The sequence below is a fragment of the Fusarium phalaenopsidis genome (genome assembly GCF_050370095.1).
Source record: "Fusarium phalaenopsidis strain FUZ10S chromosome Unknown contig_32330, whole genome shotgun sequence".
NCBI lineage: Eukaryota > Fungi > Ascomycota > Sordariomycetes > Hypocreales > Nectriaceae > Fusarium > Fusarium phalaenopsidis.
In genome coordinates, this window is record NW_028145392.1 from 171243 (window position 1) to 288142 (window position 116900).

The following is a 116900-nucleotide window of genomic DNA, read 5'->3' on the forward strand; positions in this document are numbered from 1 at the left end:
GAGCTACAGTAGACGAAGGAGGCAACATGGACTGGACGACCCAAGGAAGGTCCTTGAGAAACTGACGTCGCTTGACCGGTTGGACTTGATTTGTCATCCGCATCAACAACTCATTTTAGAGGACTGGGAAAAAACAGTTGTTATCGCTGCGACTATCGTCGACAGTCACGTCGGTGAAGAAGAGATCTCAGCATCGACGTTGAATATCCTACACGGCAAACGACTCTCCTACCAGACGATTGAACGGGATAAGAGAGCAGTTCTACGGCTGATAAAGTTGATGGATGAGTTGTACTCATGCTGGAATAAGAGTAGCTTAGCTTTTGAGATTTTTATTCTTATGGGTAAGTGAGAATTTATGTTCCTTTGCTATTTTATTACTCAGGCCGCTTAGAAACTCCCATCTCGATTCTGCGGCAACAGAGCGACAGCAAGTTCGATAAGTTTAAATCCATTCTTCGAGAACGCCTGCCCGCTGCAGAGATTAAGTCATTTTTTTTATTGTATATCCCTTTCCTAGTCGCCCTCCTACGACCTATATACGAAATTACTCGTGTCTTCGAAGCTTTACAGACGAGTCTTTTCAGCAAGGACGACTACGATACGTGGATAGCATGGAAAAAGATCACGTATACCTATGATCTAGCACGGAATACTTGGGTTGAGAAACGGTTGTTACCTACCGAAAACGCAACGCACGAAAACACCTCTTTGGACTTCGTGGATCTTATTGATTATCGATCCAACTACCCAGCAGAGGTTCGCATCCATATCCCAGGCTTCAAGTCTTTTGATATGTCACAAGACCTACAATTGAAAGCTCAGAAGGCAAACATAGAGCAAAGCGGACGCATCCTCACGCCGGGTTATTCTCTCTTTGCTTACGAGTGGGTTGCTGGTGTTCACGATCCTGTGATGTATCAGGCACTTGAAGATCTTGTGAGTTGAGCGCCATCACGGAGCATGAAGTCTTACTAATCTACAAGGCACGAGATGGAGTTTTGAAACGTGACGAGGTATACGTTGACAAGGTTTCACTCTATCAGAACTCATGCGAAACAATCGTTCCGGCTAAGCGGCTCCAGATTGTGGTACCTACGGCGCCATCAAGCGTGCCTTTGCAAGTCTCTATCAGGGGCCCCAAGGTTAACACAATGGCTGACTGGAACACGCGGACTGGATACCTGCTCGACGAGGGCACCGTACTATCGACAACGCTAGGAATTCAGTATATCTCTATCTTAGTTGCAGTCTAAACCACATGAATTACTTCATCACGACCACCTGGCCTTCTGAACCATTGATAGTGTCAACAGGGACGGGATCCTTGCGGCCGGCTTGCTTTTGTTCTTGCGAGTTGTCTATCAACGAGTCAGGCACAATCTGCAAAGATAGCATGTACTTACCGTTCGGGGTTTGGTCTTTGCCTGAAGAGCTTGGTTCGTCTACGATGCTTCCGCTGGCATCTTGCTGTGGGGGATTGGTGGAATTGTCCTGCATGTCGCTAAGGCGAGAGTGAAGCACGAGATAGTTAACTGAGACTTTATTCATTTTGTTGAGTAGGAACAGCAAAGAGTAGCTGCTTTTTTATACCTCCATTAGCTAGATACGCGGAGTGAGAATCTCCAGCTGGTTCTCTCCGTAGTTTTCTCGCTAGCTGTCCAGCTGTTGGTTCGCTTGGTCTACATAACTGGCCCCGATGAGAGCCACGGGTTCTCAACACCACTGTAGGTAACCCTGCTCTGATTTCGACGCCTTGGATGCGCTGCATGATGGCGTACTGCAGGCCTGGCCTTCTACACACGACCCCGTACTGATAGCGGTTTTGATTCAACACAACCATAGCCACCTGCCGCGATTCTCAAACCTCAACCCCCCCCATAAGATCACCATCTTAGCCGCATCACAAGTTTCTAAGGGGCTTTGAATTACATTCACTGGAGAAATCAACGCGTTAAAGAGTGCTTTTGTTCTCTCTGTTCGCCAGCCTGCCGGTGTTTGGCCTCCCGATAGAAGCCATGGTTGGTTCTCAACACCATCGCAGCTATCCCTGCCATGATTCTCAAGCCTCAGAGTACTTTCCCCTGGGGTTACCGTCGTGGGTTGCATAACCTTAGTATCTTAGATATCCCACCGAACTACTAGAACCAAGTTCCCCAGATGCTCAACCATTACTGGTCGAGGTAAACTTATCCCCAGTCATGCCCTGATGGAGACGGGCAGTCATGCCCTGGTGGAGACGGGCAGTCATGCCCTGGTGGGGACGGGCAGTTAGCCTTGAGGCCTTTTTTTTAACTGGCTAGATCCGTTGGTCCGGATCTCCATTCAAGCTCTTGCCCGGGCACTCATGCCCCGGTGGATATTTTTACCACTTTCCAGACCTTAGACGTTGAACTCAACTTGGAATCTGCACTTGCTATCATGGACTCTTTCCGTGCTATAGACAAGGTGGAAACTCATACCCTAACTTCATCCGACAGGCGCGAAGCGTTGCGGGTCTGCCAAGAATTTATGTTCAAGGCTGAGGTATCGGAAATGTTGACCGACGCTCTTGATGCTCTCCAGCCCAACTTCAAACAATTCGGCTGGGCGCCTATTGACCGGCTTGGAACCCTTCTCAAATTCTTGGATGATTCTAAAAATGGCCATGACAGGCTTGTCGAACTACGCAACTCAGATACTGTGGCTGTTATTGTTTGCGGGCTTTCTCTAGGTATCAAAAAGATCACCAGGATGAAAGCCGAAGCGTGGGACGAGATTCTCCGGCAGGCCGAAATAGCCGCAGGACAACTGCGCCCAATACTCCTACGCAGCAAGCAAGTCGCCGACACTGTTCGGGGAAGCAGACTTGGGCAAAGTGAAGCAACCACCCCCTTGCTCCTTCTTGTTCTTTTTAGCTGACGGCCCCAGGATATGAGCAAATGGTCAAAGACGATGGCGCAGCTTATCCTCAGATGTCTCATATCATGATGCATGGGCGGCCTTTCTACTGCTATAGCATCTCTCATGCGTCGAAATTCCTTGGCCTAATTGACCTTGCACTTGATCGCGTCGTGGCAGCGTACCTGCCTTTGATTCTAGAATCTGATGCTTGCATCAGGCTGACGACCAAGTTTGACCAAACCTTTTCATTAGCACTGACTGGATTTATTCCAGAACTCTACGACTGTGGTACGTTTTACTTTCTTTATTATCGATGGTGTTGATTCATTCCTTATAGGGGGCTATGATATAAGCGTCTTGAAAGATCAGGTGGCGGGGATTCTCGGTGGAGATGTACTACAAGCTATTCAAAACAGCAGAACATGGGCTGAGGATCCCGCGGATGGGACGACGACGAGTTGCATTCAGTGCAAGGTGATTCCTGGGCAAGTTATCATTATGGATGTTTTTGTTGAACTGGGTGAAGGCATTGGGTTTCTAGAAAATGGGTCTTAATTGTTTTGTATGCCTTCTTGAACTGCATGCGTGGGAATGTACTGTACTTGAGGCGATCTAAAAGATGGCTGGAAATGTTCAGCACGTGAGCCCTTGTCACGTCATGAATATAAATCAGTCAACACCCGTCACGATGGGGCTCGAGAAATTCTCCACTAATGCCGATAATTTCCGAGAGCGTTCGATTGGTTGACTATCGGGCCGCGAGACGCTTCCTCGGGCCGCGAGCATCTGACCTCCTTCGCTTTTCAGTGCGAACTTTCTTGAAGGGAAATTTGCATCAACCTTGCACCGAAAACAAAAAAAAAAAAACACCAACAAAATCCTTTTGAGGTCAATATGTTGACGACAAAAGAAGAGTTGGTAAGAGAGCTACGGCATTTTGGTAAGTAATTTACTAAATATGCTATAGGAGCGGAGGTGGCAAGATCAAGCTACCGTAAACTTCACAACAACAGATGAGCGGAAATACCATATGTACAAGGCGGGGACTATCACCAGGTTCGATTGCAGCCAGGAATGTTCATTAGTGTCGTTTATGCAGGGAGACTCTGTCATCTTGACTAAGAAAGGTCCTGGGAGTATGTTGCAGGTACCAGACGATATTGGTATCGTTGCGAGAGATGGCAGCACAAAGGGATCGTAGTTGTTCCCTGCCAAGGGTTATTAGGACTATCGGACCAAAAAGGTAGCATACCAGCCTAGAGCGCAACAACCGAATGTGAAGACATTTGTCTCAAGTTTCGAAGGAACCAATGCCCGTAGGGCGCAAGCAATAGTGCCATATGTTCCAACAATACACGTCGTCACGATCGCCGTCACAGACCAGCTTCCTTCTTATACCGTATAAACATTAATGAGACTCATAAGTAGGACAACGACCGAATTAAGGAGGCTGGGTCTGTTGGATAGGAGCCGTTAGAAGACGAGCTACTTGACTATCTAGTCATACCGACAAGACAATCCGGTCAATAAGCCAGATATAGTTGTGCTTCTGAGACCAACCAACCCGTCCCAAGGAAGCAGCAGAGGCTGCCGACCACGAGGAGTGGCGTGTTCTGGACGGCATGCTGCACCACGCGACCGGCCTAGGAATCGCCCAGTGCAGTAGCTTGGCTTATCGTCGTGAACGTGCCAGGGAAGACGACAAAGCCAGCAAGGAAGAGCCAGTTCGCGACTGCAGCAAGGACGCAGTAAGCGCTGGGAACCTCGTGTGCTTGGACAATCATGGAGTTATACGGGGCCAGTCGCTGGACGTGCTGGGCTCCAGTCCCAGGGCCAAGCGAGCCTATCACGTGAATATTATCCGGGCGGTGCTTATCGTCCATTTTTATTGAGCGTGAGATTCGGCCTTTATGAAGCGCAGAAATCGGCCAATTTAAAAGACGGCCCTTAGATTGAATCGCACTCCCTATCGGGCTCCAGAGTTACAAGCAAGTCGACAGAGAATTTGGCGATGCCGTGTGCGGGAGCTGGCTCCTCAAGTTAAGACGGCTAATTTTCACAGCGGTTCCAATGCCTGGCGACGGGCTCATAACTATAGTGGGTCAGCGCACGCGCTGGACGGAGCGCAAGCACAGTCTTGCACAAAACATCATCTCTCTATGCACACCGGTGAACTTACACCAAATTGGCCGTGGCAGTTGTGGAGTTCATCGGGCAGAGTAGCCTCCTCCTCATCCTTGTTGCCAAGGACAAACACAGGGCACGATAGACTGGAAGGGTTCGAACGGCAAACCTCCCACTATTGCTTAGACAGAGCCGCTAAGCATGGCTACCCACTGCATGGCTACCCGCTGCATGGCACCGGGCCTGCCCGTTGGCCTGCATCGCTTTTCCTTCTGTCAGGCCAAGGCCCCAACCGTCGTCGGAAGCGCCATGGCCACGTTTCCGGGATGGTTGCTGGTGAATCACGTGGCGTCTTTCAACATCTGTGGCTTGTGACTTATGGCTTGCGGTTTGTGGCTAACCTAATTCTTGCCCTCCTCTTATCTATTATCTATATCGATAAGATAATCCGACAGGCATCGGTGCTTTAAATATCCGTGGCTGAAGGGCGCGGTGCTTCATGCCACGATTCTCTTCTGCGATTACACACCCAACCACCGCTCCAAAACGGTGCCAACATGGCTACTACAGACGCTTTCTGCACCGCCTGTAGCTGGTCATCTCAACGTCAGGAGGCGTGCTGTTACCATAGCCACGTAAAGCTTGACTATGCTGTGAGCGATCGTGGTGTGTGGTCAGTTGGATCGAGAATGGTTATTAAAGAGCGATCCACGAAACCGCCTAACTTCGAAGCCGCGGCCCTTGGATTCATCAGGTCCAATACGGCAATTCCTGTTCCTGGAATCATCAAAGACTGGACCGAAGAACCCGACCGCTATTTCCTAGCCATGGATCGTGTCCCCGGCGAGCCTCTGACGAAGATCTGGCCTGGCATGTCGGAACTTGACAGACATCGCATTGCCGAGCAGGCTGCTGGACACCTGGCCGAGCTCCGAAGCCTTCAGTCGCCTCGATTGGAAAGCCTTGGGAACCAGCCATTGTACTCAGCTTTCCTCTTTCGAAATGGCTATGGTCTCCCCCATGGGCCGTTTACCTCGGACGATCAGCTCTGGGAAGAAATGGCGAAGGCATTACCTTGGCTCTCCGAAAAAGCGTCCGGTCGCCTCCGGAAACGCATGCCGCCTGCGGCCCCATATACATTTACACATGGGGACTTGTCCACCGACAACATCATCATACAGGACGGAAACATTTCGGGCATTATTGACTGGGAGGCAAGCGGCTACTTTCCGGCATGGTGGGAGTCAACGGCACTCACGATTGTTCAAAGCGACTACGACCGAGAGTGGAAGCTTTTACTGCGCAAGCACATGGAGGAGCACATAAAGGAGCATCTAGATGCACATAAATTCTGGTCAGATTACTATGCGCTTTCGATGTACCCTTCCCTCAATGAGCGTGGGGAAGGCCTGCTAAGGGAATTGGAAGCTGGAGAAGAGTAGGGTGGTGTGGCAGAGAGCACTGGAATTGTCTGTTTGGGACTGGGATGTGGACCAAACTCGTGACAATAACCATCTACCTGTATGGATTAGTATACTGCTCACTCCTTGTAAGTAAGAAATCGCACCTTTGGCCTGAATCAAATAGTCTTGGGCAGATCCGTGCCGCAATATTCGCATTTATCTCTGCCTGAAACATTGTTCTTCTTGCAAGCTTGGTTTGGGCAAGTCATCTTGTCCTGGTGTTGAGTGGTGTTGGATGGTGTTGAATGGTGTTGAATGGTGTTGAATGATTAATGGTGTTAAGTGGTGTTATCTTAGGTTAACAGAGAAGCCGGCCCAGCTGATTTATACCTGTAGAGGTAACCATTTTCCAGCAATACAGGCAGAAGTGCAACCTCCGAAATCTTGTTCCAGACCCCGCTTCAAACTACCGCAATTGGATGGGTGCAGGATACCGTCGTACATCGCTGAGAAGGTGGGGGTGGACCTTTCAGGCGCATGTAGGAGGGTAGCCCATGGAGGGATCGTGCTGACCGCATGCGTCTTGAGCAGCGAGAAGCCTGGTGGGACGATCCCGGATTGGCGAACGTCACCAAAGTTCAGATGGCCGCACCATTTACGCCGCGGCCAGCTCCGGCACGGACCGGTGCCTTGGGACGATCTTGGAGCCCGGCGGAGAAACACCCGTATCGTGCTTCGCCGGTGCAGGTACAAATATATTCGTCTTGCGCCCATCAGCGGCGGAACTCAGGGCATTCCCCTTCCCCCAAGATGGATGGTCAGAACTTATTTACCCTCGTCACAATCGCCAGCAGATGCCATTCCCAGAACCCCACGAAGGATTGGCAACAGACCTTACGCATGCGACTAAAGTCTTGCTCTTACGAGACCATCTTCTACGAAGCAGTATCTCAACGCCCCCCAGCAGAGTGGGCTCGATGTTGGGATTTACACGAGTTTTACCATGAACCCAACGAGGCAGAAGACGAACCACAACCGTCATTCGAAGATATCAAAACGCGGCTCAATGGTGTAGGGATCGACACGGATTTCCGGACCGATCTACGATATCTGAAGATACTAGCATGCATTGGCGGGGGGATGAACAAGACACTTGTTACGAATCTAGAGGAGATGCAAGAGGGTGAATTGAAACTGGTTCTAGTCCAAACACTCGATCAGCTCGAAGCCCGTAAGGTGCTAGGAGCGCGCAAGACAATGGATGATCCGGCTCCCCTAACTCAGGAAGTGTGGATTGGGTGGGAGAAACGCCATCAATGGGCTTATCTAAGGGGAAAAGACAACGACTTTGACTTGGGGACGGAGATGGAGAGCCTGGTTATTAGACTGAAGGTTGAGTCGGGGCATGGCTCAGATATGTGACAGGAAGCTACTCCAATTGATACAATAAGTTGTCTCCCTGGACCTCAGCTGGGAGGAGAATTGCCGCGACAGGAGAGCAGCAGAAGCAACGAGTTTTCGTGGGGAGACATGCAGTAGGAGCTTGCGCCTAGCCAAGTTAAGGACCCGGCGATCGACTGAAGAGGTGGGGCGGACTGGTCAGCTCAACCCGAGATACACGCCCCCTTCAAGATCACAGTCCATGCACGAGTGGCCCACACCCATGCTATTGAGGCGTTGTTGGTTTATACCACCCTTGCGCATGACACGGCAACAGAAGCGGAAGTGCAGCCCCCTTCATGTTCCAGACTAAGAATGGCATCCATAAGAGCGCTTGACCGCGCTCAGATACCCCAACCCTTGCCTCACCTGCTCTTGCCAATTGTTTAGACACTTTCACGTCCCACTACGAACGGCGGTCCAATGGCGACGTTGTCCCCCATGGAACATTATTACCAGTACTATTGCCCATTTTCGTACTTGGTTCAGACTCACTTCCCAGGTGGTGATGCGCCTTGGCCATCTGGCATTGCCTATGTACATCTCACAGAGCGTGCAGTATTCTGCCTCGAAATTCCGAAGAGGCTAGAGCCCATTTTTTCCTTCCTTCAAACTACCAACTTTTGCGATTTCAACGCGCGTTGTCGTGAAAAACAAACAAAACGAATCATGTTACCAGGAAAACCGCCCTGTACATTGTGAGTTACTCACTATCAGCCGGGCTCCCCTAACCGTTTAGAATCGTTCAGGTATTTTCTCCTATAAAATTTGCCTATGCGACACTGGCTCCGAAATGCGTGCGAATTACGGCTGAGTTTCGAGACACGCCACAAGTAGTCAAAGTATTGAGTGGCACCGACTTCCTGGGATTCGCAATCAACTTCAATGAATCGCACCCGCTACCAGTTTTCTATATTGATCTACCACGCGATCAATTACCAACGGATATTATTCGCTTTGTCGCTTCTTCTGGGGAGTTAGTACTCTGCCGTCAACTCGATATTCTCCAGTTCCGTCCGTCTCCTCAACCCCAAATACTATCGGCCCACATTCCTTCCCAATACACCAAAAATCATGCCTTGTACGTAGCCACAAAGTTCAGGGAACAAGTCTCAGTCGACAGTATAATCAAGGCTATGCCATGTGTTCCCGAACAGGAGATTCATGCGGAGTATTATCACCTTCAGTATGTTCTACAAACTGCTATTTACAAGAGGTACTAATAGTTTGATAGACAGACTCAGCCTCTAAATATTGAAGGATTAATGAGGTTCGCCATTGAATACGTGCCTCGTGCCCGATGGCAAGATATTCGTGAGATGTTTCCTGGTATGGGATTTGATGAATTCGAATGCTATCGCGACCTTGTATGGAAGAAGTACAGCATGATGAAGTGGATTGTAGTTTCTTTCTAGTCTATGTGACATTCTGAACATTTCTATTCATTCCATTGCCGACGTCATCGTCCCTCTCATTAAGCCTGGGTGCAAGGCCGGCACAAGTGAAGGTTGCAGTACTTGCACTCAAAAATCATCCAGTGAGGCCCCGAGCGACAGTGCTGGCAAACCCACTGGATCAAGGTGCTGTAGGACTTGATCATCCGGAACGAGTGAGCACAAGCATTGGCCATCTTCCTTAGATCTAGGTCAGAAGAGGCATTAGTATAACCATAATAAAGAGGAAGTCAATGGGGTCTCACTGCGAGATAGATATAGCGGCGTGTAAATAGGGGAGTGTAGAGGTAGCAAGTAAACCAAGTAAGAGCGAGATTCGGGGAGGAACAGGCCTCAAATACTCTCACTGAGGGATCCAAGCACCAAGCATGTGTCAGCCGTTCCCTTGTCTGCTTCCTTTCTTTCACTTGTCCCCAACTCTCCCCCCGCCTCTTGTTTCCCCTTTGGAGATTCTGGTGCGCCGACCGAGCCACCCACCGTCGGGCCCCTGGTACGGAAGAAGCCCACGTTGTCGGAAGTGATAATTATCACAGAAAGCTTGACCCTGCTTTGCTCGTTACCGGCGGAAGCGGGCGATGAGCCACACGTCTACGTGAGACCGCGGCGTGTTATACTAAGGTGTTAGGGTTGGGTTTGTCTATTAGATATGAGATTGAGTCCCCACTATCGCATGTGTGATCCAGGCCCCACTTTCACATTATGTGATCCGTCTAAACTCATCAGCGATACAGACCCCAGTCCCTATCACATATGTGATCGAGTCCCGCTCTTGACAAACAACCAGATTTCCCTCTTGAACTCTGGTTGGTGTCAATCATAATTCTCATCTTCTTCCCCCCCACTTTCATCATCCTCATCATCATCACCGTTACTATCTTCGCCATCCTCATGATGTTCATGGAGATTAAACTGTCGGCGGATCAGTGCCGTCCCAGTATCAGCGTCGCCTGTCACACTGCCTAATTCCTCTACGAAACCTGCTGGAAGTGAATAAACACCGAGCAGTTCTGGTATAGACGTTTTCCGCAAGTTGTATAGATCACCGTCTGTAGCCATCTGAACCCCAGGCACTCTCAAGTCCCTGGGAAGATCTTGCATACCATCATTACCAGGAGGAAGGTGGTTCAGGATGGGCTGGACGATATGCGTGGATGATGCCTTGCAGATCTCCAAAAGAACTGGAAGCTCGTCTGCAACAGCAAGCGCCATGGCACGGAACTTGTCCTCTTTCTTAATGCCATCGGTCGTACGAATCTTATTATAGCACGTAAAGAGGCTCCTGGAGACAAAGACGTAACTGCCAGCGCCAAAGACGTCTGCCATCACTGTCAGTGGTCGCCAGGCATAGATCTTCTTGGCCAAGGTGCCTTCAGGAAGACCGAGCTTCCTGCTGAGATACTTGGCTATCCTCGTTGAAAGTGCCAACCCCGCGTTGGCATCTATTCCGTTTCTCGTGAGGAAGTCTTCAATATCTCCATTTAACCCTGCTGCGGCCGGGCTCGACCAACGATCCCATTCACGGACGAGCGACACCTTCATGTCGATCAGTCTAATATCATCGATCGTCGACATGTTTGGGCTGTCATGGTGAACGGCCTGGGCCCAACGTCGGGTGAAGCTGGATAGTGTCGCCGGGCCGCCCTTGCGGATCTCGTCCGCCACCCTGCCTGCTTTGCGGTCGAGGTCAGCGAGATGGTGTCGCGGGTGGCGGCCATAAAGGTGCGTCAGTGCATCGGCGAGGCGTTTCTGGCCTCGGCCGCCGAACACTTCATGTAGGACGGCGATGCCTATGACGCAGATCTCCTGCGAGGACAGTCTGCCGTCAAAGTCCCTTTCTTGCAGCCTTCGGGCAACGGCTAGGGTGTCGAAAGCCTTATCTCCCTCCTCGGGATGATGATTCTTGAGTCTGCCACAGCTGAGCTTGGCTCGCAGGGCCTCCACCAGGGTGGCCGGCTTGCCATCCCCGCCGAGTCCCTGCTTTGATGCTCGCGCAACGGCGCCCAGCTGTATCACGACGGGTTCGTCATCGGTCTGAGGGACCTGTGTGAGAATCAGGTTGGCAGGTGGTCGTGAAGGGATGTCGCCGTCTTCGTTATCGTCTCGATTGTTGAGCACATCCGGCAAAACCTGGGTTGATGCCTGGAAGAGTTGGGTGCCTCTCAAGAGCGCACCTGTCAAGGGAGGAAAGAGTGGCCTCGCACGACTCACATGGCTGTCCGTCCCCGGATCGCGTTCTTCGTCACTGACCTGGACACAGGACTTGGCAAGCTCATGGGCCAGATGTTCCGGTATGCCCTTCTTGACGAGGGATGCGTGCCACTGGCCGACAAACTTCTTGAGTTTCCTCTCGTATCTGGAGAGGGTCTCGGGCAGATCAGCGAGATCCTGCTCATCGCCCGGCGCCTCGGGCAACGATAATGTGTGCTGCGTTAACAAGCTGGCAGTGTCTGCACTTGAGACGGCGTGGGAGGTGGAATCCGGAAGGAAGCTAGACGGCAGGCTGCTGTGCGCGTCGGCGCCAGGATTCTGTCCAGAGCTGAGTGTCTTCCGCGAGAGAGACTGACTTGGCCTAGTCCCTGACGCGTCAGGGTCATTAGCAACCAATGAGCCCGCACCCGAGAACCCTCGCGAACCCTTGTCACGTCTGAGAACCGCGGTGGTACCGCTGTCATCCAGAGCGTGGCGTGCGGACGATCCGAGCCTCCCGGGTCGAGGTCTAGACGTGCTGGAAGAGTCGCCGGCATAGTTGGGCAAGCGGATACGCTTAGCGGGCTCTGCTGTGACGGCGGAGGCCGGGACAATTGTCCTTTTTCTGCCTGTTGGTGACATATTGCTGGTCTATCTCTCGATGAGTATGACTTCTTTCCATGGCCTCCTCCTTCTTCCTATTATAGACGAGGAAGGAAAGGGGTTGGTTGATGATACTAATGAAGCGACGAATGTATCCGCAATTTCCCAAGACTGCCGGGGTATATCACGCCATGGTCCATGCTGAGATGATCTAGACTGGTCTTCTTGCGCCGAGCGTCCTGGTCGGGACCAGCATATCAATCCTTTACATGGGACCAGCCCCCTATCACATGTGTGATAGCACGCTAAACTAATAGGCATAAGAGGAAATTATTATTCTATTAACATCTAATTAAATAATAGACTTAGTGCATGTTTAGAGTGTAGCTTGTTGATGCATATATATACAGAAATTTAAGGGGACCTCTAAGACCTTCTGTTACTTAGCAAGTTTATTTCTATTGTTCACTACCCTAGACTTAGCCCGCGGCATTTTTATAATAAGGCCCAGGTAATATATTCAGACTGGATCAATGGCATTATTTCGACGTCAAGCATTTATATCACTATCGTCATTATAGCCCCGGGGCGTCAGAGGGCCAAAATGCGGTCTACGCCCAAGGATCACAGTGGAAGAGGTGTTTCTTCCTCCTCCTTGTCTTTATCTAGCGCCCGTGCCACCAGACCTTAGAACACCATCCTGCGATACTTGCAGTCAAGCTCGCCTTTACCCGCAGTGTCCGAAAGAAGAACGCCGCCAATAGCGGCAAGCTCTGGCACGCTGCGGTTAGACTTCTTTTCTGGCACTAGCAACAGCACGTTTGCCAGCAGATTGGGTAATGGCAGCAGCACAGGCCCCGTCGCAACAGGCACTGCCTTCCCCGAGTCATCATCATCATCATCATCTCTGAGCTCGGATATGTCACCACCGATCGATGACTCCCCAGGGATTGCCAGGGTGCGACGAGCAAGAGATTTGGACGAGCCAGCCTTATCTAGACCTCTGGTTAGACGGCAATATGGCAGAAAAGAATGTATACCAGGTGCGCTCTTCCAGGCGCAGGCCTTAACATAGTACTGACACTTATATGAAATTAATTTGACAGACTCGATGGATGATAACGTAATGGACGCAGCTGTCCCGGGCAGCGATGTGTTGCTGAATGACCACTCGCTAGTATTTAGCCCCGATATGCAGATCGATCCGGCAGAGGAGGACGATAGGTCGTGGCATATACGCTCAACACCTCCTCCGTCTAGTCATAGATCTTACCGAGGTCAAACGCTTAATCTCTACCAAACATACACCTGGCCCGCTAACTATCCGCCCTAGACGGCATAATGGATAGGGAGAATATTGACCCACGCGAAAATATTATTACCCCAAATGAGCATCCCCTAAACGAAGCGCTGCACGACGAAGAACGAGCCGAGCCGATTGCTGCGGAGCTGCCCACACGTCAGGAAGTTTATAATTGGGTTGAAGAGGAAGACTTAGACGAAGGGGATAAACTGGCTCGACGTATCGTCTATATCCTCGCCGCGGGCCTGGTGTCATGCCCGGCGGATCAACACAAGAACCAGGACGCATCACACCTCGCAACTTGCCGCCGCCATCTGCACCTGCGTGAGACGTGGGCTGGGTCCAGCGCAAGAGTCAGCGGGTTATCCTTCGCCGAGCGAGAGGAGCAGTCACGACAATTCGGCCTAGACCGGACCGTCCGACCCCTTGATGCTTTAGTCACAGGTCTCCGTCGCGACCAGCTGCCGCCAGCTAGCCGGCTCGAGGCCCAATTCGCGGGCTGGCACGAGGACAAAGACTGGTCAGATGCCGAGGTCTGCCTCCACCAAGACGACGTGCCGCAGCGGAAGCTGGCGCCCGCCGTTCACGACATCGATAGCTTCCTACATGTCACGAAAGACCCGCATAGCCTGAGAGGGCCGCTGAACATATGTATCACGTCCCAGCCAAACCTCCTCCTCTCCAAGTCCATCCACGTTCGCGTGCCTATACGGGTGGGGGAGAAGATCAAGCAGGTTCCAATCTACCAGATCCCGCACACCGTGCTTGCGCACCAAAGGCCACGGACGGTCTATATGTTCTTCCCGCGGCTCTACGACGAGAAGCGCCGGAAGAAGGGCCCAGTGCCCCTGAGGGAGGAGCAGAACCGGCTGTTCTTTGACGGCTTCATCAGGCCGAGCATCGAGAAGATTGGACAACACTTTGTGCACCACTTGCCTGGAAGCTATGACTCCGTCCGGGCAGCATCGCGCATCGCCAGGGAGTCGTCGGGCTCGGCGGCTGTACGCGGAGCGGCCTTTGAGGTGCCATATAGCGAGGAGAACCTCCCCAGGCTGTGGAGCGTCATGCAGGAAGCACTCGATCGTGCGGAGCGCGACATGGCAACTGACGGGCTCCGGCCCGGCGTCGGCGGGAGCGTGTGGGAGACAGAAGATGCCAGTAGGCTGTGGCAGTTTGGCGATGCCATTTTCCTCTGCAGCTACAAGGACACCAAGCTGTGGCACCAGTCCTCCGGCAGCAGCATCGCGGGGGTGCTGGGAGACTTCCGCGCCCGATGTGGTGTCGTTAGCCTCGAGCAGGAGCGGGCAGCCAGCAGTCGCAGTCGCAGTCGCAGTCGTAGTCGCGGTCGCGGTCGCAACGCTGCCTACGGCGACAATAGGACAGAACCGACGCCGTGGAGGCAAACCCAGCTTGTCGATGTGGCGTCCGAGCTCCTGCCAACGAGAAGTGGGCATACCGTTCTGGCTCGGCGGTGCTGCCAGTACAACACCTTGCGTTTTCTCTACGGGCACTCTGGGGAGGCTCTGCTCGGGAGGGCAGCCCCGCGGGTGGAGGGCGAGGCTGATGGTGACTGGGATGACGAGACTGGTAGTAGCCAGGAAGATGAGGAAGGGGAAGCTGAAGCTGATCATGACGGAGACGACAGGCGAGCTCCACGCGGAAGGGGCGGCGAGGAGGATCAGGCTGCAGGAGAGGGTTGGAAGCCTCCCCGGATTCCGCGCGCCGCCACGACCGAGTACCCGGTACACATGCTGCGAGACTCCATCTCCATCACCTCGGAGCCCAGGAGAACTAGCCCTATATTTAGGCGCGGCGTCTCGTATGTACAATCCTACACCGTAGAGGAGGGGAACTTCAACGTGGCCGCCGTCTGGGCCTTCTCACACCCCAACATCTTCAACCTCGCGCATAGCGATGAGGCCTGGGCGGCAGTGGCCCGAAAGGGTAACATCAAGGCTAGCCGCCAGGACGCGGAACGGGCACTATCACAGTCAATCCAGCGCATGGCCAGCAACCTCGAGGACCCGTCACGGGGGTACGGCTGGCGGGTCGAGCTGCGCATCACGACAACACTCGCGGCTCAGCTGCGGCCGGCGGAGGAGGCTTGGTGGCGACTGATCAAGCGGGCAAACCGACTATCTGACGAGCCAGGCGCCATTGCCGTGACACCGGACCGGGATGCCTTTTACGTGCTCGCGGCTGGGGACTTGAACGCGTTCGTGCGGCAGAACATCGACAAACATCTGCGGCTCATGGACTACATTATGTCGTACTGGGCGCGAGACCCATCTACGCCGCAGTCAGCGGCATCGCTCTATGCCATCGTGGTGCTCGCTCTCCGGCATTTCATCAACCACCAGCCTCACGCGCTGGCCAGGATATTGTCTGCGCCCCTTGCGGCCGCTGCCGGGGGCAAGATCGGTCTCGACATGGCCCGCTCCAGAGAGCAGCGGGGGTTCGCCTTCTTCCCGAGAGACGTGGTGGACTGGCATGAGCTCCGGCTCCACGACTGGGCCACGGACCTGCTGCAGGTGCCACAGCTCGTCATTAAGGCACACTGGCTAGAAGAGGCATCGTTGCGGCAGTCTAGACACCTCATCGACCAGGTGATCAGCCTCGCCATCAGCAAGGATATCCACAGGCGGGAGCAGGCTGAAGACGTGCTCGGAATCCTCTCACAGCTCCTGATTCGCAGCTACAAGGAAGCGGCGTACCTGGCGCTCTTCCCGGCGAAGGGCAGAAGGAAAAGAGTGCCGGACATGGACGTGTTCGAGTTTACCCTGGCTGGTGTGCGTGCTGAGTCGAGAGCCGTGCAGGGCAGAGACTGTAATCCTCCGGGGAACCACCGCTTCTTCATCAAGCACGTTTCGACCTATTTTGCCTGGGCATGGACCCTCGCCGATAGTGACATTAGCCGTGGGCATCTCGAAAGCCAGCATTTCCGCGTGGAGGCTAAGAGGGCCATCAAGGCGTTCGAGCAGCTCAGCCGTAGTCCGTTCATCACGGCACAACGCTTCCTCTGCGTGCTGTACTACCGCTTCTGCCAGCAGGTACTCTGTTTTCCCAACCCCGACAAGATCAACGGTGTCATGTCTGTGACTGCCAAGAACGGCAGCCGCATAGTTCTCTGCACACATATCATCAAGCCATGCTTAAGCATTCCTGACGATGCCAAGCTGACAGACACCGTTGCAGCCATCGTGTTAAACCAGGAAACGAATACCCATCCACAACAGAATATATACCCATCTCATATTATCTATTCTATTAAGCAGATCCGTAGATATCTACATTTACCTCTATCTAGAGATGACCTGTGAGAGCGGTGGGTGTCGGATAGGAACTAGGGTTACCCTATATGAACGTTAAGAAGTAACGGGATGGTAGATGCCGTGTCGCATATCACTATTAGCTTCGTGCGATTGGATATGAAACTCGGGCCGTACATTGGAGTCATGTATCTGGTTTCATATATAGCTTTTCATATTAGTGATTCCACTATTTAGTCAAGTAGGGATGCAGATAACGGAATCGTGAATGCCCTGGTGAAATTTTAGTACTAGCTTAAGACCATAGTCAAAATCCCATAACAAATCCACGAGTGATCAAAGCCAAGTATAAGCTAGATCATATCATAAACCAAGAGTCAATGGAGTTATTTCCATATATTCTAGGCATTTTAGATCCAAGTTGCGCACTTTTCCCCACTTTCTTCCTCTTTCTCTGAAGCTTTCTAGCTTTGGACTCAATTATTGATCGGTACGTACCGCTACAGCCTTATAAGTGACCAACTTTATTAATTATAATTGAATGTATGAAGCGGAAGCTACGGGTATGACGGCAGAAACGGCGGAAGAAGATAGCTCCTCTTCAGGAGTTGTTTAGCTAACTTAACTAGCCGCATGCATATAGTCACCTGCGTTTACAATAATGGTTAGTCGAGCGGGCAATTCGTAGCCTCGTTTTGCGGAAAGTGTAGATGTAAATGGAGACGAAAAGGGAGCTTGAGCTCCGGCGTCACGTGATATACAGCCATAAAATTACCTACAGCAGCCGGAAGCTCTCCGTCTTCTTTCCACGACAAGCAACAGCTATCTCGGGCCTCAACCTGCTACGGTGGAATCCCTCTCTTGATCAAAAGACACAGATGAAACTCAGACATGGCATCGGCACAGCTCTACGCGATCGCACTCGAGCGGTCCACGCAGCCAGATCTGCCCACGGAGCATAACGAGGTTCCGCACGGGATGACACGGCTTTCAGACACAGACCGCGCAGCCTGTGAGGGATGGCTCCAGAAAATGAACTTCCTCCGCCCAGGTGAGGAAGAAGACGAAGAAGTCTGGGGGAAAATCAAGAAGAACTGGATCGGATACCTATCGGCGACGAGTCCCACGCCGGATGCAGCGCTGGCACCGAACCGCAAGGTTGTGCAGTTCAGGAGTGGCGGCGAGGATGCGAGAGAGCAGAGACGCAGATTTGTCCAGGATCGTCAGAGGCGCATGATCATCCAGTCGGCCTTCTGGAACGGGCTGGACGGGATAGAGGCCATGACGGAGCGATGGCCACGGGCGGCGCGGGCCGCATTGAACAGCATGGATGAGAGCGGGGAAGATGAGGATCGAGGTGCGTTTGAGAGCCTCGCGGCCGTCTACGACCTCAGTCGGCGACGACGATACCAGTCCATCTGGACGAGCCTGGTGGGGTTCATCGCTCATTCGCAAGACGAGGGCACGCTCGAGGAGATGGGTATGCGGTTGACGGAGAGCCAGATCGACGACATCCTAGATATCGAGCAAGAGGTCTGGCAGGTAGATCTCAAGGCGATAGCGCGGACGCGAGAGAAGGGAGGGTTCGAGGGCGTCTGGGCACCGATCCAGCTGCTGCTTATGAAGGCGTTGAGGAAGCCTAAGTCGACGCCGCGAAACAACCCACTCGTGTGGTGGATTGCGGTCCTCGCCCGATCGGCGGTTTCGGGGGATAATGGCGATGGAGACTTTATCAGCCGAGGGCGGTTCCACAAGAACCCGATGCCGATGGATGTCGACCTCGGAGAACGGCTGCGAGCGATAGTGCACTACAGCAAGGTCATTGTGCTCGACGACGCCTTCGCGAGCTGGTCGGGAGAGCCAGAGTGGATGATGGAGGTACAGAGCAGGCTGAACATGGTGAGCATCGAATGGATTAACGACGAGGGGGGTTCCAGGCCAGATGGACCACCCGGCGATGGCGGGCCGGTGTATTCGACGGATGCGTGGCGGTCGGTGGTGGCACATATAGCCGAGCAGACGAAGAAATATCTTGGGGGGAAGCCAAAGACGGCGATGGATAGGTTGCGAGCGTTGGCCAGTGCGATGGGGTAGGTATAAGAGGATAATTAGTATGGGATTTATGATTACGGAGCGTAAACTAGCCGTACTCGATGGAGTATAGATAAAATTATGTCCTTCTGGAGACCTTATGCCTTGCCGGTCTTGAAATCCCTTTGAACCTGGGGGGTGAGTATCTGTGCGTGCCTGATTATACTCCTCAAGCCCTTCTTAATGTTATGCCTCTTTCTTTCACCCCTAGGTCTGATTGTCTATATTCCCACCGCATATCCAATCATCGTAGTCAGGTAATTAGTCCGTCTATCTACCCACCCGTCCACAACTCACCACACCTATTATCCTTCCCGTTATAGAGGTATATCTTTGAGAGTAAATAAGGAAGAGCGGGTAGACATGTATTCGGTAATAATTAAAAACAGGTAGCTAAGCTAGAAATTAGAGTGAAGCCATACGTACTATTAATAAGAGCGACAGATAGGTGGAACCATTTTTATGTTGGGCCTGCGAGGCCTGATTAATTGTGACTGATTGGTGACTTAGGCGCTAAGGCAGCCATGCAGCATTATGCAGCGGCTGGAATCTCCCAGAGCCTGATGAAGAGTCTCAATTCTGCATGCTCGACCAGACATCGCATGAAGAGCCAGCTACGCGACCCTTGGCTTGCCCGTGCTGTTAGGCTTCATCCTCATTTGTTTATCACTTAGTCTCTATCCTCGGCTGGCCACCCACCCCACCATCATCATTCCATCTGTGCGCAACCAGAGTCGCGGCATGGAGCTCGCTGCGCATTGTCATCCAGAAGACCGAGAATGGACACAGAATCGAAAGTTCGAGCCCAACTTACGCTACGGAGACAACCTAGACCCGAACTTAATCCAGGTCCCCAGCGATAATGAGGACTGGACCCACGTGGCATGCGAAGACGACCATCCTTGCAGCAACTGCGAGCGGATCGCACCGCATGTCGACAGCATATTCATTGCAGTTGACGGCGCCTGCAGAGGTAACGGTCAGGCAAATGCCAAGGCTGCTGTCGGAGTATTCTTTGGTCAGACGTCCAAATACAACCGAAGTGTCCTATTATCCGATCCACATGTGACAAACCAAATCGCAGAGTTGAGAGCTGGCATTCTTGCTCTCGAACTGGCAAAAGATTTACAACGAATCAAGGCACTGGGAGATGAAAGGCCGCTACATACAGTCGTCATCAAGGCGGACTCGGAATACCTCGTCAAGGGAATGACTGAGTGGGTGTTCAAGTGGGAAACCAATGGGTACAAGTCTGCCAATCGAAAACCAGTCAAAAACTCAAAACTATTCCAAGAGTTGCATGAACTTATCAAGGATTTGAATACGGTCAATGTTGAGGTTCTGTTCTGGTGGGTACCTCGGGAGATGAATAAGGAAGCCGATAGACTAGCTAACGAGGCTTTCTGAGATGGGGGGATGACTTGGATATAAAACCATCATCATTATCATTGAATCAATCCATTGAGTATGATTGAGAAGCGCAAAATACTATTGCGTGTTCATTGCTAGTGATGAAAACCCATGAAATACCATCACGTAGTCCACCTGCTGGCTCCAAACCCTAGCGACGGCGGGGGCTTATTTATGTACGTCATGATATCCAGGGTCAGGTGAGGCATTTCCAGCAGAAACTCCTTAACATAACCCTCATCCAACAACTCCCGGTGCTCATAGAACGTCTCCACGATAGCCTCCCGCATCTTTGAGACCGCAGATGGGGTAGCAGTATATGCTTCCCGTGCCGCATCTAATAGACACCCAGATCCCCACTGGTATCGAGCTACTGCCTTGAACTTCTCCACCGATAGATCTCCAAGGCGAGATATGTCATATGTATGCGCAAGTGTGAATACCTTGGAATGGAGAATGAGATGGGAACCTTCGGGGGTGGCGGTCTCTTCAGGCGGATTATTGGCATATGAGACACCCATTTCGGCACTATCGCTAGACATAGGCGGTGGAATATTGTAGTCCCATAGGTAAAAGAACTGGACCACGCAATCGACGGCCTGGGGGTCTGCGTCCCCAAAATTAAATAAAGCTTTGCCAGTATCGTTACCGGATTCGGCTGTTTTCGCCTCGGCCAGGTGATGTCTCGTAGCATTATATTGGCAAGATCGACGTATCACGGGAGACCAGGAGCACACCACTGTGCGGTGTAGTTCATATAGCTTATGGGTCGACACAAGCTCGATATCAGAATACATGCCGGTATCGAGTAGCCTAATGCAGAATCAGAAGTCAGCTCCCACTAAAGGGGCGTTGTCCGAGTTGACTTGCTTGCGTAGCCACGTCTTTTGTTCCTCCATGATAGAATCGGCTCTATCAGGCACAAAAGATTCAATAACCCTATCCACCCCTTCCTGAACTATCGGCGATGGAAAGAGCTCTGGGAAGGCAGACCGAGCTTCGTATTTTGATTGGAATATGCCCTCTCTGAGCAGGTATTGGAGATTCTGGACGAGCTGGTCTTCGGAGAAGACGGAAACAGTTAGACGGTGTCGCCGAACGACTGCTCTGATCGATTTTTGTTTGCGCAGGGCGGCGTTCTCTGGTTTACAGAATATCTGCCTGCATCGCACAGAGGAGTAGACAATGATGCGCTCGGCCCTAGAGCGTTGCATGTGGTAGAGCTTAGAGCAGGCGGAAGGATGAGCGCGTTATAGAACACTCCGTCTGTCAGTCTACGAAGCAAATTACCTCGATGAGATAATAACCGGTAGGTGCATTATTAGCTTAGAGCAATAAATAAGGCGATGTTGATTGGGTAGACGTGGAATATGCTACATCGGCTTTTAGAGCCTGATTTTAAACTCAGGCATCAAGGCAGCCATGCAGTTATGCAGTATGTGCGACCGCCGAGGGGGGGTGATGTTCCACGACCGGGTCAAGCTTAATCGTTCTCTACTATAGCCTGCCTGCCTGCCTGTCTTCCTTTCTCCTGCCAGCATTTCCACTATGGACTCAGTAGTGATTGCTCAGTTGGACGATCAGGCCATCTATCAAGCGACAAAGGATATATTCGTTGGTCAGAAAGCTAAATTTCGAAAACTTGGGCCTGTACGAAGGTCTATCGAGAGTTATTCGAAGAAGAACATTTTGGTCCGACAATATGTGACCCTATACGGCGCTGAAGCTATACTTCAGACCGTACTAAAGCTTCTCTCCGATGGGGTCTATAAATCAACATTAATCGCCTGTCGTCGTTTCCCGGATCTATTCGAACCATCCGTGGCTCAGACCACAGCGAGGGATATGCTAGAGACAGAAGCTACCAGGAGCGAGGAGGCGGCGCTTGATGATATTATTCAAGCTAAATGGGCTGACGGTCAGGAAGTAGTAGATTGGGGGGAGACTACAGTTGGCTCACATGGTAAGTTCCAACAATGGCTGATGTAAACTACAGCAGTCTAATGATGTGTGATCAGACAGGGAGAATAACGTTACGGACGGCCAGGTCAACAGTTCATCGTTGTTCCCGGTTTATCTACCGTTTCCCAAGGAACATCTGCTCATGGAAAAACTGCAGAAGACTCTGGAACTTACTTGTTACGAGTTTGGGGCTCGAGTTCTGCCAGATATCATGCGAAAGCGTGGCTGGGATTGTCCCGAATCGGTAGAACTCAATAAATGGACGGAACTCTTGAAGCGTGAGGGGTTGGCGGTGGAACGGGACAGCACCCGCAAGCCCCTGAAAGAACCATTGCATTCGATCGCAAACATTAGACACACAGCTGTTCATCGCCTACGTACAAGCTCGATCGGATTGGAACGGTTTCTCGCTGATGCAGAAGAGCTTGCCGGAGCTCTAGGGAATACAGTATATGCGAATGCGATATCTCAGCTACGGTCGAATGCTGAGTCGGCACTCGCGGAGCTTAGGCAGAATAAGCAGTTTTTACAGTTACGGCTAGAAAAGACTCGAGCGGTAATAGCAAAGCAGCGGGCTGAACTGGATCGGAGGGAGCAGGAGGCCATGGATCGCGTGAGAGAGGAGGATGAGAAGTATGGAATGCTAGCGGGAGAAAGATTAGAGAAGGCGCTAGAGCTCATGGGAGATTTTAAAGCAATAACGAAGGGTGAGAATGATGTATTAGATGGCGTTAATGATGACATCGAGGAGATGACGGATGAGGACGACGGTAGTATGGAGGAGTTTGAGGATTGTGAGGAATAATCTTATGACTAGGGGTTAAAACGCAGTAAATCTGATGATCCTTCGTTTGGTCATTTAGATTAACATAAGTGCACTACTAAAAAGGTATCGAAGTTAGTAAGTGGTTAATGGAAAAAGATGGCTGGGGTATATTATTAAGAACCACGATAATGCTAGGATTGCTCTTAGCGTAGGGTAGGTTGTTTGGTGGGCCCGCTGATAATTCAGGGCCGGCAATTTCTCCACTCTCAACGACATCATCAATGAAGAGGGGCTCAAAGATAAGGCAGTAAGAGAGGCAGGGCGACTATAGCGAGCAAACGATACGACGGCGATCAACTACAGCGGTGACAACGATTACGATGCAGACGATAAGCAGGATTTGGGGAGCGATTGGATTAGTGGTGATATAATGACAATGATGATGATGGTGATGGAGGGTGCGTGGTACATCTAAGGAGCTCATTGAGGGTGCTTGCCGGGTTGGTGGTGTGAGAGTCGAGGAGTCGATCTGAGAGGCTTCTCGGCGTCGATACTTCCTTCCGCTGTCCTTTCCGATACGCTGTGCCTGCGTATCTCGTCTCTTTTATGGACCCGTTTCTAGTCGGGCTAGAAGTAGCTATCCGTTGGTAGTGGGGTCCAGGCGAGTTAAGGGATCTACAGTGGACGGTTTCTTAGGTGCAGGGTTGAGGTTGGAATAGTCTGGGGTATCTTGCACTGTTTTTATTTCGTGTTTCTACTCGGGGGTTTGGGATCTTGTCTCGCGTGAGCTGATCAGATCGTATCGACGGTGGAGGCTCTGGAGGCGGCCATCAATGTTGCTTGTAGGGCGAGGGTTGAGGCGTCGTGAAAGTCTTAGTGAAAATTGTTGGGTCGGCTAAGGAGCAGGATTAAAATCCTCGAAAATTCCACCACGACCAATAATCAAGTAAAAATCAGACCAACGGATGAAGAAAAGTGGTGCTAACCGGATTATCAGTAAAAGGATTATAGTCATCTCTATTTGGGCCTTTTTTACTGCTTTTGTTACCGATTTGATCGTCGATTCCAGTTGGAGGCCAAACCCGACCAAATGTTGCTTATGAAATACCGTTACACCCTTGTTGGTGGCTTTCAGCGGCGACCAATGCCATTGTGTTTAAACGCGGACGGTATCCACAAGGAATTTCATCGAGCCAATAGGATTGAGAATAACCGCGGACGGTGACCCCACTCTAGACGACCAACCCTGAAGACGAGACGGGCGCGCTCGTGAAGCCCAGGGCTGGGAGCAAAGTCGCCTCTGAACCATCAGCGTCGGGTACGACACAGCGAACAATGGCTCCTCCGCTTCACCGTTTTCCCAATGAAATAATTGCCCTCATATTCGCAGAGCTTCCACCAGAGAACCTCCTCCCTATTCGACAAACATGCAAGGACTTTCACGCTATAGCGACCCCTCTGTTTACTCAGCGTTATTTCCAGACGCGCCAGGTCATGTTTGAGCGGCGAAGCATAGATACCCTCGTCGACATTTCGATGCATGCCAGTCTCGCTCGACATGTCACGACCCTAGAATTTTGCCCCTATCATCTCTTGCCCCTTGAGGAGCTTGAAGACATAGACCCTCCGTTCAAGCCGTATGATGAAATCATGAAGATGATGGCGTCTGGTACTGAGGATTCAGGTGCCAAATCACCGCAGGATAATCGCCCGAGCCGGTTAGACCTAGACGCATATCTCGCGCTTTGGGAAGACCAGGAGCAAATGATCGAAACTCAGCACGCTTTTCATTGCTTGAGCAAAGCCATGTCGAACTTGACCCACTGCGAAAGGATCACCTTTGACGATAGCAACCGACCCTGGGGATTAGACCGCCTGGAAGAGACCATTGGCATCCTACCACAAAGGACGCTCACATTCTTGTCAACGAAAAGCGTCGAGCTCATTCGCCACGTCATACATGCTGTTCTTTCCGCAGCAGTCATCAGCAAGCTGGAGCTGAAGGATCTCGATATTAATATCGGCAGTCAGATGGAGAATGCCAATCGTATAAGCCCCCATATGCTTCCTATCCTGCCAACCCACATCACCAGCCTCCGCCATTTATACCTCATTCTCGACTCAGATAACCCCATTCCCGACCTAGCTAACCCTGAACCCCCGAGCTTCGACCCACCATCTTGGGAATCCGGCCTCGTTGAATTTATTGAGCTCTTCCCGCAGCTTTCACAATTCATGCTTGAATTCGAGTATCGCGACGATATCAACAGGTTCTCGCGATTTTCTACGCTTCTATATATCCCAAATTTAGAAGTATTATCGCTTGGGTTGATAGACTGCACCGGCGAGGAGTTGGCAGATTTTCTTCTTCGGCATCGAAACTCACTTCGGGAAATCTATTTCGACACGATCAACATCATATCTGGCACTGAATCGTCGTGGCACCTCCTTATCGAAAAAATTTCCGATAATCTGGAAATCGACCATTTCTCCATGGTTGGCTGCATGATTGAAGATACATACGTGCAGGATGAGGGCCCCTTAGAAGCCACTAATACGCAAGGTCTCGTCGATATCATATCTAAACTATCGAGGAGAGAGTGAGATCGAGATGCAAGCGACTGCCACGGCACGCCTTTTTACTATTTTCTATCATTAGCCTTGAAGTAAGATATGCCGAATCCATTGAGGGTTGACATTTGACTCCGGCAGTTGACGTTGTGTTGTCTAGGCAGTTCCCACCCCTGCCACTCTGCGCCTCTTAATTTTAATCACCCATCCCCTTACGGGGAAGATCAATCACTTTGGCTCGGCAGTTATCGTTGTGGCTTTAATAGGGAGCTAGCATTATGGCTTCAACAGGAGGGGGAAAAAAGCAAAAAGAGCAGACAATAAACTCTGCCTCAATTGATGTAAACATACCCATCGAAGACAAACAAGCAGGCAGAGCCGGTCGGTGAACGGGTCTGTAAGCTGTTCATTATAACAAACATTATTCTTTACCGCCCAAATACTATTACTCTACACGCCAAAATGGGTCGTCGTGCGCTCACTTCAGAGGAAAAAGCAGATAAGCTCGAGCGCGAACGGGAGCGGGCGAGACAGCGTCGGCTGGGAGCCCGCCAAAACCAGCAAGCACACCACATCCAACCAAACCTCGACGACTTAAATAATACTCGCCCAGTTACCTACTCGAGCGATCCGCTTCCAGAAACGGTTGCATAAGGCATCATCTTTGCTAGCATGCCTCTTCTTTGTCTCTACTTCCCCTTGGGCTCGCGAGCTAACAGTCGTACTCATCAGCAGATAATGGGGACCAGAGCAACCCTGCTACCCTAGACCTGGTCGACGAACAACCGCCGCCCATTACCCATCGGGGAAGCCGAAGCCTAGGAATCGCTAATCGACCGGCCTCGACGATTCACGAACCGGTAACTGTAGCGAGCGAAACGAATCTGCGACCGGAAGCGTCCGCGGGACCACCCGCACCAACACGGCCGATCAATAAGCAAACATTTCCCAACCCCAACCATGCCGCGGCAGCACATCCTGCAGCCACAAACCAGTCGAGTGCCGCCGGACAAGACGAGGGAGAAGAGATCTCTGCAATCGGAATTCCGAATTCAGATTCGTCCTCATCAAATGATGAGCAACCAGGCCTTAGACCTGGCCGTCCCCGGTTAGACCCCGATATATCACCGCGTGGGCGAACGCGTCTCCGCGTCCAACGACACCGCGACCAGCAGCACCTTGCAAGGGTACAACAGATTGTTCATCAGGCTGCGGTCACCCAGGAGCTGCCACCTACCGTCGAATTCTCCGTCTTGACCTTACGTGATGATTCGACCCCATCATCTCCGCCCGCCCAAATCTCGTCTTGGTCGGGTCCCGAGCTTGGGTTTGAGGAAGTGTCTCTTCCCTTATCGTCGACGGCTTCCCCCGTTTATATTGAGGGTAGCCACGGTGATGACGCTGAGAGCTCCTCGCCCGATGCCAATGCCGTGTTGCTACCGACGGCCTCAGCACCATCATCATCTCCCGGCCTTCCTCGGCAAGATGATGGTCAGTCATCATCTCGGCCGAGAAGTTCTACTTCGTCAATATCAGACTCGCCGGACTGCTTCATCCCATCAGCCTCGCCTTCACTTGGGCCTGAGAATCATCATCATCCAATCCTTGGCGGCTTTCTCCAAGTGATCCACGACCAGGATACTGCCGGCGGCCCCGATTTTCTACGCGCACAGGGCGATTTATATGATCGCGTCCTCCGCACATTCTTTAGCCGCCAATGCGAATGTAAGTCATCATCATATCATCATCACCCGACCCGACCCTCTTGAGTTGCAGAGGTGCTCACATCATATGCTCAAACTAGGCCCGAATTCACGCGAGCTCGCTGAATCCGAACACACCGATACTCTTCAGGAAAGAATTGAACGTCTCGGCCACTCTCTTCCTCCCTTGCCGGCCGTCTTCGCGGAGCGTAACAACGCCTGCGACCCTCGTGCCTCTTTCCCCCATTGGCAAAGCTTTCTCTCTGCCCAACCCCCTGAGCCGCTCTCTTTCCGCAAGACACAGGCCTCCCTCCCACATAATTCGGTGACTATCACGCGCCAGTGGGATGTTGATAGCATCTGGTTTGGGGCCAAGAGTTTATCCGCCATTCGAGCCCCTAACCAGTTTCAACTTTCTTTCTTCCCGCCTCATAAGAATAACATCTCCACCAACCAAGTCATCCAGCCCCACGGCCTTGATCTAGCACATACTCGGCACACTTGTATCGGCACTTTTACCACCGCCGCCGTCCGCTTCTCCGTCTTCCTCTTCTTCCCTCATGGAGCCCGTTCACAGACACGGGCTTCCGCAAATAGTCTCTCTCTCGCACGATTTAGAGACCTATCCTATCCTATCCTACTACTGTACGCAGTCGTGCTGGTAATTCGTTCAATTACATAGAAACTGGTCTGTGCACGTTGCTGGGTCGTCCGTGCACGCGTCGCGTCTTCCTATATTTCGTTTAATTACAACACTGGCAAGTTTGGCGACAGTGGCGCTCGGGCCAGCCGCCACGCTCTGCCGCAGAGCACGTAAGATAAATCACGTGCAACACAGCATTACCCCGCCAACTGCAGGTAAGATAACGAGATTGCGGAAACAAACATTCTCATCCATCGCAGACTGCCAATCGCGCGTTTGGACATGGACATTCATGCCTGGCTAGAGAATATCGCAGTCAGTCGCCATTGCGAAGGTGCAGGTTCTCGGACCGTCAAGCGACGACGCCTCCATCCGCCGACACCCGAACCCTCCATTACATCTGGTAACAAGGCTTCACCAAACATGCCCAACACACGCGAAACGAGCCCAAACAAGCGAAAAGAGCCCACTGGTAGTGATAATTCCCGCTCAAAACGCTCTGGAGGCATTCGCTCCGAGATCGAGCTCGAGCAGCCTTCTGAATTCTCGCTCCCTGGATCCGGACGACTCTCCCCTTCAAAACAATTCCACTTTTGGAGACTCCAACCAGGCGGGATTGACTACGGAGACCTTGCGCACTTTACCGACAAGCCTCGAAGCTTGCGCCGACTACTGAGCAGAATTGACCACGTCATGGAAGGATTTGCGATTGTTTCCACGACACGGCGAGATGAGGTTTTGCAGGCTGGGAACATGTGCGACGATGAGTTTGACTGGGCTCAGGTTGGCTCCCATTACTTCTCTGCTGAGCGTGATGCGCTTGGTGGGACGCCATCAGTTAGCACCGTCCTGGACATACTGGACAAGGCGGCCGAGTGCAATACGCATGGACACCATGAAGATGCTTGGAACAAATCGGTCCATACTCCGGTGCTAGAGCTCGCCTTTCACCAAGACAAGAAACGGATAAAGAATCAGCTTATTACCTCCGCAAGCTGGTCAGTACTGACTACTGAGCAACCCTCTACTAGTAGCCAAGGCTAATTTTCGTTAGTATCCACGCTGCAATTATGCCTGACTACGGAACGCCAGGAACGTCGAAAAAGGTTGACTTTTGCGTGCACATCAACCCGCGGAATGACTCACCGCCGAAAGAACCTTCACGAGTAGCAGATGCAATCGACCGCCTTGTCCATCAACTACCCGGGAAAGTCTTCAACTTCACCGACTTTGAACCTGTTCAGAATCGTCCCATCGCCTTAAGCATCGAGACCAAGAAGCCGACTGAGGGGTTTGACGTGGCCAAGCTGCAGCTCGGCGTTTGGCAGATGGCACACTGGGCGTTTCTGAAGTACTTGATCAAGACTCAGCAGATCAACGAGGAGTCAAGACTGGCGCAGGAGCAGCAAGATGGAGCTGAGGCTGATGTTGTAGGCGATATCCGCATGGCTCAGTCAACCCAATCTTTGCCGCTTCGCCAAGGACAGCCGAGTACTACGCTGTCACGCCGAGATCAGCAGTCAACAAGACAGTTTGAATTGCCTGAGTTTCTACCCGGCATTATCATAAACGGCCACAACTGGTGGTTTACTGTTACGACGTTTAACGGTTCCAGAGTTAGCTTCTGGGAGAAGGCTCCGATCGGTAGCACGGACAATACGAAGGGCATCTACAAACTGATTTGCAATCTTCAGATACTACGGCAATGGGTGGATGAGGTATACTGGCCATGGCTTCGGGAACTGATTTTACATTGCTGAGTGTGACAGCATATTGGGGGTAATAATCAGAATGGTCATGGTAAGAAAGATGACGGATTATCAAGTTTTGTGGAGGCGAAGAATAGTTTGGGCCGACAAGTTGATAAGGAAGGATAGAGAGAACTCATAAATAGTTACTCGCCTCGGAAAGCCCAATTTCGATAATCATTTCTGGAACTAGATATTCTCATCCTACAACTGATTCACATTCACTTCAATTGAATTGTCTTCTCCTTAGCTGCCTCCAGCCAGACGCGCCTTTCCAGCTCGCACGTCGGCGCACGCGTCGACCAGCGCCCATAAGCATCTTTGTACATGACTGGCTGCACATCAACTGTTCGGATTTTGTCCTCCGCTGCAGGATTCGATGCGTTGATCATTTTGAGTAGTCCAGCACGCTCATAATATCCGTCCTTCTCTCGCAAAACAAGAACGACCGAATTCTTTTCTTGTGAACGTATTCCAGTCTCTAGAACCATGGCCGGAAGAGTGAATTCCGTTTTTTCTTCCAATGACTTATCATCGAGATAGAAAAAAGAGTACGTCAGAACATCACTGGTAAACGGAAGAGCAGCCCACATTCCATTCTCAAGACTCAGTATGTCGTGTCCCTCACGATGGAGATCCTCGGCATCTGAAGCCCAGTCAATGGACTCAAATGACACATCCATCATTTTCCCTGTTAATTGAATAACAGGTTCCATGTCCGGTTGCTGAGGCTCGCCGCAAAGCTTGATATACTCATCGACAGATATTAGCTCTCCGGTCTTCGTTCGCAACTGAAGTGTGTAGTCGGGACTGTCGCGGCTAGTTAATTTCAAGCGCCCCTCCCAGCCTGTCCATGACCAGCTTGGAAATTCGGGTCTCCTGGTCGCAGGCTTAGGGTGATACCATGCATTGATCAGGTGCCTCTTCTCTGGATGAATCGGATTCCCTTGAAAGTGGCACCAGGAATGCTTTGTCTTGAAAAAGCTGAGGATCCCCATGAAAGCATTCAGAGAATCTGACTCATGTGAGAGCTGTCTCTTACTGTACTCCATTATATGGCCTCCTATGTCCTGCCTGCGTATGTACAGCGGTTCAATGTCGACAAGTACTGGAAGTCGTCTTGCTTTTGAACCATCAGGCGTATGCAAAGCTTTCATGGGGATACTGAAGGACTCGAGGCAAGTCATGTTGTTGCACTGAAAAATGACTTGTTCATTGGTGAAAAAGATTCTCCTTCGAGATAAAAACCCTTCTTGATATGTCCAGCCTCTTTCAGCCCATTTGGTGGTCCGAATCTTCTCCCTAGGGGGTGTACCAAGGTAGCTGAATTGTGTGCCGTTTATTTGCGCACGTTCTTGTTGCTCGCGAGGTATAGTCACCCCAGCCAAACCATTGCTGGAGTCCTCTCCGGCGGCAGCAATGATGGTGAAATAGGCTTCGGAGTAGATTTTGTCCATTCTTTTGAATACTTCGTTCCTCGATTCGTGATTTTGGTTGATGCACTGCGAACCATTAACAGTTGTTGAACAACTAGCAACTCGATATTAAACGCACATGTCGATCGACCCATAAGTAGGGACAACCTAGACTCCTGGCTACTGTGATGCTGTCCTCGACGACCTTAGAAATTTCGCTGCTGCCGTCGGATTGCGATTTGTCGTTCTTCCCCCAGACGTATGATAACGCGGCATATTTTTGGTCCGTTAATATTGTTTCTTTAGTCAGAGGTTTGCTAGACAAGCAGTCTATGACTTCGAGAGACTGAACACGAGATTTAGCCTCCAACGTGCACTCTCCCAGGTGATGTTCATCACAGTAGCGAATCCAAGACTGAATTTGACTGTAATCGACAGCCAGGGGCTCGAGATGACGAGGCCAAAGAATAGAAGACGATCCGACGGTCGGTTCAATCGCCAGAAGATTGCCCATGAGTTTGCGTTTTTTCATCTCCATTTGTTCTTTCTGCGAACCAATACATAGTAGAATTGTATCCGTAAGATGAAGATTTGAGAGTTGAATGGCTTTCAGTCTCATAAAAAGCCAACTGGCTGACACAGCGTGGAGAAAATTCGGCAGGTCGCCTGAACTTGGGGGCTTGAGTAATGCAAGTAATTGACAGATCCGGCAACGGGATAGTTTCAGCTCTTGCTGAGACTGGCAAATTTCTATAATAGCGTGGTGCCGCTGGTCAACGAGCTGTCGGGTCATAGACGACCTTAGCAAATTACTGCATCGTGAGCAATGATCTGTAGATTCATCGATATCTCGGCTTGAATCAAGCCTCCTCTTTTTACTCGGAAAATCCGACATGGGGGATGGGGGGTGGGAGGGTAGGAATCAGAGTTTGGATTGTAGTGATTAACAGCGAGAAAGATTTTCTTGATACTCTTTAGGAAGTGGTGTTTCTAGGAATGGGTGAAGATGTGTACTTTACTCTTGTCGTCGGGCCAATCGCGCGACCCAGCGGAGCGGAGTGAGCTCTGTCGGAGCTGGCTCCCCCGGCCCACCCTTCAGGTTGAGCCAGGCATCCACGCAGGTCCTGGCCTGAGGCTTAGACGTAATGGCGTTCAAGACTGCACTTAATTGGCTTCTCCGGCCCGCCCCATGCTGATCGCTTAGAGCCTACTGGATGGTCTGCGTTATCTAGTCGCCCTCAAAGCAAAAATCTTGCTGCTACGTTGCAGGTGCTGGTTATAACCGAGCTTCCTGTCCTACCTCAAACGATACGAAGACCTATGAGTTGCTTATCTACCGGCAGCAGCCAAGGCGGATAAAACCGGCAAGATGCGGTGTTTTCCCAGCCAATGTTGCCGGAAATGCCTCAAACCTGCAGCAACACCAAAACAGTCATGCACTTTGCCGTCCGAACTGCACCTGGCCTTGGTCGAACTGAGATGGCTTACTGGGGGGTTGCGGGGGCGCGTGATCAGCTGTGCTACGTTTATGGGGGCCGGAGCGGTGGTCAGACCATTCCGTCGTTATTGCAGCCTGACAGCTCTTGGTGTTGTGAATCAGTATTGTGGATCACTCTCTGTGGTACGGAGTAATGAGGCCAGACGGCAAGTGGGGCTCAGATCACAGCAGCGAGTCCGCGTACACGTTAAATATAACTTAGAAAAAAACAAGAAATGCATCATAGCACTTCTACTTTATAATTGTACCATCGACGTAAAATAGATAGTAATAGTACTGCTCACCTACATAGTATTTACATATAGCTAAAACTTCCTAGCGTAGTCCTCTAAGGGCTCAACAACAGCTGCTAGAACCTCGTGAACAAACTCTGCCTTTCCCAGATCCGGAACGACCGAGAAGCGAATGCCAACGCAACGCAAGATCACGTCCGCTAGCTCTCGATCCAGTGCCAACCGAATGCAATTGTGCGTGAAAATTGGGACAGCAGGATGTTCTAACGAGACGAGTATATCATCTCCGTCCCAACCCTGGGGAAACCAGACCGATGTTCCTAGGCCAAGTATGGTGTATGCCAACTTCACACCTAGGCGAATTCGTTCATCCAGGTAAGGTACTGACTTGTAAAAAGCCTCAAGGTCTTCAGCCCCTCGCTGCTGAGCGCCTGGCTGATCAGCCCGATCAAGGCTTAGAGAAATGATCTTATCGCCATCTTCCAGGTAGCCAGCCCTCCCGGATGGCAGGGGATCGCTCAGAAAGTCACAGGCAATCTTTACCGGTGACGATCCGAGGTTGGGCCTAGCGAGAGCCTGCGTCGTGCGGCTCGGTGTAGGGGCAAATCGCACATGAGAACGAGACAAGCTCACTGCCCCCTGATTTTGCGGCTGACTAGAGGTGGGAAAAGTTGGTGAACATCAAGGGCATCGTATCCCGATCTTGTGGTGAACTGACCTTTGTCCGGATGAAGTGCTCGCAGACGTGTAAGGAGCCGTGTCTGCCCCTCGCGTCCGTTCTCGCTTTAGCGATTTGGCGGGTTTCTTAGGCTGCCAGGAAGTCTCTGCATCTGGTTTGGAATGGAGCAGAGCTGCCTGAGTGGTAGACAAAATAAGTTTGGAAACACTATGCTCCTCGCCTGCCTTGATTCCTGCCTCAAACTCGGTCGCTGATCGAAGTTGTTCCTTGAGCTGGGAGACTTGGTCGACATTGACCCGGTCTTGGCTCTTCTCAGAAGAAGTTGCCCCATCGTCATCAGGATTAGAGAAGTCGACCTTCACTAACTTCGCTCCGTCAAAGGGACCGAAGAGTAACTTCAATGAACCGCGTCGTCGCGATTTAATATAGGTCCAGTGTGTTGCGATTCCACAACGGTGGGAGCTGCTGCATGCACAGGTCCACCTCGAAGGCTGGAATAACCGACATAGTCTAGCAGCCTGAGTCTGAAGTTCTAGAAACGGTGCTGCCCTCGTCACACAGGCTTCCTTGCGTCCTTTCGCCATGATAGCGGGCCCAAGGACGGTGGCTTGCGCAATATGGAGGTCTGTTTCCAGGAATCCGCGAATGCTCGCGTTGATGGCTGCGACTTCGTTCAACAGTTTTCGCTTATTGGTAAAGCTGAAAGCCAGTCTGAGCGTCGTCTCATCGACTGTCCCTGGGGCTGGAAGGCAAGCCTGTGGAATGTGCTCGTTAGACGGTTTCCAGATCAGGGCTCGTTCAACGGCCTTCATTGATGTAAACATCATTCTAACGTACCTTCCCATCACGAATGGGCAAAAGGGAAGACACTTCTTGTACAATTTCATCCAGGCGACGGAATTTGCTGATGAGCCATGCGAATTCGTCATGTCCGATTCGTTCCCTCAGCGTTGCCTGGGTTGTCGTGTCGTACCAAAGGGAGGGTGGGCGATCGTTCAGCAGACTGAATTCCGTCTTGGCACTGAGAGCCAGAGGCCGCAGAAGGAACTTGACATTCTGCCTGTACGCAATCATTTGGTCCTCGATGGACCCTACCATTCCCTCGAATGTTTCGCGGAATTTCCACCACACGGAGCACTTTTCGAGGTGCGATTTGAACAGCTTGGCGCCCCCCATGAGAAGCGGGAGAGCTCCTAAAACGACACCAGCAACTTCGAACCTGGACATTTTGGTCACTGGACCGACGGTAAAGGCTCACGGCAAGAATTCTTGACCGATGTGCATGGAGCTCTGTCCGGCGTGCCTTGCGCTGAGGTTGCTGTAACGCCGTGAGTGAAACCAGGTCGTGACCTCCACAATGGGACGATAACGTGTTCTGAGCGTGGGAGGCGGCGATCTTGTAGCAGGAATTGGAATATTAACGGCTCTTGAGGCGAAATAGACTCCCTTAATACGGCTTTCAAGCCTCGTCCGCAACGGGCATCTTGGCCGAGGGAGAGAAGTTTACCAATATTGACCAGCCCTGCCCAAAGAAGCCTTTAAGGTTAATCTTCGTAGCACTCCTCAGCAGAATACCCCGCACTTCCATCGTCATGACTATTGGTTCGGTTCGCGTGGGGGCGGAAATCAAGGGTCACATGGGGTGCGACTCTCGAATAATCAGACTCTGCTTCAACCAGCAGGGCAGCTCCAGAAGCACCGCTCATTCGAATCGCCAGAGTCAAGTCGAGGTGTTCCGCTGCCTTCAGTCGCGAAGGCGCGTCTGATAATCGATTATTCAGTTTGTCTGCTCCCAATCCCTTCCGCTCACTTCCCAGGTCTCGGTGGCATTAGCTTGCCACTCCCAGACGAGAGCAGACGGAATGGCATCATCATCCATGTCAGCAGAACCAGAGCTCTCCACAGCAGCCAGCTCTGCGGGTGCCGCTAGCCTTAGTCTATCGGCCCTAGCACAAAGATGCAAGGAGGCACTCCAGGACCTGAACGACTTGTCCGAAACCGAGCTCTCTGAGCACGACGAGAAGGCAGCCACGGCGCACAATGTCAAGGGGCGTTTCAACGTTTGGGGAATGAACTTGGGAGCTTTTCGGGATGGCTCATCAAGGTCTTCGCTTGATTGGCGTCTGCGAAAAGCCTCGCTCATGGAAGGCGCTGTCCGCGCGACATTGATGGAAATCAATGATGCCGGAGGTCGAGGTGCGTCAACCAGCTGCAATGGCCTCAGATCCGGTTGAGAAGATTGAGGTATAATAATTGCCGTGATTAGCTCGATCCATTTTGGCCACAGAAATCCCAAATAGAGGAGCGGATGACTTGGCGTCCCTTCTAGAAGGCATAGATCGAAACGACCCGAATAATCACGAACTGATTAAATTCCTCTCCTCTCCCACAACAGAGTTGGACGAACTCTTTTGCAGCATCAAGTCATCGATAGACCGCCTCTTCAACCTAGCCATGTTAATCCGACGCGACGCACGCGACCGGGAACAGAACCAGCTCCCGCTCGCGACTTTCCCTCCGGGGGACAACCCGAGCCTAGACAACCACATCACCCACCTGAAGGACAAGTTTCCGAAGCTAGTACAGCAGCCATGGCTTCAACAGAGGCTTAGCCAAGCATTTCTTCAACGCCGCGAGTTCATCCTCGGTCGACACAGCCGACAGCACCAACTGGAATCAGTGGACCTCGGAGGTGGCGCCGTTTCAGAAAAACAACCTTCTGTCGCTGCAACTACGTACGAAGACATATCGGTGGACTTAGAAAAACAAGAACGCTGGGCTAGATATAGCGTACAGAGCGGAGCGACTTCCTTTGCGACTGCCTTCTCGGAAGGTGATGACGGCGAGCTTGGAGTCCCTGATTTGACCCAGTTCGTGTTTCATGGGGTGCAGTTGAAATATAACGAGGTTTTCGAATGTCCCCTTTGTCGAGATTTCGATTCAGTGGGATCCAAACACGAATGGAAGTAAGTTTGCCCGCATTCACTTAGTGTCCAACCGATTTCTTGACCTTTCTTAATCGCGCAGTCGCTAAACTGGGCCTTGCCAGGAGACACGTCTTCTCCGACCTTCGGCCGTACGTGTGTACTTTTGAGGAATGCTCTTCTCGGTTATTCTCGACTCGACACGAATGGTTTGGCCACGAACTGGAGTTCCACAGAAGGCTGTGGTATTGTAACCGCTGCGATGCCAATTTCCCCTCTGAGGAACCTCTGATGGATCACTTCGTCGAAATGCACCCAGAGATCGCTGATTCTCGTGATTCAAAGATCCCGAAGTCGTGTACACGAGCAATCACCGACTTCCCGGCAGGATCTTGTCCGTTCTGTGACAATTGGAATCCGTCCAACCGTAGTGACGACAATGGCATGGAGTTCTGTGAGCACCTCGGCAGACATTTCCAACAACTAGCGCTAGATGCAATCCCTCTCACTATTGAAGGGCTGGAGATTCTTCCATCTGAAGACGTCAAGCCTGACCCAACTGAGAACGACATCGACAAAGAACCCGAGGAAGACACTCGCCCGCAGCAAGAGGGGGAGGCACCAACCCAAGCATCAAGCTATTGGAGTGTGTCAGAAACTGATGATTTCCCTTACCTCCTCGCGTCGTTCGGGTCGGATTGGGTGGCTATAGCGGGTTACATGGGGTCGAAGACGGCAGTTATGGTAAGTTGGAGATGCTTCTTGCTACGTTCCTAGTGCTGATGGTGTACGATAGGTCAAAAACTACTTTGTCAGGCAGAAAGATCAGGGCAAGACTGAATGGGAGGCGATTGTGCAAGAAGCAGATGGCAAACGTTTTAGAGGTGAACCGCGGCCGGACCCCCCACAACCATCAACAAGCGGCAGAGGGAACGAGCTTGCGCGCTCACCGACTATGCCACACTCGATGCCCAGCCCCACGATGGACAACCCGCATGACTACCTCATCACGAGCCGTCCTCCCTCCCGGCCAGTCGACCCTGACAATCCCGATAGCTGGGTTATGCTTAACCAGAGCGGCTTCGTCAAGCTTGGCAATGAACGCATCTTGATGAAGCTCGACTCGAGGATCTCATGCGACCTGTCTGTGCCCCAGGAGCTGAGATCACGATGCACCTCGTTCCAACGGAAAAGCGATAGGGGCACCCTTTTCCTTACCAACAAGAGAGTGAGTTTGTTCTGCTGTCTTGGCCTTCACATTCTGACCTTGTAGATCGTGTATCTACCATCGAAACCTACCTCAGAACCAAAGTTCGAATCCTTTAGTGCCCCAATCTTAAAATTCCAAGACTCTACGGCCTCTTCCTCGATGTGGTGGGGATGGGTCTGGAAGTCAGACTGCATCCCAGTATCTGGGGGTGGCATTCCCCCAGACATTCCACGAATCGAGGTCAAGTTTACCTTTCCCGACGGCGGCATGACGGACTTCAATGAGACCCACATCCGGTTGAGGGAGCGCCTCTTCCAGTATCAAGAGATGCGCCGCGAGATGGGCCCTGGCGCTGATGTTCCCGATGAACCTCTACCAGCCTACGAGGCCCAATCCAGTCAACCAGCCACAGCCACTTTGGATACGCGGCCAGATCGATCTGATGGTACCGCCAGCCGGAGGGCGCCGGATGAGCCACCGCCAGATTATGACGGGGCCCAAGCGCAGCAGTTGAATATCAGACTGGAGGATCACATTCGAGGCGAGATTGACAGGGGGAGTATACGACCGCGATGATTAACGGCCGCATCCGACCACATTGAGGGCTGTGGTCATGTTACAGATACCAAGATTTGAGCACTGCATTCCATGAACTCATTGAACTGTCTTTTTATACTGTCTCCAGACTTATGTATCGTAGCGACAACTAGGGATGCCTCGAGGTAAATTACCATCGTCAAGGATGACTCCGAGGAGCGAGCCCTTATCATAGTAGGCATAGACTCGCCCACTTTTATCACTATAACTAGCTAATAAGAGCAAGGGATCAATAATAACATTCGGCTATTCTTTCTATATTTAGGTTCCTCTCCTGCTATTTCCCACAGCTAGCCCCAACGGCGCGCCCAGATAGCGCAAGGACTAGCCCATTACACTAGTTTTCTTCTTCTTACTCATGGAGAAATGGGTGTTAGGGATGACGGTGAGTTCCGAAAACAAAATCTTGTCAGAACAGAGAAAATATGATATGAATAATAGAGCAAGAAAAATGCAATCAAATGAGACTAGTCCCATATTTTTCACTATCTTATGGAATAAGTTATCGTGGTTTGGAATATTAAATGGATTGAAGTTTGACAAGTTGGTCGCTGACATAAGAAAGTCTTGGCTCACGTTTAATTCAATTGGGTATAGCGTGAGGCCCACTGAAAAGTCTTGGCTCACGATTAATTCAATTCGGTATAGCGCGGCGGCTTAGCTAAGCAGGTCTCCCCCTTCAGACGGGTCGGAGCCTGAGCCACGGAAATTCAAGAGTGCAGAGTGCCTTTCGGCCGAAAGAGGACGATGTTGCTGCTACCCACGGCGGGCCAAAGGACCATCAAGCTCCAAGTTAAATGACTGAACAATAGACCCATAGGGCTATATTGCGCGGGAAGTGTTTCCATTACACTATGATGAAGCCCTGGTGAAGGCGTTTTCTAATGTGTGGCTGGGTTGATGCTTGGGCGTATCGCAGCACGGGCGACCGTGGATTGCCACGGCGGGTATTATGGATGCTCGGGTGAGCGCAACCTATTGTCAAGACTAGCCTTCCCTTGAAAGCAAACTCGAAGGAGAGAGGAAGGGAACTCTCCATCCAATAACTTTAAATGAGAATACACAAACACCATGCCGAACGCCATTGAAGGCAGGCAACCTGAAAGGAAGCCGTGGTTTTTTGCTTTTTCCTCCAGTTATGTAATCTGCAAGTCTGGCCGGTACGCGTTCCGCGTCTCTTATTACAGGAGAGGCAAACCGGTCGCGGTTTGCGCAAAGGAGCCTTGAGGAACGAAGCTTGATGTTGTAGAATCTGCCTTTTAATCCCGATCGCTAAGGTGCAATGACGCCTTTCCCAGCGGAGAGGGGAGGATCATAGGAGAGGCTAAAATGGCAGTGCACTGGGCTCCCGTTGGTTCAAACCAGGTGGGCAGTCAGATCAAAGGGAGACTCTTTTTCAAAGGGAGAATTTTTATAGGGCCTTAACCACTATAACTGGCCCCCCACAAGAAGACGTGTGCGGTCGCCAAGGACGGGTAAAAGCGGGGATTTAAGGTTAAGAGCGAGTGGGTTGGGCTACGCATTATTATCGACGTAGGCACCAGAGCTTAATTGTACGACTTGAATGTGGAATATACAAAAGGGAGACGATTTCCTACTCATTTGCACTCTTTGTGATGATAATAGATTTCCCAAATAGCCTTTCTATCAAACTTTGGATACTTCTTCTAAATGTTCATTCTTCGGAGGATGGCGGTTCCGGCTCGGACGGTTGGAGGATTCCGACACAGCAGCCGTGATCGTGTCAAGGACGGGTGTAGGTGCAGGTAGATGAGTTGCTGGCATCAGGGACCTCATGAAGGACGCAGTGGGGGTCTGATTCCCGGCACAGCTTGGTTCGGGCTCGTCAACAGTTTCCTGTGAGCTCGAGCTGCCGGCCGAAAGATTTGTTCCCGAGGAAGGGATAGTGATCGGGGACGTCGGCGGCTGGCGCGGTCTCTTTGCCGGCGGTGTGTAATCGACGCGTGAAGCTGGTCGCTTCAGCGTCGGCGAGGTGGAGAGGTAGTGGTACTCTGTAGAAGGTGTTGAGGTGACAGATGACATCGATTCGCCCGGGGTCGAAGCTGGAGTCGGCGTTGAAGCGGGAAGAGGAGTCGGCGGGGCAGCAGGTCTGCGCGCTGTGAATTTGGCCTTGATCTCCTCGAACGGCGTATGGTTAGAAGATGATGAACGGACCGCTGATGTCGCAGCACCCGGCGGCGGCGTTGGTGAGGCAGGCCCGGAAACTCCCTTGTCGAGAAAGGTCCAGGAGTCCGGAACGACGATGAAGACGTAGTCCTGCTCGAGGGTCGGCGGCTGCACCATGAGATGATGGCCAAGCAGGCCGGCCACCTTGCCGGTGCAGGTCAGCAAAACATTGCTCTGGAACTGGGTGTCTCGCCTCTCGGCCATCTTCTTGCAAAGCGAGGCCCACGGATTCGCGCGGATCGGGAAGATGACAAAGACCTGGAAGGGATGGAAGCCTCTGTACGGCGTCTTGTCAGGATTTCCGGGGGCAAGAAATGTGGTCAGCTGGACGAAGCCGCAGCACTTGAGCTGGATATCGTCCAGGGCGGGCACAGATTCCTTGTGCAGGAGGGCGGGGCCTGGGCCTACGACAGGGCCGGTAAAACTGACAATTGGAGATGAAAGAGGAAACTGATCGGTCGCAGATAGACTCCGAGGCAATATCCTAAGGGTAGAGAGGTCAGAGAAAATCGGAAGAACGACCGAAAGCGGACGGGACGAATACAACATACGGCTGATAGCCTTGGTCGCGCACGATAAGAGCCGGGATGGTGTATGCAAGGAGACCGCAATCCACAGACTCCTCCAGACCATCTTGACGCTCGACCTCCCAGGTCAGCGCAAATGGGTGGACACGACCAGCCATGAAAAACCACTGGTCGAACCAGTCTTCAGGAACAATCTGTTGATTGTATATGGACAAGTTGAGGCTGAAGAAGATGGAGGGAGACGGATCGGCAGGATCGGTACGCAAGGGTGAGTAATCAGGAGCCGTAAGCTATGGAGGGGCCGGGAGGATGACCCTCGCGATGGTCTCTGCATTCAGGCCCCTGACGCGATGCTGGTCTGACGAGGCAAATCTCGAAGGACAGCCTGGTTGAACGAAGAACATGATGGACATATCGCCGCCGGCGCTCCTCTTTGCCAGCGGTTTGCGAGCATGCGGCGATCCATCGGCCGAGGTAATAGACGCAGACATTCTCGTAGATACTGGTTGGTTGTTCACGAGTCTACCTTGCCGGGTATCGAGAGATGTGGGTTGGAAGGTCGACAAGTGTAAGGAGAAGAGAGTCGGTGTAGGTCAAAGTTCAGGGGAAAAGAAGACAAGAGACGACAGAGACGACTGACGATGTCGGCACAGCGGGCAGGAGTTGAAGCAAAGGCAAGTTGCGGTCAGTCGTCGAGGAGAAGGGGGAAATGAGGGGGGAAATTCATTAGCAGGAAAGCTAAAGGGAAACCGGAATCTACACGGCGAGGGACAAAAGAAAGCTCACCTGTTACAATTTCTGATGGATCTGGATCATCGGGATAAAAGATCCTGATTTTTCTGTCTAGTGAGTGAAGAATGGTCAGTTTCTTATACACAAGATGAATTGGGCCTCCAGGGTCGTTGTGTTGAAGAACTTGCTTTTTGGGAGACATATATGATACCGACCTCTGACTGGAAGCCCGGACTTCTGGATTGCCGGTCTGAACAGCCTGTCTGAACATCTGGAAGACCTTCCTTCCGGTTTGATCAAATGTATGACCTTTAGTTTGTTGGATATAACATCACCTAGGCGAGCTGTGGCGGTACAAGAGCACGAACGAGGTCGGGTGCGACTTAGGTAAAATGATTGTTTAGAAGGAGAGAAACAGATTCCTAAGGAAACTCTGACTTAAAGCTATTTCCATAAAAACCCATAAAATGACACTATTCATAACGTTGTAAATCACGTAACCATTCCCTCACACGAGCCAGGCAGTGGGCTTTTGTCTCTGATGGATGGCCGCTATTTGGCATGGAACTGCGGCTCGGACGCAGGGTGCAGGCTCGATGGCAGCACAAAATGTCTCAGGAGCTGTCCAGAAAAGCTTGGCGATAGCGAATAGCGGGAGGATTTCACGCATGAACGGTACGGGGTCAAGATTCCAGACTGAGAAGGAACGAGCATGAGGGAGGGAGCGGGGTCCGAAGGATGAACACGTAGGTCTCCATGTAGGGGTGCGACAGAGTCCTGGGACCTGGGTTAGAAATCGAGAGTTGAAGGCCAGCGGAGGAGTTTATAGCAAACTATACATGGCTTTCCCGCAAGACACTGGAACATAAGCAAGGCGTTTTCGAGACCCGGCAATCGTAAAGACATCAGACACTTCCCGAACGCGCCACAAGGAGTGGAATACGAAGAGAAGAGCAAGGGATGATAGAACATAACACGGACACAGGAGGCAGGTCCTTCTCACCTATGTGGACCCACGGATCCGACGTCGACGACTCGACCCACGACGTAGATCAGGAGAATCGCCTTCAACCAAGCGATATAGTTGAGAAGGATGAGAGGCGACGGGGACCTACACATGGGGTCTTGCCTTGGCCTCGCCTGGCCACGGCTTACCAGGCTCCTCCTCATCGACCAGTCCTACCAAGGGAGCCGCAAGGCATAGGCAGCAACGGCGAAGGAGGAATAGCAGGACTGATCAATGACCAAGATGAGTCTTCACGCAGACACACACGGACGGCAATCCCCGGTCTGGTCCGCCGCACCAGGATCAGGCGAGGTCGTTCGGCGGTTATAGCTAACGAAGGGCGCGCTCCGCTGCGGGAGCTCCAGCCGAGGAAGTCTACAGGGTTCCCCGAGACAGGCGAGAAAGCTTACCCAAGCCCGCGACCAACCCAACAAAGACTGGAGAGTGAAGCCTCCTCTGAGACGCGCGAAGTCAGGGAAGAGGAAAAGCACCAGAAGCGGCGCCGTGGGAGGCCAGTCACTCGTACCCAGGCCGCCATCCCCGGTGCCGTCGCCCCGCGGGCCATACGACCTAAGGAGGCAACGCGCGGGCAAGAGCAAGCGTCCGTGGAGCAACCGCTTCGCTCAGGAGCTGGCCGCGAGGACTCCAACCTAGAAAGAGGACATCCGCAGCGCCGAGCGACTGGTGTTCCCCCGGCACCGTTCGGGTCCCGACGAGGCAAACACGTACGACGGCCTGCGCGGACTCGAGAGCCGCAAGAACCGCAGGCACCGAGGCAAATCATCCCGGCTACACAGGAGGCTCCGGTAGTGACAGAGCCAGGCCTAGGACCAGACATATCCTCGACCTTGAGTGCGCCCCGGCGAAAGAGGAACACTAATACAGCCGGCAGAGAGGGGCCGCCAGCAAAACGGGCTCGCTTAGGCGCCCATAAGGAAAGAACAGAGCAAGAGTGGGAAGAGGATGTCGCTAGCGTTTTGCGCTGCCTTGATGAGGAATTCGCCGAGAAAGAGCGGCTGTCCCTGAACAAAGAATGGTGCACGCCCGTCTCGCAAGAGAAGAAGCTATCGACCGTGCGGACATTCTATAATGCTTTCCACGATACCGAAACTTTGCCCATATGGACATGCGCGGTGTGCTACCGGAAGTACGGGAAAGGCGAGCTGGAAGATGTAAGCTGGGACCAGTGGGAGTCTAGTGTTATGGGAAAGCGCGACGGCTCAGCCCTTACCTGCCGCGAGTGCTTTCCCATCGGAGGCCGTATTCTAGCCTACCCAGAATGCGTGAGCTGCCTGATGAGAGATTGTCTGTCGGCTGCTGCCCGGCTGCACGTTGGCCTGGGATGTGAGCACGTGTTCCCGGAGGAACTGAAAGGACTCACCCCGGTTGAAGAGAAGCTCATCAGCCTGAATTCATGCTATGGATTTATCACAAAGTATAGCGTCATGGATGGGCAGCGACAGGGCGTGACGTATCCAAAACATATCAAGAGACACATCACGGTATTCCCTAATAATGTTCAGGAGCTGGTCACTAGGGTCCTTCCTCACCCCCTCATCCAGGTCATGGACGAGATACACGTATCGTGGCACGGTGCGCAGAAACCGGGACCTAGCGATCTATCGAGACTTCTGTCCGTACGGCGTCGTGTCGTCGAGAGGGCTCTGGCCTGGCTGCGGATAAATAACCCTCACTATAGGGACATTGAAATCGACGAGGCCGAGATGGACAGCTGGGGAACTCCGCCTCATGATGTGCCGTCACAGATCCTTGAGCGCATGGAGCGTAACGAACCATCTGCCTGGGAAAAGGTGTGTACAGCCCAGATAGTGCCGCCTGCGGAGCGCGGGATAGATGAGGACGAAGCTGTGGACATCGACGATGTCATGGCCATGCTCAGGCGTGAACAACAAGGAGGGGCTGGCCGCCCCGAAGAAGCGAGCCAAGGCAATGAAGCATTGTTTAGCGACAGAGGCCACAAGGGAGTGGGAGAAGACCGTCCGGGCGCTGGCATCAATAATCCTGAGGCTGTCATCCACGAGGTCAGTTCATCCGGCATGTTTGCACTCGACGCCCAGCCGGATGTTGCGGACGTAGACAGGCTACAGTTCGCCTGAGAAGCCGTGGGCGAACAAGAAGCAGATCGGGCTGCTGGGGAAGGTGGCAGATCAGGAGGATGGACAGGGTCGGCATCTGTGCGGCAAGGGCTCGGCCTAGAGCCATACATTTCAATGTCTCATGGCGATGACTTTGCCGACTCTCATGATCCCTCATTCTTCGCCAAGACGTTTCCAACCCTGTTTCCATTTGGTACCGGCGGCCCTCGGTTAGTGGAAGAGAATATCGTCATCGCTGGCGGCGAGGCAGATGTGGGCATTGACGGAGGCGTAGAGGCGTCGGCGAGGAGCCTCCTGGCGTCGCGGAACATGAGCCTCACGGCATGGGCTGAGGCGGTACTAAGGCGGCACGGCGGGCGCTTCGCGACCCACCATATCTTCCCCTTTCTTGTCTTCAACTTGGGTGTCAGGTCAAGGAACCGCCGAGTGAGCATGTTGAGTGTGTCGAGGAAGGACTTTCCTTCTGTTGAGCGCATCGTGCACTCCTTGAGCAGAGAGAGGCTGGGGCTGGCTCAGCAGGAGCTTGAGATCTCCGACCAGACGGCCGACGAGGGCATCAAGGAGCTTCTCAAAAGCCTTTCTCTGTACGGATTCAGACAACCGATGTCGAGGGAGCATCGTCTGAGCCTGCGACGCAAGATCAAGTCGCTCATCATCCGGTACGGCATCCCCGCCATCTGGTTCACGCTCAACCCGAACGACATCACCAATCCGGTCAAGCTGAGGCTGGCGGCGCACCGCAGCCGCGATCCCGAAGAAGCTGAATCATTCCTGAGGAGTCTGGATATGGCCTACAAGCGTGCGCGACTGGCGATCTCCGATCCGGTAAGCTCGGCCATCTTCTTCCACAGGGAGATCTCACTGTTCTTCGAGCACTATGTCAAGGTGGGTGAGGAGTCCGTCTTTGGACGTATCAGCCAGTATTTTGGGGCCGTCGAGACCAATGAGCGGGGTGCGCTCCATGTTCACGGGCTGTTGTGGCTTCAAGGAAACATGAGACTGAATTCAGTGTTGGCGGATGTATGTGGTGAGGAGGGAGCATCCTATCGCAGCAGCATCATCGAGTACGTCGATAGCGTCTTCTCTGATCCAGTAGCGAACCAGCACTTAGGTTTTCAACACCGCAACCAAGATTCCTTATGTCTTCTAGCTCTTCCCCAAAGTATAGTCACTAAAAATCATGGAAATGTAATTTTTTTTCTGATAAGATCTATATTCCTATTGTAGCTTTTTGTTAAACCTCAAGGGAGGATGCCGTCGTTGCTCGACCGTGACGATTTCCTCTTTTGGATTAGTACAGTTTTGAGAGAGCGTGACGATTCCTTAATTTAGTTAGCGCCGACAAGCTACCCCGCCACTAGGTAGGTTCGTGCGTCTGGAATGAAACGCCGCCATACTTTGGGATCATACATCTAGCTTCGCGTTCGACTTATCGCATTAGGGACTCCGTTTCTAACAACATAAACTTAAACAAATTTGCCCGAACACACGATTACTTCATCTCTTTTGCTCTTTATAGATTCTCATCAATTCACTAGCGTCATCACTGATCCCCGCGGAACCTATTGTTCGATATTAGCCGACAGGAATTACCCTGGTATGCCTCTTTCAATCTATACGAAACGGCATCCATACAAACACAGAAGGAAGAAAGGTGTCCTTAAGTAACCCGCGATTAGCAGGGTCTTCTGTTAGCTATCGAGCTATCACTCTTTTTAAACTCCGCAATGTCAATTACATCGGTAAAAGTCAGAACATGTCACTCACCAGGGAAGCAACAGTACGATTTAAATTTGTTGGTGCGCAAGAAGAAGACCCCGCTGTGCAACGTCGCCGCCGTCTAGATGCGAAACGAGCCCGGGACTACCGGCTCCGTCGAAAAGCAAAACAAAGCATCGATACCACTGACCGTCGGACCGAACCATCATGTCAAGCAGCTGAACCAGGGACAGAGGCCGGGCAGGCGGGACTCAATAGTGCGCTAGTCGATACTGGGGAGTTTGAACAGGAATTTATCCCTGCTGATGATATATCCATTACGTCCAGGCATGGAGGCGAGGGTTCTGATGGGAATAGCATTGAGCAGGATCACTGTGGCGATGAAGAACCCGTCTGCCTTCACTTTCGCTGTGCTAGAGATCTTGAAGCTCGCACGGAGCCCCAAATTCCAGAGTTCTATGCTGAACAAGAAGCAGATCTTCCCGATGGCGATACCTGGTCAGACATAGAACATGCCACCGAGAAGTTTATTCAGCAGTTTCTAGTCGGAATTCATGGTTGTGGCACTGAGAAACATCGACAAGACCTAGCAACGCATATCGAAGCTGAGGGAGCTGATAACCATCATGGGCTGGATCAGCTATTCTCAAGTAATGTGCCTCACACACTTGACAAACCCTACGCGCTATCCTCTCAATCTCATCATGCGACACCGATCATGGGTCCTTCTCAATGGCAAGAACTATTCTCTGGTCATACACCTCGACAGTTCGAAGGCAAGCACAAGCAGGCCTGTCTCCACACCGAACATTCACGACAGACTCCTCCGGTTGTTTCGTTCGACATCGATAGCATCTTGGGTTTCGTGACTTCTCCTGCAACAGCAGTTCATGGGATTCGGTTTTATTCTGCCCCTCAGTATAGTCAGAATATTTCCACAGACGTCCACCTTACCTTGGATCGCGTGGATCCAGATCCGGAGCGGCCCCGGTTGATCCCGTCACGACTGAAAGACGTGCCGCATTTCATCTTCGCAAGGGCCGAAGGCGCTGATTTCATCACATTTCACCTATTCTTTCCACATTTGCCATGCTCCAACAACTTCAGTCGGTTGACTGACGAGCAGTTGTCGCGGTGGTTTGATGATATCTTCTACCCCGCTGTCCGTCAGGTCTACGATGTCGATCAACTCCAGCACTTGCCGGCAAGTTATCGTCACGCATTAGCTACCTGCCGCGCTCCCAAAGTAGAGGATCGTTTGCTGGAGACACCTAGTTATCGGACTCAACTCCGGATGACCTATTTCCTGCCACCACAGGGCTTGCAGCAACTGTGGGATCGTATTCTCGCAGCGGTACGGCAACCTGGATTTCAGGACTTTCGCGATCCTGAGCTTTTCTTCGAGGCAAAGGGCACCAAGCTTCTGTTCAAATACCCGGATGCGCCATCTGATCTGCTTGCGGTCATGGAGAACTTTGACTGTAAGCTACACCATGTTCTAGACTTCTCCCACATATGCAGTGACCGGTTGTACATCGATGTGGGCAAAGAGACCTGCCCACTGCACGACAGCGTTCTATCGCCTGAAGCTCAGACATACCTCTGGCGGCGTTGTTGCATCCGTCATCACCTCAATCGCCTCTATGATGGGAACATTCCCAAGACCGGCCAAAACTTCTACCACGAGTCAATGCTTCGAGATGCTGGCGGCATGACTACACTGACACCTCCGAGCTCTCGACTCCGCCGCGGAGGTATCCTCTATGGTCAGATGTATAGTCTCACCAAGGAGATCATAGACGCCGCTCGCACGTTTCCATTTCAAAATCCAGATCTACGGCACTTGGCATTAGACCCTCAGCTTCGCAATGGTGTGCAAAGCATTTGCGGCAAGCCAGTATCGGGCAAGAGCGTCATAGATCGAGCGTATCTGGCCAGCAAGCGCCGTTGTCACTATGGCCTCACAGATTCTAAACAACGATCCTTCGGTGTCCGCGAGGAATATCGTATTTCGTGGGCCTTGTTTCAAAATGTCCTGACGGTCCTACGCTCTTTAACCCCCGAAACCCGCTCCATCAAGTTACCGGGGCCTCCACCTTATTTATGGGCAGTTCGCAGTTCTGTCTTTGTTGATTTTGTCTGGCATAATATTAACAAGTTTACAACCGGATTTGAGCTGGTTCAAGCCCAGTGCTCCGCGGGTCTGACGACATGGGAGCAAACCAAGATAATGGACATGTTTCTCCGATGTCTCCGAGTTGCAGCCGGAGGACATGATTACTCCCGAGAAGGGGCATTATGGTGGAGTAGACGAGAGCTGCCCCAACCAGTGGGCTTGCCACAAGTGCGTTACGGCCTTGGCTTTAGCCAAACACTAGAGCAGTATGGCTACTGTTGGATTGAGCCTCGCATCAACTGGACTCTATTGAGGTTTCTTTCAGGTATTACTGATTCAGTCTTATTTGGGAATGGCACTCTTCATCAACCATATCTCAAATATGGTGGCCATGTTAGGCATTTCTTTGACCTCAGTCGCCGCGCTGACTCAGGCCTCGAGTGGCTCCGGCGGTATCCCAGGGAAGATGTTATAACCGATCAGATTGTATCATGGCTCTGTCACATTTGTCTGCAGCAAATGAGGGCCGACGTCCTTCATTCCATTCAAGGTGACCTCCGCCCGAAGGTTCGCACTATGATCCTAGACGATCATGTCGACTTTTGCCGCAAAGGTCTTTCCGCTGCCCTGGTCAATGGCATGACGGCAGTATCTGGCAATCATGCGAGTGTCAAGAGCCCTCAGGAAGTTGCCCAAACATTATTCGGTTTTAATGATGGTCGGCTGCGAGGCCATTGGGAAAACAAACCGTTTCGGAAGCTTCATCAATGGATATGTGCTGCATTGCAACATATTCCAACGGACAATAGGCTATCACAAGCATTCGCACGTCGACTTCAATGTTGCCTATTTGCATATCACTGGGTATTGCCATATCCTACGCCGGGAGGACTAGCCCCAAGGACCAAAGATGGCAAGCGCCGGTGGTTTTCGATAGATATCCAGGGTGAAACGGGACTCGCAATAGAGAAAGCTTCTCCAGAAAGCTGGTGTTGGGCGAGAACCCGCTGGCGACCGGGACACCCTGCACCTCTCCCTCAGTACCTCGGTTGGAGCCAGGATCAATGGCAGTCTTGGGTTAATCGACACATCGGCCAAACTTTGTCATACGAAGTATGGGAGCTCGGCTACGATCAGGAGAATCTTACTTTCAACGTATCAGATAAATTAAGCGGTTTGCGGCGGAATCCCCTGCGGGGCACTCGTGACTCTGCTGTTCAAAATTCAGGGAAGAGTCACGATATCAACTCCTCGATCTTAAATTCATCTGATGTTGAGAGCGAGCCGCCCATATTGGCGAGATCACAACCGGTAATCCCAAGCCACCTACAACCCGAACTAGAATTTCAAATGTGCCAACAGGTGGAACGGTATATGACAAATTTCCGAAAGCAGATTGCGTATGGATGTGCGGGAGCTTTTGAGTCACAAAAATTATCCATGCCTCAGTCGATAAGAGAGAATACAATAAGCTGCCACGCACTGCCATCGGCTATACAACCGCGACTTACCCCGAGGCCACTACTACCTAAACCAGTGGCCCCCCTTATTTCGGAATCACAACTCAACCCCTCCAGTCTCCCCCGACCAACTATGCAAGTACATCATATGACCTGCGCCAACCAACAGCCACATCGCGGCACAGAAAATAGACATCGATCAGTTTCTAAACGAGGTCGGCCCGCAAAGTACACAAGTCGAGAAGAGAAGGCGGCGGCTGATTTTGCCCGAAAGCGAGACAAAAGGCGAGCCCAGCGACAAATGGCTCTTGATCGACGTGCCGAGGAATTTCCCCGATTCTACCAAGTCACTTGGGTTGAATGAGGTATAAAGTATAGGAACTCCATAGTTAGCAAATAACCAGTATGTGTTAGAAAGGCAAGGCGGTAGATGAGTATAAGTACTATAATTGATAACTGTCAATTTTACTAGCAAGAGTCAAATTTTCTCACTTCTAATGCCATGCTAGTAGCACAGTGTAATCATGGTAGGCCTCGAAGGTATTCCACATCTGAAGCCAAGGCTGCGGCGGATGTAAAGCGGAGACGGGCGAGACGGCAGAATGCGGCCCCCGTACCACGCGATACGGTACACGCCGACTCTCACAGCCTAGTTTTCCCTCTGCTTCCTCTACCGTCAAGAGGAGGCGCCGGATGGGTGAACGTATTCAGCGACTCCTATAACCCGGCCAATCCCACCGATACACCGGAGCCAGACAAGACGGATATCTCTCGGTTCCTACCCCCAGTTGATCCTCAACCATTACAAGACATAGAAGAGGATGTTATGACCGATGTTGGGACTTTCGCAGAGGCTATAGATGCGGTATCTAGCCCGAGACATGAGAGCCCGGGCGTGGGCCAGGCCGTTACTTTCGATACGACCTCGGAGATCTCGCCACAAATGGAGAACAGCGAGCCAGATCCAGTTGGGCACCTCGCACAAGAGCTGGCAGAACAACTTATGAAATTTCAAGGATGCTGCAACGACTGCCATGGAGCAACACAACGCAACCACATAGAAGATCCCAACGAACAGATCAGCCTCGCCATGTACCTGGAGTTCACACCCGAATTAGGTCCTGACGTCCTTAGCAAGGAGGCTATCGCACACCAGAAAGATGACCTAGCCGGAAAAATGAGCCCTGAATCCAGAAGACAGGCCTTTTGTGGTCTTGACTCTAGAGCCGAGATACCCCACGTTTGCTTAGATGAAGATGAAAGGGTTTCGAACGATGCCGGGGTTACCTTCGATGTGGATAGTGTCGTGGCCTTCCCGAGTAACCTTGCTGTCGCTAAGCGAGGTATTCGCTGGTCTCCTACTCGGATGACCGTATCTGATCTTCAGTCTGATCTTCACCTCCGATCAATCCCAGTCACATATCTCGATACGAATGGAAAGCAACATCAAGTCCACCGGCCCGTGAACCAAATTCCTCACTATACCTTCGGCCGCGTTGTTGGGTTTGAAGACATATCCTTGTATTTTCTGTTCCCCAACCTGTATCGAGAAGAGCAGACGTGTAGTAAGCTCAGGGATGAAGACTTTCGGCTGTGGATGGATGGCATTCTCCTCCCTGCGATATACCAATGCTACAGCACGGCCCACGTCCAGCATTATCCATCGAGCTATGACCACAGTCGTTATAACTCTACCGCTCGTGGAGTAGAGACACACTCTCGGCGTGTGCATGCGGTGGCACGGGAACAGCAATTGGTGTACTATCTACCGCCAGAGGCGCTGGCAGATATTTGGGCCAAGATCCTCGCCACAGTTCAAGAACCGGGGTTCCAGCAGTTCCAGGATATTACCATTCTTCTTCAAGCAAAGAACTTAAAGGTTCTCACAAAGGATGTCACTTGGGAGAAAATGGTATCGCGATTTCAAAAGTATTGGACCAGCGCTGTTGATGAGAGCCACACGACAACGGACGTCTACTTTGATGTTGGGAAAGAAACTTGCCCTCAGCAGGCATCTCAAGTTGTACCTTGGAGCCAACTGGCAGCTGGAGCCATCGAGGATCCAACGGAGAAACGAGCGGAAACGCTGCTATATCGGCGATGTTGCCTGGAATCTTACGGCCTCCAGGTCAGCAGTGGGTCCGCTGGCGACCACGAGACCCAAAAGCAAGTCTTTTATCCGTTCAGTATGCTTCGAGACACTGGAAGCTTAACCATCGAGACCGGGAAGCGTTATCTACGCCGCGCTGCTGGCCTTCTCTACTCTCAATTTTACCCCAGTGTTAAGGAAGTTTTTGCAGCGGGGAATGTGTATCCGTTCACAAATGCAGCCATCGAGACGCTTGCTCTTGATAAGAAGTTAAGGAAGACATGGGAACTCGTTGGAGGTGGTCTCAGCCATCAACCAGAAGCGTTGATCAAGGCATACCTATACACAAAGCTTCGATGCCATTACGCCTTACTGGGATCCATGCAGAAATCCTTTGGCATCAGAGAGGAACATCGTGTTTCTGAGGCGTTATTCTACGCTGTTGATAGCCAGATGAGATCCCGAGAGCTCTATGATAGGCGCCTTGTTATACCTACCGATGATAGCTCCCCTTACTATAGCTTCATAACTGATACCCTACTTCGATGGGTGCGGTGGAACATCAACAAGTTTTGCTTGGGGTTCGAGATGGTATATAGCTTCTAAGATCCCCACTTTGTGACCTGGGAACACACAAGAATTATGCTCATGTTTCTTCGCTATCTCCAGTTTTCGTATATAGGCGGGTTAATATAGAAAGTCGGCGGCTGCTGGCGAGACGTACGACATTAACCTGATGCACGTCAGCTAAACGGACTCCGCCGCTACGAAGGTCTTAGATTCAGGCGCACTATGGAGATGTACGGCTATGCTTGGTTTCTTGACAAGATCGGCTGGAATACGCTCACTTTCCGCTAACCCCATGCTGCCTACATGATGTTCAATAACCCATCCATGCAGACCGTTTACCGCGCTTAGTACCACCAAGTCCGAGATGTACGAATCGACTTTATCCGAGTGGATAAGGCTTACCAATAGATGCTCGAGTTCAGTGCCATTCCCACGTGCCTCGACCTCGTTGAGAGGTACCTTCGAGAACTATGCCTATGTGCCTTTCGAAAGGACGTCTTCTTTCACGCCAAGTCGGCTCTGAAGCCTACCAAGTATCCAAGTCGGGAACGGGTCCCATTCCCGCTTATGCGCCAATCACCTATCCCTAACCATCTATCGCACTGAGCGTGCTAAAAGGATCAAGGGTCAGGTAAACGATAATGGGCAGCAGCAGTGTGTTGATTAATTGTTGTCTGAGGTTGTCTCTTGTGTGGGGTATTCCATCCCACAGAGTTACTTAAAGCATACAGCTAGATTACTAACGCAGTTGTTTCATGAGGCCGTGAAGATCATGCCTACCCTGCGACACTCAGCGCGACGGCTTGCGACGGCGCAATGCTGAGGCATTCTTCCGGTGGATCTTGAAATGGAAGTGTTATCTTCATCATGCAAGCAGTGGCTGCTATCAACACGAAAACTGATAAACTCGCGAAAGGTGAAAAAAGGAATCACAAGCCAACTACGCTTTGGAAATGAAGACGGTATTTCAAATATCAATACTGCAGAGTACTTCAATTGAAGCATAGACGCTAGCAGCGAGGTCCTTGGCCATGCTCTCAAGCATCGCTCGAGCCTGGTCAATCTCAGAAGCTCGGATGCTGAAAGCGTCCTCAAGGACGCTCATCTGATCATTATCGGCAAATTGCTTCATTATCCACCATCACTATATCCAGTTATCATATGCGATCCTAGCCGGCGCTGACAGTAGACTCACTGTTCGGAAGAACATCTTGGCGCGTGCATCATCCCGAGTGATACTATACCACTCAAGGACGATTCTCTGCAGCCTGGCTGCCGTTTCGCCTTGCTCCTGGGGGCTCGTTGGAATGTCGACCATGACCTCCTGCATAGATTGCCTCTGTTCCTCTTGTCCAATTAACTTCAAGCGGGCCAAGGTATCAGCCGGGGGCTGCTGCATCTAGTTTCCGCCTGCTGCAGCCTTGTATGCCATCTGCATCCTCATCGACTGCTCATACTTGGCCCGTTGCTCTGGTATGAGCGCAGCAATTTACTGAGGCGTCTAGTTCGGAACGGACTTGGGTCCCTGCTGCTGCTGCTGCAGCTGCTGCTGTTGTTGATTAGGATGTGATGCAAGTCTCGCAGGTGTCGGCTTCTGGGGTTCGGCCATGTCGTCATTCTCGTCGCGACTAGGGCGCTTCAGGTTCTTCGGTGCCGGTGCTGGCGAAGGGTTGGGAGGCTGAGATCGGTTGTTGGAGAGCTGTTGTCCTCGTGTCTGTTCGGGAGTCGCGCTCGGCTACCTCTGACCGGTTGTCTGAGGAGTAACATTCTGTCCCATCGGGTCTGGCACCTGCATGTTCTGGGGCTGTGGAGTCTGCTTGGGCTGTGGGCTTGGGCTGTGCTTGGGCTGTGGGGGCTGCTGAATTTGCATCTGGGCTTGAGGAATACCCATCTGGTTCTGTGCAGGTTGCTGGCCTTGACCCTGTGCCTGGTTGCGAGCAGCCTGAGCTTGTGCGTGAGCTTGCGCTTGGGCTTGAGCCTAGTTTCGCAACTGCTGCTGCATCCAAGAATGCTTTTTCATCTGAATGACCATAGCACGCAGCTGCTCGTCAGGGATGTTGGCCAGGGTTGGTCTTTGGCTCCGAACCTGAGCAAGGTCCTGGGCAGTGGCCTGAAGCAATTGGGGTGGAACGTTCATGGCCATCTGTTGTCGCATTCCCTGTAGACCATTGGGTCCAACTCCACCAGGATTTTGCATGCCGGGGTTCGCATTGTTAGGCTGGCTAGGCTGCGGTTGCTGCTGTGCCTGCGGCTGGTTCGCTTGTTGCTGCTGCTGTAGCTGCAACTGCTGCTGGGGTTGAGGCTGCTGCTGTTGCGGCTGGGGCTGATGTTGTTGCTGAGGCTGATGCTGAGGCTGTTGCTGCGGTTGCTGTTGTTGCTGCTGGGGCATCATGTTATTACGCCTCTGGAGGATGAGCTGGAACTGCCTCTGTTGCACGGTTGCCAACTAATTGCGAACATTCCGGCCAACATTGTTCTGGCTGAGCCACATCTTGAGTTACCCCCACTTCTTAACCTCAGGAGGAACTTGGTTCAGATGTTGTAGGACCTGAGGCGGCAAATCCATCGTGTCTATCATGGCGATCGCCTGCGGGTTCTGGATATGCATTGGCATCTGTGGTTGGTTGCTGTTCATCGGGCCGCCAGGCTGTTGCATACCGACGGGCATTTGTCCACCCATGTTGGGGTTCATCTGACCCATCTGGCCTGGAGGTCGGTTCTGCATTTGTCCCGGGTTACCCTGGCCGCCGTTCATTGCCATGTTCTCCTGTCGCCGGTTCTGCCATCGTTGCATCGCCTCGTTGAGCTGATCCGGAGCCAAACCGCTGATGGTCGCACGCTGTTCTTGTGGCAGATTGGCGAGCATGTTCTGGAAGGCCTGGTTGTTTGGTCTCTGAGCTCCCTGGTTGAACCGTTGGTCACCAAACTGGACGCCAGCCTGGCCTTGCATCGACTTCATGTGAGCCTGGTTCTGGGACTGAGCGGCCTGGTTCATATTCATCTGCTGGAGATACATATTCTGCTGGGGCTGTTGTTGCTGTTGTTGAGGGGGGCGGACACCTTGGCTTGGACCTTGCTGGTTAGGCATGTTCTGGCCCATGGGCTGCGGTGTGGGATTACGGTTTGGTCCGTTGCTCGCGGGTACAACCATCTGACCAGCTTGCTGTGCCATGAGACCATTCATCTGCTGGTCTTTGATACTCTCCATGTTCGGAGTGAACGACGTAAAGTCGTTTCCGCCTTGCGCGCCATTCACCCCTTGCTGCTGCTGTCCCTGCTGCTGACCCTGTTGCTGACCCTGCTGGGGGAGCTGTTGCTGGGGTTGAGACTGGGGCTGTTGGCCTTGTTGATGAAGGGACTTCTGGCTTGCCTGCTGCTGCATCATAGCCGCCTGGGGATTGTTTGGGTTCTGGCCCATGCCTTGCTGCGGTTGACCTCTCTGCTGTTGTTGCTGCTGCAGTCGACCCTTGTTCTTGAGAATCTGGAAGGCATGATTTTGATAGAACCAAATTAGTGGATCTTTCCCTTGAGCTTGAAACTCAGCAAGTTGCGCTGGAGTAAGTCCTTTTGAGAGTTGCATCCGGGTAGCGTTCTTCTGTTCCTCCGTGGCTTTGCTCATAATCTTTGTCGCGAGCTCGGCAACCTTGGCCTTGTCTTGTGTTGATAATCGCGCCATTTCTTGGGGGAAAAGTTGCGGTCGGTTCTGTCCTCCCGGCATTCCCATCATTTGTTGATTCGGACCCATCCCGCGGCCTGCTTGGCTTGGCATCCCCATGCCTCCCATGTTCATGCCCATCGGCATCTGCTGCTGCTGCTGGGACATCTGACCGGGTTGGAGCTGGTGCTGCATCGGCTGGAAGCCTTGCTGAGGGCCTTGTCCGATGCCGCGACCCATTTGCATGTTCATTATCGCTTGTGCCTGCGCCTGCGCGTTGGCGTCGAGGATGTTTGTGAGGTTCGGTTCGTTGTCCTGAGCCGAAGCGTTGCTGAGGTTGAAGGCACTCTCCATATCCAATAATTCTCTCTCTTGCCCTTCCATCATACCTGTCCATAGCAAGGGCTCCTTGGAATCACTAAGAGTCTGTCCCTCGGTTCTTTGTTGTTCTTCCACATTATGGTCTGTGTCCAAATGATGGGAAGTTGAAGGTCCGTCCCTAACCCCCCAATCTGTGGCATTTCTTACAGTTTTGCTATGCAAGAGTGGCCTTTCTGCGGTATGTCGAGCAGCACCGTCCAACATGGTCGCGCTCTCTGCTTCATTTGTAGCTCGACCAGCTTCCTTCATAGACAATACTGGTTTTCCAGTCTCCTCTTCCTCGGATGAAACATCATTATGTTCCTCAAGGGGTCGCAGCGGGGTTGGAGCCCTAGAAGAGGCCTCCGAACTGTTGACGTCACTCAACTTTACGTCCAATTGAGACGGTGCACTATTCTGCTCATCACTTTCAAAGTCGTTTTGCGGATTGTCATCTTCGAGGCTCGGGAGGGAAAAGAGGGCCAGCTGCTCTAGATGCCGCCCAACGTGCTTGATATATAGCTTCAATCCTGATACAGTGTGCCCACACAGAGAACACTCGTTGGAAATGTCGTCCGAGGTGGCCTTCTTACCAAGGGCTGTGACAGCATTCAGCTGCTCCTCAGTTGCACTCGGTAGGTGTTCATGGCTGATGTGATGCCTGACTTCCATCGCGGACAGGAATGTCCCCTCACACTTGAAGGGACAAGACCATGACCCCCAGTGGTATTGTGAGATATGTAGCTGCCAGCGATGGCGGCGATCAAAGTCCGTGTGAGATTCAGTGCAGCGTGAAAAGAGACAGGTGTACGGGCGAAGGTCCCCGAAGACGTGGCGTCTGTTGAGAGAACGTTAGAGCACGAAGACACTGACAATGCCTGTCAAGGTGAGGGAGAGATACTTACTTCCATGCCGCCCAAGTACTGGCGGAAATCATTCTGTAGCAGAACGGGCACTCAAAGGTTCCGCGTTCCGCAGCATGCGGTAGAGGAGGCACCTTTAGGGGAGGCGGCGGCGTTTGTATATGTCCATTTAATTCTTCTGCGAGGAAGCCAGCCGAAGTAGCATAGGATGTCTGTGACATTCCCATTTCAGATCGACCGTCTTCGTCGATCACGCCGGCTCCGGGGTCTCCGTTCAAAGCTTTCAAGTGTTCTGGAAGAGATGAGGCGACCGTCTTTGGGATAACCTCTGTATGACTTGTGTCTGCCTCTCGGGGCAGACTGTCTAAGCCTGCGACTAGTCTGGAATGATGTGCCTCGCGGTATTTGAAGAACTGGCGCCGGCGGGTGATGGACTTGCCCAGGATCTCGGCTAACCCGGCACTGATCTTTGGAAACTTGTCTCGAACGTACCCGATGTCGTGCATCTCGTAGAAGGAAACATCCTCAGAAGGACCGGCGCCGAGCTTGCGGAACCTGTCATGCGGTGCAGGGTTCGCGATGGCGACGGAGAGACGCAGCAGGCAATCAATAGCCTCTCCCACGTCGGTAAAGAGCGTTGATAAACCTGTTTCTGGCGAATCGTCATCATCATCGGAGTCTGTGAGCCCCCCTTCGCTGCCTTGATCTAGGCTACCTTCAGAAGAGGCTGTTTCGTCTTCATCGACTGCGTTGTGCTGAGATCGATGCCATGAGGGCGGTTCGTGGGAGACTAGGGCGAGTACATCCTGTAGTGATTCAGAAATATCCTTGAGAAGGTAAATGACCTGCTCCTGTAGATGGGGTGCCTCTCTCAGTCGATAATCGAGTGAGGCCGGGCCGCTCTGATGAGCTGCGAGGTTACCAGCCCACATCTTGAAGCGGGTTATCTCATTGTCAAATACTGGTAGAAACGTGTGTAGATTGGTAGAATCGGCCTGGTTATTAATAGAGCCTGCAAGGTTCCGAAAAGACTCAAGGACAGTCTGGACATTGCCCGCAATTGTCCCTAGTTCCTGGTTGCGCTCCATGGCGAGGCCGGATCCATGACGAAGGCCAAGTGGCCAAGAGAGGATTTATGGTGAGATTTCTGGTGGCCGACGAGTTCTCTGTCCTGCTCGAAGTTGATCTGCTCGCTTTGGCTCTGATAACCAATATAAAAGACTCAGCTGGTGAGCAGGATCAGCAGATCAAGAGCTCGCGAGGCTCGCATGTCATCTCAGCTGCGAGCGGGGTATGCATGTGCGGGTCTCACTCCATTGGGCTACGTTGGGCTCGCGATATGCAGGACGTCAGATGATCCTCCTCTGCAGTCAATAATCGCTCAATCACTCTCTTCGTGGAGCCCGAAACAATTGTTTTGACATACCACAACCTTCTCTGAGCATGTCTGGTTTCGAAGTTGCTGGCATAGTCTTGGGGACGATTCCCCTCATCGTCACAGCCTTGGAGGCCTACAGCAACGTTATGCGGGACTGGGGTAAGGCTCCGTCAGAGTTGAAGAGCCTCAACCGGCAATTGACTACCGAGCGGGCAAAGCTGTATAACGTTTGCGATCAGCTAATAAGCGACGTCGTGCCACAGCGAGATATTGAGCCAATGCTACAGGACCCATTCGGCCAGCTGTGGCAAGCCAAGGAGACCAACGACAAGATTCGACGGAGGCTCTGGGACGCGTATGGCCCGTTTGAAGAAACAATCATGGAAGTGGGAGAAGCCCTTGAGAGCGTGATGCAACGGCTCAAGATCGACGTCTCTCGCGATGGACAGGCAAGCCAATCTTTGGACCTCTGATCGAGTTGCCAGCTAACACGACTCAGGTCGAATGGGTTAACCGAGGACGGATAACCCGCGGGTTCAAGAAGTTGCTGTATCGTCTGAACAGAAAGGACTACCAGGACGCGCTCACTACCATCTCCAAAGGAATAAGCGACCTTGAGGAGTTGGCACGACTAAGTGTCACTCTCGAGCCCCGCCGAAGGAAGCAGTCCCGCGGCAAAGTGTTCAAAATCTTGCGGGACCTTTCCACGAGCATATATCGAGCTCTTTGCTCTAGCATCCTCTGCAGTGACTCGCATGATGTTAGTCTCGAGCTGGCGACACGATTCATCGAGGTCGGACACGAAGGTGAAGACGAAAAGATCTTGCGGGATGCACAGTTCAAAGTAGCCATTTCATTCGAAGTAGCCGAAGGTCCAGCGAGGAAGCGGTTCTGGGATGAGGTCAGTATTAAGACAGCGTCCTCCTCCAGTGCGGCATCGTCAAAGCCATATCCAGTAGCCGACAAGGCAAGGAGCATGAAGCGTGTCTCTTTTGGGATCAACCAGACCTTGGCTTTCATTGGTTCTGCCAAACCACCGCCTGATATCAAACCTGATATCAAAAGGGCAATGGCCATTTTCACTCGGCCTGCTACAGACGTTGCCTTTATGAAGACCTCTCACGACGATGATGGTAAAGTAACAGGAGTCCCCTTCGACCTTTGCATGGCCCTGAAAAAGAGCCGCGAAGCACGACCTGCCTGTTACGGCCGCCTGATTGACACGGAATGCACCAACCGTCACTTCCAGGTGTATCCGCTGGGAACGACGACCAACAGCGACGGCTGGTCAATCATCACTCTGGATGAGGTCTTAGAGTGTAAAAAGGGACTGCGGCCATTGATCTCGTTGGCAGAAAAAGTTCGGCTTGCACTTGCTATCGCGTCTAGTGTGCTTCAGTTGAGCAAGACCCCATGGCTTCCAGAGGTTCTGACGCGAAAGAACGTGCACTTCTTTAGACGGGATGATTCCCTTTCATATGAGCACCCATTCCTCTTAAAAACCCTTCCGGAGAGTCCGTTGCAGTCTCTGAAAGCCAGTCCTGCGACCTCGAGAGAAAGGTGCACATTAATGAGTAACCCCACGCTCTTCGCACTCGGAATCCTGCTGTTGGAGATTATCCTGGGCTCGTCATTTGAGCAGCTGCGCCAATCAGATGAGAAAGCGTTCGAGGGCGACGACCATGGTATCATCCGCGACTCGATCGCGGCGCACCGGCTGCTGGAGCAGAGGGTAGCGTTGATCAACCCAGTTTACAAGGCCGTGGTTGAGCGGTGTATAGGGTGCACCGAGTCTATAGGCCTAGATGAGGATGACTTTCGGCAGCAAGTGTATAATGGCGTGGTGATGGAGCTTGAAGCAATCTTGGACTATACCGAGCTTGGGATATGAATGAATGAATGAACAATTATTACGCCCGGGAGGACCAAACCTCATAGGGCCAGTACGCTAGACTAAATACGCTTCTGACACTTTCACCAAGATCTCCTAAAGCCCTACTCAAGAATATACGCCAGAAACCCAGTGCGTTTCCCCTTTCTGACCAATTAGCGTCTAGAATTTCCGCCTCGTAATTCCCCCTTTAGAAACGCACTGTCTTTCTCACAGAGCGCGAATAAAATCAGAAAACCTAAAACGCGAAACGCGTCGCGTTTCCGTCTTCTGACACCTGTTGAATTTAATGACTTCGCTACTCCAGAACTAAACAATAACATTCATCATCATCTACTATATTCATATACCTATCCTCTCTCTATATAATATCTCCTTAGCGTCTACCTATTCGTTCTATCTATCATATAGGTCTAGTCGTAATGGCCCGCTTCTCTATCGACGAGAATGGGAATGACCAGCAAGAACAACATAGCTATCCCACTCTACCCCTGGCAAAGCTACAGAAGCTCGAGAGGCTCAGTCTTTATTACAACTTGCCGGAAGCAGCCATCATATGTACTAAGTGCGACTTTGCTCTCAGTCCTAAATGTGCATCGGAGCATCCGGGCAAGAAGCACGGCATTGCTAGGTCTGCTCGGCATGGTCTTGGGCCCCTCCTATCCCTTCAATTGTCGAGGAGCTCCGGTCGGGTCACAGCAGGGGTTAGCAGCCAATAAAATTGCATCGGATTAAAGGTACCTAGCCCCTCACCTATTTTAGCCTATGGTAGAAGTACCAGCAATCTCTCGAGTTACAAATCGCTATATCACACTGCTCACATCCCCAAACTGTCTGGCGCCTCCTTTTATTACGACTGACCGGCGCCAACGGCCTCCTTGAGCTTCTTGACCTTGGCTGCCCTAATTGAAGTCCCTGACAAGCGTGGCAATTTGACTTTTTCCCTCTTCGGACGTGCTTATGTTGTGCAATAGGCGTAAATTCGTCCCCAGCTCGAAAAAGCTGCCTTGATTGACTTTTCGGATGGAAGGCTTTAAAGATCTCGTTGTAAAGGCGTTCCCTCCACTTCTTCTGGTTAGTATAACGGCCCCAAGCCGGCTGGCCGTGTAGCTGTAAGATGAAGCTGTTCACAAGGACCACATCTAATAAGAAGGTCCAAGCAATAGCCTGCCAAGCGCCCCGGCGGATTGGGTGATCATATCCTAGATATGACCTTCTTTGGTCGCCTCGGTCAACATGGTTCATTTCGTCGTTATAAGAGGCAGCGATTGTAGGGATCGAAATAAGTTTGACTGGCTCACTACCAAAAAAGTGCTGTATTGGCCGTGCCATTGGGGTCTTTGTGAATGGTCTCTTCCTCCAACGCTCAGTCATCTCATCGCCAGTGAACACGGTTGAAAGGAATAATACGAGGGCGTTATCCTTCCACGCGATTTGATTGACCTAAGGAAGAAGACTAGTCAGCAGATAGATGAGAAGAAGATCAAAAATTATCTTACCTGATTATCAGCCGTTGGGATGACCTTGATCTCATTGAATTGGAACCCTGACTTCCCTGCCTTGTCGGCCTTTTTGGCCTCTACAAGACCTTTGTGGATGCCGCAGTTAGGCCGGGCTGTGCCGGTAGCACCGTGGCCGTGCTGACGAAGGGAGCGGAAGAGGTCCGGCGACGAGAAGAGGTTATCCACGAAGACGTGATATGTCGATATCGGCAGTAGGTTAATCAGGGCAATAACGACGCTTTGAGTCGAGTTGAGAGCTATGATCTTAGCTCCGGCTTCCGTAGCCACGTAGATAACCTCCCTAACCTCGTCAGCCTTATCGGCCTTGCCTCTTTCCTTGCTTTTCTTCTTTTGTGAGGCCGGCTTCTTCTGAATGCCAACAGGACCGTATTTTGCGCCGGGCTGGTGCCATATCCACCTCATGAAGAGGCCTAGCTGGGCAGCTACCCACACCTTGAAGCCTACTCAAGAATTAAAGACCGAAACGGGGCCCGTTTCCGCTTTTGAACCAATCATGCATCTCCATTCTCACAGGGGTCATCCGAAGTCGAAACGGGGCCCGTTCTCATTTCCAGCTCTAAACCGCGATCGCGAAACGGGGCCCGTTTTCGCGTCGCGTTGGTCCGTGCCAACCGAGTCAATTCCTTTCATACTACTTAGGTTCTTCTCTTCCTCAGCTAACACGTATATCCGCTTATCCTCTACAGAAGAACTCGGTCAACTAATTTATAGCATGGATCTAATGCATCAAGAAATCCAACTTAGCCTTGACCAGTATTCCAGGTTGGAAAAGCTTCATCTCCACTTTAACCTACCAGAGCAGGCCATTATCTGTACGCTATGTGGCTACGCGCTTGCAACAGACGATGACCGCGTCGGGCGTCACCTTGGAGAGAAGCATCATATCCCCAAAGGGGCTCGCCGGAAGCTCAACGCATTAATCAACTCACTTCAACTTCCCAGTCCGGAGACGCTCCCTAAGCGACCAGATGGTTCTGCGCCCCATCCTCACCTACAGATCCAGGAAGGCAAGGCTTGTAGGCACTGCGGCCTACGTTCCACAAGCTTGACTATTCTATCGCGACACGCCAGAAAGCTTCACAAACGTGAAATTGCAGCCACAAGAAGTACCGGCAAGCATTGGCTGCGAGATCATATCATTAACAACCTCGCATTCCAGAGCTGGACATTGAAGGATATCAAAAGGGCCTGGACCATAACGCCCCCAAGAGCTTCGACACAGAGATCCAAGAAATCAGACAACAGACTCCTACAGCCAGTCCCGGATCCTATACAGCGCCTTGCAGATCAGCTATTACATGAAGAACGCACTCGCTCGGAGCTACACTCCGCCACTTTCAACCCCCCAACCGATGGCGATGTGCTATCTACGCAAGCTTTGCTGACAAACTGGATGCGCCGAACCGGCTGGGATCGAACTTTCGAGGGTGCGGACTGCCAAGTCCTCATTTCCTTATCTAGCTTGCCCGTGCCATCATCCCAGCCGCTCTACCTAGGGATGCACCGTGGCGGGCACGAGCTCAGCAGCTCGGCGACAGACGAGAACAGGCTCTTATCCATCGTCGCAACGCTGGACCGGCTCTTTGACCAGTGCGGCGAGACAGTGAGATTCACTGATGTCAGCGTTCGGCGATGGCTGCGTAGCCGCTTCACGGATCGCCCCTACAAGGCGCCGTTCGAGCTCGTGTCCCAGTCAAAATCCGAAAGGACATACAGGAACGAGTTCAAGCGCTGCATCTGCTTCTGGCTGCGTGTCTGGCGACTTCCGAGAGCCATATCTCGTGCCGTCACGGGCCGCATCTTCACAACACATCAACGTAGGATGTTGGAAGAACTATGGCTTGACTCTTGTTGGACTCCTTGCGACAACGAAGACGAGAATGCCGAGAATGCATATGCGGGCTCTGCTCTCTGGCTCCGTCAAGAGAACCTTGGTTCTGAAGCTGGTCAAGGAGAAGGGGAGGAAGAAGAAGAAGAGGATGATGATGATGATGATGATGGGTCTGAATTCTCCGAGTCTGAGGATACAGCCAGTGATGCCCTATATGGCGAGGGTTCAAGCGATGAAGAATATGGTTCTGACAGCCAGTGGTATAGGGTCTCTGAGTCCAGAAACGGTGGCCAAGGCGAACTTCAGCCCGGGAGCCATAGAGTCCCTTCCAGAGAGACGGATAACAGTTGTGATCCATCCGTGGATGCTGTGCTGCGATTCTGTTATGAAATGGTTACCGAACACTTCGAAGATGGAAGAGCAAGCTCAGCTCTGCTCGTCTACTTCAGTGCCGTCCGGGGACTATCAAGGCAGGAAGGGAACGAATATCTGCGACCCGCCCGATATACCCCCATTCTCTCCAGGCTGATCTACTGCACTCGGTTGATCTTCCTTGAGGCCATCCTGCCTCTTCGTTCTCATACGTATGCCGGGTTTGCGGCCAGACCTCGCTACGGCCAGCTTGCAGCCCTCAATGCGGTTCGCGTCGACCAGATGTGTGACGGCACTATGTCACCACTTGGCGAGTTCCTCAGCCTCTTGGCGTATGGGTTGACCATTCAACGAAGTGAAGGTCCCACGTGGCACTTTGACTGGAGCGAGGATGGACAGACGATCTCATGGGACGGAGACACACGGCTCTCCATGGGACAGTTCCGCAGCCTAGCCCACGAGGCATTTCGCCAAGCTACCATCCAGTCTCGGCGCTTACTGTACGACTTTGATCCAGAGGACCCACAGATGGGAAGCTTGCGCGATAGGCTGTCGAATACGACTCCTGGCTACTCCTTCCTCACAGACCCTCAAAATGGGCTCGGGGAGTTATACCTGACGGTCTTCATGCGGGCCTGCACAGCTCCCGTGGACGGTCTGCTCCAGACGCGGCATGGCGACGGCCAGGGCAGCTGGGACGTAGATGCAGCACAGGCATACCTGCACGGGCATGATGTCCTTCTCAAGAACCTCATGGTTCTCCAGCAGCTAGACAGCGGCCAGGCTGCGCGAGTCTCGGAGCTGCTGACTCTGGAACAAACGAACACAAGGTCGAGGCTCCGAGGCGTCGGGATCTTCGGCGGGCAGATGTTCTCCATAACTCGCCACAATAAGGCTCGCCTCACCACAAACCGCGAGTTCCAGGTCGCACGGTTCTTCTCTCCCCAGGTCGCTACACTGATGTATCGATATCTTGTCTACATACGTCCGACCGCCTACGCCATCCTACGTCAATGCTTCAGGCATGAGCCGGATAGGACGCTCATCTTTACACCCATCTCAAGGAGTACCGGGTGGACCACCAAGGTATTCACAGAAGAACTCAAACGCCTGAGCCGAGATGCTCTGGGCACCGAGATGGAGATTGGCGTTCGGCTCTATCGTCAATTATCGATCGCCATCACCGAGCGGCATGTTCGCGGAGCTCTTCCAACCTTCAACCGGTTTGATGACGTGACCGAAGCAGCCGATCCGGACGTTGCATTTGCATGGCAGAGTGGCCATCGTCCAATGCAGCGCCATTTAACGTATGGCCTGGATGGCGCGTTTCCGGACAAGTTGCAGCCATCACTGCTCAGACTATATGCACGCTGCTCCGGGAAATGGCATAACTTCCTCATGATCGGACCCGAGGCGCCACCCACAGACGATCCCGCCTCTGTACGTTCCGACACAGAAACTATCCTGCCAAGGCAAAACTCGGGACAAGGATCGAATGCAAAGAAGAGGAAGCAGATATCCATATCATCGCCACTGACCACCAGCCTTAAGCGACCACGACGAGGGCTGGGCAATACCGCAAGTACCGAGGCGCCATTGTCAAGTCCTTCATCGAGCCAAGTGCCATGCACCCTAGTAGTCAATGACAATATCGATTCTGCAAGAATCGGCTATAAAAATGGGTGCGCAGGGTCCGTGCACTGTTGCAATATCGGTTGTTGCTAGGCCGGGTCGCTTACTCCTCGGTCCTCATAAGATCGGGAAAAGCGGCTTCGGTCTAAGGGAACGGTCGATTATCACCTTAAGTGCAAAATTGAGCGAGTGACATTTCGCGACGTTGTTGGCCTAGAATCAGGGTATTTTCTGGTTGGTGGAGCAGCCCTGTGCTTACCTTATGAAGGAGATGTCTTTTTTTGGCTTCCGAACCAGCGCTACAATAGATAGGACACTAACGCGTGCCAAAGGCACGTGACCATTTCAACCCCGCTCTGGTTACCCGTGCCAACAAACCAAAACATCACTTGCAACCAAACACGGCCAGCATCGAGCCATGATTTAATACGCCAATTACCATGACACAGGATATTCTTCACTGGCTTCTAAGCGTTGAAGCAGCTGATGTACCCAATCTCCGCCCCGAAGAATCATTCTGGAGAAAAGACTGCAAGCGCAAGCGCATGCGTCTGACACCACCGCCCGACGACGAGCCCGAGATGGCTTCGCCCAAGAAGCGAAAGACTGGCTATGCAACAGCCGCTTCTGCACACTCGGAGAGCGAAGCGAGCCTGTCTTCGTTGGACGAGCAACATGGGGATAATAACGTAACGCCTCGCCCACGCCACACGACGCGCTTATCCCGCAGCGCGTCGCACCACTCCACGCAGAGCGGTGCCTCTTCTCCCCGAAAGCACCTCGCAGCTATGAACCTCTTTGAGCGGCGCATCAAGATGGGTAACTTCTCTGACACGGGCATGATGCCTGGCTCATTGCTCGCCCTCCGCCAGCGCCTTGTTAGCCAGCTGCTTCGCGGCCGCAAGATCCTCGGCTTGACGAGCAAGCCCGTCTTCCAGCAGGTAGACGTACTGCATGACGACTTTGGCACGTTGATGGCCGACGCTGACTTCTTCTTCTCGACCGAGAGGGACGCACTTGGCACAACACCTACGCCGGATGACGCCATGTATATTCTCGAGTCGGCAGCCGAGTGCGCTGGTCACGACCAGGCAGAGTGTGGCTGGAGCAGCGATGTGCATCATGAGATTCTTTCACAAGCACTACGGCGCCGTCAGCCAGGCCGGACGTATAAGACTCTGGTCAAGTTCATGGCCTGCTCAACCGCCACACTTATGAAAGAGTACAAGCTGCCAAGTGCGCCAGACAAAAAGGTTGACTACTGCATCTGCCTCGACCCAGCTTATGACACTGATGATCCCGACATGGGAAACCTCATTGACAACCTCCGCAGCCAACTTCCTTTCTACTCCATCAACATCACTGGCGAGATCTCTCTGCTGAAAACACCACTGGCAATCCCCATTGAGATAAAACGCTCCGGCGAGGGCGGCGACGATGCAGCGCTGCAAGTAGCAACCTGGCTCGAGGCGCAAATGGAATTCCTACACCGGCTGATCAGCCGCTGCGCAAGCTCCGGACCCTCCCTTGATGACATTGGCTTCATGCCAGGGCTGATCATACAAGGCCATTCGTGGAATTTTGTCGCTGCCACGCGACGCGGCAACGAGACGGTAAGAGGCTCTGCTCATGGGCTGGGCTATGCTAACATAGGACAGGTCATCTGGTCGGACATGTGTGTTGGCTCAACCAGCGATGTTATTGGCATTTATCAGATTGTGGCGTTTTTGCAAATTCTGCGTCAGTGGGTTGTCGAGACGTACTGGCCTTGGCTTAAGGAACTGATTCGACGGGCATACTTCGATGCTTCGGCTTCGGATAATACTTAGATGGAGTTTTACTCTAACCTTATTACTATTCGAGTCCTGACGCTAGACTGGAGAAAAGCTAGACGGTAGGCCTCGTCCTGGTAGGCTGGAGCTCGGCGCTGGAGGCACCCATTCTAAACTGGGTTACAACACAATCTACTTTGAATATGCATTTGGTTAAAGAGCAAGTCTCCGGTATCTGAAGATTGAATTTATGATGCTCTTGCAAACCAGTCATATCACTTCAACTGTGGAAAGCCTCCGTCGCGTACCTCCCCCTCTTGGCACATGGCCAGTACATGCGGGAAGCCAAAGACATTGATAAAGCAATGCTGCGGGAGTGGAAGATGATGTGTTCTTGAAAGGTCTAGGTGACATGTGTCTGATAGGAGCACTACTGCTTACGTAGTAACCACATCCCAGCCACCAGCAAATCGGACCATCTTAGTCATCCGGTCTGTGACGATCGAATCTTTCCCAAGGGATAAACCGGCCGTGCTGGGTTTATGTTGGCAGGAGGACTAGTCGCGCTGTGCTTGAACAAGGGGGTTTGTCACGTCTGGCAATGCGCTCAGAAGGTACTGAGTGTAACCAAGTTGTATTGATAGCTGGGGTAGCTACTACATAAGAGAGTGCCATGAGCGTGTCCTATATACTTGAGAGTTGTTCTTTGGATCATGAGGGATCATGGTCGTTAGTCGTGATCCGGCTGTGATCCTGATGAGGATCGCGGCGAGATCATGATGTCTTGGCGTGATCCATGTTGATCCCGTAATGATTGGTTGGTGTAGTGGGCCTTCTTTTGATCACGTGCTCGCGGAGTGTGTTGGGCCGTGACACGGTCTCAACAGACGGGAAATCATACCTGCACCAGGGCCAGTGCAAATCAGATCTGTTATGTAAGCCCGCCAAGGTGTATGAGTGAGAGATCCTCTTCTTCATCTAACGAAGCAGTCGCGATGCGCGGAATTGAACATACTGAGTGATTCAGTAGGAGTGTAGCTATTCAATGAATGATGTATCACCCATTGGCGTTGGTCATGCGCAGCGTATAAGGCCGCCCAGGCCGTGAAGCATACCAAGGTGACGACGACGATGTAAGTGAATCCACTCAACGTGTGAGATATACAAGGCCGGGACTTCTCTACATGTCTTTCTATCGCCCATGTCGTTCACCGCCAAGCTTAGCACAAACGACCGGCAATCCTTTGCCTCGGGCTCAAGAGAACGAAGCAGTGCCACCAGCCGTACACGATCTACGAGCCCCGTTAAGAACCCAGACGATCTTTTAAGCTCGAAAAACCTGTCACATGGACGAGCCCTGACCCTCGTACATTGAGGGACACGGTGAAGAAGATAGGGAATGCCTAGCCGCTGGGCTTGTTTGACGACGTTTGGAGAGTGATATAAGGAGAAGGATACTTGCCGCGGGAGCTGAAAAAGATCTTGAGAGATGAGCTGGTGGTCAGCGAGTCTCGCTTCGCGACTGAGGATAGAGTTCTGGTCGTGGATAAGAAAGAGGTGGACGATGCTAGCCAGCTCTTCATATCTTTTGACGCCGGGATAGCTAGCCTCCTCGCCCTTTACCTCGCCCTTTACAACGAGCTTAGCGCTATTCGCAATATCGTCGCTACTACGATACGGTTTATAGACACGATCTGTTCTGAAGCGACGTAGAATGACCACATCTATATTCCCGCCCTTCACCTGGCTGTCTCTGGCGTACCGCACGTCGGCGCTGAGAATATAAATTAAGCCGCTGTCGCTAAGGCTTTTATTCCACCCTCGCGCGGGGAGCTTGAGACCTTGGGCGGGAAAATGATTGACTACGCTCTTCTACTCTAGCCTGATAGGGATCTCGCCATCTGCATCGCCGACTTCGTCGACGGCTTCGATGGCGCACGATCCTTTAACCAATCGACACATGGCCCGCTGTGCTATGAACCCACAGGCGTGCTTGTCGAGACTAAGGTTGATATCCGACGGCGTGCTGAGGGTAAGGCTTAGCTGGGGGTATGGTTAGCTGCTTGGTACGGGCGTGTGGCCAAGTTTGCGCCGCTGCCTTCTGAGGACCCGGGTACGTTGGTGAATCTGTCTTCCTCCCAGTCCTTCTTGTTGTGTGCGAGAATTGGGAGCTATACTTTGCCTTCGACGGAGGGAGCGAGGTTGAGGTGTGCGGCCCGCTCGAGACTGGCAGCACCGTTACCGTGGATGGCCCATACCGCTTGCTCGCGGTGTTGCGACTACTGGCAGGCTGGGTTAACCAAGAGTTCCGTGGGTGGGTTGAGCGGTGTGTTTCGTAGTCGATGATAGCAGATATCATGATGATACATTATAGCAACGACTAGCGAGTCGTCCTAAACTAGCAATCCAACCAATAAATCAATCACATCTATTAACCTGAACTTCGAAGAAAGCCTATCGCCATCAGCATCAAAACCAATACGTAGAAGTTGAAGATCAACCGCGGAGCAGGACGAGGAAACGAACATCTAATACTGCTTGGGATGGGTTGTTGGAGTTGGATCTAGATCTGCATCGCTGAGGAGTGCTTTTAATCTCTTTGGTTGGTCGGCGGAGAAAGTCAGGGTGTATTTGTGAGAGCCCTCTAGTCCGGCGTTTCCCGTGGGAGCTGCCACTCACTACGGGGGACAAGACGAGGTAGGGTTCCCCTCAAGTGACTGCGCGCAGCTACGACGCGGGCTCTACTCCAGGGCAAACCACCCCTTCTCCCGTTATAGGGCTGCTTACGGCCGAAAGCCAGGCGGTTGCGAACATCAACAAAGCGGCCAAGACTTTGGCCGTCTTACCGGTCTATGAAAGGGTCGAGGTACGGAAGGTTGCAAAGAGAAGGATAGCTCTAAAACTTCGGATCACACTCATAAAATGTAAATTCTGAGTAAGGGCATAGGTCCTTGCAGAACGTTGCTGGCGCGCCACGACTACCACATTGGACTTCGGTCGGCGTGGCGTTGCTTCTCGGCGGCAGCGCCTGGAGCAAGTGTTGAGATCCATTGTTTAACAGGTCAATGGCTATTCCGATCCATTGGTGGCGAGGATGTGGATGTCTTCTTGTCAATAGTTTCCGGTGGTTAACACCAGTCTTTCTTCTTCTTTAATACAACATAACATGCTCGTTTCAACAGCAAGAAGAAGCTCGACCATCTCGACATGGCTCGTATAAGAACACGAAGGAGACGTGGAAGCTGACTATAGAATAAAAGCACCCTGCTGATATGCTAACCAGACAGCAGCCAGAGCGAGGATAGCACGGCTCTCCCTCGCTCTACCAGTGATGGCTTTGAGCCATGACGAACCTCCGACCCAGATGGCGCCGACGATAGCTGTGATTTTGCCCAGCGGGCCCATTGCCAGGATAACATTATCGGCCCATCTCATAGCTTGGCTCATGTTGCGTGGTGGCCCTTTCCCGGAGGAGGGCCAGCAGCCTAGATGCAACCTCCTGTCAGTGCACAGGTTGGCGCAGGGCCAACTGGAATACGTACAAGGCTAGGTCAGTGAATATGTTGTTAGAGGAGTCATCGCCAGCATCCGCGGCGAGGTGCGGGACAAAGGCCGGCTCTGATGAGGAGCTGCAAGTTGCTTGGCGGTTAGCATTTGGTGCTGGAAGATATCGGAGCTTGGATAGGTGTTGTTTTATTCTTCGGTTTGAGAGTAGCTATGACTTGGTCGCGCGACAATCACCCGACATTCAGTTCTGTAACCTTGGAGTGCCCACTTCCAACCTCACGTTGTCGCACCCCCAATCCTCAGTCGGCGGGTCCAACTCCTCAGGGAGTGCTCGCCCTTCTCAGAATCCAGGGCGCCAGCGAGTTTGGGGCCGCTCGTCATATCCGGCTTGTCATACGCGTGGGCGGAGATGGCTATGGCCCAGTGCGATTGACCGCCTGAGGAGAGCATGGGCTGTGGAGCGCCCGAAGAATGACAAGAGAGAAACGAATTGCCGACATGATGGCGGCAGCCACATTGAACAGCAGTCGAGGGTTCTAGCATAACAATCTGTCACAAAGGGAGGTAGACGGCAAGAAAAGTAGCACTGCATGAGGAAAGTTGGCCCGCACTTATGCATGCTGAACAGACAAAACGAAGACGCGAATGGACCATTGCTTGAGCAGCTGAGGGCACAAACAAGACCTACCGGTCCGCGAAGTGTGACAAGACGGTAGACATGGGAAACGCGGCGATAGCGTCTGGGGGCGTGCGTTCAATGGTAAACGCGTCAAGTTCCAGAAGGGCCAGTCATGAGGCTCTGCCATGATTATCTTACAATAGTTAAGGTGATCTACGTTATCTCCTGTCTGGGGAAAGAGAAAACTGCGCCGATCCATTGCCGTTTTTGATTTTGATGGGGACCCTTGTCCGAGGACCCTATCGCTAGCATGTTTAATCAGCTGCAGCCACAAAGCCCCGTCGCAGTGGTCGAATCTTACCACATACAAGCAGGGCGAACATGAGCACACGCCAGACTGGTGCCTAATTACAGGCAGCTAATCAAGTCGTGGCGGGGACACATGAGCATCGGACTTCAGTTGCGCTTGATCGGCGGGCGGTAGGTGGGCGGGGAAGTATTTGTTTAACTTGGCGCGGTGGGAGGGGGTATGGCGCAATCGTCTTGGGGGAAGACGTATACGACATTGCGAAATCGTGGCAAAGCAGTAGGGGGAGAAACTGACGGGCTCAGCTGCAAGTGCGACCAGATTCGAAATCATTGGCCCGTCGTTATCTTGCCTTAGTTTAAGGTAACACTCAAAGTCACACTAGTGGGAAGCTGAAGCCATCGCTTACCCCGCACACCTTGTCAGATCAAATGGTGGGAGGGCACACCGGCCCGCCCCTTGCTGATCGCTTAGAGCTTACTCGATGGTCTGTATTATCTAGTTGCCCTCAAAGCAAAATCTTGTTGCTACGTTGCAGGTGCTGGTCATAACCAAGCTTCCTGTCCTACCTCACACGATACGAAGACCCATGAGTTGCTTATCTACCGGCAGCAGCCAAGGCGGATAAAACGGGCAGGATGCGGTGTTTTCCCAGCCAATATTGCCGGAAATGCCTCAAACCTGCAGCAACACCAAAACAACCATGCACTCTGCCGTTTGAACTGCGCATCACTTTGGTCAAGCTGAGGTGGCTTGCTGAGGGGTTGCGAGGGCGCGTGATCGGCCGTGCCACGTTTGAGGGAGGCCCGAGCGGTGGTCATTGATCAAATGACCCTCTTTGAGTCGATCAAGGCATGTACCCTGATGAGGCATTAGATCTGGGAGGGGAGGCTCTTCCGTCGTAATCGCAGCCTGATAGTTCTTGGTGTTGTGGATCAGTATTGCGTACGGGACGTAGTAATGAGGCCAGACGGCAAGTGGGGCACAGACAAGCAGCGTGTCCGCGATTACGCATAAAAACTGGTCTTGGGCCAGATCGAGCTCAGTCCACATCCATGATTGATACAGTACCTCCTAGCCTTCAGTAACATCCCATCCCAGTCCCGCAGTGACGCTCAACGACGACTTTCACAGCCGGGTAACATCAAATCATCACCTGCACGAACGTTCTCGCTTTGCCATTGAAAACAGCTTCAGTTTGTCAACCCAACGCACCATGGGTCAATCCGCAAGTTCGTCTGGTTTCGGCTCGGGGCCTTCCGGTGGCTTCGGGTCAGACTACCGGGAAGGCTTTAGATCAGGCTACTCAGGAGGCTTCGGGTCCGACAACACGTTCTTCGGAACTGGCGACAACTTCGCTTTCAACTTCCGAGGAGCGGGAACCGGACCAAACTTCTTCTCGGGATCTGGCTCCTACGGACCACGAAGAGAATTTGGCTTTGATACCAATCGCTTCAGCCCAGGAGTCGAACTGATTAATCGGTGTCGCAGATCAGCTTTCTCGTCCGGCTTGGGCGAGACTGAAACGTTCTCAGACCACCCAGCTTGGCGTGACCAGGAACCAAGTCTTTGTGATGTTGCGAAGACCGCTGCAAATACGACATCCTCGACGATGCCACTATATCCTGAAGTGGTGAGATTTCCTCAGCCCATGCGGTTTGGATGCGACCTGGTGGACCAACGCTGGATTGTCGACCCTGACAAGGACACTTTCATATTCGGTGCGACCGCCATTCTACAGGGTAGTAAGCCCTGTTTCTCTCTCGGGCTTAACCAGCCTTTCGAATTGGATCTTTTCAACGATGTTCGACTTGGTGACACACAGTTGTGGGCCTCCACCGATAGGCAGTCTGCTTATATCTGTCTCAATCCCAACGCCGGCGGAAAGAAAGGCAGTATATTTGTCTCGGACACTTTTCTAGCGTCAAAAATAAACGAGTGGTTACCTACAGACGCGTTAAAGAACGTTAAGCTAGACACGACAGTCAGCTGGACCTATTCACCACCGATTCGTTCCGAGTTTGTAATGGAAGGGCTTGTGAGGCACGACACATTTGAAGCACTCGACCTGGCGATTACGGTAGGGGTTGCCAAGAAGTGGACGAGCGAGTCGGAGACTTCTGTCCACTTCATTCACAATAGGTCTACGAAATGGTGGGAATATGATACACCACTTGAAGAAGGCTCTGGAAAGGGGAGGAAGTCTAAGAGAGCAATATCTTGCAAGCACAAGCAACAAATCAACCAATACCTGGACGTCGAAGCAGGGATGACGAAGACGATTGATCGTACGTCTTCAGACGGAACTCAATGGTCAATAACAGTCAAGCCTCGTTTCAAGAAAGTGTGACGAAGTCGATGTTGGGTCGGGTTTGATTTTAGTTATTAATTGTATTTATGGGATAACGTGACTCGATTCTTCAAGGAGGCATCTTTCCATGTATTGAGGGACATTCGTATGGTCTATTTCCAATGGGAACCTTAAGTCTTTCCTCCCGTCGCTTTTGCGTCATAGTAGTCATCGCACGAGGATGTCTGCCGTCTCGAATCTGTACATGTCCAGATATTTGGTTAGCATATTGCACAGGTCTATTCGCATCCATGATGTATTGTGGCTTCGGCGGCCGATGCGGGCTCGGGTAAGCATTTCGGATTGCTGTCTCTGTTAGATTCTCTGAACAGCGCGGACGGTACACTCTAGTAAGCAATTGCGATATATGTCTTCACGGCTACTACTAATTCTTATAGCTAAGTATGGCTTCTATATATACTTGACTCGTCTGAAAAATATAAAAGAGAAGTTTTATTATTCTTAAATTAATATTATTGTCGTAGTATCCCTCGAGTTGTGTTGAACCTCCCGCCAGGTCACTGCAGGGGGAAGCAGCCAATTAAAAGGCGTCATATCAAAGATACCTATTGCCCCCCCTAATTTAGCCTATGATAGAAGTACCAGCAATCTCTCGAGTTACAAATCGCTACATCACACTGCTCACATCCCCAAATTGACTGGCGCCTTCTTCTGTTATAGCTCACCGGCGCCAAAGGTCTCCTTGTGCTTTTTGACCTTGGCTGCCCTAATTGAAGCCCCTTACAAGCAAGGCAGTCCGACTTTTTACCTCTTCGGACGTGCTTAGGGGTTAGGGTTATGGTTGGGGTTAGTATTTACTATCTAAGCTAGTCTGCCCGGGGGGTTTCCTCTAGCTAAGGATATAGCTTATAGGCTAAAGAGAGGAGATTTTTCTAAGATAAAGAAATATAAGAGGTATAAGAGTAAGAAGATATAACTAAGAGAAAGAGATATAGCTAAGAGAGAGAGATATAGCTAGAAAAGAGATATAAGAGATAAGATATAAGGGATAAATAAGAGATAAGAGATAAGGGATAAATAAGAGATAAGAGATAAGAGATAAAAGGCAAAAATAGCCTTAAGAAGCCCTAGAAGTATTCCAGATTGACCTAGCTAGGTTACTAGGGGTATCTCGGGCTATAGAAGCCGCAGAGGTTGCCCTAGTCCTCATCAGGGCGAGGCTGATAGAGGAGTCTAGCTGGTTAGCTGCGAGGGGGCCGATAAGGTCCTGGAGCTTCTGATAGGCTTTAGCTGTCTCTAGGTCCATAAGGCCACCTGCGGAGAAGATGAGAGGCTGAAAGAAAGCCCCGAGGGACTTGTATTTTCTGCGTTTTTCATCGGCAGCCTCTTTCAAGGTGCTATAAGGGTCATCTTTGGCTGAATCCTTTGAGATAGCAACGATTTGGATGTCGTAGAAATAGCGGCTATTTCCAAGGGTAACAGCAAAGTCGGCTCTTAGGCTGGTTTCAGGGTGGACTAGGGGTTCTTTCTCGACCTCTAGGATAGGCTGGCTGCTTAGAGCTCTGACAAAGGCCCTAGTTATAGCATCATGCCTTGCAATCCACCTTCTATTCGCACCCTTGCAGGTATCTTGATGGCCCAAAGCAGCTATAGCTCCGCAAGAGCTACAAGGTAAGTTGATGGGCTTGATTGGATAGAAGAGCCGGCTTCGGAGGGCCTCAGTGATCTCAGAGTCTGTAAAGGATAGGGCTTTTTGGGTGGGTAAGACTCCAAGCCACTTGCGGCCGAGATAGCTGGCGTTTTCTAACCTGGCATGCTTATAGCTAGAGGGGAGGTTTTCTAGAAAACCTGCTAGCCTGGTCTTGTTTGCTTCCTTTAGCACCTGCTGTGCTGTTCTTCCTAGCTTAGGGCCTGGGCTACCGCTAGGGCTAGAAGGGGCTGGGAGTTTCCGGATGAGGTCTATGGTGGGCTGCGAGGCCTCCTTGGCTGCCAGGAAGAGGTCATGGGCTAGGTCTTTGTGTAAGGGTATTCCTAGGCCTCCCTCTCTGACTGGGAGGGCTATCAGACTTGGATTGGGCTCCTTGGGGCACTCACTCGGGGTTCTTGCCACTAGGGCTAGAATGGCTTCTCTTATCAGAGTATCAGCTTCTTCCCAGAGGTCTTCTAGCCCGGTTGGGTCTAGCTGCCTCTGAAGGTGCCTTAGAAGGAGCTGAATACTACTTCTAAGAAGAAGTAAAGAGTGCTGCTTAGGGAGATCCTGCAGAGCCTCTAGGGCTTCCTGCAGGGAAGCTAGTTTATCTTGTAAGAAGGCTCTTCTGGGCCGGATAGGGCCTATATACGTGCCCAAGGCTTTTAAACCTTCTAGCTTAAGGTCCTCTATAGCCTTTTCTTTACTTTTCGTCAGGTTAAGGCTAAAGGGGGAGCCCTTTATGATCTCCTTAGCTGCCTCCAAGGTGCCGTGCGGAGCCTTGTTGAGAATATAGAGGTCATCTAGGTAGGCCACCAGGGTTGCCCCAGGTAGCTTCTCAGCTAAGGCCTCTAGAGTAGGCCGAAAGGCAAGGGAAAAAAGAAGAGGTCCGAGAGGGTCGCCTTGCCTAACGCCCTTTGCCGAGGCTATGGCTGACCCGTCTTCTGTGACCAAGACAGAAGGGTCATTGTAGGCCCAGGCCGCTGCCTTGTAGAAGGTGGGGGCGTATGTAGCTACTGAGGCAGCTATAGAAGCCCTATCTACTGAGTTGAAGGCATTGGCAAGGTCGATGGAGGCTAGCTGCTGGAAATTAGCCTCATTTGGGCCTGCAATAGCCTCATAAAGAAGGAAAATAGCGGGTTCAACTCCGCCTGGGCTATTTACGCCTAGCTGGAAGGGCAAGAGCATATTTGGCCGATAGGAGGTCATCAGGATCGCCTTCATGGCCACCCTGTAGATAAGGTCTCCTATAGCTATAGGCCTAACTCCTCCGTCGGGCTTTTCAAGCCCTATTAGGCGGCTGGCACATAACAGGTGAGCCCCAGGAGCCGTGCCTTGGCGGATCATATCAGCTAGCAGTCTTAGAAAGGCTATCACAGGGGAATCCTTCCTGGTAACCAGGTCCAAGAGGGGCCTCGTCCAGCCGCTAAGGCCGGGAGCCTTTTCTTTGCCTATGGAGGCTATGGCTGCTAGAATCGCCTCTGATGTGATTGCTTGGCCGGCCCTTGGGCGGGTCTTGCCTTGGAAGGGGTCTTTTGATCCGATGGGGTGCTTTTCCAGCAGCCTAGCCCAATTTTCGGTTGAGTAGGGTGCTATGGGGGTTGGATCAACGAGAGCCCTGGCAGCCCGGCCTAGGAAGCCTCTCTCCAGTAGCTTGGCTGCCCTTTGGGCCGGGCTGGGAGCTATAGAGGGTCTGGCTGGCCTGGGGGGCTGCTCAAGGGGCTCTAGGCTCTCCAGGGTGGGGAGGTTAGAAGGGAAGAGCCTGAGGAGGGAAGCTAGGCCTCCTTTCTGTAACCCCAAACCCAGGAGCCTAGGGAGAATAAGGAAGTGCAACAAGGCCCTTTCCGTGGGCCTTTTTACAAAGATGGCTGCCGCTTTATGGGCTGCGGCTGTGAAGATGGCTGCCTGCCTTGCGTGTAGCTTCTTTTCCGGTATAGGGATCTTTGCAAAAGTTAGCAGCTTCTGCATTGATGCCTTGGCTAGGATTGGAGCTATAGCTTGGTCATGCAGCTGCTCTAGAGTAGGTTCCTCTACGGTAGGCTCTTCTAGGGTGGGCTCCTCTGGGGGCTCTAGGGGCTCTAGGGGCTCTAGGGGCTCTTCTAGAGGTTCTGAGGGAGGTTCCTGACTAGAGGGCCAAGGGCTAGGAGACCTAGGACTAGAGGATCTTCCTCTTTCTTCATAGCTAGAAAAAGACCTATAGCTTTCCCTAGAGCTTGGTCGGTCTAGGATCGGTTTCTCTAGGGTGGGACTAGGCTGTAATTGCCTTGGCCGCCTTGTAGGTCTCTGTAGCTGTGGAGAAGGAGTTCTTGCTGGTCTCTTTCTTGCTATAAGGCTTCTATAACTCACTAAGCCCGGGCTGGCCCCATTGGGACTGGAAGGCTGGTCTGAGGAAGCCAAAGGGGCTCTGGAGGGGCTAGAGGTTCTTGAGACCCTTTTTAGGTTATAGGTCCTTGGCCTAGGTAAGGTAGAGCTATGAGCTTTACCTTGTATGCCGTGGATCTTAGCACTATGGGTCTTGATGCCGTGGGAGCCTAGTACTACATACCAAAATCAACTTTAGTAGAGTTGATTTATTTTGCCCTACTCCACAGGGGGTAGAGTTGATTTATGCCGGGGAGGTATAGTTGATTTTCAGAAAATCACTCGATAGGTCGACAGGGGGGGTATAGTTAATATCTACTAGGGGTAGAGTTTATTTAAGCAGGGGGGTAGGGTTAGATTTATGATTAGCTATAAGCCTTGCTATTTAATTGAGGCGCGTTATACGCGAGGAACTCTAGTATACGTCGCGTAAGGCTTATTATAATTACCTAGTATTTAAAAAGGGGAGGGTAACCGTAATTAGAAAGAAGTTAGAATTTTTAATAGTAGTACTTTAACTTTTTAATTACTACTGCGCCACGACGATGAGTTCTATCATAGAACTAGGCTCATTTAGTGCTATCTACCTATTTATTCTACTTTATAAATATAAACTCTTAGTATGCTAGTTATGTAAATTTAGGTGTATTATAGATAAAGTTACCACGCACTTGCGAACACGATATTACGATATAGACCTAAAAGGTTGGCGTAAGCTAGTAGAAACTATATAAAAATTGCCCTATATATTATGAAATTAGTCTTAACTAGGTTAATTATAGTATCTACTACTGATAATCGAGCCTATTGCTTGTCTTAGCGCACCGAAGCCGGATGGACTGAAGTGTCGAGCATGCGGCCTTATCGTATGTCAGGTCTAGAAAATTCAAGCTCATTATGCCAAAACCCATCAATGGGCTAATCCAAGATGCAGAGGATGACTACTAAAGGAATGCCTAATACCTCTCATTAAACTGCTATAGATTAAAAATATTATATGCTAATGCTTTTTCCCCTCTAGGGCGGGTAGTAGATGGTTTGAAGTTAGTTAAAATATTAGTTAGTAGAGAAAGAAGAAGAAGTCGCAAGCAAAGCTAACTTCCTTAAAGCCGCAGGCGATGATTTAAAGTCTTCCCCTAGAAGCGTCTGTCTACCTGAAGTAGATATTAGAATGAGAAGAGGGATACTAGGATGCTATGAATTAGCTATATATAACTAGTAAGGATTTAGGTAGTAAAACTTTCGTAGCTATAACTCTCTAGTTAGAGAGAACTTAATGGCCCTCTATGTACTAAAACGCTCGGCGAGATATATTATAGGCGTTAATTAGATTACTAAACTAGTAATCCCTAACGACTAATTATATTTTAGGTTAGGGAACCCTTTAGGGCGACGTAGACTTTATAAGCCTACACGAGGACGAATAGAAGATATTATATATTATAGGAGTATTAGACTCGGTCGTAGATTATTGCGAAGATATGGTTTGCTATACTAGCCGCACCCTTCTCTGCTGGCTACTCAGCTCACGACTTTAAAGCCCCCGGGAAATACCCTTTGGTCTCGTGGCAGAGAGGAATAGCGAGCTTAGATATAGGTAGATTGAGAAAAAGTTCTTAGCCTTTACTTTTTAGATATACTGAATGCTAAGCTATGCTTAATAAGAAATTGCAGATATTAGGCTAAATTCGATACTCTTTGCTTGATTAGAGTAGATTTAGAACTATAGAGTCTAAGACTTATTTGATATGTCGAAGGGGCTCTGGCCTAGGACGGAAAGTTAGAGTTATTATGGCGGTATTGGAGAAATACTTGATGATGCTCTTATTAGCGATGATTGATCTAATAGGGATGTATGCGATGTGTTGTAGGATGGAGAAGGGATGCACAGCGATAGAAAAGATGAAGAGGGGGATAGCGGGGATGATGATGATGACGACGTGGAGGACTGGGAGCTCGAAGACGATGAGGATGACTATGATGATGATCCTGGATATGGCAGCGACCTTATCGGAACTAATAAAGAGCCCCACTCAGAGCCGCTTATCAGAGTGGAGGGCAAGTCTGCCAAGCCAGTATTCAATGAGTTCCTTGAGCTTCTGTTTTAATTATATCTCATACTATATACCGAGTTATTTATCGATGGATAGCCTAGCTTTATGTTGTTGGTATACTTTAGTGGGATTCTTAGGTTCTCTAGAGATTATCGCAAATTCTTACTCGCCCGGTAGTATTGCCCCTAACTATTAGGAATTATCTATATCTAGCGTATATTGCTTCTGGAGCGTATATTACCGCTATGTCTATATCCTATTATTGGTATTCCGTAGCGGCCGTGGACGGAGTAGCTCGAGACCTTGAATAAAATTCGAGAAAAGTATATAGTTTTAGGCTCGCAATCCCTAGTCGTAGAGCTAGTGAGCCTTTGAGACTTTAGCCGCTAAGTTACCTATACCGAGCCACTATTAATCCTCTTCTACTAGAGCAGTGACGGCGAAATAGTCTTTAATAGAACTCTTAAGCTTATAATAGAGGAATTTCGTAAACTCCTAGAATACTTTATCTCATAGGCAGAAGCACTATATAATAGTCTTATATTTAGTATAAAACCCAATATCAACCTCTCAAAGATTAAAGACGATATGGCTAGTTTAGAAAGCGGCTATTGCTTTATAAAGCACCTAGGGAATAGCCTTAAATCAGTATACCTAGATCTACTTATCTAAGCTTATACTTTAAGTAAGAATAGGCTTACTAGGGGCGGCACCTAGAAGTAGTATGCCGTCGTATTATACTTAAAATAAGTAGCTAAGATAGAGGAGTAGCTCGCCGGTGGTCTTTATACCGCGTGTAGTTAGACTCCGCGAGTGCGCGAATTATTTAGTCTTAAATATAAGAATAGTCTAAGTATAACTTATGGGGTATATATCTAGGCATATTATATAGTATATATTATCCGCTATTATAAAGCGAAGTAACTAATAAATCGCGAGTTCTATGTGGTCTAGTTTCTACCGGTTAGGCTAGGCTGTGTTTTATACTTATATCTTATTTATATCTGAAAGCTCACTAATTTACTGCGATAGGAGTAGGTCGGGTATATTAAAAGCCCCTAGGAATGCCTATAAATGCGACTGCTCTTTCATAGTAACGGAAAAGCATAGCTTACTTCTTGCCTTATAGGTATTCTTACTAAGACTATTTTGAAAGTTTAGTAGTAAGTAGTTTATATTCGTCTATATCGCTAACTAGCAATAGTAGTTACTAAGAAGCATATCCGTGAAGTATATACCCTATTTAACCAATATGATAATTATAGTAGCGATGCTAATATTAATGTCGTATTTGCTTAGCAAAGTGGATATCGCCTACTATAGCGTGGGATTATATATGGACTTAATAGGGCATACCCTTTCTGACTTTAACCGCCGCTACTGCGTGCTTATGAGTAGGCCTTAACCTATTAGCACGAATTTATTTATTAAGTAAGTAAGAAGCTATCTTTATTATCTTAATACGCGCCTACTACCCTTAAATCGCTTACTATATGCCATAAGCGAATAATCACCGATGCTTTATTAGACTCTATATCTATTATAAACTAAACTTATCTATCTAAGCGACTAAGAGGATAGGAAACTACCGGGTCACTAATAGAGCGGAGTTTAGGACCTATGCCGGCACTAGAGCTAGAAGACGGGGTTAAAATATTATTTCCGCTAGATGATGAATCCTCCTATGCTACTCTATGACTTCTTAAAAGAGAAAATCCCATATGGATAGACCGCGTTCTCTGCGTCCTTGATGAGCATCGGATTCTTATTTGTCTCCTCTGCAAGTTTGTAATCAGGCTAGGCGAACGCATTATCTAGCACTTCCGCAAAATGCACCAGTTCAAAGGCGACGAGCTTCAGCGAGTAATCTCTTTCTGCAGTAGCAGATCTTTCTAAGATCCAACTACAGTGCCGCTACTAAATCACCAAAGTAAGCATATCCCTAAGCTACTAAGATTAAAAGGGCATAGCTATGAGAGTTGCGAGTATTTGACTATAAACCGTAAAAATATCCTTAGCCACTATAGTTAACTTAAGCATAGAGCTCGGCGGGCTAGTGAAAGAGGATAGAAGGATATTACTATTTAGATATTTGCAAAGGGTAAATACGTATATTATTAAATTATGGAAGAGTAGAGGAATTTATATATTTAGATAGAATATAAAGAGAGTAAAATTACTATTAGCCTTTTTTATAGTAAATTAATATTTATCTTATATTCTTATTATATATAGTAGGGGCCCCTGATGATTAGATGACTGGCTAAACTTATGCCGCATAGGTTAGGGGTTTTAGCTTAGGGTTAACTTGAGGTTTTAGTTGTTAAAGAGAAAAAGGGGATAATATTATTATATAACTATTATTATTAATTATATCTATTTAAATTTAAATTTAATTCGGCATATATATATAACATAGGTAGCATATATTTAAAAAGGGGGGTAGTATTAATATTGCTTTATAGAACCTCTACTACTACTATTATTAATATTATTATTAATTACTATCTACCTCCTGGTAATAGTAGTAGCAAAGGCAAAGGTAAAGGCAATGATAACGGTGGGAGAAAACGAGGACTAAGAGGGGGGGGGTTATTAACACATAGCGCCGAGTAAGGTTTAATACGCAACATAAGGTATACATATGCCTGACGTATAGAGCGGCGGTGCCTCTAGGAAGGGACCGCATTAGCGGGATTATCAGCCACTTCCGCAAGCAGCACTAGCTCAAAGGAGAAGAGCTGGCCCAGGTGACTGCATACTGCTCGGGATTGCCGCTACGGGATCTATATAAGATCTAGCTGCCAGCCGACGGTAGCGCACCGATCGAGGATCTCGCCGTGCTAGGGGGCTATAGGTGCACTATATGCGGGTACCTAATGATTAACCGAAAGAATATACTCGCCTATCCGAGGAAATTAGACTACGCAGACATCGGGGGCGACTGGGAGGCGGTGGAGCTCTAGACCTTCTCGTAAGGATACTTCGCGAGGTACTAGGTTATTAAGAGGCCGGTGCCGCGGGACGCTGCGGTTAAAAGGGATGTAAGCTGGTGCTTAGACGAATCGGAGCTGGGCTTAGATGCCGGCGGGTATTATTACGGGGACGAGGCCGATAGGGGGGATTAGGGAGGGATGCTAACCTAGTATGGCTGTGTACTTAAGAAAGAGGAAGACGAGAGGCGATAGATCGCGTAGAAGCCCGGCGGTATCGACCACGACTCGATATAGATTAACAAGATGGGCTAGGCTAAGCACTTCTAGGGGCGAGATCTCAAGAGGATCTACCAGCTAGGACTAGGGCCCAAGTCTAAGGCCGTGCGGAGAGGTATGCGAGACGGCGCCAAACGCGAGGAGCAGGAGACGCTGGCGCGGCTTATTAAGAGCTTCGATCGAGAGATGTCGAGGTGCGTCGGTCGGCTAGAATGGGTGCCGAATAAGACGCTTTGCTGGCTGAATAGTATTAACCCGGAAACTCCGGTAGGGCAGCTATTTAAGCTAAAGGAGTATGAGAGCTCTAACGAGAAATATTAGGCGTATGGGGGGCAGTATCTATGCCACTGCTGGCGGGTATGGAAGCTTAGGCGGGATAAGGCATAGACCGGGGTTAGGATATGCTTCACGGACGAGCAGTGGGGCCGTTTATATGCCGTTGTGGAGGCTCTTAATAAGGTTGACGGGGGGGTGCCGGGGCCGTTAGGGCCATCGGGGCCCACCATGGGACGGAGCGGATGCGGATCCATAGTCAATGACCAGCGCGGGCGCCGCGATAATAGCGGCAATAACCCTAACGGCGATAGGGAATCGGCTAGTAATGAAGGTGGCGAGGACGATGACGACGACGAGGATGATGATGAAGAAAAAGCAAGATAGCAGCAGGAGGAGGAGGGGAGGAGGGCGGTGCTCGACCGAAGGGTCTTTGAATTCCTCATTAGCTCGATTAAGCATAAGGTAGCATATAACATTTACCGCAACCTGCTTATATACTTCACGGCGGTGCTAGGCATTAGCGATGAGAGAATAGGGCACTCGTATAAGCGACTAGCCGGCTATACGGGGTAGCTGGCAGGGCTTGTCTGGTGCGTATGTATGCTAATATTGGAGTATATCTTCGAGGAGGAGCCGGAGGAGCTAGAGGAAATGCGGTTTAAGGTCATTAAGAAATTTCAGAAGGAATACCAAGAGTAGCTTATCGATAGATCTTACTCACTATTTAGCACTATAATTAGGTTAATAGCGTATGGTAAGGGCCACCGGAAGAAGGACGGCGGTATGCCGAATGTGATGTAGGAAGAGAACGGCGAGGCTCTGTGATACTTAGGGGAGCGGGTAATGATCGACGAGTTCCGGAAGGCGGCCTAGGCGGCGGTTAGGGAGGCCAAGAAGCTGCTCGACCGGCTGATGTATGGCCAATGGGCGAGGGTGAAAGCGACGATTGAACTAGGACGGATCGTCGATAGCTTAACGTTCGAGGGTGCTGGGCGGTCATTTGCGACGAACGGCAGGAATCAGTGGCTCTGGCCGGGCCACCGCAGAGTCGCCGAGCTAGGGAAGGCTAAGCTCTGGCGGCAGGGCCAGGGCTGGAGACGCAAGGCCGTGAGGCAGTTTCTCTTAACCTTCTAGCTCTTCGCAATAGCGATGGCCGTCGTTATATATATCTGGTGGGGGATGCCTAGGCGAGGCCCGGAGCTCTTGACGATGCGGCACTATGACTCACAGTAGCTCATCCGCAGCGCGTTCATCTTTGACGGACAGATGATAATCATCACCGACCGGGATAAGAGCCGGGCAGTCCGCGGCATCGGCAGGAAGGTAGCACGGTTCCTTCCCGAGCTGCCAACGAAGATAATGGTCGCGTATATCGCGTGGCTTATCCCCACGGCGAGGATGCTACATAAGCAAGCGGGAATCTAGGGGCCCGGACCGTCTCTCGAAGGCTTTCTATGGGCAGACGCGAGGAAAGGCCGATGGGACACCGAGCTACTTACCTAGCGGCTGAGGCTTCTAACTGCCGAGCATATAGGTCTTACCATGGGTGTTCGGGAGTATCGATATGTCGGGATCGAGATGGGCAGGAAGGTCAGAGGATTGGCGGTGACGTAGGTGGAAGTGGGCATCAGCGACGAGGCCGACGGCGAGGAGAATAATATGATGGCTGAGGTAGACCCGGTTACCGGAGAAGCACGGGGCAAGCGCTAGTTTAAGTATGTCTTTGACTTATAATTAACGCATGGCAGCGAGCTGGCGCGGCGTTATGCGGTAAATATCTAGTTCCTAGACTAGCTATAGCCGCAGATGGTGGCCACTTATTGAGAGGTTAGCCGGTTATGGCACTGGTTTCTCGCGAGCCTAATAGGGAATAATAATGCCGGTGATTAAGGCTGCTGCTCTGACGTTTTAGAGGTAATGGCAAGCAAGGGTGCTGCTAAGCGGAAGGCTATTGAGATTGAGGCGGCAGGCATGGGAGAGGAAAGCAAAAGAAGGAGGAAGGTCGGGATAGCCGAAGTAGGGACGCTACTAGTAGGGGGAGGAGGAGGAGGAGGAGGAGGAGGGGTAGTGGCCGGAGGACTAGGCGCTCTGCTTCAATAAGGACTATAATGGCTTCTAGGAGAGGGCGTAAGTTAGAAGTCTAACGAGTAATATAAATGTATGGTAAGAATTATAGATATGAGGAGGGGTGAGGTGCTAATCTATATGCTTCTAACCGGTGGTGGCAAAAGCATATTCTTTATGCTCCCCGCGGTTGCGGAAGAGACTGGCACTAGCATCGTGGTGGTCCTGTTCGTGGCGCTAATGGATGACATCTTAGATCGGGCTCGCGATGATTTCGGTATCGACTGTCTGAAGTGGGAACCGGCCATGACTGCGGGAAGAGACGAGGCTTAGCCGGATGCGCGTCTCATCGTCGTCAGCGCCGATCTGGCAAACTCCCCCGAGTTTATTAGCTACGTGGATAACCGACGAGCGCGAGGCTTACTCCGCTGGATCTTCTTCGATGAGAGCCACACCGCTATCATTAACGCCAGCTACCGGGAGCGGCTCGAGTCGCTGAAAGGGCTGTATCGATATGACTGCCTAGTGGTGCTACTAATGGCTATGCTGCCGGTGAAGATGGAGAAGTGGTTCCGCAGGCTGATGCTGGCAGAGGACGTAGCCATAGTCCGAGCTAGCACTGCTAAGCTTAATATCTGGTATCGCATCTAGAAGGTTAAGGGTAGAGCGGCCGCGGTTAAGAAGGAGGTTATTAAGGCGAAGCTCTGGATTGAAGAGCGGATGTAGAGCGGTTAGAGAGGGGTGATATATTGCCGAATGAAGAAACAATGCGAGGCGTTGGCCGGTAAGCTGGGATGCTTGTTTTACTACGCCGGAATCGAGGATAAAGGTAGGCGGCGAGTGATCTTATAGGAGTGGGCTAGGGCTACTGGCGAGGGACCCAGTCGGTGGATCGTGGCGACGACCGGACTCGGGATGGGTATCGATATCGGCGGCATCGTCGCTGTTATCCACATGGAATAACCGTATGGGCTCGTTGACTTTGTATAGCAGACCGGGCGTGGCGGGCGGCGGAGCGGAGAGGCGATAGACTTAGTGATTGTGCTAGGCAGCGGATAAGTGCCGCGCGACCAGCATAGTAGTGATATCGAATATCTTAACCGCTAGGCGATAGAGGAATTTATCTATACTTCCAGCTATCAATAAGTGGCACTAGGCGTGTTTATAGACGGCAAGGGATTATAATACGACGAGATGATAGGGGCAGAACGGTGTGATTGATGTGAAGAGCGGGTAGGTAAGGAAGGGGCTATGGGTTTAATGAGTAACCGGCTAAAGGAGCATATTAAGAGGGAAGCTCGGGGGCGTCGAGCGCTAGAGTGATGGCTCGATGAGGCAGATAGCAATTATGGGGTATATCTAGTAAAGTGGCATAAGGATAGGCGGCGGGGGGGTAAAGAAGAGGAGTATTAATACTAGCTTGACCGGTGTCTAATCGTGAAGGCGGAAGATTATTTCGCGTGGCGAGGACGGCTTAACTTTGCGGTTTATAGTTATTACTAGGGCTATGGGCTCCTAGAAGGATGGTGCGCTAAGCTGGTTATATAGAAGGGGTAGGAGAGGTATTAATATTATGATTAGGTAATGCTAGTATTAATAGTTATGGGGAGAAGCGCGAGGCTTTGTAGGATAGTAATAGAGGAATTTAATATTAATGCGGCGGAAGATAAGGATAAGTATATTAAGTGGATTTATAGGACTAGGTGGTTATATAGGGCAGAGATGATAAATAGAATCGCGGTTTAGGATTTAATTATTTAGTAGCTTTATACGCGAGGTGAGTGCTAATGATAGGGGTTATCTTTAAGATATATTATAGGCATAGGTAGATCTAGATAATAAGGATAATAATTACTAGAAGCTATAATTAAAAGCAGGCCTGTATTTATAATTAGTGTTAATTGGTTTTTTATTTTATTATTATTATTATTATTATTAAACTAAGGAGATTAAGCTAAAGAGATAAATTATATTAAATTAGATCTAAGGCGAGAAGTAAAGCATAAGCAGTAATAATTAATTAATGCAAGGTAATTAAGGTAAGCATTTTAGTATAGTATAAGTAATTATTTTAAGGCGTAGGTTAATAAAGATAATAGAATAAAAATAATAAAGCGGGTAGTTTTAGAGAGTAGTTTACTATTATAGTTTGAGTGAGGAAATGCTATATTATATTATATCGTATTATTATTATATAGTAGCATAATAATTAAGGTATAAATAAGGGAGGTAAGGATAGTTATTAGTAAGGCATAGAGAGAGATATTAATAGGTATAGGGTAAGTGAGTAGAGGAGTAAAGGCTATTTTTTTTTTTTTTTTTTTTTTTTCGCTATATTAGCCGGGAGTGGTTTAAGCGGGGTTAAGGACGGATAAGAAAATAAAGAAAGGAAAGGGGGCAAAAAGGAGAACAGGGAGTTATTAAGGGGAGAAGTGCGAGAGGGAAAGCGGCTTATTAAGCGTTTATTAAAAAGGGAGAGTAAATGGGAAGGGAAGAAGGAAGGGGCGGGGAGAGTTAGGGTTAAAATGGTTAAAAAAGCGAAGTTAAGGGATAAATAGATAAAAGAGGTTAAGCGTCAAATAAATAAGTAAAGTTAAGGGAGTAAACGCGGTTATGTTAGAGAGGGTAAGTTAAAGAGGCATTAGTAGATAAAGAGCATAATTAGTTACGGGTTTTATATTATTTAATAATAATAATAATAATATAAGGTTAAATAAGGAGATAGGCAGGGCGGGCTAAGTTAAAGAAGTAGCAAAGTTTTTACGGGTAGGGTTATAAGGTAGATAATAAAAGAGAGTATAGTTATAGTTTAGTATTACTGGGAGTTTATGGGTTTAGATGGTTTTAGTGGGGTAGAGGTATATAGAGGTGTATTTGAGGACGGTTATAAGGCAGAGGAAGAGTAGGCAGGGGAGAAAGCGAGGCCGGGATAAATAAGTAAGGTGGCAGAGTTAGGAGTTTACCGTGGGCATAGGCGAGAAGGTTAGAGTAGCTAAGGATAGGTAAAGCGTAGGGAGCGGGTAGGTAGGGGAGTAAGAGAGGATAAGGCGAGTCGGCAGCAAAGGGGGTCGTAGAGATAGGGATATAGGAGGAGGAGGGAGAGGCAGATTATTAGAGGAGCTAGCGGTTAATTTAATAAGTGGAGGCAGAGCGGAGGTTATAGGTGATGCAGGAGGCAAAGGAAGTAGGCATATTTGAGGATATATTAGCAGAGTAGGCGGGGGTATTATGGTGTATATAAGATAGATAGAGAGGTTAGAGGAGGTATATCACGAGATAGAGATAAGGTGAGTAGTTTATGTAGGGATGCCGCAGAGGTTAGGGGATTTTATGTGAGAGAGCGGGCATAGAGGGTAAGATAGAAAGAGAAGCGAGGTAATTATTTATTTATAGTACGTAGAACATAGATATAGGAGCAGCGGGTTATATGGACGAAGGGGAGGAGAGAGAGAGAGAGAGATTTAAGTAATAATAGGGATAGCGGGGATAATAAGGGGGGAGGGGGTAAGCAATAAATACAAATAGTTGGGGTAAAGAGGTTATGAAATTTATAAAGGGTAGGGAGTGCCGATGGGAGGAATTAGACCGAGAGATAGATAGGTTCATAGGGCGAGTAAGGTGCGAGGTAGGAGAAGAAGAGTATTGCGATGTTTATAGTAAGCGAGCGTTAAGTATAAAGATATAGGTATTAATAAGGGACGCATAATGGGCCGGTGGAGAAGGTAAAGATAAAGAGGATATAGCGAGGGCGGCCGAGATTAAGGCGGATTATGAGGGAAGCAGGAGGTTAATCCGGCAGATAGAGAGAGAGCGAGCGTTGAATATGATGAAGGAGGCGCAAGATGTGGCGGATTTTGAGGTAGAGTTAGATGAGTGGAGTAGGTATCGCATCGTATATAAGGAGGGAGGGTATGATGATGACGAGGAGGATGTTAAGTAGGGAATAGATGCGTGCGCGAAGAAAGGGTTGCGGATGTGGTAATTGTTTATGGAGAAAGGCAATGAGGTTAGGGAAGGAATGTTTAAGAAGAAGAGGTTTATGAGTTAAGCCGCAGTGCAATAAGGCATAAGGGGTCGAGGTATAAAAGTGAGTTTTAGTGGGTTATAGTCGCATTAGATTTATGATATTAGTATAATTAAGTGAGTAAATAGGGTAAAGAGGGAAAATAAAGTAGCATATAATAAATCGAGGCATAGGTTAAGAGATATAATAGGGTTAAGTAAAGAGAGTAAAGTAAAGAGAGATATATATAGGCGTAGAAGAAAAACATATTAGTAGGTGAGGTAGAGGTTAATGGTTATATAGGATAGGTTTTAATTATAGGTGTAATGGGTTAGAGGGAAAACATAGTATGAGTTATAGAGGGTAAGGATTATAATTTTAAGGATAGATAGATATAATATAAGGAAGGCATTAGTAGAGTAGTAGCGATATAATAATAGTGGATAGATTATATATAGACGCATGGGTTAGGGGTTAGGCAGGGTTTAGAGCGGGGTTATATATAAGGTAATTAAGTAATTAAGGAGATATAAGGTAATTAAGTCATTATAATAAGACGAGGTAATTAAGTCATTATATAGGGACGAGGTAATTAAGTTATTATATAGAGACGAGGTAATTAAGTTATTATATAGAGACGAGGTAATTAAGTTATTATATAGAGACGAGGTAATTAAGTTATTAAGATAATATATAGTAAGCATATTATTAGGGAGAGGCAGTATAATTAAGTAATATAATTAAGCAATTAGGTAGATAAAAGTAATTAAGGAAATACGGTAAGATAGGGTTAATAAGTAATTAAGTAGATTAAAAGATAAGGAGTAGTGGAGTAGTTATATAGTAAGATATATAAAGGAGGAATAGAGGTTAAAGATTAGGGTTAGGGGTAAGAGTAAACGTTAAGGTTAGGGTTAGCGGTATTTTTAAGGGTTAGGGTTAGAAGCATTAGGGTTAAGGTTATATTTTTAGGGTTAGAAAAGAGAGTAGTTTTTAGAGGTAAGTAAGGAGTAAGTTAGGTTAAGATAAGGGTTAGGGGATAGAGTAGTAAGGGGTTTAAGATAGATAATATAAAGCAAATGAATAATAAGTAGACGTTAGAGTATTAAGAGTTATAGGTTAATAGGGGAGTAGGTATAAGGTTTAAATATTATTTTGAGTTAGGTTTAATATAGTAAAGCAGGGGAGAAATAATAGGGAGAGGATAGGGGAAGGTTTAATTAGAGTAAGAAGTAAAATAAAAGGAGAGTATTAAAGTAGGGTAAGGAAAGAGCAAATAGTTTAGGTATAGGGATATATATATATATAGTAAAGGTTAGTAAAGTAGAGTTTTAAGTGGTTTACGTAGGGTTATAAGAGGGTTAGTAAAGAGAATAGGGGGTGAAAGAAGGAGAAGGGTTTTAGTTAATAAAGGATAAAGAAACGATAAAGGGTAGAGAGGTATAGGAAAAGAAAGAGAGAAAAGAAAAATAAAAGGGGGAGTAAGAAAGGTTAGATAAGATAGGAGGAAGTATAAGAGGGTTAGAAATAGAGTTATTAAGAAAGGGTTAAGTAGTAAGTTAGGTATCTAAAAGGTAAGGGCAATATTAAGGTAGATATAATTAAGTATTAGGTTTAATTAAGGGTTAGAGAGGTAAGTAGAGAAGGGGAGGGTTAGAAGGATAATAAGATAAGGGATTATATTAAGGAGAAAAAGGTTAGTAAGTATAAGGTAGGAAAGTAGGCAGGGTAAGGTTATTTCATAGCGAGTTATTAATAGTTAATTAGTATTAACGTAGGATTAAGAGCGGGGAAGAAAAAGAAAAAATAAGAGTAGTTAGGGAGTAAAGTAAATAATATAGATATAAGAAGTTTAAGATTAATTAATATAAGTTATTTTATAGTTTAAGAGTATAAGAAGAGAAGAATTAAATTAAAAGGGAACGTAAGCGTTTAAAGGGAGTCTAGTAAAGTTAATAAATAGTTCAGGTAGGTTTAGGCATAGGAGAGCACAGGAGTAAAAGCATAAAAAGAGAGGGGTAATATATAAGTTAAGAAAAGATAGAGGAGTATTATTTACAGAGTTAAGTAAAGTAATATAGTTAGGTTTTTTAAGTATTTTAAGTTTATAAGGTAGGTAAATAAGGTTTAGGTTAAAGCAAAAGTGGTTTAAAGTATTATAGAATATAGGGTAAAAGAAGTAAAGAAAGAGATAGCAAGTAAGGAGGAGTATAGATAGGGCGAAGTGGTTTATAGGTATTTTATAGTTATATTTAGTTAGGACGAGAAGCGTAGTTATTTAGAGAGTTAGAAGGGTAAATGGGATTAAAAGGGAAAAGGTTATTAAGATAGAGTTAGAAGGCATTAAGAAAGGTAGGGGTTATTTATTTATTAAATATAAGATAGGGATAAAGTAGGAGGGTAAGTATTTTAGGGAAGGTTTAGGGTTAGGGAAAGAGTTAAAGGGGATAAGAAGAGAGAAAAGAAGTAGAAAGAGGTTAGTAAATAGCAAAAAGGTAAAAGGCAGTTAATATAAGGAGAGTAAGGTTTAGAAAGAAGGTAAAATTAGGTAGGTATAAAGTATAAGAGTAGTAGAGGGTAAAAAAAAGTAGGAAGGTAAGCGCGAGAGGAAGGGATAGCAAAGTTAAAGAGTTCAGGACGGGGCAAAAAGAGTAAGGAAAGAAGAATAATATTAAGGCAGTAGGGTAAGGTATAAGGTTAGAGATAGGAGGAGAGGTAGAAATAAAGCAAGAGAAGTAGTAAAAAGGCGAGTAGGCAAAGTGCGCAGGTATAGGAGTAGGGTTAGGGTCGAAGAAGGTATAAAGAGGATATTAAGGTTAGGGTAGTAGTAGGCATAGCAAGGTAGAGGTTAGTTTTTAGGCGTCGTATTAAAGGCGGTTTTTAGAGGCAAGGAATATAAAGGTTTAGGGTTAGGCGTAGAAGAAGGTAAGTTTTAAGGGTAAGAGTAGGTTAAGAAAAAAAGAGGAAGGATAAAGGGAGAAGATAGAAGAGAGGAAAAAAGGGGTTATAAGTAGCGTTAGAGAGGAGGGTTAGGTAGGGAGAAAGGAGGAGAGAGGGTTAAGAGGTTATGGTTAGTAAAAAGGAGATATAGAAGAGTTAATAAAGAGTGGAAAGGGTAAGGGTAAAGAGGTTAGGTTAAGTATTAGGGTAAGAAGCGTGAAAAGGCGTTAGGGTAGGAGGTTAAGTTAAGAGTTAGGGTTAGTTACGAAGGTTATAGCGATAAGAAGGTAGAGAGTTAAGTAAGTTTTAGACAAAGGTAGATTTTTTTAAAGGAAAAGAAAGGGAAAAAGTAATAAGAAAAAGGAGGAAAGAAAGGGAGAGTAAGGAAAAGGTAAGAGAAAAAATAAATTAGTTTAGGTTTAGTATATTAGGGAAGTAAAGATATAAATAAGGGTTAAAGGAGGGTAAAGAGTATATATAGGGTAAGAAGATAAAGTAAAATAAAGGGTTTAATAATATAAGTAAAAGTATAATTAAATATAATTAAAGTAAGTTTTATAAGTAAGGTAAGAAAAGTAAAAAGTAATTAATATAGAAAAAAAGAGTAAGAAGTAAATATAATAAAAGTTAAGGTTAAAAGGGTTAAGAGAGGAGAGAGGTAAGAAGGGTTAGAAAAGGAAAAGTAATTATAAAAAGAGGTAAAAGAAGTTTAGCAGGGAAAAAGAAAAGTTAAGTAGCAGAGTAGAGGGTAGAGAAGGAAAGTAGTGGGAAGAAAGCAAGGAAGAAAGGGAGTAATAAGTATAAAGGTTAAGGGGAGTTATAAGTATTAGGGTATAGAGGCGAAGAAAGAAGGTTTAGGTAAATAATTAGTGAAGAGTAAAGAGTTAGTGAGGGTTAAAGAGGAAGGAGGTAAGGGTTAAAGAGGAAAGAGGTAAGGGTTAAAGAGGAAGGAGGTGAGTTTATAGGAGTAATTAGTAGAGTAGGGTTATTTTAGAGTTAGTAGTAGCTATATTTAAGAGAAGAAAGTAAAGTAAGAGTTTTTAGGTAAAAAGAGTAGTTTTATAAGTTAAGGGGAAGTTATAGTTAAGAGTAGGGTTTAAAAGGGGGTTATTTATAAAAAGAAAAGGTAGGGTTAAAAGGGTAATAGAGGGGGGAGGGTAAGTTATTTAGGTTAGAGGAGGAAAGTTAGGTAGGGTTAGAGGAGGGAAGTTAGGTGGGGTTTAGTAGAGTAAAGAAGTGGCTAAAAGAGTAGTAGGTATAAAGGAGAGTTAGTAGGAAGTAGAAGAGGCAGGGGAGGGGTTAAGGTGTAAAAGAAGGTAAAGTAGTATTAAAGAGTAATTAAAAGAGGGGGTTAATAGAGAAGTAAGGGAAAAGGAGTAGTAAAGTTATTGAGGTTAGTGAAGGTATTAGGGAAGTAAGGGGTTTTAGGTGGTATAAGAGGAGGTTAGTTTAAAGAAGTTAGGGAAAGGAAGGGGAGAAATTTAAGGGGAGTATTTAGGTAGAGGAGAAAAAGAGAAAGAGAAAAAAGAAGAGAAAGAGGAAGAGAAAAAGGAAGAGAAAGAGGAAGGGAGTTAAGGGGGTTTATGACCTTGCGAAATTCAATTTCTAGAGGTTGGGTTAGACTAAGAATAAAGCGAGCGAAGGTGATGTGTAGTAGTGCTGATAGCTAGCTAAGGCAAGAAGGCAAGTAGAGGGGTTGTAAAAGGAGCCGGCAAGGTAAGATTTGTACCCCAGGGTATAAAGCCGACGGCTCTAGAGTCTCACGGAATGCTTTAAACCAAGGGAGGAGAGCGTAGAAACTTTCAACCCCGGGGTACAAAGCCTGCCTGACCGGCTTTCTGAAAGGCTAGGGTCCGACCTTTGTACCCCGGGTTACAAACAGGAGGCTCTTAATCTCTAAGAGCATTTCCCCCGGGAAAACAAAGCTTTCGTACCCCAGGGTATAAAATGAAGGCCTAAACCCTTTCCTTTATTAAGGTTCTCTGTTCTCTGTTCTCTGTTCTCTGTTATTCTCTGCTAGCATTTGGGCTTGTTCGTCAGGGTGCAAGGTCTAAAGGCTAGAACTCGGAAAAAAGTGATAAACCCACTGTTGAGAGCTAGATGTCGGGATTAAGAATAAGCGCCCATATTGCTATAGGTGATAGAGAGTAGTTAGTCAAATGGCGCCTCTATTGATAGCAATAACTGTAGGCAGCAAATAAGTTTATGTGACTTGTTGGAGGCGACTTAAATAGAATACTCCTAATCTCTGAGGCATCTAGTGTTGCTACCGAGAAAAGAGGATAGGCTGGTTAATTTTTAAGATCTGGGGATGAGAAATAATAGAAGTTGGAAGTTGCTATGCTGTGCGTTGGGTGGGAGAAGCGAGCTTATGAAGGAGGAAAGAGGACCCCTGTCCGCTGTCTAAGCCCCGGCCTCTGGGCTACCCTATATCTATTATTATATATCATCACATTTGTGGTCTTAGATCCGGGATAAGCGGCAAAGGGGATGAGAATGTGTTAAATTATTAAGAAGCTAACTTACGAAAATGGTCTTATTAGTCACAAGACTTTGTCCAAGTAGGAATATCCGATTGAGAGAAATGCAGTTCGCTTGTGTAGCAGGAAGGCAAACCAACTGATTCACCCTCGGACGTCAACAGTGTCTATGAGCATCACAACGCGTCACGTTCTTGTTGATAGGGTTGATCTGACCGGGGACACGCGTTTTCCTCTACCCATTTCAAGTTAAGCGCCAGTCATCTAAGTTCACTGTACAAACAAAGAGATCCTCCCTCAACCTCTCATCCCATCTGGACGTCCGGGATCGCCTCTTTAGCCTGCTCCCGCGTCCACTCTTCCACGTCCACTTGCATGCATTGCTGAAACGATGCTCTACCCTCTATGATATCCCGCCTCGTGAGCTCCGTAGGTCTATTCCAGTACGATAACAGACTACGAGTCGGGTGAGACTTTCCGAGTGGCCATTTCTCGATACCAAAACGATTGCCAAAGAAATCTATCAGACGCTTGACCGTGATCGAGATATCTGCGATAGTCTGGCGTGTCGCTGGATCGCTACCATCAAGTGGCCCGTCTCCACGAAGCACGAGCGTGATCTTCTCTGCATTAGTGAATAGGAAAAGGTCTTCCAAACGCTTCCGAGTTCGTCTTGCCACGATGTCTCCGCTAGGCTGAATGCGATCCGGACTATTGCTTTTCTCTTCCTCGCCGATGCCGTCATGAGGATAAAAAGGGTTATCCTCTTCGTCATTTTCCCAGTCGGAGCCATCATGGAGGCCTGTTTCGACAACGATATATCGAACCAATGGTGCTATGGGTACTGCTGGTGTGTCGAGATCGTACTGGTCACATTGGAATTCGCATAGCCAATGTAGCCTCACATAGAACTTGTTTTCGCCGTAGTGCACCTCACGGGCCTCTTTCACCACCTGTTTCCCTATCGCGCCCTTGCCCACAAATAGCGGCTGCAGGAGCAGAACGCCGTCGGAAATTTTTGGATTTAACTCATTATCATTATCTCCTTCCTCGATGATGACTGGCTCGGGTTGTACTAGATGTTGATAGAGTATGGACTTGCGCTCTGTGAGGGGTAACTGCAAAAACTGTGCCACGGTCTGGCCGTGGAGCATTTCGCGGACTTTTGCAAACTCGCTTGCGAAAAAAATCGCTTCGTCGTCATCTGGCCTGACCATGGTTGTAGTTGTGATAATGAATGATGTGTGAGGGGGTTATTGCTGTGAGGTCGATCGAATGCTGAGGCAACTAGAGACGGTCGAAACTAGAGTTTGAAGATTCCTTAAGGGGAAGGCGGAGAGGGGAAATGAGCTGCTCTCGTCACACTGTCTAGCAAGAAGCATGTGGTTGGTCGTCGATATGACTTTGATTCACATAAGGTGGCGCGTATTTACTTCTTAGCCTAGTTTAGTAAGGGCTCAAAACGGTGACCCCCCCTGGCCCTGTCTGATCACGGTCCCACACCAGACGACAACCTATGCATGGATGTATGATGGAAATATTTAATTGACGGTTTGGGTCTTGCCTACCCCTGAATCTCTACGTGCGAGTTAAGTGGCTTCTACGCTTAAAATCCGCACGCATCATCGTTTCGGAGCACGGCGGCCATCGGAATCTTGGTTCCTACACATTTCCGGTTCAGAAATATCGATACGATAATAAGCCTGTCAGGGCCGCGCGAGCTTTCATCATCATCATCAATCATCATCCTGCGCCTGGCCGCCAAGCGATCGGAGCGACATGGCACCACCGTCGTCGACAGACGTTGACATGAGGCGGTCGAACAAAAGGAAACGAGCAAACAATACTGATGAGCAAGAGAAGAAAGAGACAAAGAAAAAATACTTCAAAGAGGAGGATTCCGTCCGCGAGCAGGCACGAAATCACCGGATCCTGACGGCTCGTATGCCCGTCAACGCCCTGACTTCTACATGGAGCCTGGGAAAGAACCGACGACTGGATGTGAAGCATGTGCAAACTCTCTGCACCATATTCGCACAGGGGGGGCTAAACCGGAAGGCGGAAGAGAACCATCTCTTGGTCCTCTGCAGCAGGGTTGATGTCTCGAGGATGATGGATCATCTTAGGCGACAGGGCCAGCCGGACAGCCTTGAAGCATCGGGAGAATTGCCCTTCTTCAAAGAATGGTTGTCGGTTAACGGAGGGAGCCTGGTGGAGATCATGGCTGGGCAACATCGCGTCAAGGCTCTGGAGGCCTACGTGCGGAAGACGGGTGCTGCGGAGGAGGAGCTATGGTGGACCTGTGAGCTCTACGACCAGGGTAAGTTCTGATGATCGCCAATGTTCGATGTCTCGGGTATGATAGTGTACCCAGCAGGATACTGACGCGGCCAAACATATGATAGACACCCTGCCTCTAGGCCTTAATCTCAAGCTCCGAGTAAATCGACAAGACCCAGCCATGGCTGACAGTCATGGCCAGGTTTGGATGCAGGTCGTTGCAGCGTCGAGTCAAGACCCCAAACTGTTTCGCGGCAAAGCTGCCGAAGTCGAGGAGCAGATGATAGATATCCTATAGCTGGGTAGCGAGAAGCTGTTTCCCACTCGTCGTCTGGCTACGATATGGAGGAATGAGAGATGGAGGGAGATGGCTACGCGCTGGTGTGAGACATCTATTGGCAGAGCCACCTTCAAAATCTCGGCTTGGGACTGGATGATTAGTTATAGAATTGACGATGTAGGTACAATGGCTAACCAGAGCCGATGGTACGAGACACTTTTGACTAACAATAACGTCTGTCCTTTTTTTGTAGTACTGGTTCACGGTCTTCCGCAGTGTATTGCAAATGCTCTCTCAACTTCCCGGCGATGCTGCTAATGATGTGGAGCTGAGCGATTGGAAGAAGATGTCGGACTCTCTCGGCTTAATACACATAGATGACCAGGTTCGGAGGCTTTTTTACCTAATAATACTGCCATCGGCGGCGGCCGCCATTAGATCTACCACAAAGCGTCAACCGGGGTTTCTTTCTGCAATGGATGATCTGGGGTATTATGAAGTTTGCAAATGGATCGCAAGCACTCGCCAGCTACGGTTCCCCAATATCTACCGCATTGTGTCTCTGACTAAGGAAGAGGGGAAGGTGCTGTTCCAGGTCATGAGTCACGTTGTGGCTTGGCTGAACGCGACGCCGACGACAATTGTCAACCGACGCGACAATAATAAGCCGCCTTTGCGGGCTGATCTTGCCACGACGCTGGAGCATTGCTCGGACAAGATCGTCCGGGCAGCTGAGAAGAGACTTGGCACTTTCGTCTGGGATCTAGACCGTCTCAGTTCAACCGCCGAGAGTGCTTCCATCCTCCTGCAGCATGAAGTCCTTAATTTCGTACTGCAGCATCTCGCCGAGTTCAGAAGTTCGGCGGTCAAGCCATACCTCGAACAAGCACCCAAAGAAGTCGACGTCGCTCAATACACGAAGCGCTTCTCGCATGAGATGTGGAGCGAAGTACTGACGATTGTCCAGAGGTGGGTTGGACATGACTTTCACTCCGAATGGATGCAGCGGCCTCCTCGTAGTGATGCCCGCCACGACTACGTTCATGCCCAAGATGCCGCCGGGTCTCCTCGGGCTGACGGTTTGAGCTTAACTGAGTCATTTCGTACTATCATCAAAGATGATCCGGAGCTTGGAGCCGACGCTGCTTTCCTGGGGAAGCTTAGCTCCAAAGCCTTCGAGGCGGCGCTGAGCGGGTGGTTTGCTCGGCAGCAAGGGTATCATCACCATCATCGTCAGCATCCTGATACGAGGAGCCACCATGGACCAGGGGGGGAAAGTATGCCGGCGACAGCCAATGCCACAAGGGATCTTAACGGGGGGCGGGGGGTTTCGGCGTCAGGAGAAGCAATGGAAAGGGGTCAGGATGGCAGTCCCGCTGTCGTTTTAGACAGCGACGACGGGGGCTCGTCGCGATCAGACAGCCCTTCTATGGCTGAGACCACACAGATCCCGGTGCATACAATAGGGGCTACGGAATCAATTTCAAGCCATACGCGGGCTGTCACACCACAGCGGCATCCTCTGCCCGGGGGTCCGCAGGCAAAGAGACGCCCTAGGCAAAAGGAGAAAATTGGAGGAACGCCGCGAGCGGTCGCATTATCATCCCCCTTCCGGCCAAATGGCTCTAGGGGAAATGAAATGCCTACTGGGGGGCTGCCATCATCATCGTCCGCTTCACCGAGACCAGAAGGCACGGGAGCTGCTAGGCCGGCCCGAACAGTACAGCATGAACCCGCATGGGCACGCGGTGTTGAGGCATCTTAGAATATAGTAATGCTTTTTATCTTGCCTGTAGCGATGCGACTAATTGGTGCCTACCGGCTCTGTGGCAGTCTCTTCCCTCCTTTCATCTGCGAAGTCGCCTTATTCCGCCCAGATCGACCATGGCGATTACAGTCAGCCCCTACGGAGATGTAAGGATCCTATACTTACGACTTGATCAACAGGAGAGTTTCATTTTAAATAAACTTTCACTAACTTAGCTTTGTTTCATCCCCTTTCTAACCCCGGGGTACAAGAGGCTCCTGATTCTTAGTATGTGTGATTGTGGCTTATGTGGAAATGAACGCGGCTAGGGTGGCCTGAATCTATCCTGGTAAAGTTCACACATGGCGATGCGTTCCTTCCCAGTTCCAGGTCTCTGGACGTCCCGCCATTATTAGTTCCTGATAGACTCAATAAGACAACATTTTATCATTATGATACCCTGTGCTGGTGTGGCCGCGTGTAGTTTCCATCACGAACTGACGATAGGCTTTGCTTAATACCGCTCTTTCTGCTTCGAGTGCTCTCTCATCGGGGGAGCTGACCCAGAGCGACTCACACACAACACTCGTTGTCGATATAATGGATGAGCCTGATCTTCTTCTGGACGAAGTTGACGCATTTGAAGATTGTATTGACGCGGACGCCACCGAGGAGAGTAATGATGACGGTATTGAAAGCTTTGCGGGCACCGAATTTGTGGATGAGCTCTTCGCTCATGGTAGCGACCTGGACGAGAATGGCGGGAGGCCGCTCAAGGCCAAGAATGAGTTCAAGATTGACCACTCGAGTGGAAGTTTCAGAATGAAACGTCAGTAAACAGCCTTACCATCCGATTTCAACGAGCGCTCCTCTATTAACAGTCACCGCGTTATATTACAGCCGAGAATTTCATGTCGCGAACGAACGATCCCAACTTCGATGCCGCTCAAGCGCTAGAGATGTTTCAGCGGAGATACACGATGGACTATGGAAGGAAAGCTTCTGGGTCCAAAGCAGCCGATCCCGAAGACAGGTACTTTCCCATCTTCCATCTGGATATGATCAGTATCGTCGGCCGACCTCTACAACCGATCACGCGCCGAAGTGGTTTCTTCGACAACGTCACATTCACTCTGAGACACTGGCATTCGTCGTACGTCGGCAAACACGTAACGACCAATCTGCCCTTCGACATCCGCAACCGAACCTTTCGAATCGCAACCGCGGCGTCCCGTGAACTGTGGTTCATAGTGATGCATCCGGTACACAGTCAGATGGATGACCTGTCCGGTTCGCAGGGCCAACGTCGACAACGGCAAAAGGCTTCCCGTCGAAGCAGCGCCCTCGAGCGACATCACGCGAAAGCTCTTGCGGAATACATCATTGGTATCTTCACGGATGGAGAGCTCCTGGGCGAAGGTGTCGAGCCCTCCTGGGGTTTAAATGACCGACGTTCGTCGAGCCTATCGTACGATAAGTGGACGACCTTCCAGACACTGTTTATGGATAACTGGTCAACCTTCTCCCGGGATCATGCCTATGACCGTTTCTGGCTTGACAATAAACCTGCATTTCACACATATGACTACGGAGCCAATATCGAAATCGAGGTCAACGAAGAACTCAAAAAACTTCCCATGGAGACGCGTTTGCGACCAGAAAATGAGGATGAGGACGAAGACCCGGATTCTGACTCTGATACTGACTCCGACTCCGGCTCCGGCTCCGACTCTAATTCCACCTCCAATGTTGGTAGAAACGGAGATCATCGGAGCAGAAGAGCAAACGATGACGAAACTGAAGCATCATCATCGGCGGGCCGCCGAGCACTCGACAACAGCTTGGCTGATGACGATGCCGGGACCAACGACGGCAACTAGGAGCACCTGTACAGCGGTGGACTTGAGCATCTTCGGACTGAACTAGAGAAGAAGTACAATATCGACAATATTGACCAGATCTCATACGCACTGGCAGCCGACGTCAACTGCATTGAGCGTACGCCAAACCGGTCTTCCGATGGCGGCCAGAATACCGGTGGTGCAGTGTCCCTTCTAGCAGACCGACGCAAACTTGTCGAGCACTATGGAGGCTTGCGGGGTTTCACGTTCTATCCCCTTGCATTCCACCCCAGGTACGGGAACTTCTCGTCGCCTCGCCCGCCGCGTTTCTTGGATGATGTATGCCTCGTGATGCGAGACAACATGAGCTATCGCAACAACGGTGCTGAGGACGTCTTATCCTTCGGCTACTTTCATGCGTACTCAAATATCAAACGGACGATCCGAAGCCGCCCGGAGGACCTGCTTCCCGCCCGAGGCATCGCCACCGGTGCCCTTACTCTACCACCCAGCGAGGCCTGCCAGAGAGCGCATATCCGCGCCCGCCAACAGCGGCTGCTGCGGACTCTTTCCGGCGAACAAACACCCGAGCAGCCAGGGTTGTCCATACCCTTCGCGCGCGAGCAACATCGAATAAAGACGGCCATGTCACAGAACCAGGTTGCATTCCGGATGGAGCAAGTGGTGACCATCAGGACAAACAAGCTCGAGAGTCACCGACGTCACTTCTTCAGTGTCCTTCAGCCCATCTTTCAGCTGATACGCTTCTTCCTCAAAGAGAAGCGGTCATATACCTCCGTGCTACGGGGCTTCAAACCATCCATCTTCCCCAATGTGCTCTGTTCCTTCGCTAGACTGTTCGAGCTGACGTTGGCGGAAATGCACCAGCGATTCCAGGCACGGGCCGACAAGGGACTCGATCTGGCTCTCTCGGAGGCCGTTGCGGTGCTAGATCGGCTGGGAAACTACTGCTTCACGGGCGACTCCAGGGTGCTGATGAGCACTGTGCTCCGGCCGCTGTTTACCACTGATAGTCTGAAGTTGGGTGCGTGGCCCTACGTGTCCGCCGACATGCTCGACTTTCGAGGGGCGAGTGGAAAGATGGACGTCGTCAGGTGGCCGCGGACCAAGGATGAAGAGCGCAAGCCTATACTGTTACATCTCGCATCGTTGGAGTACCACTACGGCCGGGTCGTGGCGGCAAACTGCCATAGTCGAGTATGGTTCGGTCAGCTTGGAGCGGAGACCATCAATCACATCGGCAGCGCCAACAAGTTCATAAAGAAGATATTCCGTGGCTTCTGGGTGCCTCAGATGGTATCGTTCATGGCTCATTAGCTTCGAATTCAGCTTAACCAAGGAGCTCGTAGCGGCAGGGACCCAACGGAACACCTTCACCGATCCCAGCGTTTCAGCACGATTTTGGAAGCCTGGGAGCTGAGCGAGGAACCCTTTAGTAGTGAGTGAGTTAAAAATTGGTCTGATTCCATTCGGTGCTATTGTAAGCTAACGCCTAATGAAGACAGCTCGAGAAGCTGTTTCCCGACGGATCGACCGGTGATGCTCCAGTACCATTGCCCGCCCCTTCTACATCGAACAAGGCACGATGCGACTTCGCGGAGGAAATATACAACGCGTGTCTTAGGGATGATAAAACTACCTGGCAAGCTGTAGCATCTAAGAATGCCACATGGCCATCCATGCTTCGTGAGGCTATCCGCAGCACAAGTAAGGCGGATGTGACGGCGCAGGAGTGGATCGATGGAATCGCCAAGCAGATGGCGGAAGCCGGCATAGACTGGGTCCCGGGTTGTCACTGTAAGCGGCTCACGTCGCGACGTGTTGTCCTACTAGACAGGATTCACCGGTACAAAAGATCGCAGAAGATGATGATGCTTCCGACTGGCCCGCCGGGTAGTCTCAAGCGTGCGGCGAAGGAAGCGGAGCTGCGGCTGACGGCAGAGGAACATGCACTCAAACGGAGTAGAAAAAGGAGGATTGATCTAGGTTCCGAAGTCCCTTTCAAAAAGGTCCCTAAGGTCGTCCAGGAGGGATTCGCTAAGCTGGAGGGGTACTACACCAAGACAGATTTGAGTGCAGTCCGACACTTGACTCTGGCTTACAGCTGTTTGGTAGACTGCCTAGGCGATCCGCTCTGTGATCTAATGCTTATGCTGGCGCTGACATTCGCGGCCTGCACGGTGACACCGCAGATTGGAGAGGGGGAAGCTGAGTTTCGTCCGACTAAGAAAAAGAAGGACTCAGACATGCTGGCAGCGGCAATGGTTACGCGGATGCTCTGGTTTATACGGAGTGAAGCATTTCCGTGGGAAGAAAACGACAAGGGTGTGTTACCAGTCGCTAAGATGACGCGAAAACTTGGTGAGTCCGATCCACGGATGCACTTGAATGTTATGAGGCTGATCGTTTCTGCGTCACTTCCCCCTCCCTCTCCCTTCTCTATCTCTGTCTCTCTCTGTCTCTCTCTGTCTTGTTATCTCTCTTCCTGGGATATAAATAGCTGATGTCTTTGTGGAAATGCAGAGAATAGAGGGTTTAATAATCGCGGATTGCAGAAGCTTGGATGGATAGACGTGTCGGGTAACCGTCGAACGCCACGGACGACGGAGTCGAAGCTCAGACCGGAAGAGGAGCTTTACGAGGACCGCAAGAGATTGATTTCTGCAATGAAGAATGCGGAAAAGTTCATCTCCTTGGTATTTGGAAGCGACGATGAGGCTTGGGTAGCTCGGTGTTCTTCGATTATTCGGGATAGGCGATAATGACCGTGACCGTAATTGACATAGTTTGGGGGGTGGATGGAAGGGGGGAGATGAAACTCTCTCCATTTCTTGTTTTATCAGGCTATTAGAGAGATACCGGAGAGGTGCGGGGTTGTAGGAGAGGCCTAGGCGCCTATGGGAGCAGGGCGGCTGTTCGTTGTAGTCACGTTGCATATCCTCAATCCAACAACAACCAAGCTTGAGGATAAGTAGCAGCAGCAGGGTAGGTAGCATAATCTCAAGGGTCACGTGATATGGAACCATAACCTGCAGTAGTCAGAGGGAGAGAGCAGGGTTCTCAATAGTTCTGAATAAATCTTCTTTTTTCACGGCAAATACCAGTTACCTCAACTCTTAGCAAACTATAGCAGAATTACACTCACGGCCAACGCATACATCCGGCATTACTAGTTATGACAGCTACAGAACTCTACACGATCGCGCTCGAGCGGTCCACGCAGCCAGATCTACCAACAGAGCACAACGAGGTTCCGCACCGCATGGCACGGCTATCAGATACAGACCGCGCAGCCTGCGAAGGATGGCTCCAGGAGATGAACTTCCTCCGCCCAGGGGAGGCAGAGGACGATGAAGTCTGGGAAAGGATCAAGAGAAACTGGATCGGATACCTATCGGCGACGAGCCCCACGCCGGATGCAGCGCTGGCACCGAACCGCAAGGTTGTGCAGTTCAGGAGTGGCGGCGAGGATGCGAGAGAGCAGAGACGCAGGTTTGTCCAGGATCGTCAGAGGCGCATGATCATCCAGTCGGCCTTCTGGAACGGGCTGGACGGGATAGAGGCCATGACGGAGCGATGGCCACGGGCGGCGCGGGCCGCATTGAACAGCATGGATGAGAGCGGGGAAGATGAGGGTCGAGGTGCGTTTGAGAGCCTCGCGGCCGTCTGCGACCTCAGTCGGCGACGACGATACCAGTCCATCTGGACGAGCCTGGTGGGGTTCATCGCTCATTCGCAAGACGAGGGCACGTTGGAGGAGATGGGTATGCGGTTGACGGAGAGCCAGATCGACGACATCCTAGATATCGAGCAAGAGGTCTGGCAGGTGGATCTCAAGGCGATAGCGCGGAGGCGGGAGAAGGGAGGGTTCGAGGGCGTCTGGGCACCGATCCAGCTGCTGCTTATGAAGGCGTTGAGGAAGCCTAAGTCGACGCCGCGGAACAACCCGCTCGTGTGGTGGATTGCGGTCCTCGCCCGATCGGCGGTGTCGGGGGATGATGGCGATAGGGACTTTATCAGCCGAGGGCGGTTCCACAAGAACCCGATGCCGATGGATATCGACCTCGGGGAACGGCTGCGAGCGATAGTGCACTACAGCAAGGTCATTGTGCTCGACGATGCCTTCTCGACCTGGCCGGAAGAATCAGGGTGGATGATGGAGGTGCAGAGCAGGCTGAATATGGTGAGTATCGAATGGATCAACGACGAGGGGGGTTCTAGGCCAGATGGACCACCCGGTGATGGCGGGCCGGTGTATTCGACGGATGCGTGGCGGTCCGTGGTGGCACACATAGCCGAACAGACGAAGAAGTATCTTGGGGGGAAGCAGAGGACGGCGATATATAGGTTGCGAATGTTGGCTAATGCGATGGGGTAGGTATAAGAGGATAAGTAGTCTATGGCTTATGATTATTAGGCGTAAACTAGGCACTACCTAATCAGGGTGGTAGAGGGGAAATAATTTATAGATCTATTATTCTCCTATCCTAGCGCTCTAGTAATCAAAAGGTATCTAAGGCCTAACTAGTTATTGCCTTAAGAAGAAGAATAATACCTAAAAATAACTAGAAACTAAAAGAAAACCCTCAGTTCTCATAATAACCATATATAACTACCTCCCAGGCGATATCTAGCTACCTTTGAATGAACCAGAGGGCAAGTCCTGGCTCAGAGAAGGGCTAATTTATACCATATAGGCTTAGTTAGCGGCGATAAAACGGCTAGAGTGGCTTTACCTGTGCGTGCTGTCTGGACTCTCAATCTTATCAATCAGCGCCATTCTATAAATAAGTACGATACATGAGGCCTTAGACGAACTTACGGGTTGCAATGAGTAATATTATAATTAATCCTGAATTGCAATAAGCTTGATGAACTGTTTTTTTCCCCTTCTGGAAGGATATTTCAAGCAAACCTGCTTCTTCCTTATTCTCTGCTCTACGGTAAAACATATAATCTAGGTTCTTAATTATTATCGCTTTATATTCTTTATTATATAATAAGAACTCTATATGGCTATTTAAAGGGTAGCTAGTAATAATAGAGACTATAGGGAATAAGAACTAGGGCTTTTATGCAAGTCTGGCAAAGATATATATAATAGCTAGTACGACAAAGAATATACCAAGACCGGGCATTAATAGAAAAAGCCAGCGCAACAACCTCCAAACCCCCAGACCTAATAGTCATCCATATAACTTATCCGTGACATCCACGATGACGGTGCCAGAGGCAGGATCGCGCATATACGGTCCTACCTCTGGATCATTGAGAGGGCTCATGTCTGGGTTGCATACCCAAATGACTGGACGTCCGAAAGGTATGGTTATGCTTCTTCCATCTTGTTCCTCGACGAAAAGCTGCATTTGACAGCCAGCCAGATGCCGCTTGCATGACAGATTTTGCAAGCTGACGTTCTTCAGCACGACGTGAGTGATGCCGGGCCTCCGCACCTCATCCACGTCCCAACGATTTACCATGAAAGCCGGGCGGCCGAATGTCAGAGCCAACGTAGTCTTCCCACATCCGGGCGGTCCAATAAGGACGAGCGAGGAGGGCCGACCCTCACCCGTACCGTTGATGAATGGCAAGGCCTCCGCAAACCAGTCCTGTACTCGAATGGGCAGGCGCCAAGGGCGAAGCTCAAAGGCCGGCACATGCGGCAGAGCAGGCGGCGGTTCCTTGCTTTTTAAGAATGCCTCACACTTGCCAGACATGTCTGGGAAGTGTCCTCTGAGAATAACCTGAGCTTCATCGCGAGAAGATTTCTCGTCAACAACCCTCCGGATGAGCGCTTTCTGGTACGGGCTAAAGCGCTCCTCACTCTCACACGGGTCAGGTTCGGAAAGAAATGCAAGTTTATCCATTGCTGAAACTCTTGAGGGAGGGATATTGCCGTACTTTATAGTAGACTTGAGGGTATAAGGGTAAGGAGGGGAGGCTTAGATGGGTTTTGGCCTTGTTGTAAGGTGAGAGTCGCGAATTGTCACGCAACGCGAGGAGGGGTAATATATAAACGCGTAATCACGTGCACTATACTGAGAGATGCTGAGTATGGTGAGCATAATTGGTTGGCTGGAAGTCCCGGAGTTGCAGTATGACAATATTCCTACTGCCAATGGCTTCAGTGTAAAAAGCTGACGGATAAATCGGCTATAGCAGAGCCTAGGTGGGATTTAAAAGCGGCGGTATGCGCTAGGCCCTGAACAGAAAACCGCGACACTGAGATAATACAATAAGTCTGAGTGTCGCGGTTTTGGCTACTAAATTCGGCGAAGAACATCGCCGCTTAAATGAATTCTATACAACCAACACAGCATCCGGCACGACTCTAGAGACCTTGCATCCTGCTGGTCTTGGAATCCCTTCAAACCTGGGGGTAAGTGTCTATGCGTGCCCATCATAGTCCTTAAGCCTTTATTACTATTATCCCTCTTACCTTTACCCCCTAGAATTGACTATCTAAGCGTCCTGCGAGGCTTAATTAATTGACTGGTTAGCAATGACGAGCCTTAGGGATCAGCAAAACAACACTTTACTGGATGGACTTGACGGCGATGGACTCAAGGTAGAGTGCCGTGGATCTATGTGGGCCTGGGGGTGGACTTGAGTAGAAATATCATTGAAATTGAGGTATAATATACCCCACGAGCTATTATCTCAGCTTTCCTGCAATACTCCATAGAGACTTGCACCTTCAACCATCCTATAGCGCTTTCCTAGGTCCGTTGCTAGAGCCAAGAAGACATGATCTAGGTGTTTTCTAATCATCATTACTTCGGTCGTATCTCCCCAGAGCTCGAACCTGCCAATACCTTGCAACATATCCATAATATGGTTAGGGCACAGGGGTTCCTGCTTCGACTCCCAGTCGCCAGTTGTTCGCTTCCAGTATTTCCTAAATAGCTCCTCGTCATCGAAACAGTCCCGAAACCCTATCCTCTGGATTGGCCGCTGAAGAGACGTCAGATAACGGTCTATCATCTCAAGGTCTTTGTTGGTTTCTGCTAGACTTCTCTGCCGCTTCAGTGTATCCTCAATCTGGAGGAGTTCTCGCACACCGAATCTCTCAACAGCCAGGACGATAAAGCGTTTGATGTTTAGGTCAGAGTTGAAAAACTTCTGATCTTTTTTCTGGACTAATCCAGGGTCGTCCCATGCGAGGCTTTCGAAATCTTCTTTCTCTCCAGTAACGTGCAAGGGTTGCAAGATGGCATAACCAAGTTTATCGGGCCCTAGTCGATCTCTCAATTTGTTGCAGAATATGGTCGCGACGTTATGAAGCAAGCTTGCCCGAAAGTCGCTATCCGGGCTTTGATGCTCTGCGTGCTCTGCGTGCTCTGCGTCACGTATACGACGAAGTACAACTCCCAAAGGATTAGCCTCTTCGACCGTAGAGATGCAGTAATCCAGAAGCTTCTTGCGCTCTGTAGGCATGCGATCACTGAAAAACCCCAACAAAACAATAAGGGTTAGAAGAGCTTCGGGTGAATAAGCGTTGAGATAGGTCGGAAGTTCTTTAAGTCCGGACTCCAGCAGAAGCTGGGCCCCAACATGCATCCCTAGCTGGCAGCACAGAGTCGCGCAAATTAGAAATGCGAACGTCTTGAAGACGCCGGGAGGGTTGTCAAACGTCCATTGCTCGAAATCATCTATAATACCGTTGGAAAATGTCTCGGTCTTCCATTCTTGGTTGTCGAAGGCTCCGGTTACATAGGTTGAAACAGAAGAGAAGAGCACTTGCTTGTGGGAATCCAGAGGAGACGGGGTCAGGTATTGGTCACGAATGATTGCCAAGCAGTGGAGGTGAGAAGCGGATACCCTGAGGTTGTGTCGGATCGCGGATCTCATCATCCTAGTTCCAGATGATAAATCTAGGCTGGGTGTCTCGTAGGCATCTGATTCGAGATAATGCTTGGTGCGCTTCTTTGTGAAGTTCTTTCCACCCTTCCACTTCCGAGTAACTCTATCTTGGATCCAGCCTGATCTATTTCTTTATCAGATGTTATCATGTGATGTGATGCGACGCGTGTAGCATACTTGACTCTGAATCCATAGTGGCTCTTGAGAATCGAGGCCGTCTGGCCGTATGTTCTTGCTTCCGAATAGAGAAGATCCTCGATGATAGGCCGCATCTTGTTCCAGTCATCATCACGGTATTGCTGATAGGCCATGTTTGAGATGGTATGGTATGGATTGAAAGGTCTGACAAAGTGCTTGATAGCTGAAGCTGCAAATGCAACCGATAGGGTGGGTAGTGAAATAAGATTGTAGCTATGTGATTATGAGCTGAGGCTAATATTATAGATCTAAAGTGAGCCCCATGGGTCATTATATAGATTGTTGGTCCGTAAGGGTCAAGCTTCACATGGGTCTGCGATTTCCCCAGGCCATTCACATGCGATTGGTGGCGTAAATGCTGAGGCCCTGCTCGATGTGATTCAGTGGCTAGATCATTCGCGACAGGAAGACAAATGCTACCAACGAGAAGGCGCCACCTATACTACCCATTGCCACACACCACACCTCGCTAGCGATGCAGCTCGGATGACTGGCTACATACAAAACTCGAATGCATTAGTCCGAAAAAAGGACCCACTGGAACTTGTCTACCACTGGCTGGCTGGGCACTTGAGTGCTCAGAGCCTGACATTGTTCTGTGTTCGGGCTTAGGTGCTGCCTTCATGATTGGCCATTATCAAGTTGGAGCATAGCCAAGCTGACCATCTGCGCTGTATGGCAGCAAGGATACCAAGCCACTAAATGGATGATCGAGGCAGTCTTCTCGTGGTCAGATACGATACCAAAGCAACAAGAAGCTCTATATAATGACGCCCTCTGCTGGCTGTTTCCGACTGGGTATATCAGAGAGCGTCAACTACCACGGACTCAACTCAGTGCACTCCTCTATTATCCATACAGGCTTAACGCGAGCCGCTCATAACACCGCCATTTTACGGTAATACCTAGAACCAGTAAGTTTCGATAACGATATCAGAACATCAATCGACTCTGCCCTATATGTCTGCTGGTCGTTCTGCGCTCTAACTTAATCGATCACAGTCCGCAATGCGCCCGTTCTTCCTTCTCGCACCAGTTGTTATTGCAGGACCTGTCTCACTAGCTGCTTGTGAGGCCGGGTGCGCTGGCGCTCTCATGGCTTGCCTCGCTACCGGGCCATACACGATGGGAACAAGCTTCCTTTGGTGCAACGCATTGTATGCTCAGTGCGCAGAGGCATGCCTGCTCGCTTTGGTAACGCCAACGCCGTGAGATTCGTCGAGCCTTTGTTTTAAGATGACTACTTACGTTCGTGCTAGTTAGCATTCTTTAGCCCATGCCAGTGCAGGGTAAGGAGGAAGTGTCTAACAAGTCGCGATGTTCGCGGTCTTTGCTATTCGACGTTATGTTGAACGAAGTATGACACGATTAAATAAAGAAACATAACAGGCAATCCAAACACCATCGTTCAACTATACTACTGGTTTTCAGTGAGAAGGATCAACTGTCGACTCGCACTGTTGCGGCTACGTGCCTTGGGGAACCCTAATGGTGGCGGAGGCTTGTTTATGTACAGTAGTATATCCAAAGTTAGGTGAGGCATTTCTAGCAGAAACTCCTTGATGTGGCCCTCGTCAAGTAGCTGCCGATGCTCGCAGAATGTCTTTACGATAGCCCCTCGCATTTCTGAGACGGCAGATGGGGTAGCAGTGTATGCCTCCCGTGCCGCATCCAACAAACAACTAGACCTCCACTCCAACCGAGCTACTGCCTGGAATTTCTTGACAGACAACGTTCTGAGACGAGGGATGTCATATATGTGTGCAAGCGTAAAGACCTTGGAGTGGAGGGTCAGTAGCGGACCCTCGGGAATGGTTACATCGTCTGCGGCAGGTGAGTCGTCGGCGTCCTCCTTATAGAATACGCCATGGTTGATATTGCCGCCTGAAGCAGGGGGGGCGACTTTATAGTCCCATAGATAGAAGAACTGTACCATGCAGTCTACCGCCTGGGGGTCGGCATCTCCAAAATTAAATGAAGATTTGGTAGTGCCGCTGCCGGGTTCGCTTGGTTCTGGCCTGGCCCTCATAAGCTTTGCTTCGTTGAATTCGCAAGATAGACTTATAACGGAAGACCAGGAACACACGACCGTGCGGTGGGCTTTGTATAGCTTGTTGCTTGATATAATATCGATGTCTGAATACTTGCCGGTAATATAGAGCCTGATGAATTACTTAGAACCAGGTCCTTGGCGTGAATTATACCTAGATTAACTTGCCTGCGCAGACATAGTCTTTGTTCCTCTATGATTGAAATGCCTTGGCTAGGCACAGAAGATAGCTTAGATACCTGCTCCATTTCTTGATGCACCGCAGGCGGTGGAAAGAGCTTTGAGTAGATGGACTGAGCTCTACGTTTCGATTCGAACACGCCTTCTTTGAGCAAGCATCGCAAGATTCGAGCGAGGTCTTCTTCGAAGAAATAAGAAACAGTGAGACGGTGTCGCCGAACAGCTTTCTTTATCACTTTTGGTTTGCGGAGGATAGTGTTCTCTGGCTTGCAAAATATCTGCCCGCACTGTAAAGAGGAGTAGGCGGCTCTACGGTCAGCAGGTGCCCTGTTGGCCTGGGAGAAAAAAAAAGGCGTAAGGTTGATTGGATAGACGGACAGAGTTTGCTGGCCCGCAGAGCCTGATTCAATACTCAGGCACCAAGGCATCTATGCAGCATTTGCCGTGACCTGACTCTCCAACCATCAAGCGAAGAGTCTCGACATGACACACCCAGCCGGGGAGTGCATTGGTGCTCAGCTATCTCGTTCCTGACTCGCGCGAGTCGCGGCCCTTCATCATCCAGCATCAACACCCTTTTCATTAGTCCCGACGTCAATACTATCAGAACACATATCGTCAATATGGGAATGGAAGGTCGGCGAGCGGTATGTGGTAGTAGGCGGAAGCGGTGATTCAGCTACGCTCTATTACCAGTAGGGTTATGGAGCAGTTATACTGGGGCACGCATATGGTCTACAACCTTAGTCTATCAGCATATGCCAATATTACTTGCTCTCGACCCTAAAGTCCCGTGCAAAGAACGGGTCACGCGTTTAGGATAATAATATCATAGCTACATGAGATTTATGCATAAGCCTTCATTCACATCTACTACTTACCATCCGTTAGCTTGGATAAAGCTTCTGACCATTGATTGTGGGTTTATGCCAGTCTGTAGGGCGTCTCGCCGCGTAGGATCTCGTCATGCATCGGTTTATGTAACTGATTGGTCTCAGGCTCAAATCCGCTTTGTCAACACGATTCTACCCCGCACCATCACCAAGGATTCAAGCTAGACTTTGTTTTCCTAGGAATCCACTAGCATCGCCCTCATCCTCATGAATTTTGATCGTTATCCATTATAACTTGCTTTTCTCTTTCCCAGTTTTTCCAATATGGACTCAGCAGTGATTACTCAACTGGACGATCGGGCCATCTATCAAGCGACAAAGGATATATTCGTGGGTCCAAAAGCTAAATTCCGAAAACTTGCGCCGGTACGAAGATCTATCGAGAGCTCTTCGAAGAAGAACGTTTTGGTCCGGCAATACGTGACCCAATACGGCGCTGAAGCCATACTTCAGGCCGTGCTGAAGCTTCTCTCTGATGGGGTCTATGAATCAACATTAATCGCCTGTCGTCGTTTCCCGGATCTATTCGAACCATCCGTGGCTCAGACCACAGCGAGGGATATGCTAGAGGCAGAAGCTACCAGGAGCGAGGAGGCGGCGCTTGATGATATTATTCAAGCTGAATGGGCTGACGATCAGGAAGTACTAGATTGGGGGGAACCACAGTTGGCTTACGTGGTAAGGTCCAACAATGGCTGATATAAGCTACAGCAGTCTAATGATGTGTGATCAGACACGGAGAATAACGTTACGGACAGCCAGGTCAACAGTTCATCGTTGTTCCCGGTTTATCTACCGTTTCCCAAGGAACATCTGCTTATGGAAAAACTGCAAAAGACTCTGGAACTTGTTTGTTACGAGTTTGGGGCTCGAGTTCTGCCAGATATTATGCGAAAGCGTGGCTGGGATTGTCCCGAATCGGTAGAACTCAACAAATGGACGGAACTCTTGAAGCGTGAGGGGTTGGCGGTGGAACGGGACAGCACCCGCAAGCCCTTGAAAGAACTGTTGCATTCGATTGCAAACATTAGACACACAGCTGTTCATCGGCTACGTACAAGCTCGATCGGATTGGAACGGTTTCTCGCTGATGCGGAAGACCTTGCCGGAGCTCTAGGGAATACAGTATATGCGAATGCGATATCTCAGCTACGGTCGAATGCTGAGTCGGCACTCGCGGAGCTCAGGCAGAATAAGCAGTTTTTACAGTTACGGCTAGAGAAGACTCGAGCGGTAATAGCAAAGCAGCGGGCTGAACTGGATCGGAGGGAGCAGGAGGCCATGGATCGCGTGAGAGAGGAGGATGAGAAGTATGGAATGCTAGCGGGAGAAAGATTAGAGAAGGCGCTAGAGCTCGTGGGAGATTTTAAAGCAACAACGAAGGGTGAGAATAATGTATTAGATGGCGTTAATGATGACATCGAGGAGATAACAGATGATGACGACGGTAATATGGAGGGGTTTGAGGATTGTATCGAATAATCTTATGACTAGGGGTTGAGACGCAGTAAATCTAATGATCCTTCATTTGGTCATTTAGATCAACATAAGTGCACTACTAAAAAGGTATCGAGGTTAGTGAGTAGTTAATGAAAAAGATGGCTAGGGTCTTAAGATCCACGATGATGCTAGGATTGCTTTTAGCTTAGGGTAGGTTTATTTGGTGGGCCCGTCGATAATCTAGGGCGGGCAATTTCTCCACTCTCGACGACATTAATGAAGAGGGGCTCAAAGACAAGTCAGTAAGATAGGCAGCGCGACTGCATCGAGCAAGCGATACGACGGCGATCAACTGCAGCGGTGACAACGGTTACGAGGTAGACGATAAGCAGGATTTGGGGAGCGATTGGATTAGTGGTGATATGATGACAATGATGATGACGGTGATGCAGGGTGCGTGGTATATGTAAGGAGCTCATTGAGGGTGCTCGCCGGGTTGGTGGTGTGAGAGTCGATGAGTCGATGATTGATCTGAGAGGCTTCTCGACTCGACACTTCCTTCCGCTGTCCTTTCCGATAGGCCGTGCTTGCGTATCTCGTCTCTTTTATGGACCCGTTTCTAGTCGGGCTAGAAGTAGCTATCCGTTGGTGGTGGGAACCAGGCGAGTTAAGGGATCTACAGTGGACGGTTTTCTTAGATGCAGGGTTGAGGTTGGAACAGTCTGGGGTATCTTGCACTGTTTTTCTTTCGTGTTTCTACTCGGGGTCTGGGATCTTGTCTCGCGTGAGCTGATCAGATCGTATCAACGGTGGAGGCTCTGGAGGCGGCCAAGCGGTCGGTTCCTTCGGGTACGGCTGCGACTTTCAGCCGGGCTCTAAATCCTCGTACTGCTACCCCTAGGCCGAGCAGGTGAGGCGAGAGAGGCACAAGGGAAGTTGAGTTTAGGCGTAACCCTAACCCTAAGCCTAAGCCAAAAGGCAAATTTTTGGATTGATCTGGGAAGTCCAGAGGGTAGCTGGCAGTGGTGAGTGTGAATGTCAGGGTTAGTGGAGGGGTGAGGAGTAAAGGCAGGGCGTAAAGGTGACGGGGAACGCCAGAGTAAGTGAAGGCCAGAGCCTACCCCTGAGTCTAACTCTAAGTCTAAGTCGAAGTCGAAGTCTACCTAACCTAACCCTAACCCAATGTCGGGTTAGGGTTACGTTTGAGTAAAGGGTTAAAAGCGGAAAGGGGTTAAGAGAGAAGCGGGTGTTTGCAAGGGTTTGTAGGAAGTAGAGGTAGTGGTGTTTACCTGTAAGCCTAAGGCAGTCTCTAAGAAGCCTGAGTCCAACCGTGAGGGCTACTCTAACCCTAGCCCTAGCCCTTGGGTTTCGTTTAAGTTAGGAAGTAAAGAGGAAAGCAGGTAGTTAAAAGGGTCAGTTTTAAGGGTTAGTTGAGGAAAAAAAAAAAAAAAAAACCCAACTTAGGCCTAACCCTAACCCTAACCCTAAAGCAAAACGTCAAATTTTCGTTTAATCAGGGAAGGTAAGAGCCTAGCGGGTGTTTAAGAGAGCTAGACCGAGGAGAGAAAAGGACTGCTTAGCTGTTACCCTAACCTTAACCCTGAGTCTAACCCTGAGTCTAACCCTAAGTCTAACCCTAACCCTAACCCAATGTCGGGTTAGGGTTACGTTTAAGTGAAGGGTTAAGAGCGGAAAGGGGTGAAGAGAGAAGCGGGTGTTTGTAAGGGCTCGTGGAGGGTAGTAAAGGTGGTGGTGTTTACCCGTAACCCTAACCCTAACCCTGGGTTTTCGTTTGAGCCGGAAAGTTGAGAGGTAAGCGGGAGGTTGTGAAGGTTACTGGAGAGCAAGGCTTGTCGGTTTGTAGGGGTAAAGAAGGGGGAAACGAGGACGGGGGCAGTAACCTCTGGCGTTAGGAGTTGGAAAAGTAAAGCTAACCGCTAGTGTCCGGGAGGGAAGAGTTGGAAAAGTGAAGCTAACCACTGGTGTCCGGGAGGGAAGAGTTGGAAAAGCAAAGCTAACCACTGGTGTCTGGGGGAGAAGAGTTGGAAAGTAAAGCTAACCGCTACTGTCCGGGGGAGAAGAGTTGGAAAGTAAAAACTAACCGCTACTGTCTAGGAGAGAGGAGTTAGAGAAGTAAAGCTAAGTGCTAGTAAGTTCTAGTTAAGTAGGTAAGGAGAGAAAAGGACAGAGGGTGTGAGGCGAGGGGTAGGAAGGTAAAACTAACCGCTAGTGGGCGGGAGAGAAGCAAGGCAAGGTGTGGGGTAAGAAAAGGAGTTAAGGAGTGAAGACAAAAGTGTTGTGGGAGAGGGAAGGAAGGGGCTAACCACTGACGTAAGGGTTGGTGTAAGGCAGGCGGAGGTGAACCGCTGG

The 116900-nt window shown here is 50.2% G+C and overlaps 18 protein-coding genes across 18 annotated transcripts; 11 read left to right on the forward strand and 7 right to left on the reverse strand.

The window, feature by feature from the left end:
- Positions 1–5564: 5564 nt before the first annotated feature.
- LRP88_12998 (uncharacterized protein) lies at positions 5565–6449 on the forward strand (the record flags this gene model as incomplete). Its single annotated transcript, XM_083249382.1, has 1 exon — positions 5565–6449. One exon carries the CDS (start codon positions 5565–5567, stop codon positions 6447–6449), a length of 885 nt encoding a protein of 294 aa, XP_083094867.1.
- A 3665-nt stretch (positions 6450–10114) lies between these two features.
- Positions 10115–12133, reverse strand: LRP88_12999 (uncharacterized protein; the record flags this gene model as incomplete). The annotated part of the gene is made up of 1 exon (XM_083249383.1): positions 10115–12133. The coding sequence occupies one exon, from the start codon at positions 12131–12133 to the stop codon at positions 10115–10117; it is 2019 nt and encodes a 672-aa protein (XP_083094868.1).
- A 1302-nt stretch (positions 12134–13435) lies between these two features.
- Positions 13436–20164, forward strand: LRP88_13000 (uncharacterized protein; the record flags this gene model as incomplete). The annotated part of the gene is made up of 3 exons (XM_083249384.1): positions 13436–16585; positions 17573–18657; positions 19372–20164. 3 exons carry the CDS (start codon positions 13436–13438, stop codon positions 20162–20164), a joined length of 5028 nt encoding a protein of 1675 aa, XP_083094869.1.
- An 8071-nt stretch (positions 20165–28235) lies between these two features.
- LRP88_13001 (uncharacterized protein) lies at positions 28236–29529 on the forward strand (the record flags this gene model as incomplete). The annotated part of the gene is made up of 3 exons (XM_083249385.1): positions 28236–28810; positions 28867–29456; positions 29507–29529. The coding sequence occupies 3 exons, from the start codon at positions 28236–28238 to the stop codon at positions 29527–29529; spliced, it is 1188 nt and encodes a 395-aa protein (XP_083094870.1).
- A 3249-nt stretch (positions 29530–32778) lies between these two features.
- On the reverse strand, positions 32779–34612 carry LRP88_13002 (uncharacterized protein; the record flags this gene model as incomplete). The annotated part of the gene is made up of 4 exons (XM_083249386.1): positions 32779–33361; positions 33425–33746; positions 33891–34140; positions 34223–34612. 4 exons carry the CDS (start codon positions 34610–34612, stop codon positions 32779–32781), a joined length of 1545 nt encoding a protein of 514 aa, XP_083094871.1.
- A 2006-nt stretch (positions 34613–36618) lies between these two features.
- LRP88_13003 (uncharacterized protein) lies at positions 36619–38095 on the forward strand (the record flags this gene model as incomplete). The annotated part of the gene is made up of 3 exons (XM_083249387.1): positions 36619–37053; positions 37106–37456; positions 37583–38095. The coding sequence occupies 3 exons, from the start codon at positions 36619–36621 to the stop codon at positions 38093–38095; spliced, it is 1299 nt and encodes a 432-aa protein (XP_083094872.1).
- Positions 38096–39763: 1668 nt separating this feature from the next.
- On the reverse strand, positions 39764–41045 carry LRP88_13004 (uncharacterized protein; the record flags this gene model as incomplete). Its single annotated transcript, XM_083249388.1, has 2 exons — positions 39764–40787; positions 40855–41045. The coding sequence occupies 2 exons, from the start codon at positions 41043–41045 to the stop codon at positions 39764–39766; spliced, it is 1215 nt and encodes a 404-aa protein (XP_083094873.1).
- A 1522-nt stretch (positions 41046–42567) lies between these two features.
- On the forward strand, positions 42568–44685 carry LRP88_13005 (uncharacterized protein; the record flags this gene model as incomplete). Its single annotated transcript, XM_083249389.1, has 1 exon — positions 42568–44685. The coding sequence occupies one exon, from the start codon at positions 42568–42570 to the stop codon at positions 44683–44685; it is 2118 nt and encodes a 705-aa protein (XP_083094874.1).
- A 114-nt stretch (positions 44686–44799) lies between these two features.
- On the forward strand, positions 44800–45835 carry LRP88_13006 (helitron helicase-like domain-containing protein; the record flags this gene model as incomplete). The annotated part of the gene is made up of 2 exons (XM_083249390.1): positions 44800–45648; positions 45797–45835. The coding sequence occupies 2 exons, from the start codon at positions 44800–44802 to the stop codon at positions 45833–45835; spliced, it is 888 nt and encodes a 295-aa protein (XP_083094875.1).
- A 1287-nt stretch (positions 45836–47122) lies between these two features.
- LRP88_13007 (uncharacterized protein) lies at positions 47123–49415 on the forward strand (the record flags this gene model as incomplete). The annotated part of the gene is made up of 3 exons (XM_083249391.1): positions 47123–48264; positions 48523–49226; positions 49330–49415. 3 exons carry the CDS (start codon positions 47123–47125, stop codon positions 49413–49415), a joined length of 1932 nt encoding a protein of 643 aa, XP_083094876.1.
- Positions 49416–53606: 4191 nt separating this feature from the next.
- Positions 53607–56648, reverse strand: LRP88_13008 (uncharacterized protein; the record flags this gene model as incomplete). The annotated part of the gene is made up of 6 exons (XM_083249392.1): positions 53607–53744; positions 53835–53963; positions 54153–54353; positions 54405–54617; positions 54669–55065; positions 55141–56648. 6 exons carry the CDS (start codon positions 56646–56648, stop codon positions 53607–53609), a joined length of 2586 nt encoding a protein of 861 aa, XP_083094877.1.
- Positions 56649–57555: 907 nt separating this feature from the next.
- On the reverse strand, positions 57556–58605 carry LRP88_13009 (uncharacterized protein; the record flags this gene model as incomplete). The annotated part of the gene is made up of 1 exon (XM_083249393.1): positions 57556–58605. One exon carries the CDS (start codon positions 58603–58605, stop codon positions 57556–57558), a length of 1050 nt encoding a protein of 349 aa, XP_083094878.1.
- A 355-nt stretch (positions 58606–58960) lies between these two features.
- Positions 58961–60786, forward strand: LRP88_13010 (uncharacterized protein; the record flags this gene model as incomplete). Its single annotated transcript, XM_083249394.1, has 2 exons — positions 58961–59302; positions 59395–60786. The coding sequence occupies 2 exons, from the start codon at positions 58961–58963 to the stop codon at positions 60784–60786; spliced, it is 1734 nt and encodes a 577-aa protein (XP_083094879.1).
- Positions 60787–61636: 850 nt separating this feature from the next.
- Positions 61637–62711, reverse strand: LRP88_13011 (uncharacterized protein; the record flags this gene model as incomplete). Its single annotated transcript, XM_083249395.1, has 3 exons — positions 61637–61701; positions 62088–62229; positions 62286–62711. The coding sequence occupies 3 exons, from the start codon at positions 62709–62711 to the stop codon at positions 61637–61639; spliced, it is 633 nt and encodes a 210-aa protein (XP_083094880.1).
- A 310-nt stretch (positions 62712–63021) lies between these two features.
- On the forward strand, positions 63022–67973 carry LRP88_13012 (uncharacterized protein; the record flags this gene model as incomplete). Its single annotated transcript, XM_083249396.1, has 2 exons — positions 63022–65952; positions 66594–67973. The coding sequence occupies 2 exons, from the start codon at positions 63022–63024 to the stop codon at positions 67971–67973; spliced, it is 4311 nt and encodes a 1436-aa protein (XP_083094881.1).
- A 32671-nt stretch (positions 67974–100644) lies between these two features.
- Positions 100645–103223, forward strand: LRP88_13013 (uncharacterized protein; the record flags this gene model as incomplete). Its single annotated transcript, XM_083249397.1, has 3 exons — positions 100645–100873; positions 100945–101792; positions 101925–103223. The coding sequence occupies 3 exons, from the start codon at positions 100645–100647 to the stop codon at positions 103221–103223; spliced, it is 2376 nt and encodes a 791-aa protein (XP_083094882.1).
- A 1858-nt stretch (positions 103224–105081) lies between these two features.
- LRP88_13014 (uncharacterized protein) lies at positions 105082–106290 on the forward strand (the record flags this gene model as incomplete). Its single annotated transcript, XM_083249398.1, has 2 exons — positions 105082–106089; positions 106285–106290. The coding sequence occupies 2 exons, from the start codon at positions 105082–105084 to the stop codon at positions 106288–106290; spliced, it is 1014 nt and encodes a 337-aa protein (XP_083094883.1).
- A 2529-nt stretch (positions 106291–108819) lies between these two features.
- Positions 108820–110080, reverse strand: LRP88_13015 (Clr5 domain-containing protein; the record flags this gene model as incomplete). Its single annotated transcript, XM_083249399.1, has 3 exons — positions 108820–108860; positions 108920–109893; positions 109947–110080. 3 exons carry the CDS (start codon positions 110078–110080, stop codon positions 108820–108822), a joined length of 1149 nt encoding a protein of 382 aa, XP_083094884.1.
- Positions 110081–116900: the final 6820 nt, after the last annotated feature.